We start from the raw sequence: 144179 nt of genomic DNA on the forward strand, positions 1-144179 counted from the left end.
GCTGTCCACCCTCCATGGATGATGTGTGGTGGCACGTCCAAAGGATGCATCTAAAACACAGATGTGATTGTGAGATTCCATTAGAAGAACTTTCTCCCTGCCTGGCTTGGCCAATTTATATTTGATTTGCTCTAATTAGGATCTTTGAAATAAGCCTGGATGAGTTAAATGACATCTGAATTGTTCTGGTCTTATTTTTATAAATATGAATCATCTACTGTATTGAAAAAAATACCTCAACAAGGCCAAGCCCTTTGTCCCATATTGTCAAACCTTTATAATTGCTTATAAAATCTCCCACCAAAATTGACATGGAAAAAGTAAGACGTTGAAGACACATTTATATTTAATATTGCAGATTCAAACTCCAGATCCCCCATTGCTTTATGCACAGCTTTCAGCAAACTGCTGTTTCTGTGGAAAATTCCCAAGATGTGGAAGAAAATGGAAGCAATCCTGTGTCTGTTTTGTGTGTTTGAGAATTGCACAATGCAGGGATGGTGAGGCAGAGCACAGGGATGGAGTCCAGCATCCCTTGGGGTGTAAAGGCTTCAGAGCACTGCAGCCCCCAGGAGTTTGTGGGTGTGTGCCCAGTGTGTGCTCCCTGGAGGAGCAGACTGGGAGGTGGGGACAGTGCCTCTTGTCTGGCTGCCTGCGTCATGGGGGAGTGCTGAGGGAATGCCCAGCTGATGCCACTGCCCTCCATCACCATTACCCACGAACAACTGCCTGCAACACTCTGGAGCCTGTAGGTTGTGTTGGTGCTCACCTCAGAGCAAGCAGAGCACTGATGCCACCCTGCCACCCCTGTGGCTTCCTCCCCACACCCCTCCACACTGCCACGTGTCCCCCTCTTCCCACAGGGTGACCTCCGGCTCCCACCCCACCCCTGGGGAGCAGCAGGACCTGGGGCCAGGTTTTGGCAAGCCTGGCACTGCCCTGGGGAGCTTTGGCACATTCAGAGGAACAGTCACAGCACCTTGGAGGGGCAAAATATTTTATTTTTCCCAATCTGCATTATACAGAAAGGAGACTTTTGACATGTATGCACACAAGCTGCTGTGTGACCAGTAATTTTGGTGGAATCAAACAGAAACTTTGGTTACTACAGCCTGGAATAAAAGGCATTATTTACTCTATGGACTGTAGTAGTTCATAAAGGCCTCAGCAGCAATCAGGACACACTGTACTAGACAGAGCAGTGGAGACCCCACCTTGAAACACCTTCCAATGTAAATACATCAGACAGAATGTATTTGCTTCTCACAATAACTCAGCCCTTGACTCACCATGGACCAGGCCCAGCTCAACACAGCTGTGTCTGAACTTCCACAAATAGCCTGACTCCACAGGCAGAGGCTGCTCCTTCTTCAGTGGCTTTCCAAGGACCTTTCCTCCCTATCAGGAGGAGAACCAGCAAGCAGCAATTCAAAAAGCTCTTTTTTAAAAAAAACTTTTTTTAGTTATACACCTACTGAGATAAGCAGTAATTTAAAATCAGCCACTGGACACCATCAGACACCTCTGCTGCTTTTATTTCAGCTGTTAAGTTAGAGTTTTCATATTTGCAGTTCTCTTCTAAACACACTTAGCACCTCAGTACTCCTGGAGGCATTTATAATGTGGGCATGTTGATTAAGTCAGTGAATAACATAACCCAGTGCATAATTAAATTGCCAGACTTCATTCTGTTTCATTCATGCTCTTAACAGTTTCACATGACAAACAGTCCACATCCAAACTACACTGATAAAACAAGTACTATATGTTCTAATTAGACCACTTTATTAAATCAAATTAAATCAAATTATTAAATCAAGACGTTGATTTTAAAAGCCATTCCTCAGTAAGTCTGTGCAGGCTGCACAGGCTTTCATGCAAACTGCACAAATCATGATAAAATCGCACTTCCAACCATTAGATTCTAAGAAGTGTTATCTGAGGGGTAAGTCCCATTCCTCCCATTTGGGTGGTAAGGAAATTCAGACCACAGCAAGCCTCAGAGCAATCCATTGTGTTAATCACCTCATCGTCAAATTAAAAGAATTCAGCCTCTCTGGTCCCCCTCTAGGGGACAAAGTTTGATCTGATTTATCAACTATTGCCCATAAAACAAACAAAGAAGCATGTGTTCCAGCAGAAGCCCCCATCCTTCACCCCTACATCACCATCACTGCTGCCCAGCATTGTGATGGGAACAAACAGGAGCACAGAACCTTACAGCTGCTGCATTGTCAGTGACTCCTTAGCAGGATTTACAGACCCGTTTGCCTATGAAATAAAGGTTTGCATGTTCAGAAATGCAAACGCCTCCTCTGCACAGGAGCCACACACCACAGAGAAAGCTGCTCCCTGAAAGCTGTGCTCGACTCAGGAACATTGTTAAGGTGTCTGTGACTATTAAGGTTTGCTGCTTTCTTCAAAAAAATATCAAAACTGACAGTGAATACACAGTGGCCAGTATGTACAGACACGGTGAGAGGCTCCTGGGGCAGCTGTGCTGAGGGCTTGAGCAGCTCCTCAAAACAGTACTGTGAGAAAGGAGATCTGGACACATCCACTTAACCTTTGCACAAAAATCAACATTTGCCTCTCCAAGGCAAATCCTGGCCCCAGCGATTCCAGTTAGCCTTTTGCTAATAATGGAAATTGTGTGAAGATTTTAATTCAGATTATACTTGTAAGTTTATTTAAAGAAAAATTTGTTCTGTGAGAAGTTGAGTTGATTGAGGCAGGCAGATTTGCAGGCACAGCACCAGCAGAAAAGCATTCCTTAAAATCATGGTGCTTTACTTTTTGGGTAGTTTAGGTGCTATGTTGTTGTGGAACCACATGAAGCTGAAGATGACACCCATTGTCTTCGGAAAGTCTCATCATAAGCAAACTTCATGGATTCTCCTAAAGGTATTTCCACAACTTCAATCAGCTCTCCTTCTTCAGGCTGGCCACCTCCTCCACTGGTTCTCATCTGGTCGTTTACTTCTGCATAAAACAAAGTCTGCCTAGAACCTGTCACTCCAACTCCAGACCTGGAAAAAAAGCAGAGAGGAAACTCTGGTTTAGATAGAAAGAAGGCAACAAGGAGCTAGGAATGGAAACCTGGGTCCTTCATGTGTGAGACAGAATTATTGAGACAGAAATTGATTACAACTTTCAAGCAGAAATACCAACAGTTTTGAATACAGTTCCAAATAAAATAGATGCATCTTCAAATATAATCTTTGGAAATATGTGATTTTGGGGTAAAATTAAAAAAGAAAAAAAATTTGTATTGGTGAACTGTTGTCCTATACACACTGAAGTCAACAGAAGTTCTTCCAGCTGACCTCAGGGAGAGCAAACTGCAGGATGACTCACAGAGATGCACAAACAACAGGAAGAAGCTCCCCAGTCTATCTGTGTGCTGTCATGCTACATTTGTTTGCTTGTTTTTACACAAATATTTAGATTTTTTACTCTTAAGAGGATTATGTCCATTCACAGCTGGAGTCCTCCACTCATGGACTCGATAGGTAAAGAAGGGAAAGGCAGTCTGAGACTCTCTCTCTATCCTTCCTGAACTTTAGCCCTGACCCAAATGGACCACTGTAAGCACGCACATGTCCAAAGTAATTCAGTCTCCCTGCTAAATTTGCTTCAGTGGATTTAGTTGAGGATATTTTAGATTATATAGTCTTTCTTCAGCTAGACTGCTTGCTGTGTATTATACTTCTTATTTGTTAATCCTCTATTTCCTTAGGACTGTTTAATTTAGGTATTATTAAATAAGGGATAAGTAGATAATCCACTCATTTAGTCCTTCCAAGAAAATATTCACATTGTAATTGCAATTTCTTCATTTCACATGATTACAAGCGACTTTTCACATTAAATCTGGATCCAAAGTTCACTGAAACTATGAATGAGGCATTAGGGCAAGATGAAAAATTAGCTTCCATATTATTACACATACAGAGGATTCTCAGATTTGTAGCAGGTGTTATGATCTTAGAGTGTATATCCAGATTTACCCAACCATTAGTCAACTAAATCTTTCAGTTAATCCAGCACACATCACACCCCATAGCAGGAATTAATCATTTGTCTCTCAGTTTTCTAAGAACACTGGCAATTATTTTGTTTGAGGAATTAATAGTGACTACAGAAGTTGGTTTCTAATAGTAAGTATTGAAATTGGTTTTTTACATTAATATACACTTTTAAAAAATACTGATTAGGGGAGTGAATTAGTGAATTCTTTTCCTAAAATTACTTCTGATGCATTCTGTGACTTTGGACAAGATGTGTCACCCCTCCAGGATCATTCCTGTACATCCATGTAAAGAAACTTGACCATCTTTGGCATTTTCAGGAACCCTGAAGGTTGATATTGGACCTCTTTCATTCTGTGCTCATCACTTTATTCCAGTGTTAGGACTGGGCTTTTTGATCTGTGTTTTAACCAACTGTAAAATTTGCAATACAAAGAATGCAGTTTGCTGGTTGCCACAGGTTCCATGAAAAACACAGGACTGTGTATAATATATTTAATGTCCCATTATCTTTTTTTTTTTTATGATGAGTGTCAAGTCTGACACCTTCCTCTAGGGTGCTCCACCTGGAGAATGAAAATGATCCTAACTTGAATATTTCCATGTACACTTGATATTATATAAAGGTTATATCAAAACCAGCAAATTTATATAAGAAGTACTGCTATAAGAACATTCTGGCTTGATTATTTACAGCATAATCTACTTCTATAGCACCTGTGACCATTTCCTTATGAAATAGCTACAGCTGTGAAATCAGTTCACTTTCCACACATCTTTTCTCTAAAGTAAAGGAAAACCAATTTCCAAGGTGCTACACTGTAAGACTCAGTTCTTGCCACCACAGCTCAAATAGCAGGACTGATTTCCATATGGTGTAATTTCTTTGTACTTATTCACATGATATTCCCTTGTTATGAACTAAATATATCAAGAGTAGCTACTACACTTAATATACTTGAAAAGATGAAAGTCCTGGACATCAAGGTCTTTCTTTTGTTATGATGCCCAAAGTTATGGTATTTCTTCACATCTATTGGCATATAATTAACCACAGAAACAAACAAGAATTTCTAACAATACATATTCAAAGGAGGACATACCCACATGGTCATTCCCTCTTACTTGATTACCTAACTTTCTCTTCTTTGGTGCAACTTTGCCACAAGATTATAGCTATAAATTAATAAAAACTTCCAAGGGAACTATAAGTAAAATTAAAGAATGCTGTTATTAATTCTCATTACATTCTATTCTACTCTTTCCTCCCCAAACCAGCAAAACTAATATTTCTAAGCCTACCTAGAATCCCTTCACTATTGAGATGGCGACTTTGCAGACTGTTGCAGGATGTTATTTATAAACATATTCACTGCTTTAACTTGTTGTCTAGTCTCCCTCAAGGGAGTTGACAGTTTCTCCCAATTTGATGATACTAAACTGGGAGGAGCTGTTGACTCCTTCAAGGGCAGAGAGGCCCTGCAGAGAGACCTCAATGAATTAAGAGAGGGGCAATCACAACCCATATGGAGTTTAACAAGAGCAAAGCGCTGGATTCTGCCTTCAACATCCTCACAAGGTGCAGCAGAGGGACAGAGAGCCATCTCTTCACTCCTGTGGCAGCAACAGGACCCGAGGAAACAGCACAAAGCTGAGTCAGGAGAGGCTTAGGTTGGATGTTAGAGAAAGTTGCTTCACCCAGAGGGTGTTTGGGCACTGGAACAGCTCCCCCACGGCAGTGGTCACAGCACCAAGGCTGACAGAGCTCAAGAAACCTCAGGACAAGGCTCTCAGGCACATGGTGTGACCCTTGGAGTGTTCTGTGCACAGTCAGGAGCTGCCCCCAATGATCCTTGTGGGTCCCTTCCAACTCAGTATATTCCATTAGTCTCTGATTCTAAAAGACCATTTGAATTGTTTCAGAAAGAAGTTGAAAGATCTAGAAATACACTTTAATTCTTAAAAGAGGCAAATACCTTTTTTCACTTGCTGTTTCATTCTCTAAATGCTCTGGTTTACCCTGCCAGTTGATCATTCTTGCATAGATCCACATGGACTGCCCTTTACTAAATTAAATATTCTCCAGTATTGCTTACTGCTGTCTTTCACGACATTTCCAGACTGCTAATGTATCCTGCTTGTCCTTAGAAAATTGCATAAAAATCAATGCTATTCACATTTTGTCTGTCTTAGTACCTTTGGCTTTTATAGAAATCAGAAGTTAGGTTTGTTGTTTTGAAGCTTTTCAGGTAGAAGTAATGAAGTGATTTTCCATTTAACTTGCAAAATGTAAATTTCAGTGACTTTGGGCACTGGAAGAGAGCAGAGAGGGAGAAAGTGGGTCTGACTGGTGAATAGGCTACAGGAAAAAATATGTTTGCAGTTGCTTTCAGGTTTATCTGTCACTGGGAATTTTCTCTGCTTTTGCACAGTGACCTGCACTTTCTGAGTATGCTGCTTAAGGAATTTTGATGTGCCTTTAATCCTATTTATACTTCTCTTTCTGCTACAATCTTCTTCTATCCCACATCTGTGACATACACTTTTTCTTACCCCAGTATTCCCCACTACAAATAAAAGACTTTTGCCATGGTCTGAAATGAGTCACCTATTAACAGATTACAGCTATATTCATTAGCTTTGCATCTGTGGAAATCACAGGGGTCAGCACACCCGAACTGCAAGTGATGAGTTTCAGCCTGGGAAAGCCACCTTCCTGATAAAGGTGCCTTCCTGGGACAAGAGAGGCTTGGCTGGGGGAGGCTGGGCAGGTCTGAACCCAGCACCAGCCCATGGTGAGACTTCAGGCTTCAGTGTCAGTCCAGGGTTTAGCACCTAACCCAGCAGGTCATGGCTCACACTGACCCAGACCTGCTAAGCCTGGCTTGACCTCAGCTGGCTGCTCCAGCTGTATTCTGATGTGTCTGCACAGGACTTGGCTCCTGTGCCACTGTGGGACAAAGGCAAATGATCTACACAAAACACAGCTCGGTTTTCCTTGCCTCTTCATCCTGAGGATTGGTTTCCTCTGAGGAGCTGATGGTCATTCCAATCAACAGCTACAGGGCTCACAAATATCCTTGTCAAGTCATTATGGCTTAAGCTCACAAGCCCTGTAATTTCAACAGAGAGATTTTAAACCCCAAAACTCTATTGGCACTGAACTTTCTGCATTGCTTCAGACAGTTAGAAACCTCCATTACCTTTGACAACAGCAAGTCTAGGAATGTAAGCATGTCAAAGTAAGGATACCAAAGTCGTATGGTTTTTATCACAATAGTAACTTATATATAAGTTTAACACATCAAAACAAGATTGTGTGCTGCCTTCCCATATTTCATTTTGAATAAAACACTCAAACAGTGAGATTAAATCATGCTATGGCTTTTAAAGCCCTGGGTAATACACTTTTAGGCAATGCCACACCAGAGGAGGAGCTTCTGCAGAATGACTGTGAAGCACTTCTCCCCTCCTGCCCAGGGTGGGACAGGCTGGCAGCACGAGGCTGTAATCACAGCATTTCCATCCTCCTCAGAGCAGGGGAAACACAGGAGGCAGATTGTCACTCCAATCTGTTTTTTGAAACACAGCAATATCAACTACCACAAAACCTTTGTTTAACTGCTCCCTTTTATCAAATGCACGAGGAAATAAACAGTGCTCAAAATCGAGCTCACAAAATGGGACTTTTCACTTGTCCCAAGTTCATGAGCATAAAGATACAGTACATACATTTTTATCAGAAGTGGAAAACAGTATCTTATGGCTTAAAAAAAAGGTTTAGTAGTGTCTGAAGCCACAAGTGAGATGGAGTCTACCAACAGTCCACGAGGTTTTTTCTTCACAGTGAGTACGCTCACATGTGCATGTCCACACACAAACACGTTGCTAATCAGGGCCAAAAAAATTCAAAGCTTTGGTTCAGATTAGCTTTGCCTTTTTCTCATGTCTGGGTGCTCGCCTATGCCAACCACTTGTCTCATTCATGAGTATCATGTTTGTAAATATTATATTTTTAATTTGAAGAAACAAACATGTATGAGAATATAAACAGTATTTTATACTCTTCTCTGCTGCAAGATGGGGAACAAATAAATTGATTTATCCTTGTGAAGACTTATGACTTTAGTTCAGATTTCTGACAGACAGCAATTAAAAGCTAAATTTCTTGTAATGTGTTAATATTAAACAAATACAAAATCTATACACAATCAACATTCTTATCAACACAGAAATATATCTTTTTTTTTTGTTTTAATCTTACACAGTTAATATCCAAATTCCTGAAAGCAGTATATCCTTTTCTAAGACATAAGCCATCTGGATGCAAAATTTGGGTATAGAGTGAATACATAATTCATGTTTACAAATAAATGTGACACAAATCTCTGTTATTTATGCTTAAATCAAGATCCACTTAGGCATGCAACATGTAAACTGATGATCAGTGACATGCAGCTCCTATTGTCACTTCTCAGGACCTTTGTACAGTTCTGACATTATGAGCGGCAGGTGCAGGAAAAAAGCACAGAGGTAATTAACATAAAATTATATTACATTATGCCATCACCCAACAGGTGTACTAGCAGGTGATCTTTCTAATTATAATGCACTCTTAAGATTTTCAAGGCTATTATTCTTTCTACATAAAAACCTGTGAATACAAACCATTTTTACCTCATTGCACAGAGGCTAAAAGCCATGGCACAGTAATTGGAACATCTAACATTAATTCTCTGAATGCTCTTCTTGTACACTTTGGGAAAAGAAATCAAATGTAGGAAGATTAAAGTAAGTACCTATTTTAATATAGTCAGTCCTTTAAACTAATCCATCTGATTTCTTTACAGTGGGGCTGAGAACCTACAGCTTCTATTGTATCCAGGTCAGAGCCAAGAGTTTTTACAGCCTCTGGGAGAAAATAAAGATGTAATGAAGGGAAAAGGAAGTTGAACTAGCAGCTCTGGTTCAACTCTACCCTGATGTTCTGAGGTGTTATTGAAGTCCAATTAATTTTATAAATATTCTTCAGGACGACCAACATTTTCAAGAACTAAAAGAAAATACTTTGCAATAGTAACAATGACATCAATGACAACAACAACAACTTATTTCCCTGTCCCTGTCTTGTAAGAAAACACGTCTCAAGGCAGATAGCTGGAAGTACCTCAGCCTAAGAAATTAACTCCCAGCACATGGGATTCAATCAGAAAACTGCTGGGATACCATGACAGAAAGAAAAATTGTTGTATCTGGTATATGAGTAAATCCAAAGTAAGACATTCACTTACAAAAATTTGCATTTGTGGAAAAAACCCCAAACATTAAGGGAAGCTCAAAGATTTCTTTTAGAGCTTCTAAAAATGTTGAATTTAACTGCAACCTTCAACCTTCATGAACCCTCAGTGTATAATTATACCACAATAGGATTAGCTTCATTTTGTTATTTTATTATTGAACCAGGTAATTCCTTTACACCCCTGACATCAACCAGCTATGCTATTTTATGACTGATGCCATACATGCAACTGACAAGAACTCAGGACATCAGCAGCCACCAAAACTTCCTGAAGTCTCCAAAATTGAATTAGCTGCTGCCATAATTTAAACCAACCTTTTTGCAATACCAAAATGAAGTTACTGAATGCCAAGCACAAAAGTAGAAATTTGTGGAGTGATGATACCAAACTCACCACACAGGCTGCAAACAATGCAGATTCTTTCCAGAATGATCCCTCCTCTGTCTACACAGCAACATGAACCATCTGCATTTCAATTCACCTCCTGTCTGGCAATTTTCTATAATAGGAACAGATATTTCTGATTTTCAAAGTGTGATTCCTCTGTCCTCCTCCAGTCAAGTTCCTCTAAATATGTTTGTGTTTCTTGTTATCTGCCCCCAGCCCAGCCTCCCTCACTCACCCACACCATACTGTCCTCCTGCTGCTGGAACAATTTGTTCCAAAGACTCTTACTGAAATGGCCTCAATTCCCCAACTCCTGGCTCCTTTCCTGATTCCTCATTGACTCCACAGCTCCTCTGTGGATCATTCAAGGTAATTAAGTCTGAGATCTGCTTAATTCACTGACTTCTATGTGATGAGTATTAAGTCACTGGAGCTTTGACAGAGCTTAATCAGGGGTCCAGTGGGTTACCTGCATGTGTATGAATTACCTGTGGCAGTACTGGGCTCACACTTTCCAGCTTAGCTGAGAAGCACTAAAAAAAAATCCCCCAAAACCACTGCTACAGGCCCTGATAATAAATGAGGAAAATCCCTGCTATTTTCAGATTACCCTTAACCTATACAGTTATAGAACAGAGAACAGAGCAAAATTGAATGCAGTCTAAGTACTTTCCTCATTTCCTTACAGAGAATTCTCCTCTACCATAATGAATGTACTTTCCCCAGGTCCATTCAGCTCTCTGCCTATGATTTTTCTCTGCATTGTTCCTTCATCTCTTCTTCCTCTTTTTCCACTCAAGGTTTTCATTTTCAATTCTTCCCCATAGTCTAAGTTCTCCCTGTGGATTGTCCATGCTCCATCTTTCTTAATCCATTAGGCACAGAAATGTACTGACCTCCCTAGCCAAAACTATTTCTCCCTTTACATTTGATGTGTCTTTGGCTTATCATGCCTTTCTGTCAGGTCTAACTCAAATCCTGCTTTTATTCCAGGCAGACAATTTCCTTCTGATGACTATGACTCCAGCAAGGGGTGTCATTAGGAATACAACTCCCTGCTTTCAGATCAAAGGCTGTGATGACACAGAATATGGACAGGAGGTGAATGACAATGTAGAATCCTGGAATATTCTGAGCTGGAAGGGACCCACAAGGATCATCAGGTTCAACGCCTAGGCTTGAGACAGGGAAGGCATTGGGGAAGATAAATTACATCAATAATGTAATGCCTCTGCAAAAAAGGCAAACAACAAACTCCTGTGTACAAAGAATGATCTATGAGACTAGGGGAGATAATGCTTCCACTCTATACTGGAAAGCTCCCACTAAAGAACTGCGCTTCACTTTGGGCACTAAATTTTTAAGAAATGTGCAGACCAGATGGAGAGAAGGCAGAGGACAGCAGAAGGAATGATCAGATATCTAGAAAATATGATCTGAAGAGAGAGACTAAATCAACTAAAATAGTTTTGCACAGGCAAAAATGAAATAAAGGGAACATGCTTTAACAAGGAGGTGGAAGGGGCAGAAGTACTTCATGTCCATTGGGGACTGAGTAGTAAGTGTCAGTGCTGAAGAAAGGGAAATTTAGGCAAGACATGAAGGGAAAGTTGCTTGTCGTACAGACAGACAGGAGACTTCAGACAGAATGCCAAAACCCTCCAAGAGAGGCCATGGAATGGTCAGATCTGAGAGATGCTCATTTGTCACAACTGGTGCCAGTCCAGATGAGGCTGATCTTTGGAAGAGGAGCCATCTAGAGAGAGCCCCCCAAAACTGACCTGAGGCACTGGATCAATAAATAATGCAGAGCAGCTATTACACAGATTGCTGGGATGGGAGATAAGAGTGCAAGTGCAGGATGCATTGCAATTGTAATGGCATGCATATGCATTAATGCAGTGCTTTATGCCTGTGCTTTGTATTGACAGTCACAGCATGAAACAGCAGCAAAAACCACTTGGAAAAACCTGCTGCACTTAGAAAAAGCTCAGGAATTCTTATATGTAGTGTAGCCATTACAGAAGAAATGTCCTTAGGAGACCATAAATGAACTGATTACTTCCTTTCTTTGCATCAAATCCTCAAGGATCAGAAAGATGCCAGTCCTTGGCTGGAGGAAAACAGGACATTCCTAATAAGAATACCAAAATATTTGGAATAAAATCCTAAAACTAGAGCATGGGAAATTGCACAAAAAAACCCTGTGAAATATCATCTTTGGGGCTTCAAACTTTCATATTAATTTAAAAATGTAAAAATTATACAGGCTCTTCTGACTTCAGTATGGATCTCCATGGGCAGAAAGCTGTGTCCACATGGACAATGGAGGATTATGAGCTCTTTGCAAAGGTCTCAACAAAGAAAACCCCAGTTGTATACACTCTTCACAAGTCAGTGCAATTAAAAAAAAATAAAAAACTGAACAACCACCTGTAACATATAAAGATATTTATCAATACCAAAACACAGAGAGTTTTATGCAGATATAAATCATTAATATTGAGTCAAACTTCTGCACTAAATCTCCAACCTTCTACAGGAATTGTATTCTACTTTTCCTCCTTTGCATTTGTATGCACATACATACATACATATACATATGTATATATATCTGCATGCAGCAGCCTGTCAGTGTCACCCAACCTATGAAATTCTATAGACAGCTTTTGCTCATAAATCTGGAAGACACTTTTTCTTTCAGTAGAACAAACCCTTAATCTGGTTTCAATGAGTTGTAAAAGACAGCTCCTATGATTCACCCCCTCCCCTCAACAGAAGCACTGCTTGTTAATCCAGCAGGAAATAACATTTGCCAGGATTGACAGCTGTGGATTTGTATTCAATTCCCAAATTAAAAACCAATGACAGTGCCTAGTTCAATGGAGTTGTCAAGTAAAATAAAGAAAGTAAAAAACCTGCTGCTTTCTCTGTAAAATACAAACATACATACATTTTGGATAACAATACTAAAAGCTGGGAATGAGATATAATAGGATTAAAGCTGTGTGCAAAGTTTCTCTTTGTTTTTTTGTTCACCAACACCTCACATTTTGCATTTTTCCACTTACATATTAATTTTTCCCTTTATTCCTAATAAATGTTTTAAAACATGTTAAAAACTATTTCAGTAACTATTTGTAACCCTGCAAAAATAAAATGTAATAATTTTGACAGTCAGATCTGCAAAATCTTCACATATAACAATAATTATTGTCCAATTCAAAGAAGCTTTAATTACAGACCAAATATTACGAAGAGATCTAATGCCACAGGTTCTCATGCTTCTGGAAAATCATGTTAAAGGTTTATCAGAGAGCATCTTGGGCAGTTTCTATTGTTAATCTGAAATATTATAAAATACCCAGTATAGTAAAGATGGGCTGTTTTCTAGTGCTGTAACAAACTCTGAAGAGCCCAAAGCAACTTCTTCCTCTTCTAACAGTCTTTGGAATAAGTCACAATGGTATGATTCTTCCTGGGAATTCAATCCCATAATTATCATATTGATTATATATTTCTAATTCCTTATATTTCTGTAAACACTCCTCTCACTTGCAAAAAATTACACCTTTCTTGTACCTTCAGATGTCCACGTTCCTCCTACACTCTGCTTAAACAAGGCAAGAGGGAACACTCAGGCCACTTCAGCAGTCTGTGACACAATGGAATGCTAAATGTTGTAACTTGCTGCTATTTACCTGTAAGAAGTGATCCTCCTGAGGTCTGCAATGGAAACTCGATAGCCACACTCTTCCAAAACTTCCTCACAAGCAATTTCTTCTAAAGAAAGGCCTGGCTTGTCCACAATGCCAGCACAGAGTTCATAGGTCACTCCAACCACAGCAGGTAAGGGATTTTCCAGGGAAGGGAAGCTCTCCTTGTCCTGATTCTCAAAGACTTGAGGCTGATGCCTTTCTATTTCACACATGTAAACAGCTTAAAAAACCCCAAAAGAGAAAAGAAAAATAAACAAGGGGCAGTGAGTTAGTCTCTTTATATTAAATATAAAAAAGGGTTGCAAACAAATTTTGCCTGGAAATTAACAACCATGAGAGTACTTGAGAGTAACAAGGAATTCAGCTGTGTTATCTGCTAAAATAATGACACACAAAACTGGAATTTTAAAGAACAAAGGTCCGCTTGCCCTGTCCGTAAAATTATTTTTTAAACTCTTATTTGTACTTACATCATCTGAAATGAATTCATGCACACCTTAAAATAAATAAAAATTTAAAAAGGAATCTAGTTCATCCAAGAAGTCAAAGTGCCAGAAGCACCATACAGCTCCCATTTGTTGGGCAATGCAGATATTGGGATTTAATTTAAACTATGAAGTTATCTTGCAGGAAAGTTGGGTTGCACATAAAGTACCATGTGCACAATGATGAGTCTTTCAGCCTGTCAACTCAGCTGTTATTTAGAAAGGGTATGAAAAGCATGTATGTTTGTTTGAAAAAATAAAAATCCTCTTTTGAACATACAGTTCCTTGCAGAGATTCCTGTGTGGAGTCTGAAAAGGACTTCTTGAACTAATCTACAAACAGCTGCCACTGTAATGCACTCCTAAAGAAAGTGCAAATGTCAGATTTTAGTCCTTATTTAAGCAAAACCTCTCACTGATGTCAACAGAAATTTTGCCTGAGTGAAAGCTGCAGGACTGGATGTCAACACACAAAGAATCCCTACTGACAGACAACTCCAGATCATTGCAACTTTAATACACAGGCATAATTCCACTTGTTTTTTCCTTGAAATTTCCTTATGTCTATCCCCTTGCTTTTCATGAAAGGTTTCCAAGAGAGTGTTATAAACCACCCTGAATAAAACTATTTTAAACTTTGAACCAATTTTTATTCCATTAAAATATTTTACATGCATATTTCACATACACATAACACGGTTTTCAGATTAGTGTCTCTTTTCTTTCCCCTTCTAAATCTTGCAGAATTGATAAATAACAACTCAGGTTTAATAGGCAACTTTTTGTCCTTCCAGGTACTGTAGCTTGGTATTTCTTAAAAAAAGGTCTCTGGAGAAATGTTGTTGCATAACAGTGGAGTACCACAGTGACTTCTTAAGCACTTGGTCTCTGAGGCAGAGTCTACACCCCAGCAATTTGTGCCTGGGCTCTTTCTGCAGTGCTCATTTTGACACCTCAGAAGTGCAGAATAGCAAGATCTGCACTTGAAAGGGAGATGTCCAGATCAGTCCAATATCCCAAATCTAATCTTTCTCCAGAAGCTAAAACTTTCAAAGCTGCTAGTTTTAGGTATATCCAAGTCTTTGAGATTCAAACAGGTACAGATCAGAGTTTCCATTTCTTACTTGAGAGACATGAGTTAGAGCTTAGGTTTTTTTTTTTTAAGTGTAGCATGAAGCCAGAAAAAAAAATATTCCCTGCCAGCTTTAAGGGACAGCTCCTTGAAGGGTGTCTATTGTCATTATTCCAAAAACTTCTAAAAGCTAGGAAAATTATCATAAATGACAGCCACATCCATGATTTCTCTGAGACAAGCCAAATCCTCTGAAAGTTTTATTTCTTTTTTAGTACTGACATACCCATATCAGATAATTAAAAAAGGAGCAACACATGCATCCCATTAAAGGCTTTGGGCACTAAAACAGGATACAGGTAAGAGTGTGGGGTACAGACATATGAAGCTGTGATGTAAAAGTATTAAAAGTCTCCTGTATCCCTGTCATTCCATCAGGCACTTGCCATTCTCCTTCTCCCTCAGCACAACTGGGCCCCAGGTAGATCAAAACCTACATTCCCTAATTCAGCAGTCCTCTTCAGAGCAAAGTCCTGTGATATGGCCACACTTCAAGCCCAGGAACAGTTTTTCTCTGTAGATAAGGAAGAAAAGAACCAGTACCAGCCACTTCTGTAAGAGCCCAAATATTAGAGCATTCACCAAGGAGTCTGATTATGAATTTAATATCACCTGGCTTCAAAGGTTCAAATTCAATTGAACTCTCACAGATAAGCAAGGCCTAGAAAGCCAAGCTGCCTTCTAATGTCAGGGAACAGAGAATCTCCCATAGCTCTCTTGAAGGTGCAAAACTGACTGCACAAGTGATGCACTGGACGATGAAGAACTGGATGGAGAAGTGTGTGACCTACTGGCTAAGACACATTCTTCAGAGGGAAACCTGTGACCCTCCTCTTCCTCACCACAGGCTGCCATCTTGTAAATCCACAAAGAGGTTGGAAAGCAGAATCCAGAAGCCCCAGCACAGTCACCCACCCACCTGTCCCATGTCTATTGTTCCCTTGTTTTCCAATGCCTCCTTGGGCAGGAACTGCCTCTGCACCATGGCTGGGCAGTCTCCTCCATGGCCAGATGGACATGGCCATGAGCAGCAGCACGGTGAGGAACCAACCTGTGCCAGGGCAGCTTCTGGCTGCACACCAGGAAGAATGACAACAGAAAGGGTTGTCAGGCTTTGGAAAAGGCTTCCCAAGGAAGTGATGGAATCCACATCTGGACTAATTACCCTGAAGCCACTCAGCTGTAAGAAAGTTTCCACTCAGAAGGGAAACTCCAGTAGAATTGATGTTCTCACCTTCCTTTGTGTAACGTGGGACAAAGGATAGATGGTTCAACCAAATGGAGCAAATAAGATCACTGCTGTTATTAAAAGCAGCCTTTGTAGGTGACACATAGAGGGGCTTGTTTGCTGACCCTAAACAGAAGAAAACAGTAGAGACTAAGGAGCCAGTGGGGTTTGGCTGTCTGGGAAGGTGCTGGCTCCTCTCAAAACTTCTGACTGTGCTTGTGCTTCCTACCTCCTGAAAGGGAACATGGCTTATGATTCAAATCTTTGATACTGTTTATTTTAAGTCAGTGGAAAAACAAACATCACAATGCATTGAAAGGTCAGTATACTCACAGTTAATAAACCAGAGCACATGTTCATAGGTCCCAACCCTAGCAACATATCATTTTATTGTATTTGAAAATGTGTGGTCAATTGCCTACCAAAATAAGCATTGACCAATACCTTTGCAAATTACTCATGGGTGAGGTACATACACAGAGATACATGCTTATCTTTCTTCTCCCTGCTCCTCCCAAATGTGTGATTTCATGATCATTCAAGATGATCTAATCCCAGAGCACACTGTTTGCCTCACTGGTTGTGTGCTTCTGCCACCTTCAAATCAGCATGAGCTCCTTCAGCTCCCTGCTCCTCAAAACCTCCTGTCTGCAGCCTTTCTGCTGTGGCTGCATAAGGGCTGCTGCTGCCAAACAGAATGGGAGGGATGAGTGCCTTTACAAGCAGCACGGACATCAGTGGGAAAAGCTGCTCCTGCCAGCACAGCCTAGGGAAAGGCGAGCACACATGGCAGCAGCACACGTGCAGGGCCGTGCCTGCGGAGCCAGCGGCAGCTGCTCCCTCCCAGCGAGGAGGGATCGCCTTCCTGGTGGGACCCTGGTGGGAGATGGCAAGGAGAAAAGCCTCAGCCTTCGTCTTGGCTTTGTGGAACAGGCACCAGGGCAGACAATAACCATGGAATGGAGATATATATAATTATAAATATAGGGATGTGAGTAAGGGCAGGTCATGGTTGTGATCACTGAAGTGCTGTGGGGTATCTGACTGACCACTGTGCCTATGGCCAGGTGTCTGAGCAGCTCCAGCCTCTGGAATGGTTTCACTCCAGGCTTTTGAGGCTGATTTGACACTTTCACAGAGATAATGCAATGACTGTGTTGCTGCTTAGTACATATATATACATGTGTGTATATATATATATGCACACACTTCTCCCTAAGATTGCCTCAAAGAGAGCAAGAGCTGTGGGAGCCATTTATTCGCTGGCAAATAAAAGACAGTGGATTAGTGATGAACAAATAACCAAACACTTTATACAAGTCAATTAGCACTTGATGAGAAGGATGCACTCTCAATGTAACACTGCTGCACAGCACTGGAGAGGCTGTAATCACTGTCAGGAAGAAAGGGCAGTGTGACACTACCCTAGAAAGTTTTCTACAAAGTCTACCATGAGCAGTCTTGAAATGGTCTCTTAGCAACAGTCAGTGAAATACCTTGTCATTTCTTTTAATTAAAATGCAGCGAATACGCATTTTGTTTTTCACTTCCAGAAAGTATATATTGCTTTGAGTTAAAAGAACTCATACAAAACCTCAGAAAAAAATATATATTAACCTAAATGCATAATAACTGGTGAAATGAAGTTGTCCACATACTGGTGAAAAAGCATACAGTCCTGAATCTCTCATTTCAAATTCCCAACTACACAATGCACAATAAGACAGTACAAATAAAACAAATATTTAAGACAAAACAAAACAAAAAGGAAAATACTGTTTTCTGGACAAGCAGGTCAAGAAGGAACTTCAAATTAAAGCAATTTCTTGCACGATCATTATAGAGCTGTTTGTAATTTCATCCAAAAAAGGACAATAACCAGCCCAAGAGCAGAATGTAAGACTACCCTGATCATTCGTTTCATCTGTAATGGAAATTTCCCTGGTTAGAAATTCTGACTGACTGAAAAGGATGGGCTATCATACAAAGAAACAGAATATAGAACAAAGATTTTATCACCACAGATGCACCAACTTTTAACTGCTAAACCCTTAAAAGCTTGCTTCACTAGAGAGCAAAAGTGAATGTAAAAAGGAGGATTACCTGGGCGGAACTGCTTCACCACAACAAAGCACTGCCGAGAAGTATTAAAGATCAGGATTGACACACTGAGGAGGGAGATAAAAAACACCAAAAGATCAATGCTTTATGAAGGATTAATGCAGAGCTATTAAACTTACATCTTGTGAATTTAATTTCAACTACATAAACACGTGTAAGATTTATTACTCAAGCCACAACACAGCAAGGTCCTTGTCCAAAATACATCTAGAGGGATAGATCATGCTCCCAAAGCCCATGACAATTTTGCTCAAAATTAAGTCCCTTTTGTCTCCTGGCATGCAAAAAAAGCACCAATCAATTCCTTTTTCCCAACAGGAACACCACCACCACCCCCTCTTCCAGTCTAAGAACAATGGTACTAGATAGCAAAAACTCCTTACAAATAAAAACATTTTTTTCCCTTATATCAGTCTCAAATTAGGATAGTCAAAACCTCAGGCACAGTCTAGTCTTATTCAGAGACAATGACTCCTGTAAAAGCAGAGAGCATCTCCTATCTGCAGCTACTTGCTGAGCTCAGGTTTTAAAACAGACACCATCCAAGTCCAATTTTGTACCAATTTAATCCAGTAGCTTCACCTGCTACATTTTCTGGTTCTTTGGTTGCTTGCAGCACATGCCATGGGAACACCTGATGGGCTGAGCATTTGGACATGCTCTGGATGTGTAGAGTACTGATGTTCTCTGCTTGCCTAACCCACTCCCAGGTTTTACTAGTTTAAGAAAATGCAGACAAAAGTTTTACTCCTTAGTTGGTAGCCCACTGCCACCTGAAAAAACAAGTGTATATTTTGCTCATTACCATGGCAGCATTCTCTCATTTGTTCTGCCTCACTGTATGCAATCGAAACGTTAATTCATTATTCTGTGAATTCTACAATGGATTAGACTCACAATGGCATATTTGCAGGGCTGAGTCAAACTTTCAACTTGCCTTGTAAAAGAGCTGTATATTTATTTTCACTATTTGATTTAATAATGAAGTCTCAAGCTGCCAAAGAAAATGCTATCTGATGATTATTAAAAACAATGTTAATGCTTATTATAATAATATATAAAAACCAAAACAGAAGGGAGAAGTCCAGATGTTAGTATTTATATTCATGCTTGCTATTCTCAAAGACCTGTACTGCATATTGATGGCTTCCTGCCCTGGGAGATGCCATTTGCAGGCAATTTTAAAGCAAAGGTTTTAGCCTTCAGAGAGGCTGGAGGAGAACATTCACTCTGTTTCCTGGCACTAGGGTTCTTTCTGGAATATCTGGGAGTTTGTGCTGGAAGAAATGAAGTAAAACCACAGACCATAATATTTTTAAGGTTACTTAAATATTATTCTTTTATTATTTGATTTTTTTTTCCCCTTTCATGACTGATCCTCTCCCCAAAGCAGTACTGTCTGAGGGCAGACACTGCTCTAAATAAAAGGGGAAAAGGAATTACTGCCACTGAACCTTTGTTGTTTTGTCCACAGGCACTGCCTGATAGTGGAGAGAGCAGCAGCCTAAAGCTGCTGATGAAGAGTGGAAGCTTCCTGAAGCAGATGGTTGCCCTTTACCTTTCTTTACATCCACCACCCCAGGCCCAATCTTTCCTTTGGCTTGCCTTCTTCAGCACGTCTCATTAAATAACTCATACCAACTCATTAAAAATGGCTCAGCTATTAGACATTATTTTTTCCTAGGAGTCAATCACTTGAGATTTTTATGGAACAGATGGGAAAATTAAAAACAATCTGTCAGAATTAAGGAACAAGATCAAATTAGCTGGAAAGGAGTAGCAGCAAGTTATTACAATTGTCTGCTTCTCACACCATCTTGAGATGAGAGGGTACAGAAATGGCACAAATCTGTAGAACTTTCTATTTAATTACTTCTAATTTTCTGAGAGACTGACAAACAATTTTGAACAGAAATTTACATCTTTTAAAAAACCACAGCACACAAGCTCTATTATTTCCTGTCAGAGTTGGAGAGTCATGGAAGAGAAAGTTCAGAATTATACCTTCTTAGAACGGGGGTAACACTGGGAATGCCATTTGCTGTCTCATTGTTCACAAGAAACAACAGAACATGAAATAATTCCACAGGTCACCAGGTCTGTAACTTCTGAAAAACCCACTGAAGGCTGCATTCAGGACAGTTATCTGAGTATTACACAAAGTTAGAGCAAGACAATTCAACTGAGCTGAGTGGAGGAGCCTCACTCCCATTTTCAATGGGTTTCCTTATAATGACCCAAAATGTGGGTTCACATGATTGGTCTGGCCTATAAGGAAAATATTTATCTTCTGGAGTTTTAAACCATCATACAAAGAATTCAGTACAAAATCAGTTAAAGATTGCTATTTTTACAGATGATTAGGCTCCCAAAAAGAACTACTACAAATCCATTAGCAGGTCCAAACACTTCTTTCAGTGGTGCCATACCATGGAGTATTACAGAGGCATTTGATGCTTCAAGGCAATTACCTTCAAAATATTACAACCAGATCTATTTCAGAGTATTATATACACAGTTTTTAAATAAGGAGTAAGCATCCACAAAATTAAAACATCCACATGGACTTTTGTGAGCATCTCTAGAACTAAAAGATACAGAAAAGAAATGAAGCCAAAGTTGCACATTTGGGAAAAACACACAAAAGCACTAGGAAAAAAAAAAAAAGGCCAGACAGATTCCCTAAAAGAAGGCAGTAATACTATACAAGAATTTAATCTAAAATGGGTGTCAAAGGTCCTAATGTCTCAAACAAGAGCACAAGAGCACTTTTTATTATATTTTACAAAGGAAAACAATACCCAGATATAAAAGGATCATGACAAATCCCAAGCTTCCATCCATGCCTTAAAAGAAGCTGTAACACCTCTGCACTAAGGAAACACTGTCTCAGCTCAGACCTTGTAATCTTTACACTTTGTGTGGCAGATTACTTTTGTCATATTCCAGAGGTGTGGATCTTAGCTATCTATTCCTCCAGCAGCTGATTCTGGGGGGGGAAATCAGAGGTGTAAAGGTGTAAAAGGAGAGCTCAGGAATGCACATACCACCGCCCAGTGAAGGAGACTCAGCTCCTGCACACCACATCTGTCGTGGCTGCATTAGGGACTACCACCAAACAGAAAATGAACTTATTAAGAGATGACAGGGGGTGTAAAGTGTCTTCCAGGGCTGGTGAAGACCACAGACCTACTTAACCTTCAGCCCAACCTGGTCCTCAGCTTCCCACTGTAGTGGTTCCCACTCACTTTATACATAAAATAAATCACTACTCTAATTGCAGTAGTTCTCCCCAAAGAAAGCATGCATGTAAACAGCTTACTGTGCAATGATGTAGAATATTGTTCTTTCTATAAATATGGGAACAATTAGAGTAGCTTTAAAATAGTTTAAGAAATATATGTACCTAAAAATGTCACATACAAAGAGCATTTAACATGTACTTGAGATGTTCTACTCAAGTTTGCAGTTGAAGTGTGTCTGGTCTTGGCACACAATGTTTTCTGAAAGGGATTCCAACTATTCAACCAAGGCTATCTTGTAGCATTTAACCATTTAAACTTCAAAAAATCCCCAAGTGAAATAGGTATAAGGATTCTCTGATGGATATGTGACTTCCCTAAACTAAGTCAATGTGCAGAAATCAGAAGCTGACCCAAGGACACTGCAGCATAAGAGTGCAGAACCTTAATTCCTCCTCCACCTTTAAGACTTTTATGAAAAGAAAAAATACCCACCTGAATACAACATTTACAGCTGAAAACACTGCTGAGAATAGTTTAGAAAATGACTCCATTGTGTGCCATAGAAAACTACTTCCCCAATTTTCCTTCCCCCAACATAGTACAGCTCTGTATTTATTGAAATCTGTAAAGTAACTGATGCTTTGTGATACTCCAGCTCAGCAGACATTCAGCAGAAATACTACAACTTCACACACTCAAACCTGAGAAAGGAAGGTGGTGTTTCATGGAGCAGCACAAGACACACAGCATTTGACCACAGCAGCTCTGAGGTAGGGGACAGATGAAAACTGACATCCTGTTAAAATGTGCACACACACAAATGGACCATGCAAAGTTAATTCTTTTGAAATACATCCCAGAAACTGAGATCAGCAAATGAACTTTACCACAGCTTCTTAAATGTGTACTTCTAGGGCTACAGTTAATCCACATGCAACTGCTGACACTTACTAATTGCTTTTCGTGAGACAAACTGTCAAAATCCTTTAGTAAATAAAGATGGATTCAGTCTTTCTTTATTCTTAGATGTGGCCTTAATGCTGACTTGACAAATGTGAATTTGTAAACTAAAAAATAATTTTAGAAAATCCCCAGAGTACAGCAATAGCAAAGACAAGGATAAGACTCCTGTACTTCTGTCAGTGAGCTAAGACTCTCAGGGCTGGAGATGAGGACTTTTAATGACAATCCTGTACTAATAAATACATAATATATTAATACAATAGGTAAATTATGAGGTAACACAGGCAAAGAAATTGACCTTTCTTAAATCCCTGTAAGAGCAACTTGGGAGCTACTTGTGTCAAGCACGGATCTGTGTGTGACACACACAAATTCTGATCAGAAATGAACAGTGGAAGATAAAGCACCTAAAAAAGGACTGATATTAACATTGAAAGCCAGGACTTCTGAGCTATTAACTTCAGCCACTTTCACCTACTTTTAAAGGTTAAAAAGTATCTCAAAATTAGTGTAAAACTTGTAATACTGGTAAGTACTGCCTACAAACAAGAATCTCAGCTCCATGGGGGAGACTTCAGGAACTAATGATGTATGATTTCTAAAAAACCACAACAAACCAACCAAACCAAACCACCAAAACCCCTCCAATACTACTAATACAGCGCCTGCAGTATTTCAGTTACCATTCTCAATAAAGACAAAGAAAAAGGAATGGCAGATTCCAAAAGGAGACACAAAAATGGCATGCAGGAATAAAAGCAAGTAAGTGATTTAATCAGCCCCCTTGACTCTCAACAGATATTTGGATTTAAAAATCCCTTTGATACAATCAGAAGAAAATAATCAAATGTAGTGTGCAACCACAGAGGTATTTAGAGATGCATTCATCTCTGCTGGAGAGCATGTGAATATAAAACATTTAATATTTTTGCCCACATAGCTCATAAAGGAGAAAACGTCAAGATTTACGAATCATACTAGATGAAAAGTTAGTAAGAAATAAATAAGTAACTCAGAAATCCCATAATTGTTTTAGCTTTAAAGTATAAATATGTTTTTCTTCTTGAACTTATATGAATTTGGCTTTCTTTGTTCATAGAGGGATGACAAATTGATTATTCATAGTTTTCTATGTCAAGCCTATAATTCCATGTAGTCTTTTTAAAATATCGTATTTGAGAAACACCCCAGATCACAAATAAAGTATGTTCATAAAATGCAAAAGGGTTGGAATGGGCCTTAAAGATCCTCTACTCCCCCACTGCCACAGGCAAGGACAGCTCCCAGCTGACCAGACTGTTCCAGGTGTTATCCAACCTGGCTTTAAACACTTCCAGGCTTAGGGCATCCACAACCTCCCTGGGCAACCTGTTCCAGTGCCTCACCACCCTCACAGCAAAAAAATTCTTCCTAATATCTAACCTAAACTTTCCCTCTCTGAATCTGTACCTATTACTCTTGTCCTGTCACTACAGCTCCTGACTCCAGAGTCTCTCTCTCTGGGTCCCCTTCAGATCCTGCAAGGTGCTCTGAGGTCTCCACACAACCACGTCCACGTTTGTGAATGTGTCCTCTCCTTGTTTGAACCTAAAATGACTGTGCTTTCAATTTGAAAGTGAAAATCAAAAACCACCTAAACTTGTTTGAGAGCCAACACTCAAAAGCAATTCTTTGGGAGGAGTCAACCTTCAGGAGGGCCTACTTCAACTTATTTCAAAATTATTTTTGATGTCCGTAAGGAAAAAATTGTATGTAGCCCCTGTGCCACTTCTGTATTGAAATCAACCATCAATTTCACATCTGGACATGTCCTGAAAACTTCTAATGTGGTGTCTAAAGTGCTGTCTTCTTCCTTTTATCAGCACAGCACCCAGTACCTTAAGCCAGAGAAAACAGCCCCTTCGTTTTCAGAACAGAGATGTAATAAAGCTGTACCCTTTGATTATTCTCCAGTGCAATTCCTTTAGTTTCCCAGAGCTTTAGCTATAATGCAGATAGTCCTGAGATTAAATGTGTGTGCTTGCACAGTCTTTACTGGGTCATTTAAGTCTTCCTTCAAAGCATTTTGCATCTTTCAAAGGCCCACACCAATCCAATTGGCTGCTTAAAATGCAGCCCATTACAAAAGCAAAGCTATAAGCTCCTGACAAAAACATTCACCCTTTCATACTAATCACAGAAAAAGTGGATTTGGCAATAGATAATTAGAGATGTCTAAAAGACTTCTGTATTCTGATGAAATTTGAATGCTTTCTCCAACACAACATAAATATTTAATACTAAATAAACCCAGAATAAAGTGGTGAGCCATGTATGCTTGAGAAAATAAACTTTTCTTTGGAAAAAATCAAAAGGAAGTTTGGTTTCAGTAAACTGAACTGCAGCAGGAAGTTGTTCATGACACCATAAAGCAGGAAGCATATATTTGGTTAATCATCAGACCAGCATAAAAATGAACTCAGAAGTGGTAACAAACCCATATACATGCACTTTTAAAACACATTTTGTATCTACTTGGAAAATAGCAATTTGTATTGCCAACCAGAGAATATCATCAGGACAACTTCTTTGGAATAAACAATTCTCTCAGGCAACTTATTTTCATACAACAAAGAAAAATTAGAAAGAAAATTCAACTGCAAAATAAATCAGACATCAAAGCACACTGCTCTCAATAACATTCCTTAAGTGTCATATCTTGGCCAGTATCCCAGGATACCCTTAGAAATGACACATTGCATCTCAATGGGATTCTTTCAACAAAATATTTTAATAAATAAATTCAGGTTTTATGCTAACTTATTTGATTAAATACAGCTTTATGGGAATTATGTGCAACAGATGTCAGAGCCTGATGGGCTTTTGTTCCAATTCCTAATTGTTTGTGAAACTGCCATTTATAAATGCTATCACATAGTAAGACCAATAAATAATCCACCTCAAAAGCCTAAGTATGTCTCTATTCCATTCTGAAATGGCAAAAGTCAAGTATTTAAAATACCATCAGGTTTCAAGGACAGCTCATGAAACAAAAAAGTTCAAGTGTTCTGCACTAAGGTAAGGGAAATGAGCAACTTTGTTTATTACCTACCAACATCCAAGTATGATGTGCATTACACAACCTTTTGCCAGGTATAACTGCACACTCAGTACCATCAGTGAGAAACTGATAACTGTTCACATTTTCCTCAATTTTCTAGAATAAGGTTTAAATAATTCCCTTTTTTCCAAGAGATATTTTCAGCTAAAATTCTAAAATACAGGCACTCCCACTACAGAACATTTCCTAGCTTTCCTAAGGTTATTTTTACCCATCCCAAATGCAGGCCATGCATGCTACTGTCTCTAGGCCATGTACAAACTCATGACACCCTTCACACAGAACAGGTTTATTTCAAAATCACCTGAAAGCAAAGGGAAGACTCTTTCTGATTTCAGTGATTGTAAGAGAATGAATACATTAATTTATTTTGCATATTGTTAGAAACACTAGAAAATTAAATCCCTAAACTTGTGAAAAACCCAAGATGCTTCTAATCTGGATATCAGAAAACCGTATTCAGAAACTAATGACTAACTAGGCAAAATTCTCATGTACCTGCTTAGTTGTAAGAATTTTCATGGATTCTATTTTTGGGATTAGGCAAATATTTAACTTCCCAATGAAGCAATCCCCTCTATAAAGATTTTATTGCCATTTTACCCTGTTTCAGTGATACAGCAGAGAAGAGATTAAATCCTATAGGGTGCTTTCATATCACATGCTTAAGAAGATGAAATGAGAATCTGAAAGTTTATGACTTCGTGTTTTTCTCTGATAACTTTACAACATCTCATGTTTCTCTCATTCCTATGCTTTTATTTAAATTGGATCCTAAGGTAACAACATAGTAACTCATTTTAAAAGACAGTAAATACGCCTGCAGAATTCCTGGCACAAAAGCAGAGGATCTGTCAAGTCTTCAATGTAGAAAACCCCAAAAATGAACAACAAAAAACACAGCATTAAGTGCATTTTATTTGCAAATATTGTGTGCAAACAAATCATGTAATTACTTGGGTTGAAGGAAACTAATAGGCTACTACATTTTTTCCTTCTAATACCAGGAAAATTATCATTATCCTGATAACATCCTTGATAGACAGATATCAAGCCTAGACCTGAGCATTTTCAATGACAGTGATTACAAAACATGCTTTCCTGGATTATCTTATTGCTTATTGGTACGAACAGTTTCTTAGTGCTTAATTTTAAAAATACTTTCCCCACCATACATCATTTCTCATTCTGTCATTGATTACTGATGAAATTAAATTATTCTGGCCTGTTCTGTAATGTTCCTTTACATTTTATGGTAAGTGGTAATTTCTCTCATCAGCTGTGCATGAACATGCCCAGCCCTCATTCCCTTCTCTCAGCTATTATTTCCCTAAACTTTTCATAATTTTTGTTTGTTGAACTATCTCCAGTTGATTTTAAACAGTGCATTATCTTCCACAGTATCTTTGAAGATAATCAAGAAAATTCCACATCACTGACACCCCGGAGGAGACATTACAAAGACAGACAAGGTTTACAGAATAACAGCACATCAATGAAAGTAAAAGGCATATGCCACCCAAGAAAAACTTTTTTCTTTTACCTGTAATGATGTTAAAAAGCTGTATTTTAAAGCTACTGTGATAATTCTTGCACAAAGGAAGCATCTGAGTTAAATTTCATGGTGTCTTATAATACACTAGGACATAAACCAGAAAAATACATACAGGATTAAATTTCCATAAAGCCCAAATGATCTGGCATATGAAATAGGAGAAGGAATTTAATCCACTCCTATAATGTGGTCAGGGCACATGACTTCCACCCTGTCTCCATAGCTGCCTGCTCCAGCCACTGAGCCAGAATAGCCCCCATGGCTCCTGCAGGCCACTGGCCCAGCTCTGTGACCATCCCTGGCTGCTCCCGTGGCCAGGGCTGGGATGCAGCTGCTGCTGCTGAGCTGTGATCCTCAGTGCCCTGGCAGGACCTCCTGATCTCTGCCCCCAGCCAGGTAATGCACAGCACACAGCCTCCACACCTGCACCTCCTCCTGTGGAGTTATGCTCGTTCCTAACCTTCCTGGGGAACCTCCTCCTGTTTGCCTGCAGGAGGGAACAAGCAGAGGTGGAGGTTGCTCTGGTTTCCTTCACCCTCTAAGGAAAAAGGTTTCCTTTGCTCCTGATGGAAAACTACACTTATCAGTTGTCTTTGTAATAGATAAAGTCATTTCTTCCGAGGAAGCAAATTAGATTAGGAATTAATTTGTTTGAAATGTGAAATAAGTTAATCTCTTTGCTTAAAAAAACAAAAAGGCTGTGGAAACCCAGGGCACCAGGAATATTTCTCTGTCTGCTCTGGGGTGCCCTGAGCCCCAGGGGAGCACTGACTTTGACCCCTCATTCATGGAGAAAGTTTCCTAGACTTCAAGATAGACTAGAATCCACAAAAGTGTGAAATACATTATAAAGAGCAGTGTAGGTCTATAATTTGGTGAGAAATTTAGGTTTTGGGATTTTTAGCATGTTGTGGATGGAAGCAAGATGGAGGGCACAGGGTGTCATCCTGGGTTTCTTCTTCATGGGTTCGGGCGGCATTTTATAATTGGGCAGAAAAGTCTGCACTGTGGGCTCTGTGGGAGCAGTTATTGGGTTAAAAGGGAAAATAATCTAGGTGTCAGTTCTTAACTGGATAGTTTAGTCTTAAAAGACCTTGTAACGAAAGATTGTTGGCCATTTTGTGCCTTCTAATGAAAAGCTGCCAAACTCACAGCAATAAGACTGTTTTACTGATAAGAAATAATAAACATTTAAGTCCAAATGCAAATTACTGTCTCAAGTGCCTTGAATCCAGACCCAGAAAAATTGAGTGGCACACACACAAAAGGCAAATCTTATAAAACAGGAATATAAGAATAAGCTTTCAGTTTTTTTCATTAAGAATTTTTTAAGTCAGGAACTCCTGCTGAGTTTTACCTGCATTTTGCAGGTAAAAATGCAGCACGAATGGGGTACAATGCACATGCAGAATTGCAAGTTTTTTAGTCCAAATGCTTTTTATTCATCACATGATATTTTCAGAGTTGAGAAGAAACCACATAACCATCTTGCACACAATTCAGTCTCCTCAAATTTGTTCTCTTTTAAATGCAGTGAACTTTACAGTGAATTTTTCATACTTTCAAACAGAGAGGTCGACATAATTTTGTTTTGTCAACTAGGAAAAGGTACAGTTGTGTCCCTGTTCTCAGGCGTTATTACTCAAAGCACAAAAGGGAGCACGTGACTGTACACTGACCTTCATCTGTTCCCAAATTATGCCTTTTAAAAGCCTTGAATCTGTTTAAGGGGAGCTGCTGAAACCTGAAACGAATGTGGTCTATTGCTTTATAAAGTAGATGAATGTAGAACTTAAGTATTACATTTCAGGCTCTTACTGTACTATATATAGCAAAATTAGGATGAGGGAGAATATAACTGTAACCTGAGTCTGGTTTTAGAGAATATTTTTTTGTTACAGGTATCGATGGTTACCCTGTAAAATTTAGTATGTTTCTATTTCTAACAGAAAATCACCACAAATTTGCAGAAGGAAAATGTTCTCCAGATAAAGATTTTAATTTTTAAAAGCCGAGTCCTTAAAAAAATTACCAGCCCACAAATCACACCTCCACAAATTGCTAACCAGTTCTAACAGACCCAAGCCTAAAAACAATCTTGAAATAAACCTTGTATCTACATTTTCATTGCTTGCACTCTGCCTGATTTTCATCAGGATATGTTTAATAATGACCAAACACATCATCTTGAGTATTAAAGTGAAAATTACGCTTAATTAGAAAAGTAAGAAGTGCATAACTGCAGAAAGCATCTTTTGCTGTGTGCCTGACACAACAGGCCAAAATTAAGTAACTCTTAGGAGCAACACCTCAATAAACTTGTTCAATAATTACAGTGGAGAAGAGGTAATAAAGGATTTTTACTTCATTAATTTTTAGTAAACTTCATTGTTGTTTCTAATGACATTGTAAAACCTTCCAATGAGCTCTGATAATGTTCATCTGCATGTTTCCAAGAAAGATTAACTTAAAATCCACAGGACAGGAACAATAGTAAGCTCATTATTTTCCAATAGAAAAATGGCTTATGAATTGACAGATTCCTTGACAAGGTTACAAATTTTTGACAGTTTTCAGAAGGGAATTGTAACACTCATTACACATTTAATATGCTTGTAAAATCATAGAAACCTTCAGGATATAAGTGACTTTTGGAAATCATCTGATCCAATTTCCTGTTAAAAGTCACTCTAACTTCTAAGTTAGGCTTGATTTCTCAGAGCCTTATCCAGCCAAGGTTTGGATTTCTCTAAGGATGGAGATTCTGGGCAAAGCATTCCAGGACCAAACTACCGTCCATAGGTATGTCCTTGTGTTGTGGATCTTCCTTCTGTTAGAATTTAAACCTAAATATGGTAAGAAATGCTGCTTCTTTTGTCTATGCTGACACACAGTTGACTTTTGACAGCACAGGTTCTGAAGGTTTGCTTTAACACAGTTTATTGTGTGACCAGTAGTAAATGACACATAACTATTTTTGTCTTTAAGTGGCAGGGAGGGATTGGGAATAAGCAATTATTTGTTCAACATGAATTACAGCAGTGACATCAGGATTGATGTCTAGCTCTGAATGGTCTTGATCTTAAGAAAGCCCATGAACCACATACTGTAGACTCATGGCCAAATGTGCAATAACTAAAGGAAAGAAAAGAAATAAAGGGAAGAAAAGGAAAAGTAATACCAATTCTGCTATTTTACCTCGTGCTAGAGTTACACTACCAGACTACATATGGTTAAATGATCTTGCCCTACTGCAACATATAGTGAGATTTTAAAAGATGACTCACATCTAAGGCAAATGAAGTGACTCCTGCAGCCCTTGTGCTTTTGTCTTTGTATAATTTAATCAGCTGTTCATCTGAACAGTTGGAAAGGATACATTTATACAACAATAACTTCATCTCTCTTGGTAAATATTTTTCTGTATCTTCTGATACAAATCTATTCAATATTGGCTTATATTGACTTAATTTGAAGTGAGACAGAACATTGGGGTCCCAAAGGAACCCAGCACACAAGCTGTCAGTTCACTGCCATGCAGCAAGGAAGTCTGTCTTAAGCATGTTTACTTGTGCTGCTGAAAGAGGATGACAAATAAAGACATGGGTTAGGCACAATGTCTGGTTTTATAGGGTTACACAGTTGTTTTTTTAATTCATCATCACTAAATTTGTAATACATATCAATTCTATGTAAATATATAATATATGCATGTGTTCTTTACAGATCTTTACAGAGTATGCTCAGTTCAGGTAAATAGCCTTATTGCAGACACTTGGAGCATTTAACAGTCTTACAGCACTTCTCTAAGTTGTAAGCTATGAATACTTATGAAAAAGTATTATGGAAAAAGGATCTTAATTCTGGAAAACATCCATAATCTTCTTCAAGCATACATACCAGGAAATCCTGACCAACAGAACTGTGTCCCAGAAACCTCTCCTCTTCTTCAATATTTATCTTTCATCGACAGTAACAAACCTGTAAGAGCTCTCTCAGCATGAAGTTCTTTATAATCTTCAGGAACTAGTTAGCATGACTTTTCCATATAATAAGCATCACAGCTATTAAAATACATCAAAATGTAGAGCTTTAAAGTATTACAAGGGATCTTGAATCTGACTAATGTATTGGGTAATAACTGCTTTCCTATTCACAAAAAAAAAAAAAAAAATTATGTAAACCCATGGATTTCCTATGCAGGAAGTTCACATTACTACCTTTGGTGTCAGAAGCTGCAATGAATTTCCTTGTGAAAGAGTGTTAGACATTCTGCAGTTCCACAGTAGTCACTAATAAGTTGGGGTGGCAGCTGTTGTGCATCTGAAGCTAACAAATGTTATGTGACCAGAGATGACTGGCATGACATGTGGCTGTAGCCTTTTTATAAAGTTATGTTCTCAACTATTTTAAAAATGTCCACAAAAGTCCTTCAGAAATACTGTTCCCAAGAAGTTCATGGAAAACTGATCCTTTAATACTTACCCCACTCAGTTAGTTGCATATATTCACACATTATCACACAGTGATAAACTAAAGTTTAAACAAAAATAGTCATATAAATTCATCTGGAAGTCATGTTCTCAGCACTGTGACTTGAGGCTGGATTCACTTGCTTGAATGGGAATATATTAAATTTCCAGCAATCAATTATCATTTCAGCCTTTGTATCTGCCATCATAAATTCAGGCACATGCCCATATGGACAGACAAAGTGCAAAGACAGAACTGTCTTCCAGGCAAATTCCAAAAGCAAGTGTGAAGTTCAGTATTGAAATATCACTCCCTTTTCTGTCTTCATTCTCAAGCAGCACAGGCATTTTTAATCCAATACTTTCCCAATTCTCCTAAAAATTTTACCTTCATAATCTTTATATAGATAAAAACTGCTGCTAGAATTTTATATCCCTCCCAGGCACCCACATGCATATAAAGACTCATGTCACAAAAAGATTCATGTAAGGACTTAGAAGGTTCCAACAGAGAAGAATTTCCCAAAATGCAACTGATTTTAGTTATTTAAGACACACAAAAAACACAAAAAAATCTCTTGATGTGGCTCTGGTTATGTCACAATTTATTTTAGTGTTTGGCTACATTTTTTACATTTAATAGAGTTAGAAAAGCTTCTTCTTGGAAAAAGTTATCATTGCTTTTTATTTTTATCTTCTAATGCCTGAATTTTCAGCAAACAGATTAAATATTAATACTTTTTGAAAGACATATAAATATTTTAGTTTTTAATAACACTGAGACTTGGTCTGTTTTATATACACCTTATTTGTTGTAATCTTGTATGAACTGATCTTTGAAGTCAGGAGTTAATTGCTTTTCTTCTCTGATCAGAAAAATACATTTGGAAACACAGAAGAAACTCCTTCCTTCAGGTAATAAATTCCCACTCAACAAAGGATTTCATACAATCCAAATGTTCAGTTCCATCTTCTATGTAATCATTAAAATGTACAATAATGTGCTAATAATGCAATGTGTAAATAATGTGCACAATAACGTGTTAATGCATAATTATGTGTTAAAACTTTAATACTGAAACAGTCAAGAAAAGACAAAACTTACTGAAAACACAATAAACCACAAGGAGATTTTTAAATTTCTGTTAATTCTATCTTAAACAGTAGAGAACCACCTGCAAGTATTACACAAGAAGTGAGAATTGAAGAGGAAATTGGAGGAAAGAAAACATCAACAACACTTGACCAATTAAAGAGAATACAGTATGAAATACAACAGGAAGACAATGGAAAATAATGTGATGCCATTGTTACCTGTCATGTGTCCTCATAAAATCCCAGAACTTCTTCGTGCCATTCTGGGGGGAAAAAATTAAAAATGAATCAAATTAACTCCAACTGAAAAATTACTATATTGAAATTTTTCAAAACTTGAGAGGCATTTCTTTGAAAACTTAGTATAGTTAGTTTTATTTATGAGGCCAGTACTCCGGATTTTGACAGTTAGTATTACAGACCCTGAAGCTGTCTTAGGACAGCTCAAAATCTTAGACCCACAATAATATGATGACAGCTAGCAGACATTTATTGCAGCCTTCAGGCCCAGTTTTGGCCACAGTATCAACTTCAGCTGCCCAATCTAACTATTCACAGTGCCAGGAAGCCATAAACAGCTCTGTTTTAACCAGTAAAATAACCCACAGGTATGTTCTTCCATGTCCAGAAATGCTCTTACCTGGAGAACAGCTGAGCCCTTACCTCCTAACTAAACCCATGTGGGATCCAGGAACAAGACACCTTCCCTCTAACCCCTTACAAGGACCCTTTGGTCCCTTACAAGGACCAAAATAGGATCTTTATCCACACCTAGTATGAGGGGGTGACACTCCACTCTGCACAGCAGCTGTTCCTCTGCACTGCTGGTGGTGCTGAGGGCTTGAAATCACAGCACTCACTCAAGAACTGGGAGACATAAAATGGCTGATTTTCTCAAGATGGGCCAATTTGTGTCCTCTGCCAGCTTAAAAAGAACAATATCCACTACAGCACAACTGACAGTGATCTCTGAAAACAAGTGTTCTTTCACAATTATAATGAACACACATACCTTGCTTACATTTATATTATACCTTCTATAGTTACCTATAGCAATTCATACACATCAGTTAATGAGATGCATATAATTCTTTACTCTGTTTACTGGAAGCGTGATGGTGTTTTTCAGCTCAAATACAACTCAAGAGATTTCACTCCCAGGTCAGTTTTAAGTCTGTGTTAGAAATCATTACGAAACCAGAGGAAATTCTTGTGGTTGATACCTTTTTCTTATAAGCAACACAAAAACGAGACCTGCTGAAGACCTACACACCTAAAATATGCTTAATGTGAAAAGCAGCACTTGACTTCTATTATAAAGTATGGTTAAATGGATGATCAAACCTTGAGCAACTGGTTAATGATTTAAAGCAGGTAAATGTGAGCAATGAGAGAAGAATCAAGTTCAGTTGGTGGGTAAAGGTGCCAACCAATATAGACAGGCCCTTCAGCTCTATTACAGATGTCATGGCTACCAAGTACACAACAGCTGGTGGGGATTAGATAACAAGCACTCTGGTTCAGAGATTAAGTCTCTGAGCTTTATGAGTTTACCAAGCTTTTTGGAAGAGGGACTGTTTGCTTGCTAGCTGGGTTTTCCTTCATTCCCACAACTCTAATTATAAACAGTTGTTCACCTCAAGAGAAACTCTAATCCGTGCTTCCATTGGTGTGTTCACATACCTTCTGTTAGCACTGACAGGAATCCAACGTGTGCAGCACAGGAGAAGCCCTGTCATTGTTTAAATGCAATGTAATGTTGAAAGGAAAATAAAGACAGCAAATTCTTAGTGTGAACTGAAATATTAAAGCCATTGCTTCCAAATCTGAGTGTATATCCAATTCATTCCACCTGCTGAGAGACAGAGAAACAGCTCTGATAGGACTGTGATACAATACACAGCTGCAGCATGGGCGTGTTGTATGGTAAGATAATTTAAGGTATTAAATGTGCAAGGTCAGCTCAATCTTTCTGTAAGTTTATTTCTACCTGTAAGCAAGGTATTTGGGGGATTTGCTAGCAGATTGCTGAGCAATTTTCCATTTAACACAAAAGAATCTGAAAACTTTGTACCAAGGGTAATGTCTCCTGCATGTAGCTTCATATTGTTTCTCTCTAGTCTCAACCTTCCCCTGCCCCAAATCCTAAGTTGGTGCTACCATCAACAATTCTCCCTTTCTAATGTCCACTTTGGAGAAGTGTGGGTGTCCAGCTGCTGGAGATGTCAAAAAAAAAAGCCTGAATCAAGTCTCTCCTTCCATTAGACTATTAGTCCTGTGATACTGCATTCTAACATACAATCCCACCAACAATCTTCCTAGCTCTTTCCTCTTGCCATCATTTTGCAAATTATAGAGCCTGATCGCTTTGGAGCACTTATGAGAGGGTTTCAAATAGCTGAGGAAAATTACACCCTAGAGAATCATCCTCATACAGATGGGATCCATCAGAACTGAATGACCTCTTCCCAAGGATGAGCTCTATTACCATTAACAGAGCCTACCTCACAGATGTGCAAATAATTTTTAGCAGAAAGTAAAAGAAGGAACTTAGCACCTAAAAAGAAATTAATCAGAAAAAAAGAAATTAGATTTTCTATTTTCTAAGCCCAGTTAAAGCACTATCTCTAGAACATGATTTGATTATTCTAAGACCCAAATTCAAAACCAGCCACAGGCTAAATTATTTTGACTCAAGACATTGGTTAATATCATATACTCTGACTGAACAATGCTTACTAAGCTATTTTCTGCCTATATTTGAATTAAAAAGTTTTTTCATATGACCAAGTTGCACCTGTCCAAATAAATAAATCAATAAACAAATGAAACATTCCAACATCTCTTTGTTTACAGTGGCAGAAACTCAAATGAGCCCCATTCATGCCCTATTGTGGAAGTCAAATGTAATTTGAACCCAACCGAATGGAGTTGAGTTTCTATTGTACCCAATGCATGGTTCTTTCCTAACAGACTGCTAGGAAAGTTGCTAATTATTAATAGCATGTAAACAGTTACCAATGGTTCTTATGCTGCTTTACATACTTTACAGAACATTAATTCTAGCCAGCTTCTAACCAACTATATCAAGCTGCATGTAGTATCTCTATCTTATCTTTGAGACAAAAGTATTACTTGCTGAACTGATCAAGATTCATGCTTTTAACAGCCAAGTGGTTATGATTACTTGTTAAACTGTTCCACTCTATATATCCTGGTCTTTGACAGAGCTCTGCTATCACCACAGTTACAGACAGCTGCAATATTAAAGGCATCAGTGGTCAACATCATTCCTGAAAAAGAGAAATATCTTTGTGAAACAAAAAGGCTCTCTCAAACTCTTAACAGTTTTCATTTTAATAAGCTTATGCAATTGCATTATTACAAGTAGTTCATTCTCCAATGTCCAATAAGGAACAATCACAGTATCTCTCAATGCAGTGAGAACTGAGTATAACTGATTGCTGGGAGATCTAAGCATTGATGACAGGAAGAGAAAGAATTATTTTAAGATATTTGAGAAAGATTTAAAAAATTATTCTTCAAACAGGAAATGTGTCCTGTGAAGTTTATAAAGATATGTATGTCAGAATTATTTTACATTTGTTTTAATCTGTTCAGAATAGCAGTTCTGATACTGCAACAACCTTGTGTAACACATAATCGATTTGGTAAATCTTTAATCACAAAGTAATCACACTCTAGTTCTGTGCTCAGTGATCAGGTTCTGTGATGTTGCAACACTCAACTAGTGCATATAGTATGTGTAAATTAATAAAGCTGTATTCCAGGAGAGGCAGCATGTGAGACAACCTCGTTTCACATTACACAGAAGACAGATCACTTACATAAGTACTAATTGCATAAGAAAGCCATACCAGGTCAGACAAGATGTCCATCTTGCCTGGCAGCCTGTCTCTAAAATTTAAGAACAGAAAAAGCACACAGCTTCCCCAGAACACTCTTCAAGTCTGGCAAAAGACACCAAAGAGTGGCAAAAGACAGTGCCTCAAAAAGGCACCCAAATTAAACGAAGTCCTCCCTCAACTCTAAAAAAGCAAGCACAAATAGCTGTTTCAGTACTACCTGAATGTGCAAAGCGTGTCACATTTGTAAGACTGACTTGGTAATGGCATTGGTAACTTAATCAGAATTAACATCAGCTAGCTAGGCTTGACAGTGTGCACAAGGAGACTCACTGCCTTCTGGTTCAGGTGATTGCAGGACAAGCAGGCACTGCCAAGTGCTCTCTGCTACACAAGTGCTGACAGTGACTGCAATATTAGCAGATGTGACTCCTACCTGTGCAGAGCTGTTTATGTCATCCATACTTGATCTTCACATTGTCCTACTACCATCCTTGAAATAATTTTCTTTAGACTCTTCCTGCACCAGCTCAGTGCCATAATTACAGGCAGTAGTCTCTTTACACTGTCTGTAATGGATAAGTTGGACTTGTCTGCAGCCTATCAAAATACCATTCTTTTTACCACATGCCCTCTAGCTAAAATGCCTTAAGAATCACTATGCCAGGGATATTGCTATCCTCAGCTTTTGTCCACCACCTGAGGCAACAAAATATCTAAACAGCAAGGTCAAATCACTGCCAGAATGCCTAAAGGAGAACTCTTGCTTGCTAGAGGAACTCGCCTAAGACTCAGCCCAGGCAGGCCAATAAAGAAGAGAAAAAGGACTTGCTGTGCTAATGATGTAGAAAGAAACATCCACTGGCACTGACTGTAGGGTGACACTGGGTATGCTCCACATGTGACAGACCCTGGACATGCTCTGACACAAGTCACTGGAAGTTTCTACTCTTCACTTGGGGCAGCTTCAACGCCTTCCTCCTTCTTTCCCCCGAGGGCAGTGCCCATGCACAGTCTGCCAAGCTCTTGAGAAGCTCTTGAACCAGCTCTCACATGAGGTAATGTGTCTGCACAGGTACCAATACTCATCACTGTTGGACTGATCTGATACCATCCTGGGCTTTCAGCCCAAACCAACCAATCCCCTCAGTCTTGCTGTGGTGTACAGCCCTCCAGACTCACAATTTCTCTGCACATGCAGCTTTTTCAAATGAAGGAATAAGTACTTAAACACAATTTTAGAGAGAGGTGTAGGCCTTTCCTCAAGGATCATTCCAAGAATCTTCCCAAAGAATGAGATCCTTTTCACAAGTAATTTAATTGAATTAGAGCTGTGGTACTCCAGTTATAAGATGCTACTGAGTTTCAAGGTGAGGAAGAGAAAGGACAGGGATGCTGTAGTACATGGCACACAGTTACAGTAACCTTGGTACAGTGCCACACTAAGGGCTGACACAGCAGAAGTCTGTAAAACCACGAATCATACAGGGATGGTGAATGTGAAAAAATATTCACTATTTCTCATAATATAGAAGAATATTCACTATTTCTCAGAATATATGTCATAGCTGGATACCTGGAAAAAAGGCTGAGGTTTTTCTGGGCACTGATCTTCTCTGATCTGCCTCATCTCAATGAACCAGTGCTCAAAGCCTGCAGCCACACAGAGAGGTTTGCCTTGCTTATGTATAAAAGAATCAACTGACAGCTTCTGAAACAGCTGCAGACAAACTGCATTACATGTATGTTTTAAACATGTGCAATTAAAGGCTTATTCTTGGATTTTGTTAGAAGTTTTATTCTGAAGAGTAAGCTAAAAACATGGTGTAACAAGTGGAAGAACACTCACAAAACTGCTCTAATGCTTCCTTGAACTTTGTGTAATAATTTTTTCACAACATCACACAAGGATGTATAAAATAAATCCTCCATACACAGGTTTACAGTAACAGATTTCCTGTAGTTACTCTGTTGGGAGTTTTATTTGACAAAACTTTGATTGTCACTTATTTAATGACTCCTTGAAATGAGCTCTGGACAAAAAACATGTAAGTGAAGGAGAAATGATCTTTACCCAAAACCTAGTTAAAGCTTCTCCTATATTATTTTCCTTATACAAGTATCTAAAAATTTAAAAAGTGACCAAATTAAAGGCACTGCCTTATGTCATCTCCCACATTTATCCATTTCTGCTTGGGCAGACGAAGTCTAAGTGGCCAAGAACTGTAAAGTTACACCAAAACCACCTCAGTAAAAAGGTTTTGAACCTTGTATTACATATTTTTGACAAGAAAGGTAACAGGCCATGCAGGCAGATCACTTAAAATGCAGGAGACATATGTACAAAATACGTCCAAAATAAGCAAATTAACATCACATATACCACTAAAAGAGAAAAGAAATATGTCCATGACAATGATTAACTTCTTTCTGTTTACATTACAGGAGAGACAACATGAGGTTTGGTGCCCCATTGTGAAAGGCACTAAACACATATAGTGGGAACAGTTCCTGTTCAATGATCTTACAATTCAGTTAGAGCCCAGACAAAAGTTGATGTAAACAAACAGAGGCAGTTAAGACAAATACATTCTGATTTAGATAAGCTACATGCACTAGTTATGAGGGTTAAAATGACAAACAAATCATGATCTTCCAGTCTCTACCATTTGGAATGGGTTTAAAGCAGTCATCCAAGAAGTAAATGTTCCATATTTGTGAAAAAATCCAACTGGAGAAGTTGAAGCAATTATAAAATAAAAATAACTCTGTCCTCATTGCTCCATCTACTCTGTTTCCACACTCCTAAGACACAAAAGCAGTTAATGTCCTTAATGCAAAGGGATAACAAGAATTCTTCATGTAATAAAATAATTATACTATAGGTGCAGAAAAACAGATAAGAGAATTAATTGGAAAATAACAGTCTTAAACCAGAGTCAGCAAAGTCAAGCAAGAGTGAGGTCCCTGTTTACTGATTTACATGGACCAAAGCAGTAAACTCCGTAGGGGAATAATCAATTTTTTGGTTTTTTTCTGCTCTCAAAAAAAAATTTTAAAGGTTTGAGGGTTATGCTTTTTTTTCAAAAAGTATAAAACTTGTTTTTCTATTGCACTTATTTTCACATTCAACCAATCTTCTACAAATGTATTTAGTACCAATGTGCAAAGCAATGCTTCTATCTGGAAATTCCCCGTGCATTCTCCTGTGGAGGTGTACAACTTGTTGCCCAGACCTTCATAGAAAGAGAACACTGAACTTCTCATTTTATTAGATAGGTTTTTGTGAGGTTATTCCACATGAGCAGTCAAGAAACTGGCTCACGAAGACAAAAATCTGCACCAACACAGCCAGCTCCTGCCACCTCCTGCCACCTTTATTTCCTTAAGTGTCTCAGCTTAATGCTTTTCAGCCATATTCACCTTTTTATGACCAGTAAAAGCTGTCAGGAGATAAATTTCCAATAAAAGCAACTCAGTAATTCAGATTTTTTTTGTTTATAAAAGATACAGTTCTACAACAGGAAAGATGTGTGTAAGCTGCTGCTTCCCAAGTCCCAGACCCTGGGTTAAACTAAGTGGATTTCCCCTGTGGTAAAGCCATAAAAGTTATGTCCTCATCCCTCTGCAAATGAACCTTTCCTTTCCTTTCTCCTCTCACTACTGAAGAAGTGCTGCTACCAGTTGAGGCTTCCTTGTGATGTTTCTTTTTCCAGCCTAATGGAACCTGATGTCACATCTACAGTGGTTTTCAGTGGCAACATATGAGCATTGATAACCTAATGTAAACAATTTCTTGTCAGCTCAATTATTAATGCTGGAACTCTCTGTTCTTAATAGAATCAAGACAAAATGTTCTCAGTGCCCACAATGATGTGCCTGCAGAAACTGCACTTCCAGGACAAACTCAGGACTTTATTCTTTTCACTTCACTATCAGAGACAATTAGTCACCAAATTACCTTGCATTGTCCAAGAACATTTTTCATGGTATTTTCAGCATATACAAAAATTATGTGAATAAAAAAAAATCACTCTTAAAATACAAATTTTGGAATTTTTTTTAAGAAATAAAGCATTGGTAGTCATCACAATGCTGTGAAACCTGTATGAACTGAGATAGACAGCTAAAGAAAGTTTGGACTCCTGAAGATTTCCAAATGACCATAAAATACCTATTCAATACCTATTCAATACACCTTAAAAGCTTTATTGCTTCCTCTTGAATATTTTCATTTGATTAATGAGTCATTGTGGTGGATTTTTGTATACAGAAGCTGAAGAACTACCATGCTATATCTAAAAATCTTCATCCATAAAAAAAAAGTGCAAATGAACAGTCAAAAATTCAAGGACACTTAATATTCAACTTTTTCATCTAAAAGAAAAACCCTGTCTTGAATAGACTACTTTGCATCTGAAATCCGTTTGAAAAAATGACTTATCATAATTTTTTTGTCTACTTGAAAGGTTTGATTTGTAGCAAGCAGGGAGAATGCTGTCTTCTTTTTATATAATTACAGACTTCAGAGAAAGTTCTACATTATCTTTCAAAATGAAAGGAAGCACTTTCAGCTAGCATAAAACCATGAACTGAGTTACAAAAATATTAAAATCAATAAAATAATTTCAATTTGCATTAGTTGAGTGACCTTTTTTTCCTTTAGAATGTACACATCAGTATTAGGGAACTGTCTTATGCTGGGGTCTATTATTACTTGACTACTAATTGAAATGCAAAGTTGAAGTCACTCTGTCCTGGGGTGCAGCCCCAAAAGAGTGTAAGTCAGACAAAAACCAAGCTGCCCCTTTTCCTACCCCCATCTGCACATCTTTACTCTACCCTTACCTCACCACTGATATTTGTGTGGGCTGGGTCTGGGAACTCACCTAATCAAAAAAAAATTTGCTCTAGAGAAGAAAAAAACTGATTAAAAATTATTTAGTAGAATGAAAGTGAAAAACTAATAATGAAAGAATGCAATGCCATCATACAGACTGCAAGTCTTCAACAGTGACTGTTAAATAGAACAGCCTTGGTCCTCTCACAACTACTGCAGGAGGACAGAGATGTGTCTGATAGGGAGTGTTCTGCAGAGAGACACAGGCACACAAAAAAGCCCAAATTACCATTTCAGTCCACACCCACTAATCCACTCCATCAGACTGCACACGCTGGAGTAAATGAAGCCTCATCTTCAAAAGCAATTTGCAGAATTACTTGCTGATGTTGAAAAACTACTTCAAAAGAGTTTAAGTGTTATGGAATTTTACTGGGTTTTTTAAACAAGCCACTGTTTAAACTCAAGAGGAAGGGGGGGAGTGTTTGCTTTTTAAACAAAGCTTGTAATATTTCATTACTAAACTATCCAGAGTGTTTATTTTAAAAGCATCATGATTACAAATAATGGCATTTTTCAGTTTTTAACTTCCCTACTCAAGTATTTCAGTTGGAAGTTACTCAGTTCAGTGCCCTTGCAGAGTATGCACCCAAAATTACACAAACTGATGAGATTTTAACAGAATTAAAAGTGAACATTCTACCTGAAGCTAAATACTAGGGCTACTAATTGTCTTTAATTGACAATCTGAACAGCTTCGGAAGTAAGACAGAGCTAGTGAGGTCCATGCAGACAAAACACCCTTTACACTACAGGACATCATGCCAGATGTCCAGCAGTTCTGGCAGGGCAGGACAAAGTTGCTGGGGTCTCACTCAGCTCATTCTAAGGCTTGAACAGGAGACTGGAGTGCTCAGCTCTGTGTGACAGGCAACTCTTTGATGCGTGGGCTTCTTATCTGAAATTAGCTGGAAGACATAAAGGTACTTCTTGAAGAAACCTTAACATCTACCAGTGGAGACCACACCAGGGATACCTCAAGGGACATAAAACCTAAGGTCAGAGACTGTAATTTTTACAACCCATATCAATTTTCTCTTCAAAGAGAAGGTTATTCTGGTAGGAGTGTGTAATGAAACTGCAAACAGATGGTTATAGCAATAGAGTTTACTGTTCAAAGGTGCAATTTTTTCACACTTTGGGAGGTAAAGTAAACAATGGAGAATGCATTAATTTATTCAACTGTTAATGCAATACTAGGCCAAGCCACTTTGTTCATTTTATGTACATCAACTGCCAGAACAATTACAACTAAGATACCTGATGTGTAAGTAAACTTTCTCCTATAATCCTCTGGAAGTTTACTTTTCAGGTCACAGTTTGTTTTTTTGTGTGTACTTTTCAACAATGGAGTTGTTGCAGTTTACCTTGGCATTCAGCTATCATTAAGATCACTTACCTTTGAATGAAATTTATAAAACATGAGAATTAAGCATATATAAGTACATTAAATACAATCAAATCTCCTTTCTCACCTTGTTTTTCTGTTTTTAATATACATAATTATCAGGAACAATTGCGTGTACAGATCAAACACACTTTATTCCAAGGCAAATCTACAGCAGTGCACTGAAATCTATACTACAAAGAATAAGGACATTAAGAAACACAATATGCACAAAGGTCAAATTTATGACTTTTCTCACATCATTTTACTGCCAAGTCAGCATATAATTTAAGGTTATAAGTTGAGATACAGATGGGGATTTCCTAGTATTAAATTAAATCCAATTCTGTACAAAGGAACCAATTACTAACAGGTAGAGTCTTCAGATTCCTCTCTCATTGTATACAACTGATAAAATTTAAAGTGAATATTCAACTGTTCTTTTACATAAATTCCTTTTAAATTACTGAATTTTGCTGCATGTATTTCTCCATTTTCACAACTGTGTTTTCCCTTTGAAGTTTGTAACACAGTTTCTTATTTTGCAGGGATAAAAGGAACATACGCCGCCTTCCACATTTCCAAAATTACTCACACTATTTTTTCTAGAGCACTATAGGAAAACATAAAACTTTTAACTTTGACTGGATGTAGATAAGAAAAATATTCCTAATAACAAAATAAGTTTTTATAAAGATAAAATAATTTGGAAACTGCATTCAGCTGATGTGACAGCAAAATACTGTAAATAAGTGCTGTACTTTCAAACAGATGTATTACACATCTCACACTTGTACCCATGCTTGCTGAAAACCTCCCCAACAAAGGCCTTTTCTCTAATCTTTTACCAATATTTTTTCTGATATTGCTTAAGAAAAAATCTCACATAATTTGCAATAACTACAATAGGAGGCTGAGAAACAAAGGTCCGGGATGCACATCTGCTGGCTCCAGCTCAGAGAATAAAAGCCAGGGAAATACCTCAGCCAAAAGCTGCTGAGACCTCCTGGGTGTTCTGTGCCTCAGTACTTTTTCTGGAGTTTTCCTTATTTGTATAAATTATTACATATTGTTGCAGTTGGAAACAAACAAAAACAAACAAACATGGCCTTTGTAGTTCAGTAATAAATTAATCTGGGGAACACAGACATGGGTTCACAGCCCTACTTCATATTTATAATAATTCACTAACAACTCCAAAAGATGAGATTTACAAAAGCACTTTTTAGCATTCAGTAACCTTCACCTTTAAGACCCTCACTGGAAAGATGGAAGACTTGAATTTACACTTTACTGTGGACCACTGCAATTTCAGCCAAATGCCAGAACCCCCCAGTTGCATCTAAACATCCTTACTGAATAATGTAATTTCTGTGGTGGGACTTACACTGCAATATTTGTCTAGGGTTACAGAATTATTTCTGCTCTACTACCTGATGAGCGTTAGTGAAATTGAGACCAATTCCTGAAAATTTCTTTGGAAAATGGCACTTAAACTCCTAAGTTAATAAAGACAATATTTTCCAAACTTCTAAATTTTACTGAGACTCACATAAGTATGAGAAAAATAAATTTTGTTTAATTTTGTTGGTTTGTTTTTTTTTTCTTAAGAGAGACCAAAAGAATTAAAAACATTTCCAGGAAACCTGTTTTCATCTTTTCTTGTCCACTGGCAGCTGCTCCTTTTGACGAGTTACCAAGATAAAGGGCCTGACTGAAATTTCAGACTAGTGATATTTAATGACAGGCAGGGCAATAATTCTACACTCATCATAACCTACCTAGATCAATCATGTCTGTCTGTAGTAGCTGTTTCAAGACAGAGTGAAACTCAATATAAAGTACCCATTGCAAGTTTGAGACCCCACAGTGGATGAGAGTTCTCACTGAATATCCTTGAGCTCCTTCCTGTACTCCTCCTGTGCACTCACCAGTCAAAATAACCTTTCAACCCCTTAGGAAAAGGATTCTCCAAATGCTGCACTCAGGGCAAACACTGCTTTGGTCCACAGCTCATGATTCCTGGGTCAGTTACTGGTACAGTAACTGGTACAGCCTCACGTAGGATCTCTGACTCAGAGAGAGATTCACCCCCCTGGCTTAGCTGGGATTTAGGGCTTTCACCTCATCCCTGCAGGCACAGCAGGCAGAAAAGCAAACACAAGTATAGTAGGCAGAAGGAGTAAATGAATCTTAAAATCATCAGTCCCAAGGCAACCACTACGCCTACAAGCATAATTTCTTCTTCTTTGCTACCCTAGGTCATGACCCTCATCCAAGAGAGGAAGGAAAGAAACTGTCCTTTCATCATTAATTTTGCTATGTCATTCAGGAAAACAACACTGACAACACCATAAAACCACAGTTTAACTTGCCACTGGTACTTCAGCCAAAAGCTAATCACCACCATCAATTGTCTAATATTTCTCATTACCTCTTTAGTCATTCTAACATTTCATGGCAACCTATATAGGATCCGATTAAAATCTTTTCTGGCTGGCAAGGAGCCAGCAGGAAAATAAAACTATCCCTCTTCTACCACAATACTGGGCCACTCCACATTTAAACAGATAATAAATCTGCATTCAAAAACAATGCAGTTGATGAATGCTGCTCTAATTAAAAAAAAAAAACAAAAACAAAAACAAACAGCTACTGACTGTGTCACCTGAAGCAGAATGCTCTTAAGAAAAATCCTGTCCATAGACTATTGTATCATTAAAATTGGATTAAAAAACTCTCCAAACAACACAGAAAACAATCCATCATGCATAAGCCAAATTACTTGGCTTTCCTAATGCACCTGATGAGCAATATCATGGACCACAGCAGTATGATTTTCAAATGGTTCACAAATCTATTCATTTATATATATAACTTACAAAGGACAACATACTTCTGATGCAGCATTCAAATCAATGCAGAAAATACAGCTCAATGAACTGTACACCTTGCCTTACACACCAGGCTGGTACCTGCCAACAAAGATCCAGCATTAACAAGCTTGGCCAAGGTTAGTAGGCATCACTTGGGACATCCTGAGTCTCAGCAAAGTTGGGAACAAAGCCAGGAGCAGCACTGCTGTGTCTCCATGGTGAAGTAAGAGCAGGGGAGGACGCATCCTATACAGCAAACCACACAGGAACTCAAGGCTACCACTTCCCCTAAACATGTTCACAGACACAGTCCCAGGATTTTGAGCATGTCTCCTCAGCAGTACTGTGAGCATGTTAAAACTGTTTGTTGGCCTCTTCTGTTGGCTCCTTCAGGAGAACACCAAGAGACTTTAAGCCCTAAGACTTCATTCTGAGCATGCAATGGCACGAACTCAGCATATAGAGAAGAGCCTAAATCTTACACAAAGAATGAAGGTCACAAGTTCACCCCACAGGGTCAGCAGGGCTGGTCTGAGAATGAAGATTCAACATTCCCAACTACTACAGGCAATTCCACACCTTCCCTTACAAGGACAAGACACGCTTTTCTCACTAAAATGTACACATAACATACCACGGCAGAAAGTTGTTTCTTCTTCCTTTCATCCTCTCCCCAAGGCACAACTGTTGGCTGTGGTTTATCATCCCACTTAGGGCAGGACTGGAAGGCCTGACACTGCTCTATCCCATGGGCTGCAGAACAGGCTACAGACAGAGGGAAGGGAAAACACAATACCAACTGGCATTCATCTAGGTTTTTTCAGATATACTTCAAAAGCAAATATCCTGACAATTTTTTTGTCTAATGAAATATTTTCCCTGACTTTTTCAGCCCCTGGTTGTGATTAAATCTCTACTCTCCCACCCCTCAACGTAATTCTTACACTTAAATCTTAACATTCATATTATTACTTTAACAAATTAATCTTTCTCTATGGAGTGTCCCATAATGCTCTAGGGAGTCTCATGTGTTCCCACGAGTCCTGTCAGATTTCTGCCAAGAGGTTTGAACTCCTGGACAGATCAAAGAGAAAGTAAGGAGATAAAAAGAAAGAGGGTTCTCCAGACTGACAGGTCAACCACCTCCTCTCCTTGTCAAGAAATAAGGGTGGTTTACAGAAACAATAAGGGATGAGTAAGTGTTTCAGATAAGTGTTCAGATAAGTGTTTCAGATTTGGTGGAATTATCCTGTAAAAGACTATAGCAGTAATTTCCACACTAATGATTACTGACTGGCTTCACTGAATAGGAGGTCAATATTCACAGAAAGATTTAGGCTGGAAGAGACCTTCAAGATTATCAATTTCCAGACCCTCTGCCATGGGCTGAGACACCTTCCACCAGACCAGGTTGCTCAAAGCACCATCCAAGGCTGGCCTTGAACATTCTAGGGCTGGGGTATCCACCCACAACTTCCCTGGGCAACCCGTGCCAGTGCCTCACCACTCTCATAGCCAAAAGTTTCCTCCTTACAGAAAATCTAAATCTATCTTCTTTCTGTTTGAGGCCATTCTCCCTTGTCCTATCACTACATGAAAAAATCTCATACTGTTTTTAAATTTATCTGAACAGAACAAATCAGATGAGTTACAGATAAAATTTTAGGCTGTACAAACTGCAGTGCTATGGAAATGTCACTCTGAAGAGCAACACAGCTTTGCAAAGTAAGCCAGAAATTGCCTGTGTCCAATATTTTCAAGTGTCAGAAATGGAACAATGCTGAAAGCAGAGTGCTATGTGCAGACACACATATGAAATTCTACAGCAGATTTGCCAAAAGATTTGATTTTTGAAAGCCAGTTTTTCTTCTAATCCTGCTGCTTCAGAAGCTCAACAAGTTTAAGTGGCATAATGATAACCAAAATGAAGCCAAAATGAAACTAAACAAAGTCAACAGTGATAGTTTATTTCAGCAGTTCTGGATAAGAATACATACAAAGCTATACAGCGTCATAGTCTAATTTTTTTTATTATTATTTCTAATGTTATTGTCAATACATAAATGTACTGTTTGCCCCTATTTTGTCCCCATATTGACTTACAGCTCAGTTTGTCAGAATTACAAGTTTGTTTCTGGTTAAAAAACACTGAACTGCTGCTACCCCAACAAGCTTACCTGCTAAGTAAAAAAAAAGTTACTCAAATTGTTTTCAAATTTGCTTAAACCAGGACTGAATAGAAACAATGTAAGGGATGACCTGGCCTTATCAACAAGAAGAGTTAAAATGCCATTTTGTTCAGCAAGGTTGGAATTTCACAATGTTACAAAAATTCATAATGGAGATCTTAATATCTGGCCAGACACACTTATTGTCTAGAATCTTTTTATGCAGCAAGCCAAAATGCTGTATCCATTCTAAGTTCACAAATAACCATTACAGCTAATTAAACCATCATCTAAAATGACAAATATCACTGAAAATAATCCTTAAAACAGTAACATCAAGTGACCAAGTTCTATGTAGGTGATTGGATAGTCAATATTCTTACTCCCTATTTAAATGATCTCGTACATCATGAAAATCTTACAGATTTCACTCAAATAATGTCATGCTTTTTGGTAAAACATACCATTTCTGAGCCTTATCATTTGCAGAAAGTCCAGTAATTGCAGTCATCACATATTAGGCTCGTGGGAAAAACAATTTTCTGCATTTCATAGAATCAGATCTGGAGTCAGAATCATGCATAGATGTAGCTGTTATACTCCAGAAGGAACTTGTGAATTAAAATTGGAATTACAATACTGAATATTTTTGAAATTTGAAGATGGATATTGTACTTTATCAGCTTGCTGAGGAATTATTCTAGTCTTCAAAAAGAATTGTTTGTATTTGCTTACTAAAATTGCACCTTGATCATATGCAGCATGAGATCAGAAAAAGCATTTGGTTTAAAAAAATGAGGCTCATAGTCTCAGTGGAAATGCTGTTTTCACTTTTATTTTCTTCACTTTTTCATATTATTAGATCTACAACACAACAGTACAAAATACACTATTTACTGATTGGGAGGACTGTGGAGAGAATTGTCAGTGAGGAGAGGAGAGGAAAATAAGAGAGCAGGTTCCAGAAGAAATATGCAATCACTAGATGATATACAAATGCACTTTGCACACACTGAACACACAGAACAAATATTATGCACTGCAACACAAAGAAAAACAACTATTTCAGAACTAGATAAGAATTTGAGGCACTAGTTAATTAAAAATACCAGAAAAAGGCATCCCTTAAGACAGACAGAAAATTAAAAAGCACAGTAACGACCACCTACATATTTTTATGCTTTGGTACTTTTCCATCTCTACATGATGAAAAAAACCGCAACACTCATGGAAAAAAAAAACCATCTTGCAGATATACAGAGGGTCACAAAAGCTATGAAAGAGATACTTAACACAGGTTCCTGAGCAGATGACAAGCCATTAAACTTTCACCTTTAGGTAGTTATGATGATCCGATGTCTCTTTTATGATATCAGCCATTTTTTTAATTAAATCTACAATGTGTTTAACAAGCAATTCTTCCATCAATCTTTGATGTGTTTTACTTATAAAGCAATGACAGTTTTCAGTTCAGACTCCTTAAAGTTCCAGAGAAACCATTTTCCACTCACTTGCTTTGAAAGCCATTAAAACAACTTGATGAAGAACAGCAGCAGGGGGCTAACAGAAGCCAAGGCTTAGGAACAATCTTTAGATTTTTCTCCTAAGACTTTCTCACAGACCCTCCTCACAAAGATCCTCAAGGGCTTTTCATCCTCTCCTTCCTCCCCACCCCCTCCCAAAAATCAGCTCAAACTGACAGATGCAACTAGCTCCAGATTCTGCTCTTTTCTTAATTTCACTTTTACCTCTCAATTTTGATAGACTCAACTTGAAATCTGATTCCCACAGAGGCAGTCCTCTTATCATCTTCCCATTGGGAAAAAGTAATGCACAGAAAGATTCAAGTAACTTGTGAACACCTTCTAATCTCTCATCCATTCTAACAGAGTGCACTACTAGTAAGACATGTACCTATTACTTAAATACTACTGGCATTCAGTAAATTGATTGAATTAATGATTAATTGATTAGTGATTTATCTACAGTTCTATGTGTTACTGCAGTATTTCTGAAAGTTTCATGACAGTGATCCTGTAACAGTTTCAATACTGAAATATAAAGAACTGTGCAAGCTGACTATAAATGATCTTTAAAATGGGAATTACCTGTTAGAAATGGTAAATTCTTTGGTTATAGTTTCATGCAAATGCAGAAATCCCACTTTTATGGAAAATACACCTATTAAGACAGTACTTATGCTAATTAGAATCAGTGGAGCAGATGTTTTAATCTCTGTTTTGCTGTGCTCACCATAGTTGTATTTCTTTGATTATGGCTGGCTGAAGGACAAATTTCATTGATTGCTAATTTTGTGGAACATCTGTAACTCCAAAGCTCTACCAACTCTTCAGCTGCTGTATTCAAGTGATGTCACTGCAGTCAAGATACTGAGCTTGGAATTTCTCAAATGTGAACAGCTAATTCCATGAAGCAGGGCTATGGGACACATCAATCCCTTGTTCTTTTGCAAATGAGAGCTACAGTTACAGGACACATGGCTGGAGCAAACAGGGACTGAAGGAGGCCAGCCTCATGTCTCCTCAGCTGGAGGACAGGGGCAGCACATATGAGGGATTTGAGGTCAGGAAGGACAGATGGTGGGCATTCCCATTACAGCTAAGTCACCTCTTGTCCTTACAGCACTGAGCTTTGTATTTGCCAGTTGGTGACTCTCACAGTTTGTGTTTCTACATTATTTTACCAGGCTTGTATTTCTAACTCAAACTGTGAGAATACATTGTGGAATAAATTTCTAGATGTCTTGAGAAAAAAATCTTATTGGTACTTTCTCAGAACATTAACAATTATACTTTCTGCTTGTCCTCCCTTCAGCTAAAGTAATACATTATTAAAATTTTAGTGTGAGATGTTTTTTAATGAGTTTTTCTTTACAGAAATTTGAAAGAAAAAAGTCTCATAAGAAATTCTAAGTCAGAAAACTGACATACAACCCTATAAGAGAACATGCAAAAAGTTTCTGTTTGCTTACTGACATAACTATATCATAAATATTGGAAAAGGATCCATCAAGAATATAAACTAAGGAAGTCCAAGAAGTAAAGAAACAATACCCTAAGGAACAGGAGGAGTTATGTATGATATTCTACAAGCATTCAATCACTTTACAGAATTGAAAAAATTTAAGGCTGGAAAGACCTCACAAGATCACTCAGTACAAGTCTCTCAACAGTGGCAGGATCAAACATATGTTATGTGAGTGCTATGTAATACATGCCAGATACAGAATATGCTTCTAAGCATTATCCAGTCAGAGCCTCCATTCCAGGCTGTTCCATCATTCAAACTATTCCACCATTTGTGCAGTCTCATGACTAAAATAAACACTTTCAATCCTATATATGTAATAGCACTGTAAGTTTGTTATGCTGGAAGTACACGACTTAGAGTTTATCATGAATGCTCTTGCAGAATAATAATTTAATTTAAATTAGCATTAGCATTACTTTTTCCTATATTAATTTTCAAGAATGTTTACTTCTCTAGAGGGCTAAACTTTCTTTCCCATATTTTCTATTTCAAGAGAAAGCACATCTCTCACCTTCAGGAGTTTAGCCTCATTTCCCTATAATGTATTCATCACCACTCAGCACATCTGTCCCAGCAAATCCCATTTCCTGTTCTATTCATGAGGCTCAGCAACCTGGAGCTTTAGTGATTGCCGCCACACTTTTCCCATGGCCTTCTCACCTCTCACCCCCCCACGCACCCCGCTCCCATTGTTTATCATCTGTTCTCCCCTGCTGCAAACTGCTGTCAGATGTTCACTTATCCCTAATCTTACTCACTGCCTTTGATATTCTTTCTAATCCAACAACCTGTCAACTGGGGCATCAGCCCATGTCCACACCAGCTGCTCTGTCACAGGCTGTAAGATTCCCTCTCTGCTCCAAGAGGTATTTAAAGGATTTTGACACGGCAACCTCAACGTGAAACAAATAATTAATGCTGTTTTGATCAGTGATCAGGGCTTTAGTGTGACATGAGCTGATCACTAAGAAAAACTGAGCTTTACTTTGTTTAAACTTCAGCAAACTTTAGTGTTACTATATTAACAAGATTTTGATCAATGTCTGAAGGACGGTACCAGAAAGCTAAGTTCTTTAACTTTGGTTAAAAATTATGAAGAATAATTAATCTGAGTGCAAGTCAGAGGGGCAGATAACATTATATGCCTGCTGTGTAAAACATGCTCATTTATGCAGTATCAAGTTGTATAGAGTTTTCAAAGCATGGGAGCTGACCTTTTATGAGTTACAGCTGAAAATACAAATGTATTTTAAATACTGCAGCAGTTGAGATAGAATTATTTAAAATACACTTTTTTTCAGAAATAGAGTAGGATACTTTCATCCCCTATAGAACATCAAACACTGACATTCTAAAGAACACTGCCATTTACAGTAAATCTAATTTCCACAATATTCAGATTTGCTATAAACTCTTAAAATTTTACAGTGTTCATCTGCTTTAAAACATATCAAATACACATAATGTCATAGCTAAGACTGTGATTCAAATGACAGATTTTTTGTATGAGGAAAAAGTTTCTGCTAGTTATGCAAACACATAAATTTTGATCCAAATTGAAAAACAAATACAGCATTTAGTTGTTGGAAGAACATGAGCACTATTTTATTTCTCAGATCTAACTGCAATTACTACAAAAGAGATGGTACCAAACAAGACAAAAAAGACTACTTTATACCCTATAGTAGCTGTATTTCACTCACAAAAGTATAATAAAACTTCAGTGATTAATTTTATAACATGGTTCATTCACTTAGAACTAAACCACTTTTATTCCTAGGGCTTGTCTATACCAGGATATCAAGAAAATGAATCTGAATAAGTACCTTGATGAACTTGAATTCTGCTACTTAAACTCCATTAAACCCCTGTGTGGACACAGTCATCCAGTTTAGTTTACTGCTCCCTTAGGGCACACACTGGAAAGTTAACATGGATTAAGGTAGGGTATGAATTCAAAGTGCAATCGTACTTTGAAAATGGTTTAACGTAAACAGAACCAGACTCTTTGTTGTAGAATGAGACATGGAGTTAATCAGGAAGGTCCTGTGCAGACAAGTCCTTGCACATGAGGCTACTGGAGTGGTATTGCCAGAGCTGATGGTTTTCAACTTCTCCATCTCAGATCTGGAAACATCTTCCAGGGAAGCTGTAGCACATTAAGCCTGCTAATAATTGATCTGCTTTTCTTAGCTGCCTCATATGGATGACCTACAAGTACTCCAATGTCCCTCAGCGAGACGCACATCAGAACTTGAGAAGTTCAGCTTAAACTCACTACAGCTTCTGTACCTCCTCCTACACTCAGCCTTAACTTCACAGTTACTGCGCAGTAACCCAAGTAGTCTGATGGCATTAAATGAGATTTTACTGATTGTTTATGTAAGTGCAGACACATTTCAGCTACAAAAGGTGCTCAACAAGGCCTTATTCTTTCCATTATGTGACATTTGCTGTCACAAGTGTGTTAAATCGTAGTTTGACTGACCTAAAAATACGAAGTTTTGTCACTGTCAACTACTTTTCATGAATTTACTTCAAAGCTTACATTCACTTGTCAAAGCATGCTGGATAAAGAAATTAAGACTAACACGACATAATTTCACTGAAACAAAAACAAGTACTAGTGTTCTTTTCAACTACTGCTCTTATTAACTAATGCTTCTCATTTCCCCTTCAGTAATTAATAAATGTCTTACACAAAAATAACTTGTACAAATTTTCAGAGTTGAATTCAAAGCATATGGCAGAGTCAGAAGCAGACATGCCTAGATTCCTGAGTTCCTTTTCTTAAATCTGTGTTCTAATTGCAGAGAACACCATTTCCCTCAAAGGAAACTATGTTCCCTCAGTACTCAACTCCCTAATGCTGTCTTTGCAAAAACTTTTCGTTCTTTTCTTTCACACATATGAAAGAATTATACTGCACCTCAACCACATTCACTGTTAACACAGCAGCAGTCAGATCAAAAATCAGGCTCATCCAAGATTTACCTCTGACAGAAGCCAAGATGCCCAAGTAAGAATATAATGTTAAAACACTCTCAGACTCCTGCAATTTGCAGCTCAGGGACTCCCTGAGCTGGAAGGAGTATGTTTCCATTTAAGATTAATACTCAACACTGACATAACAGACTTGACAAGCTGAAGAAAATGAGACAAACTTCACAGGCAAAAAATGGCATCTCCTTTCACTGCACTACTGCTTTAAAAAATGAACTGCAAATAAATGTGTTACTTGGTAACATATTTCCTACTACTGGAACCTTTTGAAGATTCAACAGAAGACTTACTTGTTTGAACAGGTAACTTAAAAATCTGTTTACTCCCTCAACAGCATAATTTTTAACTGTCAAAACAGAAAAGAATGTTTTATGTTTATAAGAAAGCAGACGGAAGTTCCAGAGAATATTTCAGGCAGCTGGGCACATTTATGTTGCTATTACCATATAAAAAAATTCCTAAATGCAAAATAAGATTGTTAATATTACTGTTACATGCTTTGCTTTTTCATCTTCAAAGTTTTCATGGCATTAATGATACAGAGCTCACTTCTTTCTCCATGTATACACATATTCTAATCTTGGTGACATCTCCAAGACAGTTAAAATGGTAAGACACAGTGGTTGCTCATGGTCACAAAAGAAAGCAGTAGCAAACTCAGATTAGAAGAAATTCTTTCTTCACTGATGAACTGCACATTTTCTACCCATTACAAAGTTCATCAGGTGTTAAAATCTCCAGCAGCCATGAAAATTGCTTTAGAACTACTCAAAACTCAAAGACATAATAATTTAATTCCCTTAAGAGTGAATAAAAAACAGCATGCATTAAAATGAACTTGAAGGGAGCATTCTTCTTGTTTAACTTTTAAAATAAATTATTCTAAGGATTAAATCAACAGAGGAAATGTGATGTTAAGGCACAGACCTACTCTGAAGTGTGGAAGGAATGTGAAGCTCAGAAAAGAGCAAATAGTTCCAAATTACCATTACTGACTGCATGGTTCAGTCGATATGCGTGGAGTTTTTGAGGTTTATCCCACCCACAGCATTGAAACAGATGCCCATTCACCATTCCACAGGTTCAAAACACAAACTCACTCACAAACACACTGGGAAAATTACTGACAGTTGGTTCTAGTCTGGTGGCAAACTTCTAAAAGTTCCTGGGCAGAAGGCACGTATATGTTTATAGAATGCAAGGAAACAGTGGCAAGAGCTCCCCTGCCAGAACAACTTTCAAAAACAAAGGTATATGAGTCTGGGAGAGATCCACAAAGGCTTTGATATGTGAGCTCTGGACAAAAGTTTCTATAACAGCTCAAGGTATTATTCCAGCAGCTAGATGCTTCCCCCCAGCTGATGGATGCTGTGCCTCCCCTTTGAAGGGTGCTGTCCCCAGCACAGAGGTCACCAAAAAGAATATGCAAAGGCAATTCACTTAGTTCTGTGTAAAGCTCAGTGATCTGGCTTAAAGGGCTGATGGCAGTGGGTTTGAATTGGAACAACAGGGCAAGAGCTGCAGCAAAGCCACCTTCTGCTGATTCCCAGGGGGTAAGAACCATTAGCACAGGGAAAACTTGAACGCAGTAACTTCTTAAATTGCTACAGCAAGATCCACCATAGCTCTGTCAAAACCCTGTGTAAGGGTCCAAATCCAACATGCAGAACCACTGAAATCCCTCCCTGATCAGGTGCTGATTAAGATTTTCTGCTATCCAAATCCCATTTGGATACTTAATGCTGCTCAAGTCATAACTACTCTCCTTAACTGTTGACAACTCAAGAGTTGACTTCATGACTTGGAGTCTCAGCAGATTCTTAAACTTGGGTTTGGTTTTTTTTTTGTTTTGGGGTTGGTCTTTTTTGGGGTTTTTTTGGCTTTTTTGTTTTTTTTTCTGGGGGGGAGTTTTTTTTTTTTTTGTCTAATATATCGGCTAGTGCCTGGCTAGCATACACAAAAGAGAGCTGAAGATTTACACACAAATGTGTTTCCCAGCAGTGAGCACACTCTCCTGTGATGTGGGAAACAATATTAATTGAAGTGAGATCTTGCAGCCTGACTCTACCACATCCCAGGGAAATGCCCTAGCCCTTGGGCATTGAGTTAATCTCTCATTAGCCATCCCTCTGGTCTCTTGAATAAATTATTTATGAAAAGCAGAAAAACTTCAATAGGAAAAAGTGAAAAGAGATTTACCATGGAGTTCCTGGTAAAGAAGCCAATTCTTCAGGAGGTGATATATGTTTAAAAAAAAGCCAATTTAGATAACAAATCAATTTGCACATTGGGGGCAAGCACACAATTAAAGCTAGACAGATGCTATCCTCTATGTGAGAAAAATGAATTTTCTTCTCTCTCTACCAAGCAGAACCAAAGTATATAGGAACACAGGGTTCCTACTGACAAAATGAAGAGAATATTCCTCAGGCTAAGTGAGATACCTTGTCCATCTCACAACCCCAGGCCACATCACTTCAAACATGGTTGATTTGACTAAGGGCCCCACCTGGAGCAGGGCTGACAGCTGAAAATCCCAAATAGAAGCTGAGGTCCCTTTTGAAATTCTGTCAGACACCCATTTTGAAGAATATAATCTTAATTTGTACTTTACCCCTCCATATTGGCCCTCACAGAAATCTGACTGCAGTTTGCTGAATTCCACAATTCCTTGGCTGCACTTCCATTTCTACCTCTACACCACAAAAAGACAGAATTAATAATTTAAATGAGTCACTGGTACAGTGATTTGTCCAGCAATCCAGGCTATTCTCCATAGCTTGGATGCCCAACATGAAGCTGCAGGGTGCCTCAATCTGCAAGGTTTGAAACCTGGAAGTCTTTCAGAAGGGTATACAACTACTTTTATGCTCTACGGGAAAAATTCAGAGCTCATTGCTTTCATTTAAAATACAGATGGGCAGAAGGAGAGGATGATGAAACACCTCATATGAAAAGCTCTCATGGGAAGAACAGAACCCACCATGGGCATAAATTGCTGTATGGTTTTCCACCATTCCTTCTTCAGGAACTGCCATGATTTCTTACAATCCTCACTTCAGTGAAACAGCCAGAAAAGAACGTTTTTCTCACAGACTTTTGGAAGAGGATTTCCGTATGGAGCCAAATACAGTCTAAAGGATGACTCAACCTCTTACAACACAGGGGAACTTGGGACCCAAGCAAAACCTACAAGGACAGTGCTGTGGCTTTTTCTAACACGACAGTAATTGTCTGACTGGATTTGATGTAAACACAACTCTGTTCTTGTGTTTGCCCACAGCTCCCAGTCTGAGCATCTGTATGTCCAAGGAAAATACTCAGCTGGCCAAAACATTAATGCAATCCTTGGGTCTGCAACTGTAAATGTGTAAAATGCCTCTGAGAGCAGGCAGACAATGATCTGACCCTGTGGCTCCACTCTTCACCAGGTGTGACCACAGCCTCCTTCAGATGTGTAACCTGTGTGGGTTTACAAAAGTATTTCCAGAATCACAGAATATTGTGAGTTGGAAAAGACTCACAAGGATCACTGACCCAACTCTTGAGTGAATGGCCCATACAGGGACTGAGCCTGTGACCTTGGTGTTATTAGCACCATGTTCTGACCAACTGAGCTAATTTACTCAGCATTTTGTTTAGATTTCAGCCCCCAAATGGATCCTCTTCTCGTGTCTTACAGATTTAGAGTGGTCTGTAAAGCTGCTAGAACAACAGTGGTTTACAAGTCAGTGGGGTGCAGGTTGAGTGGATGAAATCAGACTAGCAGGGTACACTGAATTATAAATCACCTACCTAAATTTACCTTTAAAATAATAAAATTTATGTTTATGTTAAAGACCTTACTGTATTAGATTTAGTAGTAGGATTCAAATTATCTCCACACAAGTAGCATGATTTTGATATTAAATGTCTAGAAATCAATGCTGTTACTTAAGCATTCATAAATGCTTAGAAATAATCTTAAAATTCTGCACCATATGTAAAAATTCTTTTGATTTCCTATTTGTACAGAAAAGCAGTAGTTGTGAAAGAAAACAAATTAATAAAAAACCTCTCACTCTCTATATGTCCTTGGACAGAAGATTTATGTTAAATATCAATGCCTATTTTAGGAATATACTTTTTTGAAAATAGATTTTAAATTCTCAGTCTTCAAGGCCCCAATTATCCTTCATTAATATTATGTGAACACCAAAAATGCATCAATGAAACTTCTTTGGACAACAATGAATTATAAGGGATGTGTCATAGCTTCACAAAATGTACCTATAAGACCACCTCAAGCCTTCCAATTACATCATAATTCCACATATTGCATCATTTAAGTATCCAAATTAGTTTCAGTTTTCACAGTGCAACAAATGCCATTATTCAAGTTTTCTCCATTAGATTATTCTGTTACCCAGAAAGACTTTTTTATTAGATTTGGGTTAAGTTCAGCAAGCAAGTGCAGGGAATTCATGGATGGGGGAAATTAATGTTACTTAGGAACAATTAGGAACTGGGAAGAAGAAAAGTTTCTTTTCTTTTTCCAGATAGTGAATTAAAATAGTTGGACAAGGGAAGACCTACTCAGTATAAAAGCATTAAGATCAAGGGCTAGATTTTGGAAACAACTGTCAGTTTTAGAGGAGTGGTGGAATTTTCAAAATTCTTAAGCACAACAGGCATTTAACTCTCTTGGATTTTAGACACTTGACTGTTTAATGGGGTTTTCAGCAGACCTAAATGCTTTTGAAACAATTAGTCAAATGAGTGAAAATATTTAGTATTTCCTCTGGTTAGTAAGTCAGTTCTTAAATGCAAAATGGGTCTCAATAAACCTAGGGCCTGTTTCTCAGGTCAGGTACAGACAGTTGTGCTCACACTGAGCTCATGCTCTCAGTGGGCTGGACCCAAGCCAGCCTCTGCACAGATGCCACAGAAACTACATTTTCAAGTTCATTTTAAGACAGTGCTGCAGCCAAGAGAAACAATCTCTCACCAGGCCCCAAACACTCATCCCTAACTACCACATTACCACCTCCCCTCTGCCAGCATAATGAACTGAATCACTGATCTTGTCTAGCTTAAAACTGACTTCTTTTTTGGCTAGATTATGTTTTACCCTGGTCCAGCTCACTCAGCTGCTGCACAGACACTTGTGCAAGGAGAGGAAGTAGCAAGAAGGGCAAGTCTGCTTCCTTTAGTGGCAATGCTGGTCTCTGTCAAATCACAGCACATGACCAAACATACCCTTATTTCTTCTTTACAATACTCATCACATCTAAGGCACATCTATTCAATTAAATGTAATTTTGCAATAGTGTTTCAAACATTTTAATTAAATCTCGTTTTTTATGTAAATAGAGCATGACTCAGAAGTGAAAATTAAATTAAGTAGTAAGACCCATCACTTGTAAGCTAAGCCAGCAAAAATTCAGAACGTGAAAGAATGTTTTTCAGTTTTACTTCTGATACCTAAAAAGACATAATTCAGTATAAAGCTCTCAGCTGTTCATGAATCAAAATAGTTTATTTATCCCAATCAATGAGAAGAGAGCTTTCTTTAGGAAAAACATGTATAAAATATGTTTTTAAAAATGCTAAGAATCAGCTCATCTGCTTTGATGAAACCTATTTGAACCCTTGCTTTCATTTCTGCAAGTTTATCTCACTGTTGGACTCAAGAGACTCCTCTTCTGCCTTTCCAACTGATGTGTTTAGAAGCAAAGCAAAGAAATGAGAGCTGTGTTTTCCACCATCCATTTTTAGGTCTGTCCAAACTCTCCTTCATTTCCCCTTCCACCACTCTGCCTGGGTGGAAGCTCACCCTGGACCAGCCACCAAGCAGGCCCGAGGAAAGCATCCAAGGAACATGCAATGCTTTGTGCTGCGTCAAGTGATTTTCGTTTCAAAGTTCTCACTCCTGCCGCTGCTGGAAGCGCCAGCCCTCAGCGATCCTGTGAAAGGTGACTCAAGTTGATACGAACATGATAAGGGACGGGATTTCCTTCCCCACTTCCCACCTGCAGGCATTGAGGCTGTTCACGAAATCACAGAATAGTCAGGGTGGAAAGGGACATGTGGAGATCACCCGGTCCAAACCCCCTCTCTTGGCAGGGTCACCTGGAGCAGGTGACACAGGAGTGAGTCCAGCTGGGTTTGGAATGTCTGCAGAGAGGTGAACCCAAACACCAGCACGGGGTCAAAGTGACAGTGACAGCCCCGCGCGGGCGGAGGGCACAGGGGACACCCACGGGGACGCAGGAACCGCTGTCACCCCAAGGCAGTGACCCCTACGGTCTGTCGGGCCGAGGGAGCGCCGGGGACAGCGCAGGCCGCCCCGGGGGTGCCATGAGGCGGCAGCGGCGCTGCTCCAAAATGGCGCAGGCGGGGGCTGAGGGGCCCCGCCGGGACGGGGCACGGCGGGCGGGCGGCGCCACTCACCTGCCGGTAAGAGAGGCGGAAAGGCCGCAGGTAGAGGGAGGAGGTGCAGGGCTGGACCGCCAGCTCCTCGATGGCCTCCATCCCTGCCGCGGGGACAGCGGCCGCGGCGGGAGGAGGAGGAGGAGGAGGAAGGGGAGAGGCGCGCGCAGCCGCCGGCGGACGGGCAGGGAGCGGCACCGGAGCTGACGGACGCGGCCGCGGCGCTCTCCGGCCTGTGCCCTCAGAGGGAGCCGGAATCACGGAATGCTGAATTTCACCCCCCCAAACCGGGACACAGGAGCCTCGCCGCCTTTATTCACAGAATCACCACGGTTGGAATAAGATCATCCGGTTCAAGCGTCCGCCTAGCACTGCCCCTGTAACCCTCACTAAACCACGTAGCTCAGCGCCACATCCAGACACCTCTTGAACTGGTGACTCCACCATCTCTCTCGGCAGCCTGTTGCAATGTCTGACCATTATAACAGTGAAAAAATGGTTCTACTGTCTATTCTGAATCTCTCCTCTCTTAGCTTAAGGGCATTTATTATTTTCCTCTCATTGCAGGCACTGAAGAAGAGAGCGGCCCCCACCCACCTCACTACAAGCTCCGGTCACGGAGTAGAATTATTCTCCAGAACACCTATTCACCATCCTGTTTTCTCTGGAACCTGGCGGATGTTCCCAGAGGGTCAGTTATTCCCACACTTTACACCAAAATTTACAGGGTATGCCGGCACTGAACTGAAACCCGCCCCTCTCCTCCAAAGCCTTGATGCGATCTAGGTGCTCCCAGGTCATCCCGTCCTGGACACCATCGGGCTTTGCAGGATGAGCACCTTGCTGTGAAAAGCACAGTCCCTTCTGCCTGCCTGCTTGTGTGCTCCTTTCCTGCTAAATGGAGGTTGTATGAGTGGTGTGGAAATGCAGGTACAAACACAGATTCGTGGGTAACCTGCAATCCACCACTCGATGCATCTCCAGCTTTCCTTTTCAGGGTCAGCTTCCAGTACTGGCCATGCACCCAGCCCATGGCAGAAGAATAAAAGCAGCTCGGTTAGACTCCCCTGGCTGTTTTCAAGTTATAAAATAGCTATCCCCTCTCCTTTTATTCATTATTTTTAAGCAAAACACTATTAGATTTGGCAATTTCCTGGTTTTTGTAGACTTTTGATCACAGTTATGCAGCATTAGGTTACATTGCTCTGGGTGCTTTAATACTCCTAATAATTGTTTTCTAGGTTCGTGAGCGACAGAGCTCACAATTTGTGGTGGTGGTTATCTCTCTGATTTGTGATCACTTTCCATGCAGATGTGCCTGTATACAGCAATTTAGGTGCCATATAAATCAAAATATTTTGTCAATGTATTGGCTGCACTGAGAAAAATCTGAAATTTCTTGTATCTTTTTTCTTTTTGTGTCTTCCTCTGTACTTCCACTGCATCACTAAGAAAGTTTATTGTCTTGTCTTGTGGTAGTAAGAATTTCAGCAGTCTATCTAAAAGGAACAGATCCAGCAATTACAAAACTCACTAAGTAAATGAGGCAGCACTTACATTGCAGAATGCTTACCATCAGTTCTGATAACGCAAGTGGCAAAAAAAAAAATGCTTGATGGGGCTGAAAAGTGTGGTTTTAAAAGTATGTTTGCAAAGCTATCATAAAAAATAGGCAAGGAAATGTATTTTATTAGCTGACTTCAAAAATATTTGTGTAACTCTGTTTGCATCACTGTATATGTCTACATATTTCTGTTTTTTTCAGAATGATCTCAAGGTCATTCAGAGCTCCTGGGAACTTAAGCTATATTTTTCTAGTAAGTTATTTCAGTCTTCCAAGTCCAATTTAAGTATAAACACAGTTTCCATGCACAGCAGGTTTACAGTATCTCTGTTTGCTTATGTTAAAAGTTACCGGCTACCCAGGTCGGTTCAGCCAGTGAGATTGCCCTCTTCAATAAACATTCTGACACCACTCTCAGGTTTTGAGTGTGTGTGTGTTTTGGGGAACGTGTCACACTGTGTGATGGATTGCTTATTCCATTCCTAGGCTGAGGTGGGAAGCTTTTGGGGTTGTGATGTGTCACAGACCTGATCTCGTTAATGTACCTGGAGCAGTTGAGCACAGTGTCTCAGGAAAATGCATTTTGGGATGCTCTGGTGTTGCAGTTGCAATGGAAAGCTGTGAATTCCTTTGCTGGAAAATCTTCTTTGTGAGTATGCCAGCTGAATTGAGGATTTAACAGGCTGAGATTGAGGAGTTGCCTTAATGTTCTGTTTTACAGGTGAAATCTGAGCAAGAAAATAAATAGGAAAAATATGTTCTGATAGAGGGACTAATCATTCAGCACCTGGACCTGAATTTCATTACAGTTCTTTATTAAGGCTTAGATACCCTCTGCAGCAAGTGGTTTTGCATTTGCTAGTCCAGGAACAATCCCAAGAAGGAAATTTCTCTCAGCTACCATTTATTCAAAGGGATAATAACAAAGGGGAACAACTTGCTTTTGTATGGGTGAGACACACTCCTGCTTTCCTGTTCCCTTTCACTGCTTTTCTGGCTGACAGGCACAGTGACACCAGCCTGGCTAAAGGTGCACTGAGTTCACAGCAAGGATTAGGAGATGATACAATGCAGAGAGGCTGCTCAGCCCCTCAGCTCAGGGGCCAGGAGAGCTCCTTTCCCACCTGGCTTCCAAAGGACGTGGCGAGTTTGCTCAGTAAACTGCCCCAGCTACTTTGTTGTGTGTTCCTTGACATCCCTGTGTGTTTGATCCTTTTTAAAGCAGAAATACTAGCAGTGGTATGTGTCCAGAAACTTGGGAAAACAGACATCCATAATTTCAAAGTGTTTAAGGACTATGTTCATGCCTATTACCCTCAATGAGATATTTTCAATACTTAGTTTAACTGCTTGCAGAATCTTTTGGGTTTGATTAGCATTATTCTAGTATCATTTACATTTCTACAGTCCTGTCCCTAGTTCATCACTTCCCAAACTTCTTACACCCTGGATTTCTTTTGGCTGTCACAGTTTCTTAGCAGGGCACTGTCCAGATTAATCATTGCACTTGTAATCAAAACAGCTTCCTCTGATGTCCTTCCACAAACCAAGTGCCTTATGCCATCACATCTTCCTTGCCAAGTATGACTATTAACTTGACTTCCAGAAAACCAAGAATGTGTCAGAATGACAGGTTGTCTTTCACTACATTAAAAACATTCCTTTTTCTCCCTTTTCTGGATTGTTTTCTTTTTATTAAAAAAAAACCACAATAAACCAGAAAACTCAGATACAAAGTTGTGAATACTGTCATGGGTAGTTTGCTTATGGGTTCTTCAGCCTCCTGGAGCTGCTGGTCTCCTGCTGTAAAATACTAAAATGTAGATGTTTGTCCCTAGGCTGTAATAGCTGAGAATGGCTTGTGTAAAAGTGTGATAAACAGCCCAATGAAGAAAAACAGAAAGTGTGAATAAAAATTTGTGTCTTTCCTGGAAAGGAGAGTATATCAGCTGGCCGAGAGGAAGAGAAGTGTCCTGTCTGGTGTAAAGAGTCTTAAGGGAAGATTCACTGGCATTTCTTACAAAAAATGAAATGTCAACATTAGTGTTAAAAAGGAATTCTTTCTGCAGAGTAAACTTCTTTGTTTAACAGACTTCTCTCTTCAAAGCAGTGTTTGCTCTGGGTTACTTCGTGAGTAACTTTTATTACCAGCAAAGTACCAAAACTTTTTTTTTTTGGTTGCTCTTTTAAAAAATCCCCTTGAGCTTGGAGTTTCTGCCGGCACAGTCCTTCCCTTCCCCTTGCAGCCCCGCGGTCCTTGGGCAGGCACTCTGCAGAGGGTCAGGTTGCATCCTCATTAGCAGTTTGTTTTATTGCTGTTTGCTTTGGGACACAAGCGGGAACGTTTCCGTCTGCTCGCCGTGGCCCCCGGAGCCAAGCACACCTCTCACCTCAGCCCAGGCTTACAGAGAGTGGACAGCCAGGAATGTCCCTTGCAGTACTTCCCTCTTCCCACTGGAGCTTAGCAAGGTGCCTGAGGTTGGGTTCACTCATGCAGAGTTAGGCAGCACATTTTCCATAGTGACTTTTGTGTGTGTACGTGTCTGTATGCACTTTTAATCTCTGTCAATCCCTGTCAGGCTCACTTTGTTCTTTGACATGCTATGGCTCATGAGCAAAAAATCATCAGGTCCTGAGCCTTTCATCTGCAGGGGACTCCTTAATATATTGCAGAGTATCATTACTTTTGATATTTGTGAGTACAGCTGTTACTAAGATACTACAAGTATGAAAGCCTCAACAACTACAGGTGTGCTGATTTTCAGTTCTCAAATTCCATTTTTAAAAAATATTTCTAACCCTCATGGTTGCAGGGAAAAATGGGAAATGTAAGTGATGGAAATATAAATGATGGAAATGTAAATGATGGAAATGTAAGTAATGGAAATGTAAGTGATGGCAAACTTAATGCAGAGTAAACTTCTTTGTTTAACAGACTTCTCTTCAAAGCAGTGTTTGCTCTGGGTTACTTCGTGAGTAACTTTTATTACCAGCAAAGTACCAAAACATTTTTTTTTTTAAATGAGCTATTAAGTGGAGGTGATGCCACATGTTTGCTGGAAGGGCTTTGCAGTTGGGGTGACAAATAACCCGGATCCCCAGCTCTGGGCAGAAGAATGCCAGCAGGGGCTGCTGAAGCCAAGAGGCACTGGATCCAGCTGTGTGCCCACATCAGCCCCATCCAGCTGTGATGCCATCAAAGCCATTTTCTTCTGCCTAGAAACTGTTCCCAGAACTTCTTCCTCTGCCTCAGCTCCCTGGGCCACATGCAGTTTTTGCTAAAGTCACACAGGGGTACTAGGAGAGTTGAACACCTTTGCTGTACTGGCTTAGTGAGAAGGATGGATGAAAGTGTCCCAAATGAAGTCTGTTTTGTAAATTCATGTTGGGAATCCTTATGGTTGACAGCATGAAATTGTATCCTCTTCATGTGGGCCGTCCTTGCATGGCCACAGAGATGTTAGTTTTGAGTGCCTTTCTGGGGATCAGATGCATGTTCTTTCTGTAATGAAGTGGCTGCTGTGAAGTTTGCCTTCTAAAGCTTACCCCTTAGGCTCCTGGGGAAAAGCAAGCCTGAAGCTGCCAATATCTAACTTTTAATTATTATTCAGTTCTGGGGCATAACCACCTGGTTACATTCATGAAAGTCAGGAATTGTGCTTATGCAATTCTTTTGGCATTGTAAATAGAGCCCTAGAGAAATTTGTTTTGATTTTAGTCGTAACTTTCCTGAGAGACAACTTTTTGTTTTAATAAATTATTTACATTTCAATTACAAAATACAAAATTAGAGGTCCACGCTGCAGTACAAAATATTATGTTCCAACAATTTTGTTCACCATCAATTGGTTCAGTGCTGCTTTAATCCATGAATAGCCTCAGTCTGAAGAACTTGGAGCAATTATTCCTGAATTTGGTTTGTAAGGACTAACAGCATGATCAAGACAGGCATGGTGTGTGGTATTGCTGATGCGCACCACAGCGAGTTAGAGGAGTATGTCAGTTTGTTTCCCTTAGATGTTTTGATTAGCTCCACCTTGTTTTCAGAAAAAGTGTATCTCTTTTAATAAGAACAACCATGTTGGTCTTTACTTTGCAAAGTCAAGAACTGTCTCCTGGCTGTAGTAGGAAACTCACCTGGGTCTAGTTAGAATAGTGTCGTTTCCCAGAAGAGCTGAAATTTATCCATCTGCCTTGTGAAATGAAGGTCTGATAAGTTGCTTTTTTTGTTTTCTGCCTTTCATCAGTAAAAGCCGTGAACCAAATATGGCAAAAAAAAAATTAAACATATTCAGTATAAATATAGATATGGATATCATGACATGTAAAATTGGTCTCTAAAAATAGTGAAGGAAAAAAGCTCTGCAACATAAATGTGTAACTAATATGTCAAATAGGTCTTAAGTTATTCACAATATAATATGACAAGTTGCAATATGGTATAAAGTAGAGGAGGGGAGGTGAGAACATGGGAAGCAAATTCTCATTCTTAGCTTTTCAGCTGGGGGAAGAACAAACACGCAGTCTGTGAAAAAAAAGAAACAATATGCATGCAAAATTTAGATACTTTTATATTATATTAATTACCATCCAACAAATGTTGCCTACAGCTAACAGAGTGAAAATGATTAGAGAGACTGCTTTGATTTTTCAATAAACTTCTCTCTAAGGAGGGAATAAAGAAAATGATAACACCGTGTTGTTTGTGTTATATAACTATGTACAACCAATATCTGGATCTCATTATGCTGGGAACTGTTCAAATGCAGGTAGAAAAATGGTGTCTTTCACAAAAAAGCAGCAAAATAATTTGCACAAAAGAACAAACAAAATGAATGTACGGTAATAAGGAACAGCTGAAGGAGAGCAAAAGATCATGAAGGATCTTCTTTTTTTTGCCACATATGTATGCAATAGAGCTGGAAGGAGAAAAGTATTTTGATTTGAACATCAGGGAACCTTGATGTTCCAACAGTTTGAAATTGCCTGTAAAGAAGGACTGGAGCTGGAGCTGTTGGATACTGGAGTGCTGGCCATGGCTGTAGCCATGAGCTGATATCTCTGGGCTCCCCGGTCACCACAGCACTGTGCTGTCCCTGGTGCTCTGCCCTGCGCTGGGGGCATTACAAGCCCAAGGGTCCTTAATCTTCAGGCAATTTGTCTAGCAAGATTTCTTGAAACTGTGGGAGCTGGAAGCCCTGGTCCTCAGGAGACTACCAGCTGGGCTGCTCACAAGCTGGGGCTGGCATGGCTCCAGTGGAAGCTTGCGTGTTTTTCAAAGGAATTTAATTGAATACTTGTCTGGATGAAATGTTTCTGTTTGGTAAATTGAGACATTCCAAAATAAAAATATAGTCAGAGGGGCTTTTTTCACCAGATGTAGGGAGCAGGTACATGTTTTCTAAATCAACATATTTAAATATAAATATATGTATATGTGTTTTCTGTGATGGAAAGGGAGAGAGACACAGCTGACCATTTTTCTGCCTCCTCTTCATTAGACATATTATATAATTTTCCCGTTTATTTCTATTGCACCAGTGATCAGGAACCCAGAGCTTTATTGTGATCATTGGTATCGAATCACAGAACAAAAAAGCCTAAATGCTCTCGTGAGATTCTTGTGGTTGGAACTGAGTTGGAGAAGAGCTGAGAGGAAGGACAGGGTAAGCACTCCACAACTTAGTTCAAGGAGTTGTAACTTTTCTTCAAAAAACATGTGGTTGAAGGACAGCGCAGACTATGGTTCTGGGAGTGCAGTGGCAGTGTGGGATGTGGGCTGGAGATACAGAGCAGCAGGATTTCATTATCAGAGACTTGATGTCAGGAAGCAATATAAGGGTTGGACTGAGTCAGTTGAAATGATTTAGCAAGTAATCTGCAGGTAGTTGAGCTGATTTTTTGTTGAGGGCTAGCTGGAATGTTAGAATATGAGTCTTTAAAAGATTGGATCTGGAAGAGATTGGATCTCCATAAAAGTCAAAGTTCTGAAAAACAAAATCCTAGGCATTTTATACTGGACTCTCAAAACTGTTGGCACTGACCTTTCCTAACTTGGGAAAGTGCCTGACTTTGAAACCTTGACTTCTTTTTTTTTTAATAAATGTTTTGCATATTTTTCAATTCTTTAGTTGTAGTCCAGAAAAAAAAAAATTAACCACAAAAACCAACCCATCCTCCTCTTTCCTATTTGTGATCTATCTTGCTGGAATTATTATTTTGCTCTGTGTTCTTGGAGGCTGCAGAGAAGTTTTCCAGAGCATTTCAATTGGAGATGTGGGCATTAGTATGCCCACAGTAAAACTGAGCCCGAGGATATCCAGCCCTAATCTCTGTCGATCTCCTGGAGCAGCCTGTTTTCATTTTACTTTTGCAGTGCTCCCTCTCTTAATGCCTCTTCCTTGCCTGCAGCCACTTCATTAGAAAGGCTGTGGAGCAGGAGAGGCGGATGTGTTTAATGCTGACAGGTGTCAAGACCAAAGGAAAGGCAAAGGAAAACTCTTTGTTTGGCTCCCTGCTCCTGTGTGAGGAGTTTGCAGCTCAGCTGAACACGCTGAGCAAGGCATGGGGTGTTAGGGTATGAAGTTGGCTTGTGCTGGGCAGGGGATATCAGTGCTTTTAAACTGGTGGGGATCTATTCACTGCATTGCCTTTTTGCTGAGATTAGATTTGATATTCTAACCGTAGGAAGAAATTGCCCTCCTCCACCAAGATCAGGAATCATATATTGTTTTAACCACAGTGCTCTCCAAAAACTACTACAGTTTTCTGCTTGTATTTTAAAGATATACAGTCCATGTATGCTAATATATCTGCATGAGAAATTGTGAGGACTTAGAGGCAGTCTTTGGCAGAGACAATAGAACAGGCTCACAAACAGGTGGTTTTCATCACTGGGTGCATAATGCTGTGAGTATGCTTCAGCCCCTTGCCTGATGCCCTGATGCTGCAGAGGAGGCAGTTCTCTCTGGGTGTAAATTGGGATGCATTTGCTGCAGAGGGTATCAAAGTGCTTCCTTCACTGAGGCATCCTGCCTGCTACCTGTACAAAGACCTCTAGGCAAGCAGGTAAACAAACAGCACATAATCTGTCATGGCTAAGGACAGCATTGCTGCTCTGTGTACACAAGGAAGGAAAATATGTTTAGAATGAATGTGGATATTCTGTTCTTCATTCATGTGTGACTGAATTCTAATCTCTTTTAGTGTGCTGTAAATCCAAAATAACATACTGAAGTCAGTGCAGTTCCTGGGGATTTTTGCTACTGTAAATGAGAACAGAATAAAGAATTTTTTTCTCCTTCTCTCTTGTAATGGTGAGAAGAAAAGCTGGATTGTCAGCCTGGCTATGCTTCTTTGCTTTGCTGACTTTGTCATAAAATGGACATCATTTAAACATTCTTTATTTTTTTATATTTAGAATATAGCAGAAGAAGAACCTTGATGGTTTTTTATTTTACAGAAATATAAACATTAAAGTCATTTTTCTTTTACATGTGACTTAGAAAGCATAATTTACATGAAAGGACCCTATTATATACTCTGTCCTGTGTTTGTTTATCTAATTGAATAGAAGAGCATTTACTGCAGTTTCAAAGTTAAGCCAATAAACATTTGTCTTTGTATTGCAGCAGTGATGTTTGACAATTGGGTTGGGTAACACCCGTTTTAACTTGGGTTTATTTTATAGTATTGACGAAGCAAAACTCCAAGTACATTTTCACCCCCTTGCTTGCACTGTTGCCATAAGGTAGATATTTGGCAAAAGATCCTGAAAGCTTTTCTTACAAGCTGCCTGTATTATTTACATCATCCTTATTCCCTTCACCATATAGATCATCTCACAACTTTACATTTTATTTCACATATCCCTGGATGTCCTTGATGCCTGGTGTGTGAAACAAGATGTAGAGATATGAGCAGAGGGATTTTAAATGGACCTACCTTTATATATTTACAGTTAAAATCAAGAGGAAAGCAGCAAAAACCAAACTGAACCTTTTTCTCTTATGTGCCACGCTCACACCAAAACATCTGTCCATCCACTCTACCTGCTTCAAATCCAGGAACACCATGGTTATAGGGGTGTTAAATGCTTATTTTCACTGTCAGTTAGAAGATGCCGTTGGGGGTACTTAGACATAAAAATACCTAAAGACTGCTGTATTGTTTTATTTTTGCTCCATAAATGGCATTCTGGATTGTGCTGCCTGTATCAAATAGCTCCTAGAACATCCCTCCTAATCAGTTCCTTTTGGGAGCAGGATGGTCGGGCTCGTTCTGAAGCTGTGCCAGTGCCAGCAGTGCATGGGGACTACAGATGAGAGCTTTGTTACAGAAGCATGAGATCAATTCACCATTCCAGGCCATGTAGTAAATGCATTCCTGACTGGATGTTACATCGTTTTTATGTTCCTGGGACAGCATTGTACTGTGTCTCCTCACTGAAAGAGCCATGTTCATTAGATACAGGAAGCCCTGCTAATCATCCATAACGCAACATTAACAGCTGCTGGTAGATCTTTGTGTGCCCACTGATCAGGGGAGAGCTCGCAGGAGATTTGGTGCTTCTTTGCTGTGATTGTTTTCCTCAGCATGCTTCAGAATCTGAAGTTCTGTGGAGAGGAAAAAAAAATTTAAAAAAAAGGGCAGTTAATCCTTAAGGTTGTAAGGAAAACTTTTAAAACATGCACCAGATGGAAATCAATGCAGTAGTGTCTGCAGGCAGACACATGCACTGAGAAGCAATCTGAAGACTGGCACTATTTGGATTAAAGGCAAAAGAGCTGCAAAGCAATCACACAACTTAGATATCATCAATACAGTACAGGGGCTCTGCAATTCTGCACTGGGCCCTGTCTTGTTTCACATGGTTGATAGCTTTGTTTTTGCCAGTGGCTCAAGATAAACCCAATTTTCTCTCCTGTTGATTTGTGCTCCCTGTCTTTTGTATAGACAACTTCCATTACTTCCTTTAGCAGTGTACACAGATAGCTGACTCAGAAATGGAGCTGACCGGAAAAAAAATGTATTTCCAGTCTATGGACAATAAATTTTTATTTCTCCACTTGTTTTCTGCCACTTTCTCACAACAAGAAAAAAAAAAAAAAAGAAAAGAGCATAACTGATAAATGGTGAGATGTTTGTTTTGAACTGTTTTGATCTATATGAAACCTTTATGCTGGAGCTGATTAGCCTAGTGGCTGTTTTGTGTATAGTGAAGTCTCAGGAATCTCTGCAGGGTGCCAACAGTTATTCCTTAGCCCCAGCTTGGGATCTCTGACACCTCTTTGTGGGTGAGATATAGCAGGATTTCTACAGATTATTCTCCAGAACAATCCATTGTTCATGCAGGAGTCCTGCGTGTCTGGCTCCCATCCAGTTTATGGGACAGGCTCTCTGCTGACAGTGTTGCTGATATTGATAGAAAAAATATTAATCCAACATCCTCCTGGTAATACTAAATAAATTATAAAATAAATTCCAAGGTGGTTTACAGTGTCTGGAAGGAAAATTACATAGCAAATCACATCTTGTACCCTGGAAGCCAAGTGGTTCCTCAATGTCAGCAGCAACCAGGGGATGTGGCTTCAGAGAGCTGGATATTCCATGTGACACAGAAGGGATATGGGCCAAAAGCACATGGAAGCCCCTTCATTCCTGATCCTTCCAACACAGGAAAATGCCCATAAACCATAAGAACCTGCTCAGGAGGGAAAGCTCTGCCAAATGAATAGTGCAGAGCTGGTAGCAGCTGCTGGCTGAGACAGGAAGACAGCTGGTGTCTGTGGATAGTGCCCATGGGGAGAACTGCCCTAGGAGGTGGCAAAGGTAAAGCAGAGCAATAATCAAAGAAATGCCCATCCTCTGGGTGGAGGTGTTTGCATGCAGCACCTTGCTGCACACCTAAGTGCCTGGCAGCTCAAGGTTGTTGATACTCTGCAAGACCATACATGGTACCATTTGCTTTAATAGTAGCAATTAGTGGGCCAGTAGAATAAACAATGATTTTATGAAAACGAGGACTGATCCATTCATGGATGGATCTGGGACAAAGATTGAATCCCATGCTTGTCATCAGTCAGTGCTTCCCTCAAGGTGTTCATTGTTCAGCTGGATTTCACTGCAAGATCCGTAGAACAGACCATGCATTTTTGTATTTTTTGCTGCATTGCACAGAACCCTGGGGCTCCAAAGCAGCTCTTTGGTGTCAGTAATGCCTGCTGTATGCCCTAGTGCAGGCAGGCAGAAGAGCAGGGCCCAGAATCTGTTCACAAAATTAAAAAAACAAAAAACAAAAAACCATTATCATGTAGTGCCTCGATTTTGCCCAATTCACCCTTGCAGGGACATGCTCTATGGCATTGCAATAGCCAGAATTTGCAGTAAGAAGCTGCAGTAAGGCAAGTTTAAGTGAAAATTAAGAAGTGTGTTTGCAACAGTGGGCATCACTCACCAAGGGAGCACAAGCTCCAAGAGAAATCACCTCATGGCTGATAATTACTATGTTATTTTTTGGTAATTTATAGACAAGCTGATAGATTACACCAAGTTTCATCTGTTACAGACTGTGAGCAAAGCAAGTAGGGATTTATCTGGGGAGAAGTGCGTGGCAGAAAACACATTGGTTCCAGTCCTCCACCACCTCCTGTGTCCTCTTTCTTGGTGTCCCACCTGTGTCCCCAGCAGGGAGCCTCAGAGGGTCAAACTGCAGGGTGGCACCTTTTGTACCTGCAGCTCAGTGACAACAGAGCTGCTCCCTTGGCATTCAAGGTGATGTAGGTGAAAGAGGACTTAGGTTTCATGTTTCTGTATCTTCACCCTTTCTTTTGTACCTCCCTCCCTTGAATTTAGGACTTCAGCCCTGCTGGGAGAAAAGGCTGGGAGATCTGGCTTTGAAGGAGATAAATTCTAGAACAGAACAGGAGTCTTCAGGCTGCAGTTATTTCTACCTGGTCACAGAAAATAAGTTTCTGCTGTTACTGGACGATACATGCAGGCAGGACAAGATGCTTGAAGCCCTCAAATGTTATCTGCTGTCAGCCAACACCATAAAAAATGAGTTCCAAACTTGAGTTCCAAATCCTGGGAATTGGCCATGAGGATTCACAATAAATAAGCATTTCAATTTCCCTGCACTAGGAGTCTTTAATGATTTTGTGTTTTTCTCCACAAATGTGGAGGCTTGAAATGAATTATTTAGGTGAAAGATGGCTCTTTCTTATGATTATGATTTCTTGTCTTTGTCTACTTAGACAAGCCAGTACTGTAGGTTAAAGAAACACATCAGATTTGCTTTGATATCCTTAAACCTGGAAACAATGGATTCATACCAGAGGATGAGACTGTTGTGAAACTGAAGTCTTGGCTTTAGCTGCAGAAGTAATTTTAACAGGCATTCACATGTGTTTAATAAAGTCAGATTTCCACCTTTCCAACTGGAGCTTTAGTCACAGCAACATATTTTGCAGTTCCCACTCAAGCCAAGCAGTATGTGATAGTAAGGACATTGTTGTTGGAGCAGGGAAAGTGGAATCAAACAGCATGGAATCCATCTCACACTTCCCAGCCAACAAACTGAGCAGGAAAGTGTTAAATCTCCTCCAGCAATGCTGTATGGGAGCCTGCCAGTCATCTTTGCCTTTATTTGCAACTCAAGCAAAGAAGTAGATCCTCCAAATTAGGTCATCTGTTTGCTTCATTCTGAAAGTTTTTTATTAAAACTAAAAGTGTTTTCTGTTTCTTCTCCCAGAGAGAAAAGAAACATTGGCATCTAAAGTGGTGGAAGACAAACACTTGGTGCTGGGCAACTTGATTAAAGTGTATTCCTTGTAATGAGCGGTGCCTCCCTTATCCTGCCATTGTGTTCAGACAAGAAAAAAAAAAGGAGGGCCTGCCCTTTCCCATTGTACAGTCACATTTTCCAAGTGCAGTGAAAATGGGTTTTATAAAAAGCTCTAAAAAGTAAAAAAAAAAAAAAAAGAAAAAAAAAAGAAAGATGAACTCTGTCTTTTAGTAAACCAGTGAAGCAACTCTTCAATGAAGGCAACCTTGTGCACCTTGTGTGTAGGAAAACTGTTTAAGTTGGTGCTCTATCTAACCTACCAGAGAAGGAAGATAACAGTGATTAAAATGGTCTAGGATAAATGTTATCTGAGCTTTGCCTAAAAGTTTGCTACTAGAATCAAAGCTGATTTTCACTTGGGAAAGGTAATAAAGGAAAGAGTGATTTGCAGCAGAAGACTGTGTTTATACTGTTATATTTTTATCACTGCCATCACCAATACCAACATCAGCATTTATCTACCAGTGTACATTAACCAGCAGTCCACTAATACATTAACAGGCATTATTAGCTGTAATAGCCCAGTTCAGTCGGACGTAGTGAGAGAATCACAGAGTCTCTGCATCATGTTTGCCTTTATCCAAAGAGAATTGCTTTTGGGCATTCACCTGTGTGCAAACTGGGCAGAAAAAATGAAAACTGTGCATTGTATGCTTACATTTTGGAAACATTAAAAAGAAGCTGCAGTCAGTAGAAATACATACCTATCCTCAAAAATAAAAACCCCAACAAAGAAAATTTGAGACTCAGGCTAAGCCATGTCCTCAACTCTGTATTGTGGCACTTCTATTTGTTTTAAAGATTCAGCATGGATTTTCCTTGGTATCTTTGTGTGCTGAGTTTTACTGTACTGGTTCCACCACCAGCAGACTCAGTAAACAAGGATGTGCCCAGGGAAAAACAGACATGGTTAAAAAGATCTGTGTTGCCAGCCAAAATCTGATGAGGTTAGTTTGGGCTTCTAGCAGCCAAAATAAAACAGTTGTGCAGGGCCAAGAATGTTGAGATACTGAGGGCTAGAGGAATTCTAAATATGCTACAGAAGTGGAAGCAACAGGACTTGGCAAAATCCTTGGTTGAGATAGAGAAACAACATTTCTCTCTAGCCAAACAACAGGGTGGTGTTGAAAGAGAGAGTGAGATGGCAAAGCTCTTGGGCAGAGAGGATATCAGGAAGGAGTGTTTGAAACTTGGGCCCAGATGGAGATTAAAGGTTAGCTCTAATGAAACACCCATTTGCTCAGATATTTGGTTCACTGTAAATATAAATTCTTGACCTAAAATTCTTCTTTAGTATGATCAAGGGATCTGAGCTGACCAAATGGCTCTGAGATCCAACAAAAACACAGCACTCTTGAAGTATATATAGATAAATATAATATATATACCTCCATCCATACTTACAAATATGTGTGTTAAATGGACATGGTTTTGACATAATAGTTGAAATAATAGAGAGTAATATTTCATACTAGAATAGTATTAAACAATTACAGTAAAGAATCTAATTTCCTTGTGCTTTAGTTCTGTATCGACACATTTGCTTTTAGGTTTTCTTCTTTTCCTTCCTAATTTTAGTGATAATTACATTCCCTGTAGCTGCTTCACTAATAGAAAGAAATTTACCTATGGAGCCTGCATCAGAGAAACTTAAGATATAAATACTTGTACCTGTTTGGCAAGAGAATTAGCAAAGTGATGCTAATTGACACTGAACACCTTGAGGGGGGATATTTTTATAGTCACCAATTACACACTAATGTGTATTGATTGAGAGGCAAGGAATGCATACATCAATTCCTCAGCACAAAAAAAAAATGCACTCAGCCAGCAGAGCATTTTTGCTGTGTGATTTTCTTTGTTTTTAGCACCAAGTCCAATATAAAAGGCAGGTACTTGCAGTTAATTAAAATTACACATTTTATCCAGGAACACATCAATAGATAGGCGTGTAAAAGGTAGAGATGTTATCTCACTCAAAGGGAACATGGGTTTGGTTCACTCTTACTCTTTGAATTTGTGTTTGTGGCTTATTACCATTGTAATCAACAAAATATAAATCTCCTTCCAAGCGCCTGCTTGAGCCTGACAGCTCCAAGGAGGCATTTTACAGCAGGACCCTTCCATCCAGACCCCTGGACTGCTCAGGGTCTCTTTTAATTCTTGTTCTGGAGCTGTCAGAGCTCACAGATGCAGTGTTGTGGTTAGTCAGCAAAAACCAGCCCCGTGCTGCTGTGCTGGGCTGCAGGAGCAGGAGGGATGCACGTGCCCCACAGGGCCTGGAGCCCACCGAGGGCGGAGACACAGCTCCTGCCAAAATATGCAAGGAATTGAAATGAAGGCTCTCCTAACCCTATACAACATGCATTTTCAAAAAAATGCCTAGATCTCTCATCAAAGTAAAATGTAATTAGGGATATTATTGCATGCCTTCTTAATTGGAACAGCTTGTGACAGAGAAGTGTTTGGGAGAATAACAAAGTGCAGACGTTGTGTGCGCACGGCTCTGGTGGAAACTCTGCCCAGCACATCCATGTGCAGAGCAGAGGAATGGTGAGGGTCACTGGGACTGCCCCTGAGCCCAGAGTGGTTCATGTGCTGAAAGGCTGGCTCAGAGTTTATGCTGTAATCACAGTAAGACTCTGTTAAGGTTCCTCTGGGCTAAGCAGGAATATGTCACTCCCCTGTGAGCAGTAGGGAGTACTTTAACAGGACATGTGCAACTGTAAGTGCCACCTTTTCTCCAGAGTATGAAGGAATTATCAACCTTCTGCCCTGTCTGGAAGTTAATGTCCCAAATACAAAACTGGCCATGTCAACGAAAGGACAAACAACTGTGTAGCCAGTTCAGAAAACTATTCCTGTGAGACCCAGCCATGAGAGTGAGACAGCAGCAAATGGATGGGAAGAATTCCCACAGACAGGGTAGGGGAGAGAGACCATAGATGGGATTTGGGCACAGTTAGGGAGGGGTTGACACTGGGAGGTGAAAGATGCCTTCATTCTTCTCATGTGGTTGGCTCTGCACTGCCATAGCCAGAGGAATAATACCCCAGGGGACTGCTCTCCCAGACAGTCTGGCCACGGGCCAGGTATTAATTTCTCTGGGTTCCTGTGTGGAAGCAGGGAAAGTGAAGAAAAGTGTTAGAAATGAAAATAAGATGAGAATATTAATGATGTTTGCCATGAGCTTCTTCTTAGGCAGTGTGCTACTTGCACAGCCCCAGAGTAAATGTAGAAACAAATTTGTTATTTTCACGTGACTAATAACATAATTTTTTTGTTTAATATATTTCTTGGTGGAAGGGAAGTGTAGCTGGAAAGATTTATTTTAATGTGGTGCATTGAGAAGAGCTGTTGCCTGATGTTCAATAGTTAAGTTGAAGTATCGGACACTGGAGTAATAAAAACCTACTTGCTTTGATCTTGTAGTTAAAAAATGATTAAAGTATAGAATTGCATGTGCTGACATTAGACCTCCACCCACAGAGAGATTTAAAACTGTCAGGGGAAAAAGGAAAGTTGAAAGACAGCTTAAATATAATAATTCAGAAATTGAGCTGCTTTGTTATTTCAAAGATGGTCAGAGTAAAGGGGATTTTTCATACCCTATTTGTTACACTAGATTTAAGAACCTTATCCCAGGACATTTCCTCTTGCATACAACCAAAAAGATGAAAATTGCTAAGAAGAGGTAGCATAGGAGAGACCTGCATTTCCATACTTTGTGTTGAACTGAACTCAGTGAATTTACAGCCTTGGGGATTCCCTCTTCCTCTCCTGGTACCTCCACCCTGTGCAGGGTGACCTCTGCGCTCCCTTCTGCATGCTGCAAATAGAAAAGATTGCAGAATTCAGTAATACAGTTTGCAGGGATGAAAACCTTTCTTCTTTTAATTGTATGCATATTGTCATCTCGCAGGCACATGAAATTACCTCGTGGAATTGCAATTATGAACTTATTACTGGTTTATCTAATTGTTAAAGAATACAGAGTTGCATTTCTGGCCTCTGACATCTAAACTGCTCCAACAAAGGCACACCCTACACCCACACACAACCCTGATTTAAGTCAGTAGGAAGCCTCTGGTTTTGCATAAGCATTTTGCAGCCAGTATAGAGACTTACAAAAATGTATTGGCTGATGCTTGCATGATTACATCTGCCCAGCCAGGTTTTTTAATTCTTTTGTAGCAACAGCTTTGCTTATGCAAAGTCAATATTTGATCTTGAAGTGTCCTTGATTATACAGATAATTTTGATTCTCTGGCAAATTACAGACCCTTAGCGTTTTGTCAAACATTCTTCAATAAAAGGACTTCTGTGATTAAAAAAAACCACGGTAGCACTCATTGCAAATGACCCTGGAGATCAGACAGAACATTAGATCACTGAGTTGGGTTTCACTAAGACTGCTTTCATTCCTATTAACATGATGATCCTGATCAGAAATTGCAGAGTGTCTGAGGTTAATGCTGCTGTTCTCTGAGAATAAACACCCAGAAATCTCACCATGTCATCTCTGAGACATGAGATATGCTAGGACAAGGAGATTCCAAGACAGCTTTCTGGAATCAGCCTCATTTACACAGGGATGCAACATTTTTGCTTTTGAATTGCCTGCCATATTGGCAGTGCCCTGCTGTTCTTCTGCTGTATTCTTTACCAGATGTTCATCGCTGAAGCACACACTTCAGGAAATGTGTTGGTTTTGGGGATAAGTAGGATTCTTGCAACTCACTGGTTTGATATGCACTGCCCTTCTCAATATCAAAATTTAAATACTGTGTGTCCAGCTGCTGGAGTGGACAAGAAGTTCATTTTGTTCTTCCAACCAGCAAGGATCCAATTGCCACTTGAAGAGGTCCAGGACTCCTGCAGGACAGATTCCTAAGGCACAAGAGTTCTCTTTTCAGAAAGCCATTCTCATCCTGCATGTGGACAAAGGAACCTTCCAAGCATGTAGAATTTCCTCTATGTTGTTTGCTGAAAGGATCATTCCTTTCCTGATCATCTGCAAAGCACACTGAAATCCACAATGAGAGCTGGCTTCAGGTGAGAAAAATAGTGTCAGACTCTCAGATTCTTCTGTCTGAAGTCTGTTTCCTGTTTTGATTTTAAATTTTCATTGCTTCATGAGATGGAAGGACAACAACCTGGCATGATGAGGCAGGGTTTGCCTCTTGGAAGTGCAGGTGTGTTCTCCAGCATCTCAGTTCCTTGAGGGCATTGAGAAACTGGTTTAGGATCTTACTTATCCTTCAGTTAGTCTTAACAACCATTGGAAGTCGAATTTTAAGATCATGATGTAATAGGGGATGTAGTAGCAGTACATAGCGCATGGATTAGGTATAAATGGGGAAAAATAAGAAAGTTCCACAGAAAATCATAGCAAGGTACATCTCCATGTTTGGCCAACTTCATCTGCACTGACTCTGGCTATAAGGGAATATCCACTGGAAAATGGGCTCTCTGAGGCAGAGGTGTCAAAGAGAGGTACCCAGTCAGACTTGCAGAGAACTGAACATCATGTGCCTTTGGGCTCCTCTGAAAATTGAGAGAATGAGGTGTTTACAGATCATTTCAGACAACAAAGGTTTGTCTTGGGGTTCTACTACAGCAAGGCAGAAATGGACATATTTTAAATGCTCATATCCTCTATGCAAAAAAAAAAACAAAAAAACAAAACCGCTTTCAAGTTAAAATAGCAAAGAACATCTTGAAGCTTATATCTGTGGAAATAAACCTTCCAAACTAATAGTAAATGACTATTTATAATTGCCTGTTGGGATGCCTGACATCAGATGGTTGTACTACTAACATGAGAACGGTATCTGACAGGTTGGGAAAAACACATGGCAGAAGATGGGAATATTGATTCGTAGGCAAAATTTGGAGGGAGGGGGAGGGAGACAACAGCCAAGAATGTGCTTTACTTTTTAAGAAAGTGACATTCCTACCACCAAAACAAAAACCTGAGAAAGAAAGCACATTCCAAAATGATATCATCACATTCCTTCTATACGGACAAACACGCGGCACTGTAGCTGCTGTTTCCTGCGTTTGTGATTTCCCTCAAAGAGTGTTTCAGTGAGAGAGGCTTTCAAATAGGAAAAGAAATTCAGTTTCAATGTCCTTAAGAGCCTCTTAGCAAAGTCAGACTGTCTCTCTGAGGCCGAGACTGGCTTAAACAACAACATCTGGGTTGGCTAATACATCAACTTGTAAATTTGTATTGGAGGTAGGAAGCAGGTTTTCCAGTCTTCAGTGACACTTTTTAGAGAATATCCAAATATTCTGGTAGATGCTTTAGGCTGAATAATAGACCCAACATGAGATTTTAATTTGTATTGTACTGAAACAGAATCTGCAAATTGTCTTGATTTCCAGGTTTGCAAGTAGATAGGAGGCCTGTGAGGCTTGAGAGGATTTGTGTTAAATTGACTCACTGAGTGTAGCAAACCACAACAACACCTGACCAGGGATGTGGTGATTCTCCATCATCAGGAGACTGGACCAAGCCATATTTTTTTAAACCACCAGCAACCACAAATTGAGACCACAGGGTTGAGCAGAAGCTTCTGCATGAATTTCTTCACCTTGTGTTGCTCCAGAGGTCAGACTGAATGATCATGAGATCATGAGCTGTGAGTGCATGGGATGCCACAGCCTGAGATCAGCGTGGGGCTTTGCCTGTGCTGTCCCATTCAAGGTGGGGAGAAAGGGATGAGGAGATTCAGGCTCCCATAATTTACAGGCTATCAAATGTCTTAGAGCAGCAAAGGAGGCAGAGTCTCACTGCAATTGCCTGGCAGGGGACTTGCTGTTGGTCTGCTGTCTCCTGAGTTCCACTCTGGTATAACTCAATGGCTTCCCACAAAGTAAACCCAAATGTAACTGAAGGGAGAACAAATTCATGATCAGTTGAAAAGAGGAAGGTCTGAGATTCCTCTGCTTTTTGGACTACAGAGTGCAAAACCATGGCTCTATGTATGTTATTGTTCAGTGTGTAATTCTGAATTCTGTTATTGTGAGCAACACAGAGTGTTATTCAGAAACCCTGAATTTCATAATCAACCATGAACAACCATGAACACCTGGGGGATTTCTGTAACTGTTTTCCCATAGTCCTACCTTCTATCATTAGCATCCTAAAATCAGCATTCAGGCACAGACACTGTCCTTTTGTGTGATTTATGACAACCTAGTCCTTCCCTTTCCATTTCTGTTATCTTTGCTATACAACATGTCTCTCACTGATTTCAAATGCAGGTTTTGAAGGGCAGAGTCTGCCTTTGTAAGTGTGAAGGAGTCTTGTTCTCACTCAAGGTTGCAGTACAAACCTGTAAAATTATTATAAATATTATTATAAGAAATAATATTTCTTTTTGAAAGGACAAACATTTACCCAATCCTTGACTCAGGTCAGTAGCTCAATCCTTATACCAAATAGGTGCATTTTGCACAAGTGGTGCCAAATTAGCATGTCTCCACAAACACCAGGGTCATTGTAAAATCTCTCTTGGTTTCAAGATTACTTTTTGGGTGATGAACATCACAGCAGAAGCCTGATGGTCCAGCAAAGAGAATTGCCATGACAAAATTGTGCCCCTCACAGCCTTTTCCAAACCATTCCCCTGCTGATTGCAGTTTCTCTCCAAGTGCTATTCTGCTTTTATAGAGTGTGTGAACCTCCTCCATCCTGCTGCCCCCAGACTGGCAGCTGCTCCTTCTGTCCTTGAAGCACTGAGGGAAGCTGTGACTGGCATGTAGCTCTTCCTCCCCTCCAAGAAAATTACAAGGTTGTATGGCAGATCCATGTTTCCTTTGTTATCTTCTTGTTTGAAGAAACAGGGGTTTAGCCTGAGCAGGTCTGCAGAGGCATTCAATTAAACAAAGACTTTTATTTTAGCATCTGTTTAATGAAGAGGAAACCAATAGACAATCTTCTCTTCCTCTGGATGAGGAAGGCATTGACAAGTGCTATATTTAGTTGTGAACTAGTGCAACCTGCAAAAGGATTTTATCCAACTTACCAGGAAATGAATCCCCCTTCATTTCTGACAACTTGAACTTCAGGGAATGTGAGCAGCTCACACTACACTGGAAACTCATGCTCCTAAATGCACTTGAGTTTTAAAACAAAACAATGAAAAATCCAAACCAAAAGTAGGTGAAAAAAGCAGCATTTTAATGCATGCAATTCTTCTATCTCAGCCATAATTTGGGATACACTTTCTGGCACTGGAAGGCAAGGTTAATTTTTGTTCTTGTTCCTCTCAGTGCTGATAGCCATGGGGAAAGGATGGCTGAACTGGACTGGGCTGGATGAGGAGCTGTGGGCATGGCCTGGGCACTGGAGCTCCATCTCCAGGGATAAGCACTGGCCTCGGTCATGCCAGACAACAGTCCTGAGCTACAGGACTTTGATGTATTTATTGCTGCTGATGATGATTCATAAGACACTTGAGAAGACAACTAGTTCCTCATATCCCAAAACAAGTTTCCAAGTCTGGGTAGTGTAGCTGTAAGCTGAGCTAATTAAAGATAATTTCTTGTATATGACAGGAAAATGCTGATAACATCAAACCCTAATGGAGGGAGATGGGAGAATTTCCCTGAGCTACGTGATTGCTGCTGAGAAAGTAGAGCTTGGCAGATGGAGGAAGATGGAACTGATTTCCAATTTAGCCTTCTATTAATGTTTTATGAATTTAAATTTAGCATAGTAATTCACTCTTCTGTAATCTTTGCAGGTCTCCTATTTCCTTTCCATGAACTGCTAAAATGAATTCTGTAAAAATATCTGTGTATACACATATCAGAAGTCTCTCCTGTCCAAAGGAGGAACAAGAGAATCTCAGTACAAATTCCACAGCAATTGCCCTTCCTACCTTATGAGGCTCAACATCCTCATTCTGTCAAAACTTCCTCTGAGCACTGTGGCTTAGATCCAGGTTTGTCTGGGTCCAGCTTCTCGGGTATAGATGGGTAAGAGTGAGCAGAGGACACACATTGTTTTTATTCTCTTAATCTCTCTGAGCAATTAGGCTTTGGCAGAGAAAGGGTGAGAGATGCAGTGAGAGTCCTTTCCTCCCCACTCTGCGTGGGCTTGAGCTACAGGCGGTGTGATTTTATCCAGTGCATTCCTATGGCACTTGGGGAGTGCTCTGGCAGCAGGCCATCAAGGCATACTGATGGCATCCCAGGAAATCTCTTCAGAGAAATGCAGGAAAGTGAAATACATATCCACCCACCCTAGGCACTGGGGACTGTCTGAGAGATGGATGCTGATTCATTCTGCCAAAAAAAAAAAGAAACCCCGGTAGATGGAATGCCCAGCATGAATTACCTTCTGCCTCTCTTTTCATTGATTATAATTTAATCATGTAGTGAGCTGGCTTGGACTCAGAAACCTGAGATTTAGGCAGATGAACTTGGACAAAAAGCACTCAGCTCCAAGATGTAAACACAAAGTTATTTCTCTCAGGGCATGTTTCATCCCCTGATTGATAAATGGGTCAGTGTCCCAGGCTGCATCCCTGGGAGCATCCCCATGGCTTTCACACTGCCAGGCCCTATACAGGCTGAGGGGCCAGTGGGTGAAGGATCAGCACATGCTGGCAAGTTAATTGGGATTTTGGTCATACTGGCATGAATCTAGAGCAGCTCTCCCAAAGCCAACAGCAGCTGCTCTCTGTCTGTGCCACTGACACTTGGAAACCGGAGAGCAAAACACTGTGAATTTGGGAGACTCAATTAGCAGTTCCAAAAATGATGGAATCCTATGAGGTAGTGCATCAGCTGAGAGAAAGCGGAAGGATTCCCGAAATATAAGCATGATTCTGTAGAAAATCAGTAAGAAAACCAGACTGGGGAGGGAATTTTGCCCAGCAGGGTGTCCCCAGCAGGAAGAGAATCTTTATTTGGAGAAACATGACTTTATTGTGTCGATTGTAGCACTTTTTCTTATCATGTGCTGTTGCACAAAGAGAAAAGAGGTGTCTGCAAGAATGCCTAATATGCTGATGCTGATCTAGGTGTGACTGGGTGTAAAAACACAGTTATTTCAGAGCTGGGGTAGCTGCTGCTGGCAATTTAGCACTGCATATCTCAGGGTCTGTCTGCTCCGACCGGCTTCCTGCCGCTATCCACCATTATGTATCAGCAGGAAATTACACTTTTATGAGTGATTTACCTTTAAACAAACACTACTACACAAACAATATGGTATTGAATTTGGTGGTTTGCCTTTTAAGTATTACAGTGAAAGACTGTAACAGCTGTCTAAGCTGATAACTACTAGCTAGGGTAAGAATAATGTTGACTGAGTTATTAGTCAATTGTTTAACTAAATCTAGCTGCATCTCTCTCTTTTAACTGTGTGGCATTTACAGTTTCTTTAAACAATATAGTCCCTTGAAACATGTAACCGATTCCTTGAGTGGGAACTTTATGGATAAAGAATTGTTTTGGAAGTCAGATCATATTTTTAATTTAAATTTTTCTATTTCTCTGTTTCTTCCTTTATTTTCCATAGCCAATGCCTGGAGGGAACAGTCTCCTAGAAGTGATTTCCATGTGGCTTGCTAAATTTAGCAGATGAGTTAAAACCACAACTTGTGGCTAAAGGTGACTAGACTGCACAGCTGGATGAATTTTGGCAGAGCTGGATTGAGACAATGTGATGAAACCACTGCACATCTCCTGCAGTGGCTTTTGTGGAAGGTTTACCCTAAGATGGGGGGGGTCATTTTGTAAAGTGCTGAATGCCTGCAGCCTTCAAGAACACTCTCAAGCCATTGCAAAATAGGACACAGCATGTGTGGAGGAGGTTGACCTAACAAAATTCTTATTCCCTTTTTGAACAATCAGGGTTAACTTCAAGCCCAGTTGAGACTTCCAGACTTTGAGGCTCCACAGTTTGGACCAGATCCAAGGTCCAGTTAAGTCACCTGGAGATTTTCCACTGACTTCACTATGCTTTGGACTAGGCACTTTGAAAGGCTATTCCCGTGAATTCAAATGCCTAAAGTCAAACATGGCTTTATACAATTGAAAATCACCTGCTTTGTATGTTTTCAAAGGCAGCTCCACCACTCAGCAGTAACAATGTAGAATTGGGTTGAAAGGGTGAAAAATAGAGGTGGATGTGAAGTGACTCTTCAAAAAGTCTGTGGCAATGGTCCAGCTCTGCCACACTGAAAATGAGAAGTTTTAATGCAGACTTTTTATGGTCATTCCTGAACCTGATTTAAAGGGAAAAAAATCTTGTTGCTATTGCAGAACAAGCACTCTCCTCGTGTTTTATAGATTTGAACAATCCTCTCTGCATTCTTTGAAAAGAGAAACACTTCAATGCTTCAAGGCATTCCTTTTGTTGTATCACTTCTACTACCATTTTAAAGCCAATTTTTTGATATGAGCTCTGGTGATACTCTGGAGTTGGTCTCTACCAACAGCCCATTTTCATCAAATCACACCTGGAGTCGTTTGCCCATTGCAGGAAGGATCAGTGCTATGCCTCAGAGACAAACTGTTCCCTGCAGCTTTGCACCTGGCAACAGCCTAGTTCCAAAGAGCCAGCTCACCCCTGAATTCATGTACAATCCACAAATAAAGGCAATCTCATGTCTTTTGTCCCACCATTAATTTTTCGAAAGTACAGTTCCCCTTTGCCTATAAATGCTTTTTGTAACAAAAATCCTGAATTTTTAAGTCGAGCTTATCTCACTGTCTTTATGGTTTTCTTCTTTCAAACAAAGTCAGTTTTGAAAATTCTTGTACATGTGTGCAAATTCTTGTACAATTATGTGGGTTCTGATGTAAGTGCCCAAAAGTTTAGAGGACTAGGCTCTTTGTCTTATTGCATGGATGAAAAGGAAGAAAGGAAAGGTGACAGAGGATTTATAAAGCCTCATGATCTACTTGTATAGCTTATTTTCTGCCCATGTCTAAGTTTCTAAAGGGTCTTTTCTTCATTAGAGGGCTAATTATTTTGTCTAGCGAGCCAAAGCATAGATGAATATTGGATTAACAGTGCCCACTAACTCTCCCTCAGCAGGTGGAAGGTTTGATTCTGATCTGCTTGGTGGTGGTGTAAAGGAAGAGTCATGACCTGGAACCAAATGAATATGGAAGGGCACAAAGGAGGATGAGATCAGAAGGAGTTTCCATTACTGTCTGGGCAGCTCCCTGCTGATGTAGCCATCCTTGAAAGAATAATAAACTCTTACAGTTGACTTTTCAGGTCCTCATGTACTTCGGGGCACAAGAGCTATTGGTCACAGAGAAAATAAATTATCTATTTTCAAGCTATTTCCCTTTTTTTGTTGTTTGTTTGGCTTTTGTTGTTGTCTTGTTTGGTTTTGTGTCTATACCAAACTGGGAAGAGCTGCAGGTGATGATGAGGTTCTGAAATGCACAAAAATGGCAGAACAGCCTTGAACACAAATAAAAAGGAGCACTTCTTTGTAATACAAGTTGTCAAAAGCACTGCCTCTTAATGCAGAACAAAAAAATAATCTTTTCAAACAGTTTAATGGCCAGGATGAATGAAAGAATCTGTGTATGCTTTACAAATGACCTGATTACTGCCAGCTCACATGCTTGCTCTGCAGTTGTAGTACATTAGAATTTGAAGTAGGATGTTGTTAGCAACTCTTTGCGTGGGGTGGAATTTGAATCAAAAGCTATAAATGACCTGTGACAGCAAAAATGAAAGTACAATTGCTTTCTCACATGACCTGTTTCTTTTAGTGTCATTAAACTCAATCAATGATTAACCTTTGGTTTAACAGTGCTTGTCATTTCGTAGCAAATCAAGTAGAAAAAATGTTGTCTACCTGAATAATTCCCTAGAAAATGTCTCTGAGGCACATTAATAGTTTGAGAGGTGAGAGGCTGGCCTAAATTTGAAGTGCAAAATCACTGAGTGCAATTGAGGGAATGAGAAACATCTGACTATCCAAATCCTGCATGCAAACCCAGACCATAGGAAGACCTGGTGTCTCCTTGCACGAACAGGACAGTGTTTGACTCACAAATAACACATAAGAAATAGCACTGAATGATTTCACAGAGCCTTCATCTCACTAAGATTGTTTTTTGCATAATAACTTTCTGTAGTAAATATATACAAACAGTGTGCTGTAATCCAAGATTCTCTGGATATGGTTGTGTTTTTTTGATCTTCACTGAGATCAAATGAGTTATGTTACTTTACACTGAGTTAAGTTCTAGTTGGAATGAATTTCCTTTTGGCAACCAATTAGGATGTTTAAAGAATTTACTTTTATTTCTCGATCTCAAAAGTATTTGTGGACAGTTCACATGGACAATATATTACTGTGCCTAACTGCCTGTATAATTATGTCATTTGCATATGCTAACAAGGTACATTATAGGTATGGTGTTTTCACATGCCTTTTATCCAATTAGCTCATTGTACCCAGCAGTCTTGTGTTCTGTCCCTCTGTCACCAAATTATTAAGAGTTGTGAATTGAAAATGGTTCCATTCATATGGTGTGTCTGTGCAGACAGACCTTGCTCAGAAGAAATGTGGTTTCTGCTGTTTGCAATCCTGATTTATTCATTACACATGAGGGGAGGGTGTGCAGGGCCCCCAGATAAGCTGAGGAGCTTGATGTGGGAGATGAGAATTGATTGAGAATTTCACAATAAGTTGTGCTCTAAAAAATACAGAATTCCCAGGATGACTTCTTGTGCTCATCAAGCACCTTTCAACTGAAGGCACATGAAATAATTAACCTTTGCTTGCTTTCATTCATTTTGCTCTCAAAAGGAAAAGTTGCACACAGTGGGATCTCTTTCCTCTTTTTTCCTATATCCAAGTATTCCAATGCACTTTGTGTAGCATTTTTAGTTCAATCCCATTGAAGTGAGATTCATTCAGGTGATTCAGCCGTGCTCATGTGCCTTCATGTGCAGAATCATACCCAGCAGTGTTTCTTTTAAAAGAGGATTTGCATGTAGATTTGCACCAGGGGGGATAAAAATTTTCAGTATATTTCCTTCCAAAAATTTTGGCACAAAATATGTATGATCCTGCACAAGGATCCTGGTAAAATCATCAGCCTGTTAATAGTGTTGCAAGTCGATAATACTGTCATCGTGGTCAGTGAAGTCAGAGCAGTGTTGGGAAAGTATAAGGGACAAGGAGGTTAAGTTTATTATCTCCAGTGCTCTTTTCTAGCTTATCCTTTTTTAAATTGTGAATATTCCCAAAGAAAACTCTAGAGTCAGTTTAGGAACATCTCTTATTTTACTGTCATGTGAGTAAAACCTCATTGATTCAATGACGGCCTAATTAATCACTGGAAAAATGAAAAGGAAAGCAAAAATGAAAAGGAGAAAAAACAATTTACAATCAGTATGCAGGCAAGAAGGAAATGGGTTAAAAGAAGTGGGGAGAACATGGTTTTTAGTTACTCTGTTTTCTCCTTTTCCCTTCTTTCTATCCCATCCATGCCACTCCTCGAAAAGCAGCTGGCATCTGTAGCCCGTTGTGCAGATGGGTTGAGAGGAGCACATATTCCACAATGTGTCTGGCACACTTCAAAAGTGGCTGGTGACTGATTGTGTATTTGCCAGCAGCCAGTGATTAGGGAGCCTTGCTGTAGCCATGGATGTCTGGCAGCACAGGGAGTCCAAGAGACTGAGGGCATAAGGAAACATCACATTAATGTCTCTCAAAACCCTGGCCACATATGCAGCCACTTGGTAGACACAGCCTGCAGGGTGAGCATGTCCCTTATCCAGACTTGTCAGTTTCACAGGAGTCCCAAGTTTTCGTTTTTATTCCTAGATGTATGGAATATGCCCTGGAATATGTTGTTGTGTGTGTACACCTTGTGAGAAATGATGCTTGGCCTGAACAGCTTGCAGTTTAAATAGGCAGGAGCAGCAAAGGGCTGGAGACAGAAGATTTCCCCATTCCAAGGGGAAAGAACTGAAGCACAGAAAGATAACATTGTTGGGTGACACATGGGCGTTGTGACAGTGGTGAGAGCTAAATTATTGCAAGCCTTTATTGAGGACTTTAGCTTCAAAATGAGTTTTTGCCTGTATGTACAAGGCACACCTATGACTTGATGCACCTTGACTCTTTCCTCCAGCCAGGCAGGGCTCTGCTCACCTTGAGCACAGGTCAGATGCCAGCCTTGCCAGGGTTCTGTGCCTCTCCTCAGTTTCCACTGTGGCCTTGCTGTCATCACCACTGCAGCACTGCTGGGACACAGTTCTTGCTTTTTGGAGGAGGCACAGGAGCCACTAATCCCTTTCACTGTCTCCTCCCTGCCCACCCAGCCTGGTGTAGGACCAGGAGAGAAAACAGGGCACAGGCAGGCAGATGGCAAATGACACTGAGAGGATGCTGACATGGCTGGAGCAACATTCCTGCAAAGAGCCAGCTGCTGGCAGGCAGCTTTGCCACGGACTTTGCCATGCAGGCAGGACATGGCATTGCTCAGGAACTCTCTGGAGCCTCTCCCTTGTTTTTCTGGAATAGTACCAGCACAAAGCTGCAGCAACACGCTGGTGATTGAGGCCCAGCATGAATGGTGGGGCTGGACTGGTAATTTTGCTGCATGCCAAGAGGGACTCTGCCAGAAAATTCACCGCCAGCAGCATACTTGCACCACATTCAGCTTTACAGACACCTTTCCAAAACAAATATATCTGCTCAGGATGAAATTCAGCTCTTTGTGAAGTGGCGTCAGGCTCGGCTGATTGGGGGTGTTTATGGAAAGTCACCAGCTCTCCAGTGGTGAGTTCTCCAGCATCAAACCCAGTCTCTGCATTCCTCATTGCAAAATTAAGAGCCCTCTTCCAACCTACACTCAGGACTCAAACTTGTGATGATCTTCAGGAGAGGCCAAGGCAGGATATCTTCCTCCTTTTCCTCCATCATTGGGTGATCTTTCTTATTATGGCTTCTGCACTTCCAGTGCTGTGCCCCTGGTGAACTGGTCTGGTCATTGGTCACTAACCCACCTCCAGCCTCAGTTTCCCATCAGATAATCCCAGTGGCACGTCCTGCCCAACCACTTGGCTGTGATGGACCACCCATGGGCTCTAGCAGGACCTCAGCCAGCATCCAGTCACTGAAAACCAAAAAAAACCAACCAACCAACCAACCAAACAAACAAAAAAAAACCCAGAAAACCCTTTATTCTGACCCACTCTCACAGCTCTTCTGCATTGATATTCTTCCAGATGGTCCAGAAACTGAAGGAGGACTGGGACACCACTGACAAATATGGTGGCTCCAGAACTGTCCAGGTGGCAAGGAATGGCTCTCTGCCTCTGCCCTGGGCACAGACAAGGACACTGCTGTGGCTGCACCTGAGCAAGACTCAGGAACAACCTCTTTTGCCAAAGGCTGCATGAACAAAATACTTGCATGAACAGAAATAAAACAGGTGGCAGAGAATTGGGAGGATCAGGACTGGAGATCAGTGTTGACCACTTTTCTCTGCAGTGGGAACACCTGTGCATCAGACATGGAGCCTAAGTCTTTGGTCAGTCTTTATACATTATTCATGGTTATAAATTGCTATTGTATACCTTGATATTGTAACTTGTTGGCTGACACTGCCATGCCCAGTGATTTTCTCAGGTATAATGGCTACCACCAGCCTGAGCCCTAGCCCAGAAGCCTAGGAAAACCTGGATATTCACCAGGTGCTTTTAGGAGAGAAAGCTTCCCACAGACAAAGCTTGAGTATGAGGAAAGAAGAGGAAATGCAAAGCTGGCACAGCCTCAGCTTGGAAAAACTGACAGTCAGACAGCAGTCCCCAGGGAAAATATCCTAATTTGGAGAGCAGGAGGAATGGCTGTGGCTTGTTTGGTGCAGGGTTGGGAATGCAGCCAGGCCAGTGCCAGGGCTATGGTGGGAGCAGCTGGGGAAGGACAGGCACTGCAGGGCAGGGGCTCCACGTGGACATGGGATGTGGCCTGTGGGGCTTGGCATCCTGGAGGAGCCTCTCTGGCTGATCCAAGCAGTAACACAGAGGGAAGCAGTGTGGGGGCTTTGCCTCACACTTGCTTTCTCCCTTGCAGGGGTAAACTATTCAACCCTCTGCACTCCAGCCCCTCCGGGGACTTGCCACCCAGCTCGAGAGCAGGCGCATTCATAAACCAACAATATCTGCATCTGCACCTAGATCTAATCTGAGCTGCTCAGTGAGATTTGCTGCTTCCCACCCCCAGAAGCATCTTGTCAGTAGTTCTGGAGCTCAGTTCTCCACCTGCAGTTTGAACATCCCATAGAGTGGTGTTAATTTAGAGCCCATTCCTCCACTGTTCTGTGGACCAGTTTTAGGGAAGCCTGGGTGATGTCCATCCCTTCAGGAAAGTGATGCCTTTCCTGCTTTCAGTGGTTAGATTCTCGCTTGCTGGATAGACAAGCCCTCACTGGATTTTGTCAGCTGAGGGGCAGCACTTACCTGCTTCACTTCCATTTATTTGGCATCAGTGTTTCCACCTGAGGTTGCTGTCAAGGTTTTTGTCATGGTCTCGCAGTCTGATCTCTGTGGAATCCTCCAGAAAGATCTTGATGGCACACAGGGCCAAGCAGAGTCTCTGCTTCCCCAAGTTGCCTTCCTGCCACCTCCCTTCCTCTGCTTCATCTGAGCTGCAGCTTCACACAGCAGTGTTTAGTACCTTCAAATTCATTATTTAGCTACATTTTGGGCAAAACACTCTAAATATTAATGCAAACAAGGCCTGTTTCTTTTAACTGTTTCCCTCTGCTTGCTGATAGAAACAAGAGGAGAGCTAATCCCTGGGGACAGCCTGCCCATCTGGAGTATTCAGGCTTTTAGGGGCTGCTTTTCATCTTCTTCCCTGGCACTTGCTTCTTGCAGGGCTGGGCTGCACATTCACAGGTATATGACATTACTGCTAATACTGCAACAAGCTGGCATTCATCAAGCATCTGGGATGAAAGCTGTCTTTAAAAAGGCAGGTAGGGGCCTGTGCCATGGGAAAAATGACCAGGTTTTCTAATCACTCATATGGAGTTATCTGGACACATGGCTACCTTTCATCACTTAGGCTGACGCCAAAAAAAAGGGATTATAAAGCCAACATGCCTGTTGAAATGTCTGTGTGTACTAGCTGTCATGGACTTGTTTTGGGTCAAAATAACACGTGTACTTGATTTCTTTGTTTTTAATTTTTCCTTTCCTTTTTTTTTTTTTTACTGTCCTAATTTTCTTGTTAGAATGTGAATAAGAAGACAAATTTATCCACAGAAAATATAAGTAATAGTGCCATTAACCAGCATTATTTTTTGAAAGCCATGCATAACCCAAAGCATTATGTAATGGTAGAAGTAAATACAAATATCCAAGTAATTTTTCTCTTAAAAACTAAACACTTCAGTAAATGGGTTTGAGCAAGCTGGTCTAGTGGGAGGTGTCCCTGCCAATGGCAGGGTGACGGGAATGAGATGATCCTTAAGGTCCTTTCCAACCCAAGACCATTCTCTGATTCCATGAGCTACAGCTTCCTTGTCACCAGTGTCTGTACCACAAACATAAAACCAGGAGAGCAGCTGTATCAGGTCACATCAAGGTCCATCTTGCCTGGCATCCAGCTTTGGACTGAAATCATAAATAGATATCTTAGGAAGAGGAAGGAAGCAGAAAACCTGTAAGAAACATTCCCCATCCAGCATCAGCTGTTCTCAGGTCAGGGACTCCCTGAGCAAGGTGTGGTTTGTCTGTTCTGTAACCTCAGTGCATTTCTCTGCTGTGAACTTGTCCAGTCACTGGTTGAACCCTTATAAACTTTTATCATCCACAACATCCTTTGGCAAGCAATTCCACAGATCTACTATCTACTGCATGCAAAACTACCACTTCTTGTTTGGAACCCAGTTCATGCACAGCAAAAAACAACTGACAGTCCATCCCTATCCAACTTTTCTGTGATAATGCTAAGCAGCCATGCAAATTAACAGCAATGGCATTATTCAGATTTGGCTTTACATCATCCATGAAGTTATGCTGACATATTGCAGACTAGCAAATGCTCATCTTCTGCAGAACCTGCTTGGAAAGGGCACAATCCCCCTGATAGCTAATAAAAGAATGCATTCAAAAGATTTTCTGGCCTATACAAATAACTGAACAATTTGAACAATCTGTAGGGCTTGGTTTTCCATTGCATGGCAGTAATGGTGTAATACTTGGAGAAACTGTGTATAAAGCTCTATGGATTGGAAAGAAGTAATTTCCATTAAAATCCTATGAAGAAAAAAAGGTGCAGCACTGGACAATGTGGTGCTCAAAAATATGCTGCAAGAGACAGAAAAAAAAGAATATATTAATTTTAAAAATGTCATTGTTCAAAGGTATAACGTTAATCCTTCCAGGTTTTCCTGATGGCAGTGAGTGATAGAGCTCTGCTCTGCTCCCCAGTGAGTCAGTGGTGTGCACCACCCCACGACATTAATGGCTTTTCATTTATCATTGTGCAGCATTTTGTCCCCATTCTTGTGTGTTTTCCTCTGCTTCTGCCATTTGTGTCATTCCACTGAGGCAATTTTAACTGGGATGTCAGTAAGCAGCAGCAAAGCAGTGAGGCCCTCTGAGGAGGGAGCCAGCAGCTCCAGTGTCTCCAAGGAGAGAGAATGGCAAGGAGGATGCCAAACCAGAGAGTGACTCCACGCCAGAGCTGGTAGAGTCACTGTGGCAAGGGAGGAACAAGAAAGGGAGGAGAAGAGGAGGGAGCTTGCCACCTTTCCCTGCAGGACTCATGCAAAGTACTGATAATGTGTGTTTTATTCATTCCTTGCCTTTGTTCTCTAACCATCTCTTGAGAGACATTTCAAAGAAAGGGAGGTGAGGAATAGACTAAAAGTCGCCTTTTAGATTGAGGAATGCAGGCTCCACCCTTGCTCCCAGCTCCATCCTTTTTGTGCTGCTGCAGCTGGGGAGTCTCCCTTGAGGCTCTAACATAAACCTGGGCTTGGTCCTAAGCCAAATGGTCCAAGGATCAGGGGAGCCATTTTCTTCTCCAAGCTCAGGGCTGGCCTTTCATTACAGTGCTGGGAGGTCAAGAATCCCTTGGGAAAGGACTCCATGCCTTGCACCACGGGGGAGCTGGAAAGATGTAGGGGTGACAGTGAGCAACCAGGTGAATGTCATCCCCTTGTGTGATGCTGCTGTGCAGAATGTCCTGGACATGCCCAGGAGGAGCCACGACCTGGATTTATTTCTGTGCACAGCACCACGGGGCAGCCATGGGAACGCTCTGCCCCATTTTCAAGCCCACACTTCAAAGGAGATGTTGACAGGTTGGAAAGGCATCAGGGAAAGGTACATGAGCAGCCTGAGATCTGGAAAACTTTATGGTAGGAGACTGAGAACTCAGTGGAATTCTTCTGTTTGAGGGAAGGCTGAGGGGTGACTTGCTTGTGGTCTACAAGTATGAGCATGGGGAAAATACAGCAGATGTTCCAAGCAGAAAATAAACCCATAATAAAATCTAGTGGTTGGTTGTTGATGCTAGATACATCCAGAACAGAAGGCAAGTAAAAAACTGACTGTAATTAGCCACTACTTACTAGAGTAAAGTTGGATTCTAAGTTTTTCTTTTAAATCTAGAGTGGATGACTTCCTGAAATCTCTTCTGCAACATCTAAAGATGGAGAAGAGCTCATGGGAGATGATTTTGTACCAGGGTTATACAGCAGTTCAGATGACCATCATGAAGGCTCCAATGGCAAAACTGAATGTACAGCAGAGTTGATGTTGCAGGCCAAGTGCCTTTAGTCCTTACTCTGACAACCCTTGTGTGACCCTGGCTGCACTGGGAAGTCCACATGGTCCATAGTCATGGTGTGTTTATGTACCCCAGAGAGATGAATGGAAGAAATGTTTCCATACTGGGTAATCAGGATTAAATATCACTGAGATTACAGCATTCAATGTCAGCACCTCTGAAACTGAGATAAAGAACAAGAATAAGTAAAAAAAAAAATAGCCCCCTTTTATTTTCACACAATAGATCTGCTATCAACAGCAGCCGACCTGCTTTCAACAGCAGCCAATCTGCTAGCAGTGATATTAAAATGTATTGCTATGTTCAGAAAATGTACCATTTTGGGGTATAGTGGGTGCCCTCACCTAAAACCAGTGTGATCTGGCCAGGTGGGAGAAGTGAGTGTTGGAAAAACACTGTGTCTGGTCACTTGAGCTCGGGGAGATCCACTGGGCTGCCTGGAGGATTTGGCACTGTTTGGATTCAGATCTCCACAAGACTAAATTTTATTTTTTTTAAAATACCTGATGCGTGTGGATTATCATGTGCATGCCTGGGAATAGAGAATCTCGTTTTTATGTGTTTGGCTGGAAATGTGTCCCGGGTGAGCGTTCACACTCCCATTCTGCAGTGACCTCTGCTGGCAAGGGCAGCACAGGAGGGATCTCCCTCCCTCCCTCCCACTCGGCCGCGTTCGGGGCATCTGCAAACAGGGGTTTTTTTTATTAGCATCTTTATCAGGAGGTGTTCAATTACCCTCCGTGTCAGTGCGGGGCAACACGGGTAAGGTAATGGAGCTGTCGTACAAAAGCAAAAAAATGCCATGGGGCCTATGAAGGTGGTAGTTAAACAGAGATAGTAAAATCTGATTAACAGCAATGATAGAGGAGTGTCAACATATGCCAGTCTCGATGATTAAAAGAGAAAGTAGCTGGAAATTAGCAATTGTTATAGGTAGCTTAAGGATATTGTTATTTTTTTCACCTTTTGAAACTTCCCTTGGGGCATGTGTCTGCCAGTGAAATCACTGAGATGTTTTTCCAGGGCGTCAGGAGCTGCTGTCATGCAGCGACTCATCGGAGATGCCCCTTGCTCTTCTGGAGGGATCTGTGCTTTTAGTGGCAGAGTCTCTGTGGCTGTAAATCACATTAGTGCAATTTACTTCATTGCTTTCTTACCCTGACAGAGAATCTGGCTCCAAATCTTTACATTGCAGTTGTCCAAGAGCACCTACGAACACAGGGTTAGTTCTTGGCCCTTGGACAAGTCCCCAGTGTTCACTGTTGCAACTTGCCTTCTTATAGCTGACTTTTTTTTTTTCTATGTAACTTGTTTTTCTTTCTGTGATCACCATTTGTTTGCCACTTCAGGCCCATTGTGTTTGCACCCCTGTGATCAATAAAGCCCTATTTCCATGCAGATTGCAGAGAGGAGCAGTGTTTCTAGGTGATATTCTCAACTCAGTGCAGGTGGAAATGTTGAAGTCCCGGCTGCCTGCCTGTCCTGACCGTCACTGTCTAAATATGCAGGGCCAGTTCTGACTGTGAGCAGCAGCTCAGAGCCAGAGCACGAACAGAGCCAAGAGGGCAAAATTAGCTTACAAATTAACATGCAATGTGTAACCTGAGTTTTGGCTGTGTGCTGGTGCTCTCAGAGAGCAGCCAGGGGCTGGTGTCTGAGGAAGAGGATAACAGCAGGGCAGCACAGAGCAGATAACCCCAGCCTGCTCTGCCAGCCACCAGTGACTGATCTGACCCAGGTGCTGGTAATCTATAACGGGTTGATGAAAAATTACCCATTTCCCATCACCTGTGTCTATAATGCAAGAAGCTCCAGCTCTTGGGACATCCTGGTCCAGGAGCAGAAGGCTACAAGAGTTTGTAGCCCCAAACCCCTTCAGAGGGCTTGGGGTTGCAGTGGCAAATGGAGCTGGGATGTATTCCCTCCTCTGCAGAGGAAGAGGCTCATGAATAATTGTGTTCCCTGAGGAAACTGCCCAGGGCCAACTGCTGGAAGGCAAAGGAAGGAGAGGGAAGCTTTATGACTCCAGCATGGCCAGAATGGTTCTAAGCACCAGCAGACAACTAAGTTCATGTCTGCTGAAATTCTGCTCATGGTGAAACCCTTCAGGCAAACTCAGTTTTACACATCCATGGCAGAACACCCTGCCACCTCCAAACTGCTCCATGAGAAGAAGTGGCACATCAAAGCCTGAGCACCACAACTTCTTCTGCCAGGAAGAAGTGGCACATCAAAGCCTGAGCACCACAATTTCTTCACGTGCCCCCTGTTAGACAATTCCCTGGACATCCTGGTCAGGGCCAAATCACCACGCCCCCTGTACTGGGAACAGACCACCAGCCCAAGCAGCCTTGCTGCCTTCTGCCCCTCCCAGCTGACCTCCAGTGTTTTATCTGGATCACTGACAATCCTGGTTAGATAATGTGGCTCTCCAGGGCCTTGCAGAAGACTCACAGCTCATCAGGTCTCTTCCTGTGAACTCCTGGGATTTGATGAACTTTGTTGCAGCCAAGGTGCAGGGGAATCTCATAAATCTTCTCCTTCCCTTTTGTATGCTGTTTAGTGCATCTTATCACATTCGACATCTCTAGTTATAGTAATCACTTTTAAAAATGTACTTCTGCCATGTCAGTAATTAATCAAATGCCTTTGTTTCATTAGCCATAATAATACCTTTGGTTTCATGTTCTTAGGTGTTCCTCTTTATAAACCCCTCCTGACGAGTCTCTCCTCCTTAGCACCCCATCACTCCAGATGCTTTAACATTGCTGATAAGGTGTTTAATGGGAAGACTATGAAAATTTCTTTTCTCGTATCAGACTGGGATCTAAAAGGGTTGGGATCAGCATCAGGTCTGCTTTGCAGCTGCAAATGCTGGCTCTGCCCTTTGATCCCTGTAGCTCCTGACTGACTCCAGAGAACTTCCCCTGCAGCTCCCAGCCCCTGGCCCTGGCCCACCCCTCTTGCAAGGTCCTGTGTTGGTTTGAGAAGAATAGGATCAGTCCCTAGGGGTAAGGCAAACTCCTGGCAGTCTGTAGAGGAAAAAGTTATGAGTGAGCAGACCATGTGGATTTTGGTAGAAGTGGAAGAAAATGAAAAGGATGTCCAAACCCAGCACTGTATCTGTACTGATAAGAGAGCAACAAAGGTGAAGTCATTGCATGTGTCCCCCTCTGAGAGCTGGTGTGTGAGGACCTCACCTGTCACAGCAAAGTGCACACTGAGCTGACTGGTGAAGCCTGGTTATTCAGTACCTCTAACTCTGAAATTTGTGCCTCTGCTGTACACTTCAGAGTCGTGCTGTACAACAAGAACTCCTCTTCTCTTCTCTTCTCTTCTCTTCTCTTCTCTTCTCTTCTCTTCTCTTCTCTTCTCTTCTCTTCTCTTCTCTTCTCTTCTCTCTTTCTTTTTTCTGTTGGGACCATTCCTTTTTTTTTCTTTTACTTTTTAAATCAAGGAAAAAAAATAATTCTGGCATACTTCTGGGAGTAAAATAATTGTATAAAGTCACTGGCAAACAATCTTTGCCCAAACACGCATGCAGAAGGTGAGTTCTCACAATTATGGTTAATGCAAAATGAAGTCAGATTATAGAGGCCTCCAGCGTGATTTCTAGCATGATAATGATGAGAAGAGAAGATTAGGCTTATCACAGACAAAGCCTGTGTGCTGAGATTTTTAGTAATTCAAAAACAGCCGCCCTGCTTCGATGCACTGACACTGCTTAGCTGCTGCACGGTGTTCACAAACGCTGTAGCTTTGCAAAGTGAGGCAAAGGAGGGATTTTCTGCACTATTTTTCACCCCAAAACTGCAATAGTGCAGGCATCACCTCCATCTGCAGCACGTGGAGCCGCTCTGTGGGCTCAGCTGGGAAGCGCCGTGTGCCTTGAGGTGCACAGGTGCTGCTCATTACCTGGCTGCTCAAGCAGTTTGGTTTTTTTGGTGGGTTTTTGTGTTTTGGCTTTTTGGTTTGGTTTTTTCTTTTTGATTTTGGAGTGAGGCCTTATCTGAACCTCCTACAGCTCTGTGCATCTGCCATGGGAAGGCTGGGAAGTCTTGGAGAGCCCGGTGAGAGCCTGGAGCAAGGCTCGCCCCCTCTTTTGTTTAGTGAGGACCTCCAGAGCAAAACCCAGAGCTGTTATACCCTGGTGGAACGTAAAGTCGGCAGAAACTGCCTAAGTGCTGGGCATGGCATGGATCCAAAATTCCTTACACGTCCATATTCCCACTCCATGTGGCACTGGTTTGTGATGGGGACTGTCTCAGAAGAAATGAGTCTGAGTGTGGTTTCCTGCCTCCTGATGGGTCCTGCCAGAGTGCTGGTCAGGTCATGGCAGCTCTGTTTTGGCTCTTTGTCATTGCTTTTCTTTTGCAGCTCCATCAGGACCCTTGACCTCATAGTACCAAGTTTCTCAGCTCTGATCCTTGTGTCTGAAAACTTGTGTCCCTTTGCCTTGCTCCCAGTGAGGGTCTGTCTTGGCTGGCAGAGAAAACCCTGTGTTCTAGATATCCCAAATTACACAAGACAGCAGGACACGAAGAAATGCAGCCTCTGAGCAGCCATCATGTGAATGAGCCCAGCTGGAAGGGAGCCAGGCTGCAGGAAGGGCAGTGCTGAGTCAGGCCGAGGGGTCACCTAGGCTGCATCCTGTCTCTGACCAGCCTGTAGCCAGTGCTCAGCAAAAGAGCACAGGAGCAGGACAAGTACTGAGATATTTCCTCCATTTCATCCTTCTAGCTTCTGGCAGTCTGGAGTTTAGGGACTTCCTGATCCAGAGCTGTGTCTTCATCCCTACAGTCTAGGGGCCTTTTCTCTCAAGAATTTTCTAATTGTATTTGGAGCCCGTTTATACCTTTGGCCTCCACGACATCCTGTGGCAATGGGTGTCACAAAGTGCTTATGTGTTGGGTGTGTTTGCTTTAAACCTGGCACTTCATCATGCAAAGTCTCCCCAGTCCTCACATGATGGGAGACACATTTTTATCCCATTCTCCAGGCCATTCCTGATTTCACACACCTCTCACATCAGCTGTCCCAGTGGTCTCTTCACCAGCTGAGCAGTCCCAGCCCATGTGTTGCTTCTTTATTTTGAAGACTTTCCACAGCTTTGATCATCCCTGTTGATCTCCTGTGAACATTTCTGGCCCTGCTCTGTTTTTCCTGGGCACAGTGATCAGCCCTGCCTGCAGGGATACACACCATCAATGTACACAGCAGCACAGGGATGAGAACAGCTCTCTTTTTTTCTTCTTTGTTTCTTTCCTAGTAGCTCCTGATGCTCAGTTTTGCTTTCTGAGTGCTGCTAGACCCTGAATTATGTACTTACAAAGCACTATCCACACTGATTGCAGTGTCTTTCCTGAGAGGAAATAACTAATGTAAGGTCCATTACTGTACAGACATTATTAGGCTGTGGTTTTTGCCCTGTAAGAGTCAGTTTGCATTTGTTATCAAGAAACTTTTATTTGCTATTTCATCTTTTGCTAATGTTAGATCACAGTCACTGGTAGAGCAGGATTTTCTGTGACTCTCCACAACCAGCATTAGCTGTTTCACTTTTCAAAATCAGCCTTCAATTTTTAGCAACTGGGCAAGATTAGTACAGGGATAATACTTAGGGTCTCATCCTTAAGGGAAGTACTGGATAAAACCCACCAAACTCTGAGGTTTGTGCCTATAGGAAGCTCTTCACAGGACCAAAGGTTTGTTGGACATCTCAGAAGTAGAGACGACACCAACACCTCATTTCTTGAATTACAAACACCAATCCATGCCTCATCCTGCTCCAGGGATACAGAGTTGAGATGCCTGATTAGTGAGCTGGGTGTAATGCAGATGCTCTGGGGCTACTCCAGGCCCTGGAATGAGTCCAGGCTGTGGGGTACAGCAATGGGCCCCAAGCTGTGCAGGTTGCAGATTGGATTCCATTTTGAGATCAAGTTTTTTTGTTGTTTTTTTGTTGTTTTTTTTTTTTTTTTTTGTTGTTGTTTGTTTGTTTTTGGGGGTTTTTTTGTGTGTGTGTCTGTGTGAGGGTTTTAAGTTATTTTTATTGATTAAGTTATTTTTACTGATTTTCTTTATGAAGCTTTAAATATCCCAGAATGCTTATGTTTCAAAGGCATGGCTCTTCTGAGTCTGGTCTTTGACAGTGCCAAAAAATGTGTATTTGTGACTTGAATCTCTCAGGTCATTTGTTGGTTGTCTCATTCCATGAACTGGGATCTTCTTCCCTCTATACAATTTGACTCCGTAAATCCTAGGGGTGCTGTGGAGGAGCCATCGATCTATTGCCTTGGGAAGCAGGGAAAGAGTGGAGCTGGGGATGATTTTTGAGGCTTACATTTGATCATAGTTGGCTGTTGCAGGGTGGGAAGAAGAAGCTGGCTTTCCCTGTGACAGATGCTGGGGAGGCAGAGCCAGGATAGGTCGTTTCCGATGGGAGCTCACGGTTTGAAATAAATAAGGGGAAAGTGAGAGTGAAAGACACATTGTATAAGATGTGCAACTGGCAAGGTGCCAGCATAAATATTCATTGAGTATGTTAATTAGCAACTATTGCTGTTACTCATTAACTAATTTATTCAACAAATAGCATTCAGGCCACTCTAGAACACTGCATACTGTTACTGCTAAAAGGGGTATCAGTTTCCCTGGCTGTCACCTGGAGACATTGATACCCCCCATCTTTGCAAGTACTTTGATGTGTGGAGATAAAAACTGCTGCAGGGGGCCAGTGGAGCACAGTGTGTCACTTATGGAGCAGGAGAAGTCCAGTCCCATTCCCAGCAACCTGCTAAGAGATTTAAGTCATTAATTCAACCTCAACTGGAGAAGAACAGCAAGTCCATGACAAGATTTCTGTTTGGACAACAGCAATAGTGTGTAGGTAGGAGAGAGTCTGCAAAGAAATGGATGGGCTCCTCTGTGAATTGATTATTTTTTTAAAGAGAGGAATTAAAGGAGTCATCAAGAGTCAGCTTTGGTTGTTTCCACCAAATACTGTAAGTCCTGCCTGTCAAAACTACTGCTGGCAACAAAGAATTGCAGAAGAGGTTGATGTTACTGAGTGGCTGGGTGATAAAACAGAAATGGAATTTAGTGTTGGAAAGTGCAAAGTAATGCACTGCAGAGAAAAGCAATCTGAATATTACATAGGTAATGAGGGCTTCTAATATACCAATTACCAATCAGGAAAGGGAAACTGGGGTCACTGGGGACAGTACTATGAGATTATCACACCACCAGTGAGTGCTCAGTAGTGATCAGAAAGGCAAATGGGATGTTGGTAATTACAGGAAAGAGAATACAGGAAAAAAAAAAAGATATTATTAAGCCATTACTCCAATCCAAGTACATTCAAATAGCCTGGTCCCCCCATCTCAAAAGCTCAGAGCAGAACAATATTACATCTGTAACTGTGACAGAATATGGTGTGATATTTATGGAGAAATAACTTCCATGCAAAGACTGAACAAGTAGAAAGGAATCTACCTTATGGGGAAGAAAGTGATGATGAAAGGCAACATCTGAGAAAAAATGTTTTCCATCCCAAATGGCACAGAAAAGGTAAATAAAGACAGCTGTTCTTACAATAGAAGAACTGAGACACATGCAAAGAAATGATCAAGCAGCAAACTCAAATAAGACGAAATACTGCTTCATACCACATCTAATGGGTTGGTGGAACTCCTTGCCCAGGGTGCTATGGGGGCCAAGAATATAACTGGTTCCAGAAAAGGAGCAGAAACAATCATGATGCAAAATTCCTTTAGAGTCTACTAAAGCAGAAGTTGAGGGAGTTGTTGGTTGCCACAAGCTGTCAGGAGGCCATGCCCACAGGAGGATTTCTGCATCGTGCCCTGCTTTGGACTCTGCAAACCTGCTGCAGGTCACTGTCAGAGAGAAGGTCCTGGGCTACCTGGACTCACGGGTGGCCTTGTGTAAGGGTTTATATGTCAATGCTCTGCACTGAGGACTGAGGTCCCTTTGAGCTCTCGTCCACATCATCTTCTCTAATTGGACTTTGGAGAAGAGCCAGAGGAAGAAGAATCCTGATCTATCAGTCTATCTAGCTATCTGCTACCTACCTCTGCACCCAGATAAAACGTGTCACTTAGCAATGGCTTAAGCTTCATGGTGTATTTTACATCACCTAAGACAAATGCACCTTCACAAGCATTTGAGACACCAGTGGTGTGCTGCAGTACCCTGCAGACGTGGATTGCACTGCAAAACTACCACTCACTCAGATAAAGTGGTGAGCTGCTCCTTGTGGGCTGCTCCCACAGCAAGGGCTTTGCAGCAAGAGACTCAGGCAGCAGCGCTTGTAAATTCAGGTGCGGCAGTAGCAGCCCCAAGTACTGGGCTGGGCCTGTACTAGCAGAATTTTAGAGCATCCCAACATGAATTTCATAGAATCCTAGAACCCTAGAGTGGTTTGGGTTGGGAGGGACCTTAAAGATCATCTCATTCCAAGCCCTTTGCCATGGGCAGGATACTTTCCACAGACCAGGTTGTTCAAAACCCCATCCAGCCTGGCCTTGAACACCCCCAGGAATGGGGCATCCACAACTTCTCAGGGCATTTGCCATTCTAACTCTGTTCTCAGGCACAGCACTTAGACCAGTCCAGGGTCCATTTCCAGTAAGTGGTTGCCATGTGAACAGCTTCAACCAGGCAGTCCAGGCACAGGCACTGCCTTTTCCAACTGGCTGCAGTGCCCAGGAGTGCTACTGCCCATGTTTAATTTAGTGTACATGTAGCTTCCGTGCCTGGATCCAATTACAGGATTAGGTCCACAAGGACAGGAGAGATGAATTTGTGAATCAAAGCAGTGCAAATTCATTTCCTATGAAGGGGAACATTTTCATGTGAGGCCAAAGGTAGAGCAGCTCCTCAAAGAAAACCCCAGTGATTCTTATCTCAGCTGTAAGGAATGTGTGCATTTTGGAACTACACCATGAATGATAGTAGGATGCTGAGCTGGAAAGTAAAGAAGCTGGAACAGAGGTTTGAGGACTCTGAACCTCAAGAAGGAATGGCCTGGAGGAAAATCCTAACCAAAACTAAAAAAAAAAGAAAGGAAATAAAGGAGCAAATGAAAACATAGCTGACATTTATGCATTATACCTGAGACAATGACCTCCTAGTAGAACTTCTTAGAACTGGTGTATTTTAAATGAAATGTAAAGTGAAATAGCAATTAACTAAAAAAGCCAATCCAAGTCCAGCCCCTACAACAAGTTGCAATACGTAGAGAAATATGTATGAAATTCTTTGATGGGGGTTTAAAGTGTGAGATAAAAGTGCTGTTGAGAAAACAGTATTCTCTTTCTCCTATCTGGTCCATCACCACCAGTGACTGTAGGTCGGTCGTGGTAACTGCACAGCATTTGGTACTGCTGCTTTTTAGGGTGGTTGAGACTGAAGGAAAAAAATGTAGATGCACACTGTTCCCAAAGTGTTGGATGCATTTTATTAAAGCACGAGAAATATCAGTGAGCTTGACATTACTCATGCTCAAGCTGACAAAAAGCACTGCAAAAAAAGTTAATAAAAAGCTGGCCCTCTCCCTTCAGTAGCAGCTTGTGATGACACAGACTTTGTGAGGAGTGTGGAGCTGTTCTTCCTAATCTGTGCTATGCTCTGACTTTGGAGCAGGGTAAATCCACACCAAGATTTATGCACAGAACCACCACGTTCCCTGGTGTGGGAGGAATGGGATGGATCTGGCACACCAGTTCATGTGGCAAAGGAGTCCCAGTGTGATGGGGAAGAGCCAGGAGATGTAGGAGGACTCTACAGCATGGGAGTAGGAATGGAGGGGCAGGAGATGGGCCAGCAATGCTCAGGCTTTGCCCTAAGAGATTCTTGTGGATCCACTTCAGGAAAACTCTCCCTTGCTTTCCTATTTTAATATGCTCAGAGTGTTTTCTCACATCATACAGGCTCTTTATTTTTATTATTATTATTGCCAATATTTTCCACGTTTATTTTTAATTTGGTGCAGTGGCTCATACCCAGAAGGGCTCTTTTTAATAAAATGAGGAATTTTTTCTTTTTGGATAAAGTCTTCATGGAAAAAGAAGGTTTTAAAGTAGTCCAGGGAGGGAGGGAAAAAAAAAAGGCAATTGTTTTGTTTTGAGGAAAAGCAACGTGTATTTACGAATCAAAAAGATTTCTGCAGCCTACGCTTAAAAACCCTGGAGAGTCCCTTGCAGGGAGGATATCACCCCAGGGAGAGTCCATCCTCTCTCCTTCCAACTCCCCCATGTGCTGGCTTTGGGTGCAAATGAAGTTTACCCTTAGGTTGGAATAGCTGCAAGCCCTGGCTCCAAACCCAGACAACCTCTCTCCCCTCCCTTGGGAAGCTGGACAGAGCAGTGCACTCAGGCTGGACACCACATGCCTCCTTCTGCTCCCCACCAGACATGGGGCTCCAGTCTGCTCTAGATCAGCTCTGGGAGCCTGTCTGGGGACAGATCCCCTTGGCCCATCCAGCCTGACATCCCTCAGGAGCACCAATTGCAGGCAGTGTCTTAAGTCCAGAAGGAAAAAACTGAGCAGTGTGGGATCACAGTTACTGCTCCTCCCTTGGGAATTCAAGGCGTTATTTTGGATGAACCCAGGCCAAAAAATTCCATAACTGTGTTTGCAGCAGAGGTGAGGGAAGTGAACAGTCCTGAGGGAAATGTATTTCAAATACTGGCAAATACTGTAATTTCTAGGTGATGTCTAACTCTATTGCAAATCCTTCCTTTGTCTAGTCACTAAAATAAGGAGTATTCTTTAGTAGCTGGTTATAGAAAGCAGACCAAAAAAAAAGCTGATTTTTCATTTGGAGCAAAGACAGTGCTGTGGGTGTTTTGTCTAGTGCCATGCATAAAGATTTTTTAATGTCCCCCAAGGAACATCTCTTTAAAGCAGCCTGTCAGCTTTACACTTTAATCCATTAAGCTACAAAATACAGATAAATGAACAGAAAAATACCTATCTTTAAGCTACTGTTGCTTAATCTGCTTCAGTATTTACATATTTAGCAGCAGACAAATAATGGGCTTGCTCATTAGCAAGAGTTTGTTTTGTGCCACTTTTATTTTCTTTGCAGTTTTGTTGGAACCTGATCACCCACCCAACAATGCACTGGGGGAGTTAATGTCATTTCATATGATTTAGCTGCAAGGCACATCTTGGATTTCCAAATGCTTGCATGCATTGTTCCATTCACAGTATATGTTGTCCCACTCCCTTTTGAATAAGGACAAATATTTTTACATATGCAGGTCATCAGCCAGCTCAGGCCCATTCTGTTTTGACTGGGTGCTGAAGGACTGCACTCAGAAACCAGTCACATGGATTCCCGCTCCTGCCTCATTGTCCACACTTCCCGACAATCAGTCAGTTGTCCTGCTTGGCTTTTTTTGCCTGGAGCAGCTGAGTAAAGCCACATGCTCTCTGGATAATCAAACAGCTGATCCTCGGGGCGTGCGTTGCCAATCGTGACTCAGTAGATATGGAGACAGTCGCTAGCTGCCCCTATGATTTGCTCCTCGTGGCTCCTGAATAGGCAGTAGCACAAAGGGATGAGGACAGACATTCAGGTCACATGCACAACCAAAACCATGGCATGGCATAGCTTATCTTTGTTTGTAAGCCTCCAGCCAGGCCTTCATTTGCTGCACCTGGATGTCACATCCTTGAATACAGTAGCTCTGCACCTACCCATTGCACCCACAGACCCAGCTCTTCCCCATCCTCCCTTTCAAATGCTCATCTTTTGCAGAGGAAACTTGCTGGGGATCCATTGCCCAGTCTAAGGACAGAACACATGCACAGAGACCCCATTCTTCCCTTTAATGAGATGCCATCTCCATTTAACTACTTTCTGGCAGAATTCTCAAGCGTTGCAGATCTCACATTCCAATTACATCAGTCGGTATTTTGCTCCTTGGCATAGGCCACTGCCTTCAGCAGCTTGCTGCATTCACCACCAGTAGCAGTGATTACCTCCAAAACAGGGCCACAGGCCTAAATAAGCAAGTTACACGCAAGGAGCCAGATCCTTGGCCCAGCTGGGGCTGCTTTGCCCGGCTCCAGCAGCACAAAGCTGTCACCAAGCCAGCCCAAACAGCTGTTGGAGGATTCCCTTGGCGCAAAAGAATTCCTGAATGGCAAAGAGCCACTAAAGCAACTCCTACACAATCTCACTCACTGGTCCCCAGAAATCCCTGACAGCTGGGACGGCACAATGGGGCCAGAAGCACCTGTTACCATTCAGAGCTGCCCAAAGGCTGCTCTATAGGGCAATGAATGGCAAAAGGAGCACCCAGGATCTTTGGGAGCCCTTTTGGGAGAGCACAGAGACAGGCCTTCATCACCTCGCTGCCACAGCCGGAGGTGCAGCGTGGGAATGTTTGTTGGAGGCACTGGCAGAGTCAGGAACTCAAGGCACTCCGTGTGTGGCTGTGCTTTCTGACCTTTGTGTGAGTGGAGATGGGGAGAGAGGGAAGAAGGGAGCCTGGAGGCCTGCAGGGGGAAGGATCCTGGAAGCAGAGCCAGGTTTCTCAGCCCTCTCAGTGTGGGCCCACTGGACCCACCTCAGGTGTCAGCCTCCTTCTGGAAATTTGTAGCCATCTATTATGAAAGCAAATATTGTAGCTTGGCACCTTCTTTAATTTGGCATTTCAGGTCATACCCAGAGTTTTCTCTCAACCAAGAATACCAGAATCTTTTCCTTCATCCTGCTTGGTCTCACAGTCAGTTCACCCTTGTTAATTCCTGCTGTCACTGGCCCCAAGTATCATCGTGCCCCCAGCTCATCTCTTGGACAAATATAACCCTCTCTTATTTAGTGTTTATCTGCCACAATGTTCCTCCTGATCACAGATTCATGGAATGGTTTGAGTTGGAAGATCATCTAGTCCCAGCCCCACTGCCATGGGCAGGGATGTTGTTTACTAGATTGTTACTCACTAGATCACTGATGCTCTTAGATATTCTGTTCTACTCAAGTTTTGGGTCTGATGTCTGAGCTTCTACTCAATTTTTATGTCTGATGTCTGAACTCATCCTTTGGCGCATGGGAGCTGATGAGTCCCTTAGAAACAGAGCTATCCCAGGAGAGGATGCTTCTTTCTGCAAATGACCATAAAATTCTGTGTTGTGTGTTCTGTGTTTCTAGAGAAATTGTAAAGTAGAATGAAGCCTCAGATTATGCTCAGGTTCAGGTGCTAATGTTCAGGCCAATTTTTCTTTTTTTTACCCAGGATCATTTTGTGTCTGAATTTCTAAGATCTATGTGGATGGTAAATAGTGAAAAACAAAGAAAGCAGTTGTTATTTTCATTTTATTATACACACACATACACACACACACACCAAATTCCAAATAAATAAATAAAATATATCCAGCTCTGTTAATAATATTTTCCTAGTGCTTTTCCTGGGATTCTTTCCAGTCTTAGACAGATTTCACTCAAGTGACAGTATCAGCATCAAGATTTCATGCAGCATCTGAATGGAGCATTGTCTTTGTGCTGTGCTCTTAACATGCTCTTGCTCTTATTAATTGGGTACTTAATAAGAATTTGTGAGGAATCCACCTTTCATATACTGCCAATGTGAAAGGGATTAATATAGAAGAGATCTAACAAAGGAAACAAAGACAAGCCCTGACCCAGAGACCTCCTAATCAAGGATTTAGACAGTACACAACAGGTGAATACCCTGGTAGGATAAATGGAGACAGGAAGGAGGAATGGAAGACAAGTGCATTTGCCTAAGCTAATAATCACAGTGATCTCAAGAGTCACAGGTGGTCACTAGCTGAACCCATGACTCAACAGCCAAAAAAGTTTAGTCCAAAAGCTCACAAGATGAATGTGCTCTACGTGAGCACAACTCAAAGCATTTAAAAGCCACTGGAAAGACTCCCATTAATGAGGCCTGAGGAGCTGAAATATTCACCTCCTGGCTTTAATCATTATTGGATGCAAAATTTGTGGATGCAATAAAGACAGTGGTTTTATGGCATGTTCTAATCCCTCAATAACTATTCTCAGCAAATACCTCTGTGTTCCTGAGGTGATAAATTACCTGTCTCTTTCCCTCTGAACCACACAGGCTAATGCTCTTCAGGACTCCACTTTTAGTAGCAGTCCCTCCTGACACCAGCAAGCCACAGGCACCAGCTACCTTTCATCTCAAGTGATATCTCTTCCTGCTCTATTAACAGATTTCAAAGCAACACTTTTCAACCTCTACCTGTTTTTGAAGATTGGAACTTTCTGACATTCAGTGGTGTCCTTAAAAACTTGCCTAACCCTTCCAAGCACAGTAGGTGGTCTAAGAAAAGCTATTCCTACTCCTGATAAATTTTGACATTCCTAGCTATTCACTGGAAAAGTGTAGATTTTTGCCTTTTCTGGAAAACTTGTTCCAAATGCAAAGCAATCTTAACATTTTAGTTCGTCAAGTCAATGATTTTCCATTGCAGCTCAGAATAATGCAGGTGAGATCAGGTAAGCATGCAATGAGTGAGAGATTAAAATTGCTGTAAGTTGATGATGAAAGACCACTCATTCAGACAAGGATGCCTCACCAAGAATCTTTGTTTTGGACAGGTTATATATGCTCCCTCAATATATGCCAGAGGAGCATTTCTGCCACGGAGTAAAACTCTGAGAACAAAGTCCTCAGCGGTTTTGTGCAATACTGCACTAGATATGGCAAAAGTAACCCACAGAAACAGCCAAATTCAAAGCCAGTGGACACAGACTCCAGCTTGTCTGTGCTGCAGTAGCCACATCAGACAGTGCATAGAGACACCCCTTCCTCAGGAAGGTTTTTACAAACAAAACCCCTTGCTTTACTGTTCTGGTATAACACATGTGCCCCTCGGCTGGGGGTGAAGGTGAAACAAGTCACACTGCCAAAAACACAGTTCCCCTGATAGGAGCTACATTCACAGTAAGGCATTTTGCTGGTGGAGAATACTGTTCAAGCTGTACTGGCAGAGTAGAGAGATGTGGACCTGATCCTAGAGAAGCTGGCAGGTTTGCATACTGTGTATTATTCCTTTCCAACCTTCTCTTCTGAATAAAAAATGGTGTGGAGTCTAATTTCCTCTCTGAATAAAACATGAATATAGATAAGACAAAGTAAGGACCCAAAGACCACAGCAGCATACTTTCTTGTTCTCCTTACTATTCAACATCATGGCAGCTCACATATAGAGCAGCTCTAGAAACCATCTGTCATTGAGCAGTTCTTTATTCAAATGAAATCAACTGTGAAGTAATCATGGTTCTCATTTTTATTATCTCTCCTTACAGTGAACTTGATTAAAATCCAGCGCACGGTATGCAAACAGGCTGTTGTAAATTTGTACTCTGACAAAAGGGGAAAGTAAGTGATCTGCCCACATGCCTAGAACTTTGTCATTATACATGGGGACAAAAAAAGGAAGGGGCATACTGGGTTGCATAAACAAGTTTGTCCGGACACAAACTGTCCTAGCCCTATACAAAGGCCACGTCTGCTGCATGACACCATCAGAGGGGCCGAGGAGAAGCTACTTTTACTAGCACATTTAAAAGGCTGGGGCATGTTCTGAATAAACCAGATAGCCTGGCTTCAGCAGCACGTGCTTTAAAGTCTTTTGCCCAGGAGGATGCTCTGAGCTTCTGAGGAATGAACTCAAAACAGACGTGATTCTCCTTTCACTTCTGGCGGTGTAAATGGGGAGTGATTCCATTGTATGGCTGGTATGAATGAGACTGGGAAAGAGTCCCAATCAGTCAATCATTCCCTGCTTTGTCTATTCATTAAACCCCTCTTCTCCTCTGCACAGATGGCCAATGTACTATTGTACTCTAAGAACTGGCCAAGTTAAAAAAACAACACAAAGGAATATGCCTGACAAGTCAGCAATAAATGTTTGTTTTTCAAAAAAAAAAGGGGGCATATTAGCCTGTTGTACAGATAAGGCTTAACCTGTGCATGTACACATATGTGTAAGTTGATACAGATCCATATATATGTAGATATGCAGAACCTCTATAACACACTGTGAGTGCATGAGTATATACACCTCGCCCCAACGCCCACAGATTTCCCAGCACAAGGCAAAAGGTGTGATTTTTTAAAATCACAGTAGCTGCTGCTGTGTTAACAAACCTTTCTTTGTGCTTTGGAAGCAGCACGGCCGGAGAATGAGACTGGAAGAGACAGTAATTCAGTACAGCAGCCTTTTGCAGCCCCGCAAAAACAGGAGCATGTCCAGGAGTGCAGCCACGAAGCTGAGGCTGTGCCCCAGCTCCTGGGACTGCCAGCTGAGGCAGCAAGCACTGGGCTGGGAAGGCAGAGGATGGAGGAGAAGGATGAGGGCAAGGGCAGACAGGGGATGCCATGTCATCCATGCCAGACTCCTGGGGTATAACCAGAGAAGAGATGGTGCCATTCAGCAGACCCCAGCTCATCTTTAGAATCAGTGAGTCAAGATTGGACATTTAGGTCAGCTCTCCTTGGCCCTACAGTGCTAAAGTATGAAATCTTTGTACCTTCTTCTAGCAAAATCCTGTAGAATGACTACCTGGGATTAATACTGACATGGGTCTCAGCTCCCCACATGGTCTAAGGAATTATAGGAAGGATGCCTTTCCCACATACCCTCAAAAGATACTACAAAATTAAATCCCTACTAAAATCTTAAAGCTCTGGTTAGTCACAGGGACCCACAACAAATTTGGTGGCTGTAACATTCACACAGTGCACAGTTGTATTTGCCAGCATTTTATGGGGTTTCCAACATAGCACACTGCTGAAAGGGTGATCCAAGTCATCCTGAGTGCTGTGGGCTGAGCAAATGCACCCATCACCTGCACCCAAGTGGCTTCTCATTAGCTGGCATGCAGAGATTAATCAGCAAACTTCTTGGACAGCTTGAGTCATGCCAATAGTGGCCACAAACCTGTGTGGGGATGGACTATACTGGCTGTGCAGGAGGCACTGGCCACACTGCTTTAAAAAATCAGATGGATCTGTTTTTTTTTTTTAAAGCACTGTCTGGGACACAACTTGCTTGTGATAAGAAATACCAGGGTTTGTTGCTCAAGTAAATCTCTCCAGTCGATGGTGTTTTGTGTTGAACCTTATTCAAGTCAGCTTTGGCACCACCCAGGAACAGATTCTCTGTCTGTAATGCCCTTAACTCATTTAATTTGCCATTGCCAGGACTGAGGGTGTCTGTGTCTAGGACATGAACAATCTTCCTAGCCTGGGTGTTCCTTGCCTTGGCACCCAAGGACTGATAGTCACAAGCTAGGCACAAATCACATGGCAGTTAAGATGCTGCTTCTCATCCCATACTGAAGAGACCATGTTCCTAAAGATTTGGAAGGGTTAAAAAGGTGTTCTCCATCAGCTGTTTCTTTGCAGGAAATGTGCTGAAGCTGGTGCATGTAGTAGATGTACACAGGGAACAGGGTGGTTTGTGCTGCTGACTCTGCTCTCCTCAGGTAGGACACCTGGCACTGGTGTCACTGCCTAAATTGTGAGTTGAGAGTTATAGGGAACTGTCTTCCCTCCCTACAGGGCCTTTGATACCCTGCAGACATAATTCACTGAGAATGGATTTCATAGCCTTATACTCAGAGAAATGTCAGGCCTGATAAGACAGGACAGCTTTGTGTAAACTAATGAGTTTTCAAGCCATTTTGGTCTGAAAATTGGAAGTATTCTTAGTGAAAGAATAAGCTTAGGGAGCATTGCATACATATAACAGGATGTTCAGGGTAGCCCTGGTATATGTCATTGTTTCCTGTGCAAAAAGTATGTTGCTATAGTTCTTCAGTGAAGGAAATTATGGCAATAAAGAGAAAAGAAGGGAAAATCTGAGAGAGCACAGGGCACTTCTGAGTATGCAGAGAGCAACTGCAAGAACAAAATGCCTGTTTTGTCTGTGATAGGTAGGAACTCAAATATGCAGCACCCAAGAAATAAAGGGTTTTACCCAGGCAATAAACAGAAGATGATTACTTTGGAGCTGCACATAAACGCTGAAATTCCTTGGCAATTATTTCATACCTTTTCCTAAGGCACACTCTGCTGGTACGTAAAACCTGTATCTTCCCATGTCCCACAGGGATTTATGTTTTTGTTACTCACTCGAGGTGGGACTGTGGGCAGGGTCAAGCAATCCACCTAGAGGTGAAAATGCAGGAGCAGCCCTCCCTCCAGCTTCTTCTCTGGGGGTTTCATTTGCTGCGTTTTTAATAACGAAAACCAAACCAAAACAAGAACGCAGCATCTGAAGTGTTTAGAAAACACAGGGCCCCGCTGAGATGAAAGCAAACTGTGCTCCCTCATCAGGTGTATGGAAGTCTGCACCCTCCTGTATTTATCTGCTCCCTGCTAACCTCAATTCACCTTCATGGCATCCAGGGAATCTTTGCTACAGGGCTCAGGTATCAAAGCCTTCAGTTTCTGAGTGTCTCATGCTTCATCAGATTAGGGCATTGCACATCCTTCCATTGATCCGCTGGGCTTTGGATGTGGGTCCTTTGTGCCTTCTCCAACCAGCACATCCCAACTTCTCTCAGAATGCCTGCCTTATTTTGGACATAGGTAGCCCACCCCTCATATAACCTTGGATTCCTTAAAAATACCAACACTTGGAAACAAGGCTCAAAAGGCCCCACAGGAACCTGTTGGGATAACCTCACCTTCAGCTGATCCACACAGAATGAGAGCAGTAAAAGAGAGGTGCTGAGCTGCATGGAACAAGAGGAAAGAAAGCTTTGGGGTTCTCCTCAAGATCTAAACAAATAATTTATTCTGCTGCTGAATGGCAGGGACTTTTTCACAAATAATCTAGAGGGTAATCTAAGGGCAAAACTATGGGAGGTTTGGATCTGTCTGAACTGCAAACCTGCCCTGACTGGGTCAGACAGCCCTCTGAATTCAGGATACACACAGCTGCCACACAGCACTGGGGAGATGTCTTCATGTTGAACAACTGAGGAAATAAGACCTCTTTAACAAAACAAGATTTAAAGCCTGTCTTCTTTCATTAAGTATATATAATCTGGGTACTTTTATTCCTTTTGTAAAAGAGTGACTCACAGGGTTGACATGAGGCAAGTGCATCTCTCGGGAGCTCTTTGAAGGCCATCACTGATAGCAAAGATGTTCTTAGTTCTGACTTGAAATGTCCTCTGCTGTCCCAGACAAGAGATTCTCTTCCCGAGACACCACCATTTCCAGTGAACTGAACTGTAGTTTTGTAGTCTGTGCAAACCGGAGTCTCCCAGGGAAATGAAAGTTAAAATTACTTTTGAAGGTAAATTAAAAATCCAACTTGCAGAATTTCCTTTTACATTGTATTTTATTTCAAAACAAACTCAAATTTCCTTTTTTGTCAGTCTGTACATCTCCTTAATGCAATTTTAAAGCCTAATCTCACATTCTTCATTTTCTGAAGCAATTATATACATGGAGTCCCCATCTCTCCATAGTTTAGCACTAAAATAATTATGATTATTTACAAGATCAACCGAAGATGACCTGACATGAAAAAAAGCAGACCTGAAAAAGTCTTACATTCCCCCAACCTTATCTTTGTTTTCCCACCGTTATCAGCTGGATTAATAAAGAGATGCTATCTCACCTTCCAAACAACTGCCTTGTTTATGTCATTAGATCTTCATTACTTTAGCAACTCTCACATCTTGTCTTCACCCTTGGAAAGAGAGACATTGCTCGTGCTGCTGGCTACGGGTTCTGTGCTAAAGCATTGTCACTGCCTGGCTTCGTGTCACTCTGGCTGGACAGGGAGCTAATTTGAGCAGCTTCAGAGAGAATCACAGAACATCTTAGAGTGGCAGGGACCTCTCAGTGTCACCTGGTCACACGCCCACTCACAGCACAGCCAACTTCAAAGCCAAATGCAACTTCAAAGGCAGATCAGGTTGCTCAGGGTCATCCCTGGCTGAGACTGGAGTGCCTCCGAGGATGGAGACTCCACAACAGTCGCTCTCTGAAGCACTCGCTGCTCTCTTGATGCTGCGGGGTACCTGAGTGCATCCCTCCATGCAGCTATTCAGCACTGACCTAGTAGGAGTTTGTGTGCTGGGCAACACAGTGCTAGTCCTTGGTCCTTCAGAGGATTTGCATTCCTTCTTGTTCCTCGTGAAAAAAACAGTTACCCTCAGTGCTGGAGTGACTAGTTAGGACAATGTGAATTGCTGCTACTTTCATCTTCATCTTTGTTCCTCTTGGTTTCAGAAAATATTTCCTGCCAGTTTGTCTGAGCATTTATACTATTTTGATATTCTTTTTAGCCAGGAAAAAGAAAAAAGAACCCCCCAAATTCCAATAAAACCTCAAACACTGGAGCTATAATTAAAAAAATAAAAACTTATAAACTTCAAAATGAACCTGAGGCAAAATCATAGAGCAAAAAACCCGTGTGCTTAATCCAAAAACTGTTTGCCTGCCTTTGCTTGCCTCCAATTTTACCTGATCTTCATTGACCTAAAAAAAGTTTTCAGTTATTTTGCTGCCTTGCTGCATAGTTGAATTTAGAGCATTATCTGTGGTCTTGTGTACTCAGCTTTTTTGACTCATCCACAGTGGCTTGGTTTTGGTTTGAGACATCACTGGGACATTCATAACCTCTGGACACTGTGGAATCAACAGAGTGGATGAGAAGCAGAAATAGTGGAAATGATCAGGAGACATTCTGCAGTCAGTTTTGGCCAGAAGGAGTTTAGGCATGATTTACAGGGGGAAAAGTGTGCAGGGTGTGTCCTGTTTTAGAAGACTATTAAAGCAAATCCGTATTTGTAAATGGAAGTAATCAGATACATATAAAAGAGCACAGTTTGCTCTTTCTAACATTAATGCCACTAATAGTAAAATGAAAGCATATGTGTTGTTGGTGGTGCTTGCCAGTATTTCAGGGTATTGATTTAGGACTGTACAATATATTTCAGTGATAAGAAATCCAAAAAGTCTACATTGAGTCAGGTTAAGAAATCTTCTAACATTTCTGATAGATTGTTGATTTCACCTAAATTAATTTGTATTTTGCTGCAACAATTTCTCTGCTAAAACCTTCCAGGTTTTAGGACAGCAGCCCATATTTTCAAATGAAACACTGACATTTTCCACTGAACATTGTGTTAAAAGCAATTTCTTTTCCACTTTTGTCAAGCATCTCCAGCAATATATTGCCAGTTTTCTGCTGACTTTGCGAGAACCAAAGGCCATTTGAAGGGATTTGGATAAAAGTCTAATACACTTGCAATTGCTTTACTCCCTCTCAGCTGTCCTAATTCCTGTAGTCTAGATTTCTGGCCCTTCCTGATGAGTTGAATGTAACATGACTCATCTCCTTCTTGACCTACCCAGCTGTTCTTATTTCATTTCCCTTTGCTAGGTCAGAGACAATCAGATCATTTATGTCAACCTTTCCATGATGAAGGGAAAACAACATTTCAAAAGGACAACCTATGATGACCAACAACCCAATTTCATAGTCTCATTCACGTATTTGTTACCCTGGATTTTGAGTAGGACTTGGTTATTTGATGTTGATTGATAATATTTGTAGGTATTTGGATACCAGAATATCAGAGTAAACATGACATATCTTGCTGATTTGTAAGGTCAAGGAAAAATTCCTCTTTATAGCAATACACCAGAGCTCAGTGTAATACAGGGACTTTTCATCTTCCTTTGAAAGACTAATTAGCAGCCACATCTGAAAACAGGTAACTGGCCCTAGTGAGCCAAAGGTCTAGGTTTTTACTGCAGTCTCTGTATATATCACTACAGAAATATCAATATAGCTTAAGGCCAGCCATTCAGGTTTCTATCTGCCTGCAGATTCTTGTCATGTTCTCTTTTGCCAGGTCTCAGAGGAATTTGTTATGGTAGGATCAGCCTTGTCTTGGGTGAAACACCACGAAGAGAAGATAACAGGATGGGAGAGTTAAGCTGGGCAGGAAAGAAGGATTAATGAGGGGAATGGAAACAAACTGGAAAGAGATTATTTCTTTCAATAGGTTGGCCAAGGCAGGCAACATTTTTTTTCTGTTTTTCTGTGGCTCGATGTCAAAAACTCCATTATCTATGAGCAAACAGGAGAAGAAACAATTTGCAAAACATGAACACCTCATCTTTATGTGTCATAGACCTTCCTGATTTTTTCCCCCATCTATGTTATTTTCCTCTACAATTATGAAAAAACAACCTAATGAAAGAGAAGACCAGGACAGCAAGATCAGTGTGTTGTATCCACCAGTCCTTCCTTTCAAAGTAGAAACTTCTGCTTACTTCTAGCACTGAAGAAAAACCTATAAAAAAGAAAAGACAGACCTTGCTCATATGTGAGGTCAAGTAGGAGGCCAGCTCTTGCTTGCCTTACTCTCATGAACGAGCTAGCTGAACTTGCATATTTGGTGTGAACTTAAAGTGAGTGAAGCTCTGGAATGTACTCCTGATTTGCAAAGGAAAGTCAATCCCCAAAAGGAACTTCACTTGGATCCAGGTGCCCCTCGTGTGTAAATACAGATGCAAAGTGGTGGTAAGCAAGTCTCTTCTATTGTGTAAATTAGCGAGTTCTAAGGTGGGGATTTAAGGGGAACTTTGTCCTGCAATGGATAAAAGTGAGGGAGCTCTTCAGTACAGAAAAGGAGCCAAGGGAAGAATGTGCAGCTAATCCAGACGAAAGACCTACAGGCAGTCTTTAAAAACATGTCAGTACAACTGCCTGGGAGGTTTCCAAATGGGTGCCACATCTTGAACATCTTTCACAGCTTTATATCTGCCTTCAGTATGGAAATGAGAGAAGGGAAATGCTGATAGGAGGGCTGAGAGGAATAAGTTAGGTTATTTGAAATGCAGTTGTTGTTCTCTGGTGTTCATTCCCTCCTCCCCTTAAGCCCCCCACAACAGTTTCTCATTTTTACAGAGAGGAATCTGCCCTGCCAATTGTCTGGCCCCGAAGGGCTGGGCTGGGGACGGGTTTGCAGCCCCAGATCTCTTTTGAGACGGGAGTTCTCAGCATCAAGGTCAAAAGCAGGGGTCATGATCCCTCGCCTGCCTGTCTTTCACACTGCTCCTGGCTACATGTACTTCTTTTTAGACATGGCAGATGGTGAAATACTAAAAGTACAAAGGATTACCCAAACCTATTCAATAGCAGAACTATTTGTGTATTATTGTTATTTTGGAGCGGGGGCAGCCTCGGGACACCCTCACTGTGTCTTTCACTTTAAGCTGCCCTTAGACATGTGAGTTTGGAAGTTTAATGGGAAAAATAGTGTTCTTTGCACTGTTTCAAAAGACTGCAAAGCACTGCCCAAATGCCTTTTCTGCAAATTTTCACATAAAATCTATGACTGTTCATCACAGTGGCAATATTACTGCTCATTTGAAATGAGCTGTGGCTGTCCAGATCATTGCTAATAATTTAGCAACCTGTGTTTTCTTTAGGCCAAAACTCTGAAATCTGAATGAGGCCCTAAAACTTCACTTGAGAGTAAAATTTTAGTGGAGTTCTTCACAAACTAGAATTGTTCAGAATATTCTGTGCAGCTTTGGTGTTGTGCATCATGTGTGAGCAGAGGAGATTAGAAAGTGGAAAGAGAAGGCTGCCTGCCTCTTTCTGTTAGAATGCTGATAATTTTTTTCTATATTTTAACATTTCTCAGTGATAGCCAAACATAGAATTTCTTGCTGAATTGTGACTCTGAGAACACAAGAGTTTTTTTTAATCAAACCAGAAAATGCTTTTACTAATTTAATGCATTTTCTAGAAGCCTATAACAATTACTGCAGGGGACAGACTGAGCTGCTGCTGTGTTGATATCAGTTGTGATGGAGAATGGTTCTGGGACTTCTAAATCTTTCCAAATCACTCACAAGTGTCAACATACTCTCCATTTCCTTCAGAATTGCCAAAGCTGGGATGGAATTGTGTGCATGAGGACATGGCAGGAGAAGGCCACATTCATTCTATCATTAAAAGAAAAGGAAAAGATTGGGTGAAAGGATTTGGGCTAAGATTTTATGGTGTTTCAGCCATGCTTCTCATAGGCTGTCATGCCTTCAGGAGCCAAAGGACATGCTCTGGTGTCACTGTCACCAGAAAATAGAGAGCAGTGTCTCAGCAGCCACACGAGGAGAAAGCCACTGCTCACAGGTGTCTGGTGGAGGTCTCTGCCAGCATTGCTGGAGCTCAGCACACAGTTCTGTTGTCTGGCTGACAAAGACACACAGTTGGCAGCTGATGTAAAGGGAGGGAGCACTTGGAAAACCCAGAGCCAAACCTGTTTCTCACAGACATCAGGGCAGATCTGACATGGTTCCACTGCTGAGTGAAAGTTTGACAGTGTTGATAGCTCTTTGGGCCCTGTTAGCAATCACACAGAGCAAGAATGTACCTTGAGCAATATCCAGCACCTAAACACAAGCAAATCTGAGAGAACTGTGCTTCTGTTTTTCTGCCACACGAACAGAAAGCTTCTGACTAGCATGAAATGACAGTAACACCAGCAAAGTGAAAGGAAGCAATTTTGGGGGCAATGGAAGTGTCACTAGCAGTATACTGTTTTGTGGATAATTATTCCATGGCACAGACCACACAAAAGGCTCTGGGGTACCTTCAGCTGTCAAATTATGTTTGCTGTTAGCAGAAAGCCACAGCAAATCTAAGACCATAATTTTGTGCTCATGTGGCATTGTGAAAGCTCTCACCTGAGCAATCAAAAATTTCCTCCTGAATACCCACAGCATTGTGCAATGCAGGCAACTTTTAGCATGCAAAGCCAGGCATATTCAGCTGAATGCTGTGGTGTTCCACCTCAGGGGCATAAACAGGGCTTGTTCTGTCAATCTCAACAGAAGATACTGAACATACTCGTCCCATCCTACAACCTCTTGGGATTTTTGCCTCCATCATACAGAACATGACAGAACTGAATCCCCTTAGACCAGTATTTTTCAAACCACAGTCTTATCCATGTGCACAGTCTAAGCTGCATTTACTGAATGCAAGTCATGTATTCACACACAATTTCTAGAACCACAATCAGGCCCAATGTATTTAAATAACCCTGGCTTTAACTTAAAGGTCAAAGGAAAAATGAGTAATGAACTAATTCTTAAACAATGCAAAATTGAGAAATGTTTCTGGTGTGCAATGTATGTGGCTGTTATCCTCCTTGTGCCACTAGAGTTCATAAATACAATGTAAAGGAAATGTCCTTTCATCTAATATTAACAATCAGAATCTGAAAAAAAGACCATTGACCTTAACATGAACAGAATTCAAATGAGTAATAATTTCCTCCAATTTTAAAAAAGCTTTCAATAAATTTATTGTTTTTAGTTTTCATAGGGCTTGGCTGGTGTGCTGGGAACGCTGCAATTTGCTTATCAAGCTTCTGCCCATATATATTCCAAATTAATGAAAAGCCCTGTAGCCTGGTGCTGGCTGTGATAGGGCTGTGATCATACATGCTCTGTTGAAGGGTAGGTGGAATATTCTGTATTTTCTCATGCACTATATTTCATTGTGGATTTTTTCTGTGTGGGTGAGGGGGGAAGTGGGTTACAAAATTAGGACTTTATTTTAGTTGCAGAGTAATTGCTTCAGCCTCCTTTAGATGTTTTGAATAACTTGAGAAGTAACAATGCACAAAAGCACAGGAAGCAATATGAGAAGCAAGCCTTTACCCAGCCCAGTTAAAACACTCTGGCCACAGTTTAGAGTTGGGTACAAAACATTAAGCACCAATACCTGCACTTGGTTCCCAAGAGATGCTCCCTCCACACCCACAGGCCCCACTGCCTTGGTTCTGGCATCAGATTCTTTCAGCATGGTCGAAACACCATAAAATCTTAGCCCAAATCCTTTCCCCCCATCTTTTCCTTTTCTTTTAATAATAGGATGAATGTGGCCTTCTCTTGCCATGTCCTCATGCACACAATTCCATCCCAGCTTTGGCAATTCTGAAGAAAATGGAGAGTATGTTGACACTTGTGAGTGGTTTGGGAAGATTTAGAAGAGCACTGAACTCATAGAAAGAAGTGTTCCAGGGGGTTGGTTTCTGCCACACCTGTCTGGCACGTGCTCATGGACTGATGTGTCTGGGTCTGGCCACTGCTGCTGCCCAGGTGTCCCCTGGCAACACCTACACTCTGGACTGGTCCTACAGGTGAGCAGGAGATGCCCACATAAACAATTCCAACCTAGCTCCTGGCCTGCCTCAGGCAAAACAACATCAGAGCTTCCCCCATCGGGAGAGGGAAGCAGGACCTCTAATTTATCCTTTTCCTTCAAGGAAATGATTTCAAGGGCAGAAATTGTATATCCGTGGGCACAAAACAAATCTCCCTCTTGTTCTTTCCGGGCCTGTGGGCAAGTCGCTGCCTATCCCAGGGACAGGGTTTTGTTCTGGTTTAACCTCACTAATTGGTGTGCTGTGGAGAGGCTCTGCATAACTGATGAATTTGGGTTATTTTAATGAAATTGCTGCATTACTGAATATTATGTTTGAGCTTGTTGCAGCCTGGAAGTACCCTTTAGATATTTCCACTCTTCCCATCCATATCATGGCAAAATGCTCTGCAGCAAGGAAAAGAGGCTCTGCTTAAATGCCAGAGATTCAGAGAGTGAATCTGGCCTGGGATCTGAAACTCTGCAGTCTGAAGAGAAAGGAATACTCAGATGGGGAAAAAAAGAAACCAGGATGTTCTCACTTTAAGAAATTGTAAAGGGGGAAACGAAACTGGGGCAGAAGAGAGAAACAGGAGGGTAAGCTTTTATAGCAAAGGAGCTGTTCCCACGCCAGAGGATCAGAGAAACTGGCTGCAAAGGATGGAGAAACTGATCCATGATCCATGGGAAAAGCCTGCAGCTGCAGTGAGGGCCATCTTGGAACACTGACCAAAACCTACAGAAGTCTCAAGAGTGGTGAACTTCAGCTTGGAGCTCCATCCTGCTCTTCTACCACTTCACTTCAATCTTCATAGCTCTTGCACTGGTGAGGATGAAGGATCACTGCTTTTAGCACACTTTGTAAAATCTGGAGCAATTTTGTCAGTAACTTTTCCTTCCCTGAAGGAATGAGTTGAAACCCACAGCACCTGCAAGGATGGAGGTAGGGAAGTGTTTGATCAAGCCCCACATCTGTGGGGCTGCCCACACAAGGGACAGGACAGCTGAACTGCACTGCCCCATTTCTAGGATGGAGTTAATTAACAAAAAAACATGGGCTAAAGGAATAGCTTGGAAATGATCAGGTCACTTGAATTGAACAGTTTGTGGAATAAATACAAATAAAAGCAAAAAAAAACCCTCCTAATCCAGCAGCCTCTTTCACAGGGAGCCTCCAGAGTTTTATGGCTCTTGCTCGGTGTAATTGTGATGGACTCGGTGCTTTTTTTTCTGGTGATTCTGACATGCAGGGCAGCCTGAGCAAGGGCTGGGCTCCACCCGTTAGAACGCCAGGCTGAGCCCTGCTGTGTTTATTTGGGCTCTAGCGGCACCTAAAGGCAGCCGAGGGTCTGAGCCAGCCTGTGGCAGGCACCAGCATCTGCCCGAAGATAAAAATCCCTTGCCTCCAGAGGAAGTAGATGAAGGATAAAATGCTGTTGTGGGGATAAGTGGCTGAGCTGAGCAAGCTGGCCCCTGGAAGTGGAAATGTATGTTTATTTACTTACTTCAGTAATTAGGGATTTTCCTGCCTTGCACCTTTTGCACTCGTACTCTTTCCAAAGCTGGCCATGGGTACCAGGCTCCTTTGGTTTGTTTTGCACACTATGAACCAGATACTACTTGGGAACTGACACAGAAAATAATAATTTTTCTGTGGTGAAATGATTAATTGGGTGACCCAACCTTCCAGAGGATGCACAAGGCCAGCATCTCCTCTGGGTGATTCAAAAATGCCAAAAACCCAACAGATATGCCAAAAACCAGATACTGCATAGATTGCAATGAGTTTGGAAACTGAGCTCATTTCTGACCTATGAGAAACACCCATCTGGACAATAAAATGTTTCCCCAGCAATTTTTGTTGCTGTCGCCCATTCTTTCCACGAGACACATGTGAGCTGGGACTAGTTCTGATCTACTCACTGCAGTTCCCCAAAGTCCAAAGAATGGCTCTGATTAGCACCAGCCAAATATCTGGGCCACAGACTTTCAGGGGAGCCTTCTTGTCTCAGAGCTATTGTTAATGCTTCCTGTTTATTGCAGTTCAGCACAAAGCCTTGCAGCCTGTCCACAGAGCAAAACAGCCAGAGGAGCTGAAACACTCTTTAGTAAAGGTCTCCTGCCAGTTTTTGAATGTTTCTCATATCAAAGACAAGAACTGAAGCCTCTGCAATGTGCCCAGTGCCAGTGTCCCCTTCTTCCAGGTATTTAAGTATTAGTTTGAGTGCTTCACAGAGGGATTTTGGAGTAACCATATCTCTCTGGACAGGCTTTTTCACCATGCAGAAGATGAGATGTGGGGACTTTAAAATTTCACTTGCTAAAGGCAGATCTAGGATAGTGAGTTGGTAATTTTTCAATACACTATACAGAGAAATCCAGAGGGCCTGAGGTTTCCCAAAGGACCGAACCACAGCCAGGAGCAGAGTCAGGCACAAACCTGGAGAAGAGAAGGAACAGGTAAAGCTGGAGGAGTGAGAAGGACAGAGTGCAGGGCTCTGATGGACAGGCAGACTTAATCATACTTGAATTAGTGATGTGTCAGGCCCCACAGGGAGCACTTCCTTCCTCCCCCATGCTGCTATTAGTGAGACATTTCCAAAGGTACAAAGTGCCTGGTGTCCATGATTACTCAGCAGGAACTACCATTAAAATTGCTTTTTAATGGCACCAAATGTCATTTTGGCCTGACCACAAATACAGCCTAAGACCTGGCTCCAGTTTGTGGTGAGAATTGGTCTTGTGGTGAGAATTGCTCTTGCTCATGGGCTGAAATCAAACTGAACTGGTGCTCAAGGCAGAAAATGAAGAGGAAAAAGCCATTATTAGGGCAAAACAGTGCAGTGGTGCTGGCAGCAATGGGTTTATAAGCCATGTCATGAACTGCACCACAGTTCCCCTCGGTCTCTTGGCACAGCTGATTTTTGATTTTTGATATCCTGATTTTTGAGCTGTAGGAATTGAGCAAGGTGCATAGAGATGTGAATTACCTGGCCAGGGTGTATCTCCAGCCCTAATACTGGATCTGTGATGTGGACATGGGCAGAAAGTACACAGACTGAACAAAATGTAACACAAATCTCTTAGATGGGGAACTACACAAAGAAGGGGAGCAGACCCTGCCTGTTCAGTCTTCTAATCCAGGAGCTAGGCATGGTTTATGAAGATGGCAGGGAAAGTCTCTGAACAAATGAAAAGGGGTACACTACAGATGGTGTAGATGAGCTGTAGAACTTCTTGGTGTGGAGTGTTGTTGATGGAAAAGCCTTAAATGGAGGCAAGAGGAAGCTGCACAAGGCCATGCAAGAAAAATCTGTTGAAGGTTACTGAATAGAAAAGGACTACTCCAATTTAGAATATCCCTGGAGCAGGAATGGCTGAGGGCTGCAATTACTCAGGGTATCTCATAGTTCCTTGACATGTTCCTATAGTCCTCCTTAGGCATTCACTGTTGGTTGCTGTTGGAAATGGTATGTTGGACAATATGGGTAATTAATCTAATCCAGTATGGCCATTCTTACAGTTAAGTGCAATTAAAAATGAAACTCTGCAACACAGATCAGTGTCTCTAGTGTGATACTAAAAAGTTGTGACCTCTCTGAGCACCTTCAAACTCCAGGCAGCATCAGCAAGGACAAACTGAGGGGAGATGGAGGTAATTAATTTTGTCATCTGATGAATTAATACTCAGGGGTGTCACAGATCTTTCTCTTAGCATTTGACTGAAAAGTACCTGGGATATATGGGGATTGTCATGTTTTGACATATTTGATTTGCTTTGGTTTTGAGCTCTATTCTTTGGACATTTTACCTACAGTGGATGCATGCAGAGGAGAGCTGGATTTGGATATGAACCCACTTTGCAAAAAGAAAGAAGCAGGACTAAAAGATCATGCCACACAGACACACACAGACCCAAAACCTGCTGCAGTGGCTTGAAACAGAGCCATCTACTGACTCACACTGATACTGCCTGTCTCTGCTCCTGGGAAGGGTCCTCAGGACCAGGCTGCATCCTGCCTGTGCTCAATGGGGATAATGATTCACTGGAGAGAGCAGGCTTTTCATAGCAAAGTGCCTGAGAGTAACACAGCCATGGGAATGGAAGCAGAGATGATTCCTTGGCCTGGAACAGCAGGCTGCCTGTCGTGGAGGCCAGATAGTGTGATAGCTCTGAACTCTAGCAGAAGAGCACAGCCATGAGAATGGTGTTATTTGATGAGAGCTTGGAGCAGATGGGCAGTGTGGTTAATTAAAGGGCTAGGGATAATGTTTCCTAATTAAAAAAAAAAAAAAAGTAAGTAGTTGGAAAGCATTTTGAGAAACCACAGTCTGCATGCACAGAATGTCTCAGAAGGGAAAAATTGAGATAGTGGAAATCTATAAAATAAAATTTTTAAAAAACTAGTTCGTTTAAAGTATTGGAATATTCTCACAAATGAGATAAGTGCTCTTAAAACAGATTGTGTTGGTGATTGGATAGCAAGGTTAGCAGCAATGGGAGGTTTGATTATTCCTACGTGCCTAATCTCCATTAACGTGAAGAAAGCTGATCCACACAACACCACTACAGATCTGGTCTGGGGAATTTGCTATCTGAGAGATCTGAAGAGAGTATTGAAGATCTATGCAGACTCTGAAAAGGGCAAGAGAGCACATCTGATCTGGAAATTTTGCTGCTGAGCATTCACACTGCGGTGGTCCCCGGGGGTTGTGGTGCTTCAGAGGTGCTCAGGGTTGTACTATCAGCTCTCCTGCTTGTTCCTGCTGCTGCAGCTTAATTTGCTCCCCAGTCAGATAAAGGTGCAAGCAGAGGTGGGGAGAATGTTTGTTAATGGAGCTTCTTTGATGCCATATTTTTATAGGTATAACTTATGATTCAGATAACCCATATCTATCCTTTTCAAAGTGCCATATCTTAAAGCTTCATTTTCCCTCAGATACTTCTAGGCTGACTCACTCTCCCCTTCATGGGCTGGTTGCATAGCCCACAAATTGCCCAAGCCATGGTGGAAACTACCTGCTGAGGGAGTCTGGGATGGGGAGCAGGTCAGGCATGGCTAATGCTGGGATAACAGGAGAGAAATTCATGTGAAAAGCGGAGGCTGGTGGGATGTGAGGGAAGAAATCTCTAGGTTAAATTTCCTCTTGTAGTATTCACTACTTAACCCTCACTGGTCCTGAAATAATTATGGTTTTGGAAGCTAAACTCCAGATTGTACGTGTGACAACATTGTGGATGAAAGCAAAGCAAAGCAGACAAAAAGAAATACCAGAGATTTAGATTTTCAATGTGTAAGATGAAGATAATATCTATCCAACTATGAAAAGAGCTAAAAATTAATATTTTTAGCACAGACTTTTCAGTAGTAGTTAGGGTAAACTGAATTATACTGATGTAGGGCTGCCTTTGAACAAAAGCATTGCAAAGAGTGTTTAAGAGATCTTAAGACTAACAATAGTTTAATAGAGTTGCTAGAAGAAGTGGAAAAGAAATTAAAGTATGAGTAATGCAAACAAATTTCTATGAAATGACCATTCCTCTTGCTCCCTTTGGCAGTTAACATGGCAATTATGCTTTCTATGTGGACAGCCAAACTTCTTTTAAATTAGCATAGAAGGTATTTTATAAGCAAAATTTCATTTGATCAGAAGTTTTAGGCTGGTAAAAATAGCTTTCATGTACTGTAGGTTTGGCCTGTGGTCCTTACTGTACCAGACGTCCTTGAATCAGGAACTTGGCACAATTAGGGCAATTAGTCATGTTTGAGTAAGAGAGTAGCCCAGGTTATATAAGGCACTTAGACTGGACCATAAATAAATGAAAAAAGTTGTGGTTAAAATGAGAGTTTTGTATAAGGATCAACATGTCAGAGGTTTAAACTGGAATTTTGGCTCTGTTGACAGTGATTGGGGTTTTGCATTTCACTCGTGGCCCATGTGCCTAATTAGACTCCATCCAAGGCCTCCTATTGGCCTAAAATTTGAGAGTTAAAACTGTGCACATGGCATTATTTATGTGATTTTTTAAATTTTCATTTTAACAGGTCTTGGAAGAATAATCTGTGATAATTTCTGAACTATAATGATGGTTAATTTAAAATTTGATAAGTCTGACTTTGCCCATTGGGAAGTGCTTTATACCTTTCTAATTCATGGGAATGATATGACATTTCTCTGTCTCATTAAACCACAAATTTAATTGTACTTTGTTGAGCTCTTGGAGAAAAATTAACTTATGTAACCCAGAAGAAATCACTTCTTACTATGCCAGCTGCAGCTGCAGTAGATAGCAAAGGATATAAATGTCTTGCATTCTTCCTTAGTCTTTAGGGCAAACACAAAGAAATGGTGTAGCTATGGAGAAAAACTAAATTGCAAAGAGGGTAAAGAGCCTTTCCAGCAGAAACAGAAGTCAGGAGATCCCAAAAAGCTTCTGCAATGAACTCTGTCACACAAAGTGAATACACAACATATTAAAATCTGGGTTTATGTATTTTTTTGTTTTCCCTGAAATGAGAAAATAGGAAAGTAAAAGAGAAGATGTTTAGTTTTAAGCACAAAGACCAATTGGGAAAGGAGATTTTTAATAACTTCTTATTCTCTTGTGTTGTGAGTTTACCAGCTTCTACAAGTTTATAAAACTTTGTTTGGAGCAACTGGCTTCTCATCCCATAACCCAGTGCAAGAAACTTGAATGAAGTCATAGGAGATCTATCACTGCTTGACTCCTCCTGATATAAACATGAAACAAATATCAGATTCCCCAGCAGTCCTTATTTTGGCTGCTGCCCAGAAGGTGTTGTTCTTTCTGGAATTTATGAAAGATGATAGGCTGACCCATGGAGGCAAATCATACACTCTGTAGTAAAATCATGAAGTGTACTTTGTGTGCAGAAGTGGAGATGGGTCAAGTGGTCTCCTGTAATGTGAGCATTGGCAATCTCAGCCTGGGGCAAGAATGGGAATAATGTGTCTTACAGCACTTCACGTCATTCATTTCAGCAGGGAGATCAAGTGTGCAGCCAACAGAGGCTTCTCCATGCTCAAAATACTTATCTGCATAAACACACACCAGCTGCAGCTGTGTGAACACTGGCACCTATATTAATGCATAAAAAATCCTCATTTTACAAGGACCAGTTCAGCATATTCTTACAGAGCTCAAGAAGGGGGCTTACTTAATTATAGGAGTGACAGAACCCTATGAAAAGCACTCATGAAGACTTCTCCCAGGCTTGAGACCCATTTAACTAAAAGAAACATAGTACTGCAAACATTAAAAAAAAAGGTAATCCCTAAAGACTCCTGTCACTATCATCCAAAGCAGCCTCAGTGGCAGCAACTATGAACAGTAACTGAGCATTAACTAGGGTTCTAATTCATACAGCATCCTTTGCAGGGATGAAGAAGAGAAAAACATCTCAAAACATTCTTCCCCATGGAACTGCATAATCACCTCTCTTTCTTTGCTTCTGGCTCAGTGAAAGCCACATCCAACAAGTCACACAAATATTTGTTTATCTTGAAGTGAGTAAGTGCTACAAATGAAGTGAATGGGATTACTCACATGCTGAGAGATAAATATGTGCTTTGCTGGATCAGAGCCACAGATCTCAGCAACTTGGGCTGAGCTCTAAACATGGGCTGCAGAAAGATCCCAATTCTTTGACCAGATATTGCACTACTGGATTCCTTCTGTAGTAAACATGTCTGGCTGCCAATTTCTGCATATTTCACCTTGCAATTCACCAGAATCACAGAATCACAGAATCACAGAATAATGAGGTTGGAAGAGACCTCTAAGATCATTGAATCCAACCTATAATTGAGAATTTTGCTCTGTTATCTGTGGCAGGTAAGACACAACTATCTCCTAACATGCATAACATGGCACACCCTCAGAAAAATAATAATAAAAATCCTTTTAAAGAGTATTTCTCTGTATTTTAACCTCTTTGCCTGCTCTCTCACAGCCTTAGCAAATAAGTGACTGTCCCTGGCAGTGAGTCCTATCACAAAGAAGCCACTTCTGGCTCAGGAACTTCCTGAGCCATCACAAGCAAGAGGGGGTAGGAGAGTGTCCAGGGGAGGATTTCTGTTTGCTGTCATTCAGATCAGCCAGGAGTATTGTAAAGAATGGTTGTTCTAGCTTAGGCAGAGAAACTAAACTTGAGGAAATTACCTGTGGAACATCTCCAGCTTCCTGTTTCCTGACCCATTCTGAGCATAACTCAAGGTTCACACACTGGGTTCGTGGCTGTCATGACCTGAAGTGTCATGAAGGAAGAGGTGAGGGAACAGACAGCACATTTACAGACAAAGAACAGCTGGAAGACAGGATGGGGCTTCTGTGAAGGGATCAACAGGAATGCCTGGTAGGGTGGAGGGGATGGTTAGGTATAAAAGGTGAGTAACAGATGGAGAAAAAGATTTAAGGTGTGTGGATCATCTGAATTTGTTTCATTTCTGGTTTTGCTGGGGTGTATAAACCCTCTTATGTGGGACTCATGTGGGTTGGTGTGTGGTTTCTTATACCTTCAACACTATGAACAAATGAGTGGAGCACTTTCCCCATGGTCTTGGCACACATGCTGGGAAGGGGTGGCCTTCACCCTCCACCCCCCACCAAAGGTGGTTCTGTTTGAATGCTTTGGAGAAAGCTCTGTGACTGAAAATATCTCACTCCAACACTGGTGGCCCCAGCCAGAGGCCTGCTGGCAAATCCTTGCCTTCTTTCCAGGGCTGATGTCCCAGCAGGAGCCCAGGGCCCCCATGGGAGGTGATTTGACACCATCAGTCCCCACATGCCCCAGCAGCGCTGGGGAAAGAGGAGGGTGTGCAGAGCGGGGCCTGTCAGGGTGCACTGCCATGGTGCACCTCAGCACCCAACCAGGGCTGCATCCCCTGACAGAAATGAGGCCCTTGGAGCTAACAAAGGCACTGGAGTCATTACTGCTCCTTTGCATAAGCATGTGAAATTAAGGGCAATTATCTGTGGCACACAGCACAGGAGACAGTGTTTAATTAATGTCTAAGGGAGGCACGGGCTGCTTCTGGAGACAAGCAGCCCTCCCTCCTGTCAGGTCACCAGGGCTCTTCTCCTGGAGACATCCAGCCCTTCCTCCCCTCAGTCACCAGGGCTGTTCATCTGGGGACATCCAGGCCTTCCTCCTGTCAGGTCACTAGGGCTGTTCATCTGGGAACATCCAGCCCTTCCTCCCCTCAGTCACCAGGGCTGTTCATCTGGGGACATCCAGGCCTTCCTCCCCTCAGTCACCAGGGCTGTTCATCTGGGGACATCCAGGCCTTCCTCCCCTCAGTCACCAGGGCTGTTCATCTGGGGACATCCAGCCCTTCCTCCCCTCAGTCACCAGGGCTGTTCATTTGGGGACATCCAGCCCTTCCTCCCTTCAGTCACCAGGGCTCTTCTCCTGGGGACATCCAGCCCTTCCTCCCTTCAGTCACCAGGGCTGTTCATCTGGAGACATCCAGGCCTTCCTCCTGTCAGGGCTGTTCTCCCTCACCTGTCCGTGCAGAGATGGGCCTGGTGCCATGGGATGGTCCTGCAGAGATGGGGGTTTGGTATCAAGGATGCCAGGCTAAGGTGACACACTGAATGATCTGGGTGTCCTCTCACACTCAAGGAGTTTAGTGCAGTCAGCAGGAGGTGGCCACTTCATGGGGTCTTTGGTTTTGTGGTTTGTTTGTTTTTTTTCAAATGGCACTTTTGACATGAGGACCGGAACTCTGCCCAAGAGCTTGTGCAGTGTTTGTCCCACAGGGCAGAGGGGCTGCAGAGGTCAGGAGAAGCAGCATCAGGGATGGTGGGCAGGCAGGAGTGGAGGCCGTGCTCAGAGGGAGACAGAAGCTTCCAACACCAGTCCTGGCCATGAGTGCAGAGCAAAAGCTGAGAAATGCTTTCCCTCCTCTCCTGCAGGCTTGCTGGACAGCACTTCTGCTCTGAAGAACAGCACTGGCTCACCAGCTGCACTGAGGGCTGGGCACTCAAGGTCTCAAAAGCATCCTGCCATGGCTCCTGCAAGCTGACTGCTCACTACAGGACAGCCTTACACATCAGTCTTTTTTGCTTGGTCCTGCATGCTGTTGTGAGCTTTTTTTGCATTCCAGGCTTCCAATGAATTTTGTGAGGAGGGACATATTCCCTCACTCCCCTACCTCATCCTTTCCAGGACTGTCAGTGCTGCATGCAGCTGACAGGTCCTGGGCTCTCAGGGGTTTGATTTTCTTGCCTGGAAAACCCCAGAAAGCTCTTCCTGGGATGGGCACTCCTGTCACACCAACTCAGTCACAGTGCTAAGATCTATCACATACAGGTTTGCTTTCAGAAATGTGGTACTGAGGGACAGTTCTCTTTATTCTTAATGCTTTTCTTCACCAAACGGTTGATGGATATTTAACAGAGGAATAGCAGGGCACTTTAAAAGAAGACTATATCATAAATATATGCAAAGGATGTTGAAAATGGATGCTTTGATAGCAGAGATTTTTAGGCTCTGGTGTAATATGACAATGTTGAGCAATTGGCAATTGGCCTGTTAATAAGCTGCTGGCAGCATTGCTGCAGATGCTGGCAGGCCCTAACATCAACCTACATTGAAAAACATTTGCAAATGTGAAACAGAGACAGCTGGTTTCAAGTTGTGTTACAGCTACACTTAGCAGCTAAAAAATGGACCTTCCATCCTCTCCTGAGGTGTGTGGTTAGGGGGAGATGTATCAGCACTGCAGCCTTGGCAGCTCCTCTCAATTTGGAACAATTAACATGGAAAAAAACATGACAGAAAATCAATACTGTTGAGGATTAATGAGCCAAAGCATGTACTTGAAGTGAAAATGTTTGCAGTTTTTCTTTAACACAGAGTCCTCTGTAAGATAACAACCAAAGGGATGAATGGCAGGAAGACACTTGTTCTGTGCTGTCCCCACTATCAGAGCAAAAGGTGGCACAGTCTGGTGTGTGAGGGTCTGCTGCAAATCAGTGAGCTCAGACACTGCATGGTGAAGTTGATCTTAGAGATAGGAACTGAGTTGGGCTTATTCACTGCATCCTTTCCTTTCCTTTCCTTTCCTTTCCTTTCCTTTCCTTTCCTTTCCTTTCCTTTCCTTTCCTTTCCTTTCCTTTCCTTTCCTTTCCTTTCCTTTCCTTTCCTTTCCTTTCCTTTCCTTTCCTTTCCTTTCCTTTCCTTTCCTTTCCTTTCCTTTCCTTTCCTTTCCTTTCCTTTCCTTTCCTTTCCTTTCCTTTCCTTTCCTTTCCTTTCCTTTCCTTTCCTTTCCTTTCCTTTCCTTTCCTTTCCTTCCCCCTTTTCCTTCCCCCCTTTTCCTTCCCCCCTTTTTTCCTTTCCCCCTTTTTTCCTTTCCCCCTTTTTTTCCTTTCCCCCTTTTTTTCCTTTCCCCCTTTTTTCCTTTCCCCCTTTTTTCCTTTCCCCCTTTTTTCCTTTCCCCCTTTTTTTCCTTTCCCCCTTTTTTTCCTTTCCCCCTTTTTTTCCTTTCCCCCTTTTCCTTTTGCCTTTTCCTTTCACCTTTCCCCTTTCCTTTCCCCCTTCCTTTTCTTTTTTCCTTGCAGAGGTTGTGAGTATTTTGCTATTATTTCTCTCTGCTGATTTCATCCAGACCATGGTGCAGATTCTTCCAGCTGTTAGCAGAGGCCAGTTGGAAGAGTCCCTCTTGCGTTGTCCTTCTTGCGTTGTCCTCTGTCCCCTCTGCGCGTCCTCCTGGCACAGCTGCACATCCAGCTGCGCTCCCAGGTGAGTGAGGACCTGCAGCCCTGCTCGGGTCCCAAACACAGCACACACGGATTCTTTCCTGACGAGATCGCTGCGATGCTCTGAAGGGACAGAGGATGGCACTGCAGCATCGCCTGTCCCCTCCTGCTGCATCTGCGGGGCCGCTCCTTCCCAGAGCTCTGACCCATGACTTCAGCTTCACTTTACTGCGGGTTTTGCACCCGCTCCCTCTTGGAACAGCACTGGGAGAGGACATAAATAGATCCTGTCCGTCGCTAGCACGGGTTATGTACAGATAGAGCCGCGTTCCCGTCATTGCACCTGGCTGTGCGAGGGAAATGCTGGAGCCTCCCCTTGGAGCGCACTTTCCTCCCCCGCGATCGCTGCCTCTTTCCCAGCGCGGTTCATCTGTCTTCATCAGGGTCTGTCGCATACCACGGGGGTGACGTTTTACTGTCAGTTTGTACAACAGGCAGTGCCTCTCCTGACACCGCTTAAGACCACGTTTTCTTTTTACACAGCTACATCACATTGGCAGCATGTAATCATCCCATAATAACCTCATATGCACAGGTCTTTATCTGCTTCACTCAATTCTAGCAGATGAGTTCACAGCTTATAGAAAAGGTTTTGTCATCATCTCCTCATTGCAAGACCCTGAACACTGTGCTGTGAATTATGTACTGTGAATTTCATAGTATTTTTATTCATACTCCAGTTCCTTAAACTCACTCAGTTTTTCTCATACTACATCCCTAATTCTTTTTTCTCCATGGATGATGGCTCATACCTTTCTGTCATCAAAAGATGCCATTAATAATGCCCATAATATTTATTTCAGCTCACTAATGCAAATATTACTCATTATCACTCTGATGATCTCCACTAACAGCTGTTCTCTGATATATTTCTTACCTTAACATCAGCCACTGCCACATCCCCTTAGCCAACTCCTTCTCCACCATACCCTTTCCATAACAGTACTTAGAATTTCTCCTGGCTTGCTCCCAAGTGAAATTAAACCCAAACAGAGGTGACTTTTCACCCTGCTTTTGAACAGGGCAATGTCAGGTGAATTGGGCACAACACAGCAAATCCAGCCCTTGCTTTCATGTCTGTTTGTTATCCATTTTGTTGCACAGAGCAGAACTCTGAAGGCTTTGCCAGGGAAATGGTGGTGGAGTGATCAGCCCTTCCTTGCAGCTCCCTCCTGCTCTCCAGAGAGCCAGGGAATGCTGCAACCAGTAACTCCTGTGTGCTGGCTCCTGTGCTGTCCTTGCTGGCAGAGAAACCTCTTTGCTCTTAGAGCAGCCAGCTCACAGACAGAGCCCTAGGAGTGATCATGGAACTGTGCTCAACCAACAGCCTACAAACCCTGCTTTGGCCACAGGGAAGGGCAAAGCAAGGTGGGGTGACTTGCTTGAGGTCACTGAACAAAGCTGAAGCCAATGCTCCCCACAGGAAGGGTGGGAATGGCACACTTCCTTCTTCTTCACCTTCCCACTGCAACATGAGGCCACCCAAGGGCTGCTGCTGGCTGCTGCCTGGGCTGGTTGCAGCTGAGAGCAGGGCTCTGATGCACACAGACATCCTCATGGGTTGCAGACACACACAGAAAGGGCTTGGCTTACATTTTAAACTGTTGCTGCTATTTTAGACCAGTGTGCTTGAATCAAACTGGCAGGCTCCACTGAGAGCTTTTCCAGACAGTAGGGAGCACACTTCCTTTATTTTTCAGCAGCTCAGCTGGAGCCACCCAAAAAAATCCTCTGCATTTCAAAAGAGGCTATAAATGAAATGCTTATGATGTGGCTGCACCAGCTAGACAGGGAGCTCACTATGTGAAAGAAACTTTATAGCTGCACTGCTGATGGGGACTGGCTTGTGTGGGTTTGTGGCAAACCCTGCTCCATGGCCCACGGACATGATTCTGCTCTGCACACGCTGGGGCCACCACTTAATTAAATATTGCACAGCTTAAAATCTTTATAGGATTTCATTTTTAGAATATGTAGAAATTTCTAGCCTAATGTACTTATGATTCAAATATATGCAGTTAATTGATGTTTCCTGTGGCTTCCAGATGGTCTAAAAGGAACATTTTATATTGCCCTGATTACTAGCACAAGAAAGAGATTTTAGGAAGGAAATGGAGCACTTCAACCTGAGACAAGTATTTGCAGTACAGCAGAGAGTGAGGTCACAGAGAAAACGAAGGGACTCTCTGGATGTTCTCCTCTGTCATCAGGATGTCATTCTTGCTTTGGTCTCATTCTTGAATGATTTTCAGTATGAGGAAATATAACTAATTTTATGTGTTCTTACCTGACAGAAGAGGAAAACAATTGCTGCAATGACTGAACTGCCTACATGGAACTTATGGGCAACTTGGGCATCCATTTCTCCATGAAGAGAAGGAATGAGGTGGGTGTGGCATTGTTCCTGCTGGTGTCTCTCCCAGAGACAAGTCTGGTCCATGCATCTTGAATACAGTGTGATCAGGAGGAAGTGCAGAACCTTCCTTCTTGCTACTGTTCTCTGGAAGTACCTGCTGTATTAAAACCAAGCACTGTTGGGTTTGACACTAAGACTTCAGAGGTGCTTTAAGCTCATTCTTATGGCATACTCAGAGGTACCTCAGCCTTAACAAGACTGATCAGATTGCTGTCTATCCCTTACCTGGGCCTTCTGCTTTTAAACTGAAGTCATAACAGTTAAAGTTCCCTGATACATCGACTTAGTGATCAAATAATCACTGACTTTTTAAGCAATGAAATGACTGAGTTTAGCTCTGAGTGAATGCAGCAGATTTGGTGCAAGCTCTGCCTGTCAGAGAAGAAGTACAGTCAACCCAGTTTGAAATAACTTCTGAAGACACAACAAAGGGAAAATTTTCATATTCTCAGAAAATTATTTGAAAATTCATTCACATGAATGAATGCTCTAGATGTTGCCCAGAGAAGCTGTGGCTGCTCCATCCCTAGGAGTGTTCAAAGCCAGGCTGGATGGGGCTTTGAGCAAAGTGGTCTCATGGAAGGTGTCCCTGCCCATGGCAGGGGGTGCAATGAGATGACCTTAAAGGCCCCTTCCAACTCAAACCATTCTATGGTTCCATTATTCCATGTACTTCATGTCCTAGAAGTACTTGACTGCATAGCTGAGGAACAGAAATAGCTCTACCTGACCTATCTTCCCTTTTGAGCACTTCAGTTTAAAGGTTGGGGTGTTAGGCAGTGTCACTGTACACACTCTTCTAAAAGGTAAAAATGTGTTTGGGAAACAGGGTCATGAAGCATAATTCAACCCTGGGAAATGCCATCTAGATCAGAGGCTTTCTGTCTTAGCTGCCCTAAGACAGAAAGAGGCCCAGTTCTCTCCCAGCCAAACAGTTTGCTGTGATTATTTCACACTGAGCAGTGTACAATGAATCACACAGCTCCTACACTCATCTGCACCCCGGGTCACTCAGTGGGGATTCCTCTGCTGCTGCCATTCAAGGCAAGACACTATAATAAACCTTACTAATAATACTGCAACTTTGTCTGCAAGCACTGTGCAGAGTACAAGGAAGCCATTTGTCTGGAAAAGGGTGAAAAAAGTTTGGACAAGACAGTTTCCTCAGCTCTTGCTTGCCTTTTCTTGCTATCAAACCACCTTAAGCTGTTTAGTGTTTGTTTTGTTCTTTTGGTTTTGTTTTTGTTGTGTGTTTTGTTTGGTTTTATTTTTTTTTAATATTAAGACCTAATTATATCTTTTGGGAAACACACAAGAATATATTCAAAAGGCAAAAACAACCCATTTCTCCAAGGCATCCTCATATTGACTGGAGTATTTCTATAGGGCTTTAAACAGGGAAAAGCATACACTCTCCAAAGCTGGCAAACATGTATGTATTTCTCTGCTGATGCACACAGGGGCAGGAGAAGTTAGCATCTAAAAGCAGGAGTGTTTTTGCTGCTTTATCCATCAGGACTCTGATCACCTCCTGATATTCCAATTAGTTCTGTTATTAAGGACAGAGTAGAATTGGGGTTAAAGGGTGCCAGGTCAGAGCAAAGGTTTGCCATCTCTCCAGATGAGTTATTAAACCTGACCTGTTTTTTTTTTTTTGTATTTATTTCTTGCTTTTGCTTGGACGTCTCAGGGGACCAGGGTGAAGACCCCAGACTTGTAATGTGGCATGTGGCAGCAAGTCCTGCATGTCCTTTAGTCCAGCCTGGCTGAGTGGGAGCTATGAAATGACTCTCCATTAAGTGTTTCTGATTGAATTGGTCTGTAAGAGGAAGGCAACTCCTTTGCTGAAGCATTTGCCTCAGTCCCATTTGCTCCTTCCCCTCCATTCCCCAGCTCCCTGATCTGAAAAGAGAGAAGAGCACAGGGTCAAGAGCTGCCCACACAGTCCCTGCCCTGCTGCCCTGCACTCCCCCATCCCTGCAGCTCCTGACAGGCACAGCCTCCTTCTCCTCCAGCTCACAGCTCCAGAGAGGGGGATGCTGGCAGAGCAGCTAAAGAGGACAAGAGAGGGGGCTGTTTTCTCCACTGATGGTCACACATTGCTCAATTTGCTGCATCTGCCCAGCTGGGCAGATCTGTGGGGAGCCAAGGGCTTTGCCTCCGAATTACTGGATCTTGCTTGGCATGGGATTTCTTTTCATAGAGATGCTCAGATTAAATTGTCTTGTGGAGCACCTTGCAGTGCTTCCCCTTTGTTTTTTACCCAGAAGCATCTCATGCCAGTATGAATTTGGAGCCAGTTCATTGGCTTCAAAGGAACAACAGGTTTGCCTGAGAGCAGAACCAGGCCTCACCACAGACCATGAAAAATTTGGGATGTGTGAGGTTCCTGCACATTTAAAAGTTGCATCACACAGGCTGGGCCAGATTATCTGTCCTTTCCTTCCAGCTCCAGAGGAAATAGGGAACAGCTTGATCCTTTAGGGCTGACAAACCCCCTCAGCATAAGGCTGACCACAGAGACTGAGGAGTGGGTAAAGCCACTATTATGGCAGGCCCCAAAATAACATCTGAGAGGAGGACATGTGGCCAGGCACTGCTGAGCACTGCCTGGGCTGGGCTGGGCTGGGCTGGGCTGGGAGGGCAGCAGCCTCTTGCTTTGGCCCAGAATAGAGCAAACACTCTGGGGCTGCTTGGGAAGGAGAAATGCTTTTCTCCTTCCCTTACCAGAGAAAGGGGCACACTGTGGGAACAGCTTTGTATTTACAGAAAGGATCACAAAGCTCAGAGTGTCCAACAGAGATTAACCAGCCAAAAGCTGTAAAACTGGACATAACAGGGTCCCCTCCTATTGGAAAGGAAGCTGTATTGTTTTCATTGTTATAATGAAGCATTAATTTCACTAGGTACCAGCCTGTCATCCCTCCCAGCACCAAACTGGGAACTTTACTGAGCAGCTGGAAGCCACATGGCTGGCCCCTGTGTGGTTTTTTTTAGCAAAACACTTTAATATCTTACCTCTGGATCCTTCCTAGGCAGGTGGTATCAGTGATGAGGGGTGAGTCAGCTGCACCATGCCTCATTTGCCTCCTTCAGTGAATAGCACTTTCCTTCCTCTTCGGTGGGTTTTGGTTTTGTCCCTAGACTACTTGCTCCAGGAAACAGCACACCCTGTGTTTTCTTAAAGAAGCCTATCAGCCCTTCCCCTGGCTCTGCCCTGTCTTTGTACTTAGCCTTTTTCAAGTAAGGTCACTTTGTCTGTGAGGCTGCATTTGTGCTTAGACTAATGCAATATTATTGTTATCACACTAATTTTTCTTCCTTTGTAACAGTGCAGTGTGGTGTGGTGCAGATCTCTGATCTTCTCTGCACACCCCATTTTTAAAATCAAATTAGAATGGCCTTCCCCAGCAGCACATGCACCACTGAGGTGAACTGCTTCAACAGACAATCCTGGTGCTGGGCAGCTTTTCCAGAGAAGTTCTGTCTGGCTTTAAACAGATGTGCAGTTGAACTTGGTCCAATCAAGACAGTCACAGCCCTGTGGGTTCAGCTGCCTTCTCCTGCTTGACTTGTACAAGCAGATCCCAGCTGGAATTTGGGTCCTTGCATAACACAGCAGCAGCTGCTGCTGGTCTGCAGCACCTCATCCCACTGCTTGCCATGGAGGCTGTGTTCCCATGGCAAACCTTGCTGCACAAGGTCAGGCATGGTCTCTCTGCTGGGTTGTTGGAACAGGGAAGACCAGGGATTGTTATTGCCTTGTCTCTGGGCTCTGGAACCGGGAGCTGCTGGTACATGGTGAGACAAAGGTCTGGAGAGAAAACACAAGAATGGTTTGGGATGAAATCCATCTCTTTCTGTGAACTGAATGGGATTCTCACTCCTGTTACTGAGTATCAGCAAATGGCATTCATTTCTTCAGCAATATATGCTAATTGGAGCTTTTAAGTCATTAGCAGCTCAGTTTTATTACAGCTAGACATGGTGGGCACCGAACTGACTGTCTGACTCTGCAAGTCAGTCCCAGCCATGACAAGTCTGCATATCAAGCATTAAAAAATGGCTGCAGCTGAAAGCTTTTTGGTGGTTTTGCTTTTTTTCTTTTCTCTTTTTTTTTAATTCTGTTTAAATGAGTTAGGGCTGAGGCAACAGCATTTTTATTTAGTTGTGGTTATTAGACTCTAAAGTTTTCTTTAATTAAAGCCAGATCCTGATGCTGTTACTTCTGTTGAATCCACCCAAGCTCAGAGGGGTGACACAGGGAGTTAAGAGTGACACAGCTTGAATCTGGCCTGTGGAGATTATGAATTCCTTGGATGTTGAGATTCTCATATCATTTGCCTGTGAAGTGCCGTGGAGCTGTGTAAACAATAAATAAATAAATATCATTTTTTTATCATCCCTTTTAATGTTTATTGTCTTACAGACTTGGATAAAGCAGCATTTCCCTGTGTTGTAAGAGCAGCAATGTCCTGGACTCTCAAGGAGTTACACAGGCAATATTATGCACCTGACTTAGTTAATTAACAAAGGAGAAGCCACATTGTGAATGCTGCGTTTGCTTCCCACTGGCTTCTTCCATGCTGTGCCTATCAAAAGAGAACAGCAAACATGTGTAGAGAAATGAAAGAAGCCTCTTTGATTGTGTGGACTTCCTAATAAGTGGCACTTTGCATTTTGTAGATCAAGGTCTGGAAATAACACTGGCAGTAATTATGCACATGTGGCATGTCACCTTGATGCACTGGTGTGGAATTGAAGGGGAGAACAAATTTACATAACTAATCACTGACAAACAAGATAAAGTGATTGCTATTAGCAAGTTAACTTTTCTCTACAATTACCACCCTGTGCTATGTGAGATACCCCACCTAGTTATCTCTGTGAAGAACAAGGAGGGCCTGCTGTGCTTCAGATATCAGCACACTGCCTTTTTTGTGGCAAATCATAGAATATCCTGTTAATTTACTTTTCATCCTTGACTGTGAAACTTAGAATCATCCCCTGGGAAGAAGCAGAGAGAACAAGGCTCTTTCCCTCTGGCATATATAAATAAATTGAGATTATGTATAAATATGAGTTGCAAAACTCATTGATGGTCTTTAAAACTGGGCTCATTCAGAACACAACATATGGGGGGCCCCATACAATAGGTTTTACATGGGGTTTGAAACTGGATTATTTAATTATTTTCAGGTTTTGAGAGGACACATTTCCATGCTTCTATTTTCAGCTACGAAGGCTGGAAACACTGTCTTTAGCTGTGAGATTTTTCAGTCAGTGACTGGGATCCCAGATGTTGAGGTGTTGGCATTAAATATTTTGAATCTCATAATTAAAACAGGGACTCCTTGAAGGATATGCTTCTCTTTGTAACCTGTATGATTCCTGTCTCTGGCAAACACACATTTCTCTTTGCAAAGAAGGTGACATATGTTTCTGTGTCTGCATGTGGATGTGTGCAGCTCCTTAGATCATGGATAGGATTGCTGAGATGTTGTTCTGTCAACACTGACCTTCCTTTCCCCTTCCACATGCTTCTTTGTGTCCCTGACTTTTCAGTTACACTGTGAAGGGAAATGCTTCCCACCTGCCAACCAGCTTCTCCACTTAATGCATCCTGCTTATCCCATCCTGTTGTTCCCCTCCCTGGTTTTGCATGTAGGACCCAGATGTGGATATTCAGCAGACCAAGAGCTTGGAGAAATTTATTTTCAGGTCAGTGGCACCCTCATCTTTGGGTCACTGAATGATCAATGATGTTGTTTGTGGAGTGAATGGAGCTGGAACGAGTGCAAGGTGCTGCCCAAGTGGCTTGGCTCAATGGAGAGGTGCCTCTAATTCAGGGCCTTGCTGGTCTGCAGAGCTGGGACTGGGAGATTTTGGGCTGTCTCATAAGGTTTAGAGGAGAAGTGGGTGTAAAGATATGCTAAAGATCTCTATGGAGTCTTGGAACATCATGAAGTCTTTCTGAGTCTTTTTTATTGTTATTGTTTTTCTGGTTTTATTTTTAGCTCTGCTTAGAGAAACAGAACTTTCAGTCCCATTCTTTGAGAATAAAGAGAGTCGGGCCAAAAATATTTCATTAACTACACCATCATCTTTCTTCCTTCTATCTGGAATGGCCCTCAAAGAAAGGGAAACCAAACCAACTATGGACAATTAGCACAGACTATGCCAGATAATTGAAAAAAAATGGAGCAAAAGAATAAATAACAGAGATGAAGAAAAGGAACTTCTTGCTCCATAAGGAACAAAGAAAAACTAGAGGATAAGGCTAAGATAGCACATGGTAACCTTGCAGTTCCTTTTTTTTCTGCTGATTTCAGAGATGGGAGAGCTCTGGAGAGTTAAGGAAATATCATTAACTTTTGATGAGTTTTGATGATCATTGCTGTGGGAAAAGCTTTATTTGTCTGTGGTAAGAAAAGAATGACTTGGGTTTATATCAAGTTTATGTCAGGAGACATTTTGTCTTTATTGCACATGGAGGAAAAGAAATGGGGTCTACATGGAGGACATACACTGCCAGCGATTTAAGTGATTGTCTCTGGAAATCACCCCGCCCCCAGACTCTTGAATGAGCCACTTCCCAAAGCAGAAAAGAAGGCATCAAAGAGATAAGAGAATAGAAAGTCAGTGTGACATCTGTCTTGCATGCATGCTTATGTTTCACTTGCTGATCTGTGAGTTTTTCAGGCACAAAATGACTAAATTTCAACAAGTTCAAATCATGCCTCGGATCATCCTATACAACGAGTTGTTTACCCACTCTACTACAGGCAAGTAATTTCAATATTGACAGATTGGCTAAAGCCCAAATTTGATATGCTGCTATTAGCATATTTTTACTGTTTCTGTGCTTACAAAGGAACCAGAATGTTCCCTGGCAGTCAAGGCTAATAAGTATGCAAATCATGATCTGTGCTTATAGGCACGCTCTTTTTTTGGTACTGAATCATTATGCCAATTTGGCACTCCCCTTTCTGATCAGAGATAAACAGAGCTGCAGGGATTAGGGTGACAGATAATTTCTCCCAAAAACCGTCTGGGTTTTAAAACATGCAGAACTGTGTTTAATCCTCCTCGCTCTGCACAGTGGATTTGCTTGAGGAGAAGCTACTGACTGAAGGGCCAGCACATGGGTCTCTGTGCCAGGATCTGTGAACCCATGAGGCTTTCTACTTTGTTCTGGTCACTTTGGAGTTTATTTCTTCAACAGCTAAGGAGCAGCTTTATGTCTAACGATTTTAGGGTCTGAAAGGAGGCTTACAGTAATAAGGACCTGTATGAACCAAGAGCATGTGAAACAAGATCTTAACACAACCATGTGTAGCATGCATATATTTCTCAAGTTTGCATATTCCGTATGTGTGCTCTCCATTCATCACCCTCTCACTGTGGTGATCAGACTTTCTTGGTAAATCCTACCTCCTGAGTACCCCTACAAACCACTCTTCCTTTTATTGCCAGGCTCTGTCACACGACCTGTATGACTTGAGCATCTCCGTGTCTTCTAAGGGAAATGGCATCACCTTTCCTGTTTATTTCCAGTGCTGCTTTTTAACTGTGGGGCTCCTCCTCCCCTCCTTCAAAGCAGCACTTTGAGAGTGGACCTCTGAAAACCAGCCAGCCTTGCAGACATTGCAGCAGTGGAAGTCGCTGGAGTACATAAACAGACAAAATTATACTGAAGGTTACTAAGGAAGATCAGAAGGAAAACTTAAGTCTCTTTTCATGTCGAAGGTATTTCTTTCTCTCAGCCTCAACCAGTCCATCCTCTCTTCAGCCCTTTGTTATCTGCCTCGGGCTGCTCTCTACTTATAGTAATAGCTGCTGTTTAAGTCCCACAGTAGAACTCTTTTATCTCAACTAACACTCCTTTGAGAGCATCAGCAGAAGGGCTGCTAAGCGTCATCCCTGTTGAATCTAAATGGGAGTCTCTCCTGTGTTTGAATATCAATGTCTTTGATCTGGAGTCAGACCACGTAGCTGATGGTTTGGGAGCTTCTCAGTGTGTGCCGTTGCTGATAATTCCTTTTATAATTCTAGTCATTGTCTTCTCACTTGGAGAGCTTGAACATGCGCTTTGCTTTTCTGTTGCCTATTTTTGCATAAAGAAATAAAATGGCCTTATTTCATTATTTTGATTTTTTTCCCCTGGTATAAAATGGCTTCATTTTATTCTTTTTGGGCCAGATGAAAGCCTTTTTTGCCAGCTTTGGAAGCCCTGTGAACTCATGGTGTAAAGCAACCTGGACTGCAATACATGAAGAAAAGCAAAAATAACCAGGAAGCCTTGAAATGCCTGCACCCCTGGGGAATGCCAGCTCAGAAAATGCATCTTTAAAACCCCAAGATATGTCTCCAGCTGCAAGATTCTTGCTGAACATCTGGCAAGGCCATGTGCCATACCAGGACTATGTGGGATCTTAATTGTCTGGTGTGGTTTGTTCAAGTGGTGAGGGCTTAGTTTTGGATTTAGAAGCCCTGATCTCATTTTTCTGCTGTGTGACAGATGTACTAATAATTTAATCTCTGTGGGCTCCATTTCTCTTCTTCAAAAGGGGTGAATTTTGTACTTGCTGTGAGAATAGGTAAAGAAATTAAAGCACTCAGAGATTACTTAAGGCAAAAAAGGTACTTTATGCTGGAAAATGTTTAAGCAAAAAATTGAAACCTGGGAGAAATGGGAAATTTGAGTTGTTAGAGAAGATACAGAAGAGCTCATTGAGATAAATAAGGAAAAAAAATGAAGAGTTTTTGGAAGAGCAAAATATGTAAAAGAGTCCCCACTCTCCAGGGAAAAAAAAAAGGAAGAATGGATTCCATACTTCCTGAAGATTCCTAACTTACAAAACAGAGAGCACTCATGAGGCCATTGGTTTTCCAAGTGATAATTCAAATCCTGAGGTAAGTGCCAAGGCTTCTGATGAAAAATTGTATTTGATACTTAGGGTGTTAAGCACATGGTGAGTACCTTTCTGTCAAAGTGGAGCTTCTATTTCTGCCAAAGATCCACCTGT

At 41.4% G+C, this 144179-nt stretch overlaps 1 protein-coding gene across 1 annotated transcript; it reads right to left on the bottom strand.

Moving 5' to 3' along the window:
• Window positions 1–980: 980 nt before the first annotated feature.
• NUDT14 (nudix hydrolase 14) lies at window positions 981–60689 on the bottom strand. Its single transcript, XM_036384723.2, has 5 exons — window positions 60517–60689; window positions 33053–33096; window positions 18386–18450; window positions 13420–13657; window positions 981–3029 (listed from the first exon to the last, which is right to left on the bottom strand). Exons 1-5 carry the CDS (start codon window positions 60595–60597, stop codon window positions 2813–2815), a joined length of 645 nt encoding a protein of 214 aa, XP_036240616.1. The 5' UTR covers window positions 60598–60689; the 3' UTR covers window positions 981–2812.
• Between the last annotated feature and the right edge of the window lie 83490 nt (window positions 60690–144179).

Source organism: Molothrus ater, chromosome 6, assembly GCF_012460135.2.
Source record: "Molothrus ater isolate BHLD 08-10-18 breed brown headed cowbird chromosome 6, BPBGC_Mater_1.1, whole genome shotgun sequence".
Taxonomy (NCBI): Eukaryota; Metazoa; Chordata; class Aves; order Passeriformes; family Icteridae; genus Molothrus; species Molothrus ater.

Coding starts and splice junctions, on each gene's coding strand:
- NUDT14 (XM_036384723.2), bottom strand. CDS start 60,597: ATGGAGGCCATCGAGGAGCTGGCGGTCCAGCCCTGCACCTCCTCCCTC. Junction 33,097..60,516: donor TCCGCCTCTCTTACCGGCAG/GTGAGTGGCGCC, acceptor TTTTCCCCCCAG/AATGGCACGAAGAAGTTCTG. Junction 3,030..13,419: donor AGGAGGATCACTTCTTACAG/GTAAATAGCAGC, acceptor CTTTTTTTCCAG/GTCTGGAGTTGGAGTGACAG.